The 111,754-nt window shown below is 36.1% G+C and overlaps 15 protein-coding genes and 4 pseudogenes across 25 annotated transcripts; 13 read left to right on the top strand and 6 right to left on the bottom strand.

Moving 5' to 3' along the window:
- Nucleotides 1-2,447: 2,447 nt before the first annotated feature.
- LOC132180713 (hypersensitive-induced response protein 1) lies at nt 2,448-6,101 on the top strand. The gene is made up of 6 exons (XM_059593620.2): nt 2,448-2,574; nt 3,921-4,118; nt 4,503-4,623; nt 4,847-4,938; nt 5,033-5,129; nt 5,491-6,101. The coding sequence occupies exons 2-6, from the start codon at nt 3,930-3,932 to the stop codon at nt 5,844-5,846; spliced, it is 855 nt and encodes a 284-aa protein (XP_059449603.1). The 5' UTR covers nt 2,448-2,574; nt 3,921-3,929; the 3' UTR covers nt 5,847-6,101.
- A 778-nt stretch (nt 6,102-6,879) lies between these two features.
- Nucleotides 6,880-11,094, top strand: LOC132180314 (hypersensitive-induced reaction 1 protein). Of its 2 annotated transcripts, none has more exons than XM_059593098.2 (6): nt 6,880-7,058; nt 9,300-9,510; nt 9,726-9,846; nt 9,957-10,048; nt 10,136-10,232; nt 10,556-11,094. In XM_059593098.2, exons 2-6 carry the CDS (start codon nt 9,322-9,324, stop codon nt 10,912-10,914), a joined length of 858 nt encoding a protein of 285 aa, XP_059449081.1. In that variant the 5' UTR covers nt 6,880-7,058; nt 9,300-9,321; the 3' UTR covers nt 10,915-11,094. The 2 variants fall into 2 exon arrangements, with proteins under 2 accessions (XP_059449081.1, XP_059449080.1); XM_059593097.2 differs by lacking the exon at nt 6,880-7,058 and adding an exon at nt 7,987-8,412.
- A 672-nt stretch (nt 11,095-11,766) lies between these two features.
- LOC132180313 (mitochondrial outer membrane protein porin of 36 kDa) lies at nt 11,767-15,084 on the bottom strand. The gene is made up of 6 exons (XM_059593096.2): nt 14,931-15,084; nt 14,753-14,820; nt 13,942-14,052; nt 13,250-13,336; nt 12,840-13,048; nt 11,767-12,365 (listed from the first exon to the last, which is right to left on the bottom strand). Exons 1-6 carry the CDS (start codon nt 14,977-14,979, stop codon nt 12,059-12,061), a joined length of 831 nt encoding a protein of 276 aa, XP_059449079.1. The 5' UTR covers nt 14,980-15,084; the 3' UTR covers nt 11,767-12,058.
- A 2,038-nt stretch (nt 15,085-17,122) lies between these two features.
- PIN8 (Auxin efflux carrier family protein) lies at nt 17,123-19,438 on the bottom strand. 4 transcript variants are annotated; one of them, XM_059595472.2, is made up of 7 exons: nt 18,742-19,438; nt 18,430-18,522; nt 18,089-18,266; nt 17,911-17,996; nt 17,664-17,821; nt 17,453-17,529; nt 17,123-17,361 (listed from the first exon to the last, which is right to left on the bottom strand). In XM_059595472.2, the coding sequence occupies exons 1-7, from the start codon at nt 19,247-19,249 to the stop codon at nt 17,295-17,297; spliced, it is 1,167 nt and encodes a 388-aa protein (XP_059451455.1). In that variant the 5' UTR covers nt 19,250-19,438; the 3' UTR covers nt 17,123-17,294. The 4 variants fall into 4 exon arrangements, with proteins under 4 accessions (XP_059451455.1, XP_059451457.1, XP_059451458.1 ...); XM_059595474.2 differs by having other exon boundaries at nt 18,089-18,263; XM_059595475.2 differs by lacking the exon at nt 18,430-18,522.
- Nucleotides 19,439-23,467: 4,029 nt separating this feature from the next.
- On the top strand, nt 23,468-25,823 carry LOC132182901 (pectate lyase-like). Its single transcript, XM_059596268.2, has 4 exons — nt 23,468-23,774; nt 24,339-24,990; nt 25,072-25,314; nt 25,429-25,823. The coding sequence occupies exons 1-4, from the start codon at nt 23,584-23,586 to the stop codon at nt 25,651-25,653; spliced, it is 1,311 nt and encodes a 436-aa protein (XP_059452251.2). The 5' UTR covers nt 23,468-23,583; the 3' UTR covers nt 25,654-25,823.
- Nucleotides 25,824-26,953: 1,130 nt separating this feature from the next.
- Nucleotides 26,954-33,544, bottom strand: HMG (high mobility group). The gene is made up of 16 exons (XM_059595585.2): nt 33,397-33,544; nt 32,173-32,358; nt 31,793-31,898; nt 31,003-31,139; nt 30,702-30,785; nt 30,523-30,617; nt 30,266-30,374; nt 29,964-30,050; nt 29,782-29,874; nt 29,381-29,578; nt 29,133-29,278; nt 28,902-29,049; nt 28,215-28,313; nt 27,892-28,074; nt 27,400-27,478; nt 26,954-27,258 (listed from the first exon to the last, which is right to left on the bottom strand). Exons 1-16 carry the CDS (start codon nt 33,448-33,450, stop codon nt 27,131-27,133), a joined length of 1,932 nt encoding a protein of 643 aa, XP_059451568.1. The 5' UTR covers nt 33,451-33,544; the 3' UTR covers nt 26,954-27,130.
- Nucleotides 33,545-36,486: 2,942 nt separating this feature from the next.
- LOC132183072 (AP2-like ethylene-responsive transcription factor SMOS1) lies at nt 36,487-38,889 on the top strand (annotated as a pseudogene).
- A 799-nt stretch (nt 38,890-39,688) lies between these two features.
- On the bottom strand, nt 39,689-42,391 carry LOC132183428 (uncharacterized). Its single transcript, XM_059596864.2, has one exon. It carries the CDS (start codon nt 42,094-42,096, stop codon nt 40,066-40,068), a length of 2,031 nt encoding a protein of 676 aa, XP_059452847.2. The 5' UTR covers nt 42,097-42,391; the 3' UTR covers nt 39,689-40,065.
- Nucleotides 42,392-43,379: 988 nt separating this feature from the next.
- Nucleotides 43,380-49,059, bottom strand: LOC132180267 (uncharacterized). Its single transcript, XM_059593019.2, has 8 exons — nt 48,773-49,059; nt 47,357-47,543; nt 46,995-47,092; nt 46,351-46,456; nt 45,855-46,072; nt 45,176-45,218; nt 43,978-44,231; nt 43,380-43,857 (listed from the first exon to the last, which is right to left on the bottom strand). Exons 1-8 carry the CDS (start codon nt 48,943-48,945, stop codon nt 43,458-43,460), a joined length of 1,479 nt encoding a protein of 492 aa, XP_059449002.2. The 5' UTR covers nt 48,946-49,059; the 3' UTR covers nt 43,380-43,457.
- Nucleotides 49,060-50,744: 1,685 nt separating this feature from the next.
- LOC148586025 (uncharacterized) lies at nt 50,745-53,603 on the top strand (annotated as a pseudogene).
- A 5,003-nt stretch (nt 53,604-58,606) lies between these two features.
- LOC132182195 (MDIS1-interacting receptor like kinase 2-like) lies at nt 58,607-61,484 on the top strand. 6 transcript variants are annotated; one of them, XM_088516978.1, is made up of 4 exons: nt 58,607-59,069; nt 59,142-59,429; nt 59,646-60,737; nt 61,073-61,484. In XM_088516978.1, the coding sequence occupies exons 1-4, from the start codon at nt 58,607-58,609 to the stop codon at nt 61,459-61,461; spliced, it is 2,232 nt and encodes a 743-aa protein (XP_088373104.1). In that variant the 3' UTR covers nt 61,462-61,484. The 6 variants fall into 6 exon arrangements, with proteins under 6 accessions (XP_088373104.1, XP_088373103.1, XP_088373099.1 ...); XM_088516977.1 differs by having other exon boundaries at nt 58,667-59,069; nt 59,214-59,661; nt 59,722-60,737; XM_088516973.1 differs by having other exon boundaries at nt 58,667-59,107; nt 59,396-59,519; nt 59,736-60,737.
- A 4,065-nt stretch (nt 61,485-65,549) lies between these two features.
- Nucleotides 65,550-70,875, top strand: LOC132182193 (MDIS1-interacting receptor like kinase 2-like). 2 transcript variants are annotated; one of them, XM_088516293.1, is made up of 3 exons: nt 65,550-66,064; nt 68,786-70,146; nt 70,487-70,875. In XM_088516293.1, exons 1-3 carry the CDS (start codon nt 65,898-65,900, stop codon nt 70,873-70,875), a joined length of 1,917 nt encoding a protein of 638 aa, XP_088372419.1. In that variant the 5' UTR covers nt 65,550-65,897. The 2 variants fall into 2 exon arrangements, with proteins under 2 accessions (XP_088372419.1, XP_088372418.1); XM_088516292.1 differs by lacking the exon at nt 65,550-66,064 and having other exon boundaries at nt 68,490-70,146.
- A 1,670-nt stretch (nt 70,876-72,545) lies between these two features.
- On the top strand, nt 72,546-75,519 carry LOC132182191 (MDIS1-interacting receptor like kinase 2-like; annotated as a pseudogene).
- Nucleotides 75,405-77,652, top strand: LOC148586024 (MDIS1-interacting receptor like kinase 2-like). Its single transcript, XM_088516403.1, has 2 exons — nt 75,405-76,967; nt 77,264-77,652. Exons 1-2 carry the CDS (start codon nt 75,521-75,523, stop codon nt 77,650-77,652), a joined length of 1,836 nt encoding a protein of 611 aa, XP_088372529.1. The 5' UTR covers nt 75,405-75,520.
- Nucleotides 77,653-80,170: 2,518 nt separating this feature from the next.
- LOC132182192 (uncharacterized) lies at nt 80,171-83,059 on the top strand. The gene is made up of 4 exons (XM_088516867.1): nt 80,171-80,585; nt 80,658-81,469; nt 81,545-82,343; nt 82,668-83,059. The coding sequence occupies exons 1-4, from the start codon at nt 80,171-80,173 to the stop codon at nt 83,057-83,059; spliced, it is 2,418 nt and encodes an 805-aa protein (XP_088372993.1).
- A 1,688-nt stretch (nt 83,060-84,747) lies between these two features.
- LOC148586023 (MDIS1-interacting receptor like kinase 2 pseudogene) lies at nt 84,748-86,912 on the top strand (annotated as a pseudogene).
- Nucleotides 86,913-87,065: 153 nt separating this feature from the next.
- LOC132183429 (V-type proton ATPase subunit d1) lies at nt 87,066-91,760 on the bottom strand. The gene is made up of 10 exons (XM_059596865.2): nt 91,453-91,760; nt 89,714-89,834; nt 89,351-89,458; nt 89,164-89,266; nt 88,647-88,727; nt 88,362-88,447; nt 88,132-88,191; nt 87,956-88,004; nt 87,624-87,758; nt 87,066-87,455 (listed from the first exon to the last, which is right to left on the bottom strand). Exons 1-10 carry the CDS (start codon nt 91,631-91,633, stop codon nt 87,324-87,326), a joined length of 1,056 nt encoding a protein of 351 aa, XP_059452848.1. The 5' UTR covers nt 91,634-91,760; the 3' UTR covers nt 87,066-87,323.
- A 7,010-nt stretch (nt 91,761-98,770) lies between these two features.
- On the top strand, nt 98,771-102,504 carry LOC148586022 (2-aminoethanethiol dioxygenase, putative (DUF1637)). The gene is made up of 5 exons (XM_088516964.1): nt 98,771-99,733; nt 100,608-100,726; nt 100,834-100,996; nt 101,501-101,719; nt 101,843-102,504. Exons 1-5 carry the CDS (start codon nt 99,505-99,507, stop codon nt 101,965-101,967), a joined length of 855 nt encoding a protein of 284 aa, XP_088373090.1. The 5' UTR covers nt 98,771-99,504; the 3' UTR covers nt 101,968-102,504.
- Nucleotides 102,505-104,337: 1,833 nt separating this feature from the next.
- Nucleotides 104,338-107,995, top strand: LOC132182190 (serine carboxypeptidase-like 45). Its single transcript, XM_059595377.2, has 9 exons — nt 104,338-104,557; nt 104,664-104,771; nt 104,859-104,951; nt 105,071-105,163; nt 105,365-105,450; nt 106,599-107,065; nt 107,233-107,325; nt 107,449-107,566; nt 107,819-107,995. Exons 1-9 carry the CDS (start codon nt 104,338-104,340, stop codon nt 107,993-107,995), a joined length of 1,455 nt encoding a protein of 484 aa, XP_059451360.2.
- The last annotated feature ends 3,759 nt before the right edge of the window (nt 107,996-111,754 follow it).

Here is a 111,754-nt window from a genome sequence, read left to right as displayed (position 1 = left end):
ATATTATGACAATATATACGTAATGCTCTAAAGCTAAGAGTCAAGTCCTCCGCGCCTAAGAACTTTCGGAAGAGGGAAGATCTAAATCTAGATCTTTCCTCCTCCCCTTTCATGGTAGCAATGCTCGTTGTTTTCTCTGTAGGCTCCATCGGCCTCCGTTTCTGGTGGGCTGCTTTAGATCTAGTATCTTCAACCTTCGATCTGATCGTTTTCTTCAGCCAAAGCGTGTTTTCCGAATGAATGTCTACGATGTCGTACTTCTCCACTGCTGCTTGTGAGGGGGTTTTTGTTTTTATTTGTTGTTGTTTTTATTTTATGGTTCTAGCCGTCGGTCTGAGAACGTGAATAATGCTTCTGGCTTTTGGGTCGAGAGGGGAATGGTTTGGGTGGAAGTATTTTGCTCATACCTGGAAAATGGTTTCTTGTGCTCCTAAGAAGAGTTTACGTTAGCAGATCTGTTCTATAATCTGAAGATCGGGCTGGGATAGCGGAAGTTTGACGTCATAGATTGGTTTTTCATTGTAAGATTTATTATGTTTTCGATTTTTTGACGTGTAATTTTTTAGCTTCGACTATGATCTTGTAGAACTGTATGTTCTGTAATTATAAGAGCTTTTATGTTCTTGACCACTATTAATGAAATCTGATTGATTTTCCCTCAAAAAAAAAAAAAAAATTCTGACAATATATACCCTCCTTTAAATTCAACTATACTAGTAATATTCAATTATGGGTGTATTTTTACTTAGGAATACAGGATGAAACATGTCCACACAAGAGGAGAGAAGGAGACTCGAACTAGTAACTTCTACTTCATTAGGCGTAGTTCCAACCGATTGAGTTACCTTTTGGGGACAAAATTCTTAATTCTTAAGAATTCATGAAAGTTTGGGTGTTCATTTGAGCAAAAAAAAAAAAAAAAAATGATACTTACAATCCATGAACATCTAAATTCTATTGAAATGGACCAATTTGAACTCCCATATTTTAGATAGAAAGTGTCAATCATCACATATCTTGTCTTTATGAGAATTTCTAATGAGCCATTTAAATTTGAATTTTCACTAAAAAGTAACTTCATGAAATTAATTTAAAAAACGTTCAAAATTCTTAGTAACCAAACAAGCCCTAATAAGAGTAGGCATTATAATTGATCGATTGTATTTGATTATTGATTGGTCGAATGCCAGCTAAATTCTTTCAAATAAAGATTGTTATTTCCTTTTCTAATGGCAACTCAAAATTAATATTTTTTAATTTAAGATTGCATTCACACTGTCCGGGGGGACGATATTATCGGGCATGGGAAGTTGACATGATAAGATCATGAAAAAGAATCAAAAGATGGACATTTAATAAATCATTATTTTCTCTATTCAAAAGTTAAATTAATATAAAATAAAAAATTATTTATTATATAACAGTTTACGACCTTTCCCATATGGATGAGGCGGCAAGGCCAGCGCAACTTCAAGGGCAAAGATGACAAAATGATTTATAATACATCTATTTTTAAATTTATTTATCACATTTAATTTATATTGACTAATATGACATATTTTAAGTTACTTTAAAAAGAAAAAAAATCACTTAAAACATATTATACGTCAACTAATATAAAATAAGTATGATAAATTGGGTAAATAGTAACTTTATGCTAAGCATAAAGCCTACTCATAGAGCCTTTTTTTTTTTTTTTATTTTTTTGACATGTTCACGTATGGGAACGGAGAAAGGAATTCAAATTAGTGACTTCTGCTTCATTAAGCGTGGTCTACAACCGATTGAATTACCTCTTGAAGACTACTCATAAAGCATTACATGCCATTAAATGATTAAAATAAAATAAATGCTATTTTTCAATTTCTTCCCGCAACAATCACACCATATTCATACTATGCTGACGTGATATAGGTTAGTAATATTTGGATTAATCATTATTAAAGGAGTAATACTATTCTTTAGATCCATTTTATACGGGTCAATATGATATATTTTAAGTAATTTTTTTTTTTGTTTATTTTAAGTAATTGGTATAAAAAGTTACTTAAAATACGTAATATTAGCTTATGTAAAATAAATGTGAAGAGTAATTTTTTTAAAATTAAAATTTATAAATAATAATAAAGAGAAATGTTTGGCTTTATTAAAAAGTTCATATTTTGGCCATTTTAATTTTAGATGACATGATTAATTTTTCAGAAATCTATTAATTTATTATTTAAAATCTATTAATTTTAAAATAGACCATACCACTTAAGATTAAAATAGCCAAAATATAAACGTTTTAATAAAGATAAACATTTCTCAACAATAAAGATTTTCTAAGTCTAATACTCTATTTCATATCAGGTGTTCATGTTATGGTGTGATTTTGCTGTGATGCCCACGTGTTTTCCGGAAGCGAAACACCAAGGGCAGTATCGTCACGTTGAAAAAAGAACAGGAAGTTAACTCACAATAGACTCTGCTCCTATTAGTCCTATATGTGGAATTAATGAGCAAATCAATGCCCATAAAAGAAGCAGATAGCAATCCCTCGTTCGTGTTTTCTCTTTCGGTTTGAGCTGCAAGGTAAGATGCCAGTCTCTCAATTTTCATGCTGTGTTTGGTTTTTGGGAAAGCGTAGGAAATGTAGGAGAGAATTCCGAATTGTCGCTTTCAATTCTGACATGTTGTTAGCTTTCTTCGCAGCCAAACGGCGCGTTTTCTTTTGTGTTAAGGTTGTTGTGTATATGCACCGTTTGCCGTTTGGTTTGACTTTTTGATTGTGTCTGTGTGATTAGTGAGAAAGCAGAGGAAGAGAAAGTAAAGCGAAGGAGCAGGAATCTTCTGTGCGTGTGTGTGTGTGTTTTTTTTTAAAAAAAAAATCGAATGATTTTCTATGCTTGTTATTGTGATAGGCTTTGATTTGTTTGTTTTTTGTGTTTTTGGATTTTCATTTTCTTTTTTCGCAACCGAATCTTAGGGCTTGGATAGTGGTTTTTTTTTTTTTCGTTTAAAATCCGAGGAAGGTTCCATTTAATTATGTATGTGTTCGTAACTATTACCGTTGGGTGTGGTTTCTGAGAAAACGGAGGAAGAGAAAAGAAAGCAGGAACTGATTAATATGTTAACTGTTACTTTTATTTCTAGGGAGAGTTAAATTAACGGACCTAAACCTTAATTGTGGTATTAGGCTACTGATTGAGGTTTCTTTTTTCTTTCTAAAATTAGAATTTGATTTGATTTTGTTGATGTCACCCTCTGCGTGGTTGCTGAGAAAATATGGAAGGGAAAATGGTAGAAAATTATGAGTAACGATTCGTGTTGTTTATGTTTTCAGAGAATGAGAATAGTCAACTTTTCACAGGGAAAAAGACATCTGGATTACATTATTGGTTTCTTACTTGTCAAGTTTTAGCTCCCTCCTTTTCTTCTTTTCCTATAGCCAATCACAGGCTTAAGGCTTGAAAGTGCTTTTGTTACCAAAAACAAAACAAAAAAAGGTAGAAAAGCTATCAGAGAAAAATTATGTGTGATTTATTCTTGTTTTCTAGTGTGTATTATAGGTAAAGCTACAGTATAGGTAATATCTTCTTAGGAAGTTTCCTCTTCTCCTTTGTGTGTGTATGTTTTTTTTGGGGGGGTGGGTGGGGGGGAACTATAGTCTTAGTTTTATCTTAAATGATTTTCTGCCTCTTGTTCAAGGTCATTCTGATGAGCTTTTACTTTTCATGAGGTTATAAGATCTCATTTAGTTGTTGGAAATGATTAGTTTCTTTGCAATTCGATTAAAAAATTTGAGATTTCAAATATGAATATTTAGTACGATTAGGTTTAGATACCCTAGAAAGTTACAAAATTATCGAGAATGTGATATTGGGTTAGAGCCTTTTAGTTTTATGAATTATAACTTCTTTTGTTAATCTTACTTGCAGAATTGAAGTATGGGTCAAGCATTCGGTTGCATTCAGGTGGATCAGTCAAATGTTGTTATCAGGGAACATTTTGGAAAGTTTGATGATGTGCTTGAGCCAGGATGTCACTGCTTGCCTTGGTGTCTTGGATACCAGGTAGCTGGTGGACTCACACTGCGTGTGCAACAACTTGATGTTCGATGCGAAACAAAAACTAAGGTTTTCAACTTCTTTACTTTCACTTTCCCGAAATTATGTGATTGGAATGTCAGATGCGTCTGTCAGATTGTATATTTCATGATTTATAGTCTTTGATTAAATTGGAATTTTATCTGCCATATAGGAGTGTGATATCCTAAGTTATGAAATGGGAAGTAGTGGTTGTGGTCCAAATTAGAATTGTTGTCTCTTTATAATTCGCGTTTGTATTTGGTTTACATCTCTCTCTCTCTGCCCTCTCTTATTCTTCATTTTCAATAAGGCTTTGTTACTTCTAATGGATGGGAGATCTAATATGTAAACTCTTCTTCCTCTTTAATTTGAATAATCTAATCTGATTTGTTGTGATCAGTTGACCAAGGTTGCCTTATATTTTCTTTCCAGGATAATGTCTTTGTCAATGTGGTTGCATCTGTTCAATATCGTGCCATTGCTGAAAAAGCATCTGACGCTTTCTATAGGCTCACCAATACCAAGGAGCAGATCCAATCATATGTTTTTGATGGTATGGAAGGCTTTCTTTGGTGCTTCGGTATTTTCACTTATCAAAAGAGAAATAAAAAATTCTACATATTTTTGGGATGCAAACAATCGTACACATTGTGTGCTATTAAATTTTCTTGAAGCAAGCTAACTTGAATGTGAGGAGATTATTGTTGGACAACATGGTTGGTAGATACTGCTGCATTTACTGCTTCTCTTGCAGCTAATGTGTTTCATTTCTTCAGTTATCAGGGCAAGTGTCCCAAAATTGAACTTGGATGCTGTCTTTGAGCAGAAAAATGAAATTGCAAAAGCTGTGGAAGATGAGCTGGAAAAGGTAATATGATCTGTCCTTGGAAAAGAGGGCTTGAATTGTTATGGATAAGATATACCCAGAACTGAATTTATCAACTTTCTTTTGTACTTTACAGGCCATGTCTACTTATGGGTTTGAAATAGTTCAGACCCTTATTGTGGACATAGAGCCAGATGTTCAAGTGAAGAGAGCAATGAACGAGATAAATGCAGGTAGTATTTGTAAATTTTTATAAGAAGTAAATTTTCACTTTATAGCTGCACATGTAATCCTGTGCATCCATGCACCAGACATACTTTTTAATTATCTGCACAAAATTAAGAGTGAACAATTTATGTACTTCTATACGTGTTGATTCTAGGACTTTTGCCATGATCACATGCATGATCATTTTCCCACAGCCCATGTTTGCTTTAATTTTTTTTTTTCATTATTAATCATATCAGTAGTGAGCTTGTTTTGATAAAGTAATTCTTTGGATTCCAAACAGTGTGCACTTGTCTTTTTTGGTTGTAGATCTTCATGTTTAATTATTTGTCTCATAATTAATGCCTCTCAATATTGTTACAACAGCCGCTAGACTGAGGTTGGCAGCAAATGAGAAGGCTGAAGCTGAGAAAATATTGCAGATCAAGAGAGCTGAAGGAGAGGCGGAGTCAAAATACTTGTCGGGGCTTGGCATTGCTCGTCAGCGCCAGGCCATTGTTGATGGGCTGAGGGACAGTGTACTTGCCTTCTCTGAGAATGTGCCTGGAACATCTGCCAAGGATGTCATGGACATGGTGCTTGTGACTCAGTACTTCGACACCATGAAGGAGATTGGAGCATCCTCAAAGTCCTCGTCTGTTTTCATCCCACATGGACCTGGTGCAGTGAGAGACGTTGCTACACAAATTCGAGAAGGTCTTCTTCAAGCCGGTTCTACCTAGAGTTTGACTGCTACTTATATGTGAGACCCATATTATGCTTTTGGCTGAAGGGCATATTGTAGATTCCACTAAGTTTGTTATTAGTCACGACACAAAATGGTTACTTTAATTAGTATATGAAAGGGTGAAAAATATACCTAGGTGAATGTTATTAGTAGTTGGCTTGTTATGCTACATGTCTCTTTTATGTTTCTCTTATGCTGTGTTCGGGTGAGAGTTTTTGAAGTAAAATTGTGATTTAGGAATTCTTATGTTGATTTCTCTTATTGGGGGTAGGAGGTGAAATTTGGGTTTCTCAGGCATTCAAATCTCAATTCATATTTCAGGGTGACCGATGTTATTGTATAAATTCTACTAAAAAAAGAAGAAAAAAAGGAACCTTTGGGGTTGCTTTGACCCCCAGAAAATAAGATAAATGCATTTTTGGTTCCTGTAGTTTGAGGTTTTGACAAATAGCTCCTTGAGGTTCTAGGCACTTTATGAAATTTGAAACCTAGGTAGGTATTTGTCAAAATCTCAAACTACATGGACCAAAAATACATTTATCCCAAAAATAAATAAAGAAGAAGAGTAAAATCTTGCATCTTTTACAAAAAAAATGTCAAGTGAACTCCGCACCACCGGATGTTAGAGCCGAGAAGATATTTTGAAAGAGACTAAATTAGAGGTTAATATCCAACAAAACATGTGAGTGACATAACCCATATAAGCAGTCAATTTCAGTCGTGGTGTGTGGACCTGAAACCAACTTGCTAAAATGTTCGATGGGCTAAACTCGAGACTTTTGACACAACCCTTCATTGCTAATGTCTCGAAAAATTACAAATTTTAGCTTCTAAAAGGAGGCAACGGATAATACTCTTTAAGAAATCCAAAGAATTGGTTTTCCTTTTTTTTTTTTTTTTTTGTTTTCTTAAATTGTTTTTCATGACAAACGAATGCGACCTTTTCTCTTTCAAAATATTACAAGATTTCAAGTCGCTTGGCCTCTTCCTTGAGTTCAGCCCTTGTTCCTTTTGGGGCGAATGTGAGCCCTTGTTCCCACCGCACTTGAATCTAGCCGAAAGCTTAAAGGCCCAGAAAAAACCGAAGAAAGAGTAAAATAAGTGCGTTAAAAGGATAGTAATTTGTTGAGCAATTTCCTCGCGCCTGGCCGGCTTGGAAGAAACCTACATGTCGCCTATCTATTATCGCCCCCTTTCTTAAGATAAGGTAAGCTTCTAAGGCTCCTTACTTTTCCAGCTGTGTGTAAAACTCAGAATCCATTCTTTAAGTTTCATGACCGTTAACTGTTTGACTATTTGCCATTTGCCAATTTTTTTTTTTTTAATTTAATTGATTTCTTTGTATAGAATTTTAATCATACCAGTTGGAACGAGTAAGAGAAGAAACCAAAAAATTAATTGAAAAACCCTCGTATTCACAACATGATATCGATATCTAATGTTATCGTCATTGCTCCGCAAAGGCCCTCCTCCACCCCTCTTCCCGGTCAAAATAGATGAGATGTGGCCTGGGGGATTCCTCTCTAGCAATATTAAATGATACGAGTGGGGGTGAAAGAGAGAATAGCGGCCGTAGAAAAAAGTCAAGGCCAAAGAAAACCGCAGCATCTTTATTAATTATAAGACAAACAACGCCAATTGGCAGCTAATGTTACAATGATCTTTATCTGATCAGGAGACGTGTCCTGATGGTTTTTTTCTTTTTTTGGAAAAAATCAAACTTAGCCCTTACATTTTTATGCAATTTCAATTTAGTCCTTATATTTTTACTTTTGACAATTCAGTCCTTAGGTTTTTCTCTAATTCCAAATAAGTCTGTCCGTGACTTTTTGTCCAATTAATTAACGTCTAACCAATTAATTAATCTCATGTAATTCTCTTTGACATATACAATACCTACACATACAGTTGAAATGACGTGACATTTATTAATTGGTTTGATATGATATGACATATTGTTAATTAATTGTGGAGAAAGACCTACTTAAAACTAGAGAAAAGTCTAAGGACCCAAGTGCCAAAATTGAAATTCCATAAAACCTAGGGACTAAATCTCTTTTCTTTGATTGTTACATGAGGGAAGATCTTATCCTGATGTGGGTCAGAACATAATCGTTGGAAATGATGCTTGAAGTTTCTTAGACTCTTCACCTTTGGGTGTAGATTGATAATGATTTCCATGGAAGGAATATAATACAGATAAGAAATATCAGGGTACTTACGGTTGACTGCTGAATTTGGATTTGAGGAACCAACTGTAACAGAAAGCGACAAGATTTCTTAGTAACAATTCTGCGAAGGTGCTGAAGGTGACAGGCTTTATTTGTTATTTCACGCATTGGGCATGTCCAAGTTTTCAGTCTAACGGACAATTTAAATGAACCACAGAGTAGCCGGTTGTTTAAGATGGAAGGCAATATTATTATTTTTTATATATTTTTAGACGATTTTGCCCTTCTCTTATGAAGGACCAGATTGAGAGGATCCAAGTTCTATAAATATCTTCATACTCAACCTTGTATTCCCCACCAACTTAATCTCTTTGCAAGGGCAACTTCTTGGTACGTCTCTCTGTCTTTGCCTGTGTGTGTGTGCGTGTGGGTTGGTGGGTGTAGGAGAAAAGCAGCTTAAGTATTATAACATAACTTTGTTCTTCAATTAGTCCAGAATATGTATATGGAAGGCACTATAAGCATGTTTAACCAGTCTATAACATAACTTTGTTCTTCCTCAGAATGAGTGAAGGAAGCTTAAATGCTTTGAAAATCTGTACAGTTTATACCTTTTCAGTTGATCTATCTCTTGCATGAGTTTCTACATGGGGATGATTGTGTATAGACAAGTCCTTTTAGATAAGATTTCACATGGAGATCAACCTTCCGTGTGGTGGTTTTCTGTCCAAAAGATGAGAAGTCCATGCTCCCACACAAACTTAGGGGTTGACTTTGTTAAGCTATAATTTAGCTTAGAGTAGCTCTTAAATTACATAAGCAACAAGACATAAGTGGGTATTAGATCAACAAGACACATGGAGGTCAACCTTCCGTGTGGTGGTTTGCTGTCCAAAAGATGAGAAGTCCATGCTCCCACACAAACTTAGGGGTTGACTTTGTTAAGCTATAATTTAGCTTAGAGTAGCTCTTAAATTACATAAGCAACAAGACATAAGTGGGTATTAGATCAACAATACAAAAACTCGAATGGTTCACTTCCTAGGCTAAGCAAAAAAACAAATAGGTTTCAGGCGTTAAAAAAGTTAACAGCATCCGTTAACACCAATCAAGTAGGTCCCTGTATTCGACCACCTCCAAATATCAGTCTACTTGAGACAAAGGTCGCAGAGAACCATGCAAGATTTTGTATAGAGCAGATATATGTATCCATTTCCTTATCCCTTTTTCAGTTTCAGTGATACCATAATTTTTTGCTCTTTTCTGTTTCTTTCCAGTGAGGAAAATCAGAAGTTAGAAATGGGTAACCTATTTTGCTGTGTGCAAGTCAGCCAATCCACAGTTGCCGTCAAGGAGACATTTGGGAAGTACAATGAAATACTCGAGCCTGGATGCCATTGTGTACCTTGGTTTCTTGGAAAAAAGCTTGCTGGCCATGTCACACTTAGGTTGCAGCAGTTGGATGTGCGTTGTGAGACAAAGACAAAGGTCTGTATTATAGTTGCTTTGCATAATCCCTTCTTTCAGAGTGATTTCCTTCCTCTCAGGACAAAATAAATCTTGCTTATGTCCTGTTTTTCCTGTATGTGATAATGGGATTACTCCTATGTCATAATGAGAAAAAGAGAGACAAAACTAATTAATGTTTACTGTTGAGTGTATAAGATATGTGATCAATTAACTTTTCAACATTTGTTATTCAGGACAATGTCTTTGTTAATGTCGTTGCATCGGTTCAATACCGTGTTCTGGCTGATAAGGCGGGTGATGCTTTCTACAAACTCAGCAATCCTAAAACCCAAATCCAAGCCTATGTGTTTGATGGTATGATCCCAAAGTCTCCCAAACAAATCTTATGATTCTTACATGTTTTGCTGTATACCACTGCATAAAATACTCGATGAACTTCCAACTTCTTTTTTCTTAATGCTCAGTAATCAGAGCAAGTGTTCCAAAGCTAGAGTTAGATAATGTCTTCGAGCAAAAGAATGAGATTGCGAGAGCTGTTGAAAATGAGCTTGAAAAGGTCAGCATTCGGTCTTGGAGCAGTCACATTATTTCTTGAATTCCATGTATCAACTTGATTAACAAATTGCTTTGAAATGATTTACAGGCCATGTCTGCTTATGGGTATGAGATTGTCCAGACACTCATCGTTGATATAGAACCAGATGTGCACGTGAAGCGATCGATGAATGAAATTAATGCCGGTGATATATCCTTTATCTTGGCCATTTTCAATCATATATATGTTCTCAAAATGCATCTTTGTAATTTTGGCTGCAACTTTAGAGAAACAATTAACATGTACCAAGCTCTCTCTCCTCCACAGCTCTCATTGTTTACAACACTTCCCCAATTAGATCTAATAATTGAATTTTTCAAATTGCATAAATATCGATTAACTTGAATTGGTTTCTATATATAATCTCATATTCCCAAGGTTGAGCAGCGTGTTTGTTTTAGGCCAAGTAATCATAGTATAGAAACCCATTGAACAAAATCAGAGTCATCATGAATTTCCTGTTTGCAGCTGCAAGAATGAGGCTAGCAACTAATGAGAAAGCAGAAGCAGAGAAAATTATACAGATTAAGCGAGCAGAGGGTGAGGCTGAATCCAAGTATCTCTCAGGAGTTGGAATCGCCCGGCAGCGGCAGGCAATCGTTGATGGTCTGAGAGACAGTGTGCTTGGCTTCTCAGTCAATGTGCCAGGAACCTCTGCTAAAGATGTGCTGGATATGGTCCTTATCACACAGTACTTTGACACCATGAAGGAAATTGGCGCTTCCTCCAAATCCTCGGCAGTGTTCATTCCACATGGACCAGGTACTGTGCGTGACATTGCCACCCAGATTCGAGATGGGCTGCTTCAAGCATCATCCTCTCACTAGGAATTATGAAGTTTCTATCCAGGAGTGTTGTCCGCAAGTGTGCTCTGTTCGGGCCTTCTCATCCATTGGTTGGTTTTGTGTGTAAAGCATGATTCAGAATTTTCCCTTTTTGTTGGTAATGCACATATTCTGAAAGTTGCTTGTAGTTAAAGTTCTATAATGTTAAACTGTTATTACTACCTAAGAAATTACATGGCGAGCAATCTTAAAAAGTTGCTAACATCTTGCTTCTTGGAAAAAAGTAAGAGGGGAGCCACTTGAGTCTATTCACCATTTCAGACATATACATAAACATGCATATACTAGAGTACTCAGCAGCACTGCGAAACCAATGCATAAGAAATAGATAAACCACCATATAATGCATCAATAGAGCAATTCACATTATGCCACCAATTCACATTTTTCTTTTTCCCCTCCTGCTCATAGACCGTTTTCCATTAGAATCCAAAAGAACCACTACAAGAGATGGGTCATAGCTCTGAGAACATTATGTTCCCTTAAAGAGGATCTCTGAATGGAACATTACCCTTTCACTGCCCATCTAAAGTAAGGCGCAAATGAGTTCCCAATTAGGATGTTCTAAATTAGAAACACGCAGGGTACCTTGAAAACACAATAATAATGTAATTTTCAAAATTCCAGCAGTCGAGGGATCATTCGAGTCTCCTCTAAAAACCACATAACATTGGACCAGATATCTCCCAACACCGTATTATATAAAAAATAACCAGAATGCGAGTGCAAATCATGAACATCCTCTTCGAAAAAAGCCAGCCAGAAAGAAGACGCCCCCATGAATATGAAAATAAACTTCCACTACCAAGACGTGCAATGCAGCCAGAAAGACAATAAAGGAAAAAGAAATTGCTGAAAAACAACCATTTAAGAATTGGTACAAAACCTCAGAAGTCAACCTCTTCGAAAGGCATTCATCCCCCCAGTTAACAGGGGTACTGATGAGATTGTGGGAACTCAAGGGTGTGTAAAATAGGTTTGTGACACCGTCTAATATTTATTTTACAATTCAAAACCTCCAAAATAGAAAAGACAACCATATGCACTCTTGTTCAAAAGGAGAAAACTAAAGTAAACTCCTAATGCCTCCTACATTAATGCTCCCCCACCATAAAGGGCAGGATACTCATGGCTTGAGAGCCAAAGCTAGTCCAACCTTGGCGCTCTTCTCAATGGCCCTGGTGTCTACCTCTCCAGAAATGGTGAAATGCGACTTAGGACGCCACTCATGCTGGATCAGAGCAGTGGCCCTGCCAAGGTTGTTCACACGTGCCTTCACTGTGGTCAATGGGTCTAATGCGTGCTGGGTGCCAACAGTGATGGTATTCTCATTGGTTGTAAAGCTATGGGTTACCTCAGCACCAACAGCTGTGTTGGTGAAGGGGTTCACTGTGTGGTAATAGGACGCATTCACGGTATCACCTTTGTCATTCCTGTATCATCAAAATATGTTCATCATAAAATGCACAACAAGAATGGCTTCATAATATCAGCAAGAATAAGCTAGAACTGTCAGTTTACATACAATTGATATAGTCAATAATAAGGACTATCATAAAGGATTTTTTTTTTTGGCCAGTGACTATCATAAGAAGGTTTAACTATTTCCAGAAATGCTACCTTAGCTCTTGTTCACATATGACATAACCGTGACAGCTCAAGGACAACAGAGACACTAGAAGAATTGAAAAGACCCACCCTTTCCCAAAGCCCAGAAAACCAGTAAATAAAAAATTTATAACATGTAAGATCTATCCCATTAACAAGTAATCACAGAGCTGTTTGTACTAATCATAATGATTATGCCCACAATGGTTTGCTTATGATAATGTAAACATATATAAAACAAATTCACAAAAGGCGAAATTTTTTTTTTCTTTTTTTTTTTTTTTTTGCACACTACTCACAGGGTCAACGAAGCAATTAAGTCTGCATTGGAGAAGCTCAATCCAGCATTGCACTTCGTAAAATTCCCAGTCTTGGAGTCAAATGAGAGATCCGTACCAAGTGCAACAACGTTAGTTCCTATAACACCTGAGAAGTTAATAACAGGGTTTGCAGTCAGCCCAACGCTGGTGCTTATCCCCGCATAGTCATGCAAATACTGGAGTTCCACCTGTTTTACAATTAAAAAAAAAAAAGAATCAAACAACAATTTTACTGCTTGTATCTGTGTTAGAGAATGTTAAATGTTCTCCAACTCATAAGAAAAATTAAGATGTGATAATTCAGCAACAATTAGATGCAAAATCCTTTTTTTCCAGGTAACAATAAGATAAACTTTCATCACACAAAAACTGCATATTACAAAGCTTACCTTGCCAGACCTTTGATCAGGAACCCTGAAGCTAAATATTGCCTTCAGACCAGGGGTAGGTTGATCAACCGTAATAGTTGTGAAGAGCTGATAACAATACAAGTATGTCAGTAACACAATAAAAGCATGTAGAAAGACTATAACTTAACCTCTATCAAAGATGCGTGCTTCAAAGATTAAAGATTAAAAACATTACAATTTCTTCTATAATCATATGTGTATCTGTCTGTGTATATATGTATTATGTCTTGATAAAAACAAAGAACTTCAGTTCTTAAGATAATAAACCACAATGATCATTTCAATCTCTATGACTGCAAAGATTACAGCATACAAAGAAAAAGTTTGCGAGGAGGATTGATTGGGCATCTTTCAGTTCTCCACAGATAAAAGTTAGAACTAAACACATTTCCATACAGGGCGGCCATAGCCAACATGAAAACCAGTAGCTTCAATTCAACTATCTTTCAATTCAACTGGCAAAAGAGATAAAGTACAATAGCAATACATACTGTGGGCACACGAGGAGTGTACCATATTAACCACAAAAAAAGGGTCATCAATAAAAAGATACTGATTCAGCATTTGCTTTCTGACATCAATACAGATGCAATCACAAGGTATGGACAATCTAAGCACGAAATAATGGAAACAGAAATGAAAATGCAACTGAATAGGAAACTAGAACTCACATTGGAGCTTGTGTCCACTTTGATGTCAGTTGTTATGTTTTTGTTCTTCAGTTGAGTGTTAACATCAGCCAAGAACAGCTCTCCTTTCTTTGTTCCTGATGAAGTGATAGCCTGAAGTAATAAAGACAGGAAAACATTAATACACAATTATATTAACGACAGAAACTGCATAAAAAGTCATTATACATAATAATGACAATCCAAGTTAGGATGATCAAAGCCATATAGCTAGGATGGATGTCTATTAATGTGGGAAAAAGAAACTGCTCCTAAACTCATCCTAACATATAAAATGTGTCTCTAATTTTTTTTTTTTTAAAAAAAAAATCTCAACATAGTAAAACAATCATATGACCACGTTTCAGTGGCATCGTCAAAAAGATACAAAGGCAAAAGGTAAAGAAAATTTATATAACTATCTCATAAAACCCAGTTAAACAAGATTGATAACCAAATTTTATAAATATAAAAGAAATTAAATGTGCCGCCATAATGCCTTTCAGACAATCAGAACATGGTCCACGCAAACAAAACTAGACTGACCTACTGTTATCCAATCGGAAAAGCCACAAAAAGATTAAATAGCAACATCCATCACTAAGACAATAATACAGAGCATATCTCTTTCACCGAGCCCTCTATAATTCAAATGACGCATTGATTTCAAATCTATATTTGCATGCATAATCACGCACTCACCAATAAAAAAAGACGTACAATTACAGAAAATCAACAAATATATGTATACGCAAAACCATAAACCCCTAACATTATAACCACAGATCCTCGTAGAGCAAACAGAAGAACTTACAACTCCAGTGGAAGAATAGGTAGTGATGGTGAACTTCTGGTCGCTCTGGTAATCCTTGTACAGAAGATCTAAACCCAACCAAAATATAACCAAAAAAAAATTCAAAACCTCAAATTAAACCACAAAACCCTAACATTACATATACACATACACACGCAAATGATTCAGAATGAAATACCTCTGGTTCTCTTGCCGATGTCAGAGTAGAGGCCAGGACCCTTGCCCATGGTTGTGCTAAAATAAGAGATCCGAAACACACAAAAAAGAAATTCGGAGAAAAAATGGAATTGATAGCTCTCGCTCTCTGAGAAGCAAGAAATGGTAGGGTTTGGGGACCACTGTATATATAGAGCGAGAAACCCTTTTTTCAGCCTCGGTTTCATTTCCTGTGAGGGCTTACATTGGCCGTTGGATCTGGGTTTAAAGATATTAGGGTATGTTTCAACCGTCGATTCACAATTTTCACTGATTTCGGGGTTTTTTTTTGTTGGTTAAGTTATACGTGAGGGACAAGCCGAATTAATTTAAAAACATGGTCAAAACGTTATTAACCGCTCCTTTCTTTGCTTGAAAAATTACATTCTCCATCAAATAAAATTGTATTAGATCCAAGAGGTAGCTCAATCGGATAAAATTACACTTAATGAAATAGAGGTTATTAGTTTGAATTTTCCTCCCCCTTCTTGTACGGACATGTAAAAAAAATAAAAAAAATTGTATTAGTTTTTTTTTTTTAAATTGATAAATATAAAATAAAGAACAAAAATTTCCTACATCCTGATATAGAGAAAATATCTTCCAACCTACGTAAAATAGTGCCAAGTGTCTATAAACATTTAAGACACATTAAATTTAGTCTAAATTAGTAAACCACTATTAATGAGATTAAGAATTTAATGTGCTTTTAAAATATTTATAGACACTTGGCACTATTTTACATGGACAAAGTTTTCCTCCAAACTAGGTTGCAGAAATTTCCTTCAACCTAGTCTATGAAAGTGACATGTGTTTATTGAACATGTGAGATGCACATATTTTTTTAATAGTAGGGACAAAGTTGGAATAATTTTTATTAAAAACTCATGTGCATCTCACATGTTAATAAAAAAATGGACACATGTCACTTTTATAAATTAGGTTGAAAGAAATTCCTCCAACCCAGTTTGGAGGAAAACTTTGTCCATTTTACATGAGTTGAAATATATTTCTTTTATACCAGTTTGGAGGAAATTTCTATCCTAAAATAAATTAGTGAGTAAACCTACACATTTGAAAGAAAAGGGCTAACATGTTGCTTACAAAACAAAAGAAACCGAAAAAATTTTCTATTAAATATTTCATTCTCAAAGTTGCTTATTTTTGTTACATTCAGCACTCTTTTATGTAAATACAAAGCTTAAAAAAGAATTAAATTAATAGCTAAAATTAATCTAAACATGACAATTTTTCAACTATAGAAAGTTTAACTAATGTTAGCAACCTAAAGATGGGGAAATCTTCTAGACTTGGAAAACTAAGGAAAATAAGGAAAGTCAATGCTAACAAATTAACCAAAGTCATTAATAATTATGAAATTGGCATGGAATTTGGATGAAAAATTGAGTTAGGAATTATGATTCATGTCTATTGGAGAATTATTTCTTTTTATACTTTTATTGTCAAAGATCATATGAAAATCTACTCAAACAACGTTGTTTCGATAGTCGTGGCTGCACTTCGGTTCAAAGTGAAGTGCACTCGGTCAATTGGCAAGGTTCTTGGAGTGTCTGAATCGCACCCTGTTTGAACGAGAATGCAATCAGTTGTCTCAAACCAGATTCCCGATAGGCTCATTTGCACCCATCCGTACATGGTGCGAAGGGGCTAGTTGCCTCCTCTCCTCGAAGGGTTTCAGTCGCACTCCTATTGGAACGAGGTGCAATCGAGCTAGTATATCTCACTTGGGGCTGTGCTGCATGATCCTTCACAGGCAGGTGCCTCACGTGATCATGATATGGGCTTGGACAAGTTCCTACTCATTTTCTAAGCGGCCCATCATGAACATGGCCCATTCTGGCTCGCATCGACCAAGGTAATTTATCTACCCACTTCCTCCTGCAGTCCTGCTTCATAATTCTCATAATTTTTTAGAGTATGTTTAAAATTGTGTTTAAGAAATAAATCTTTTAAGTTAAAAAGAACTTTTGTCAAACGTGTTTTTTTTGGGCTATTTTTAGGCTTTTTAGACTCTTTTAATTTTTTTTATCAAACGAGTGTTTTTTTTTTCAAATGGTTTTTTAGTGTTAAAGCATTTTTAGGCCTCTCAAGCGCAATTTCAAACAGGCCCTTAATCTCAAATGGGGCTGTAATATTACATGATTTCGCCCTTCATGCATTTAAGCTTGCTAATTTTCTTAATGAATACATTTATCTGTTCTAGGGTGAAATAGTAATGTCACATAAACTTAAATAAATTGAATAAACTTCTGCAATCCATCTTTAACAATTGATGGTTTCCTGCTTAAAAATATGTCACAGAAAGTCCTGGTTATACAGCACTCTTCTACAATTCTAACAGAAAGTAGTAGGCTAAGGCTATTGGCATGGAGATGAGAATGCCAAAAATTACCCTACAAGCAGAACAAGAACAGATCTCAGGTTGCAGTTGAATTGCATATGCAGAGTTTTAAATTTGAGATGCACTGAATTAGCATTAATTACCCGGTGCTCAATATGTCTGGATGTATGTTATACTCTTTGGCAAACACAAATGGAACAATTCCTTGAGGAAGGGCTGCCTGCATTATAGAAAAAAAAAAAAAAATAAATAAAATTTACCTTCCATGATGATTGTAAGTATTTTAGAATATTAACTAAATGATTAAATAAACCATTTTTTTATTAGCTTAACAAGTAAACAAATTATAAGCACCTGCACAATGGCCTCTCTGAAGACTTTGCCCCTTAGTCCTGTGGCAGCTGAAGACACTGCCATTAGGGCAGGCCCCATTAGGAACTTCATTGCCATGGCTACCAAAGCCATCCGGGTCCCGCATGCTATTATGCTAGCTCTTGATGCCATGAAAAGACCTGATAAGAAATCCAATTGAAAAAGTTGAATGATTTTAGGGTTCTTGTTAAAATTTTAATGGTATTTAATCATATATGTTTACTCAAACCTAAGCTGAACATTGCCATGCCAAGTCCCCCATTTGAAATTATCATTATTGATTGTTTGACCATTTCTGGCATTTTTACTCCCCACCTGCAAAAAAACAAATTGCTCTATTTGAGATTAAGAACTTTGTCAACAATCTGCCTCAAGTGGAATCTATAATGAGGTTGCCTTAGGCTTACTTGAAGTGTATGCTTGCCCAAATAAGTCCCAGGAAAGTGGCATGAGTATTGGGATTTCTTATAAGCTTCTTCCCCACTGTTAAGAGAATGAGCATGGTTTTGATTTTCTTTGTCGTTCTGGTTCTCAGTTCCTCCTCTTCCTCTTTTGTCTGTGCCTCTTGGGGGGCTTCTGTTTCTACTTTAAACAGGACGCAAACAATACATTTTTAAAAGAAAAAACCAAGATGTGAAACATATGCATTATTACCTTATATGTTAAATGGTTTTATACTAGATACTAACCTGTTGCATAGGCAACATCATGATAATAATTAACTTAATAGCCTACTCTATTGTCGTACCATGACTAACATCTGTTGATGTTATGGGAGACTTCACAGAAAACCCTTCTGGCAAATTTCCGATTGATACACATGCAATTGAAGAGAGTTTAACTGAAAAGAAGAAATAGAGAAACTTGGAATTTCTACAGGGCAAATCATGTGGTTTATCTTAAAAGGTGTTTAAAGTTGACTTAACATGATTAAAAATGGTTCTCCTGTTGATTTTTTTTTAGGGAGTTCAAATGGGAATTCAGGCAAAGTTATTTACATTTCTTCTACAAATGATGCTTTGAATAAAAAACCTTAAAAGTACAAATTCTGAAAACCTACCTGGGGCTTCTAATGGTGGTGTCAATGGGGCTGCCTTCACGGCACTGACCTCAAACAGAAACAATAGAAGATTGTACCAAACAAGGCTTTGCAAGACAACAATCTGGCCAAGGAGCTTAGCTGCTTCTTCACCATACATGGCTTTCAATAGTGGAAGTCCCAGGATCAATGTGTTTGGCAGTGTTGAAAGAGAGATACCGGTAATGATCGAATTTAAGTCTCCCCGGGAGCTGACTTTAGTAATTGCTGTTAATACAGAAAAGGCAAGTAGTTTCTGCATTATGTCAGCGAATATTAGTTTCAGGTTCATTTTGTAGGGGTCGTTGCCAGAGATCACTTGGAAAGACAGCAGTGGAATTGAGTATTTTGCCACAAACTTGTTTATGCCTGAACATTGATCTGGTGTGAAAAGCTTCCACCATTTTACAGAGATGTAGGCTACAATCATCACAACATATAAAGGGACAGTGGCTGCCAAAACATGATAGACATCAGCTAAGGAAATCATGGTGGTGGTGGTTAGTAGTTGTAGGATTGAAAAAACATCTGTTGGGAATGAATTCTTGGTATCATAGCTGGTTTATGCAGTACTCTCTTGGGTTGCTTTGCTAAACCATGAAAAGTTTAAGGGGGGGTGGGAGAATTCCTCTTTTAGTAGAAGCCTTCTCTGTGAGAATGCCCTCAAGCTGTCATTGTTCGTGTCAGGATGCGAGCATAGTTATTGCCTTTTTACATAGGTTACTTTAAAATGTTGCGTATACATTTGTGTTGTATACAAATCTGCTTTTGGTATATATGTCTTTGCCTGTTCTGATTGCTAAGTTTTAGTGATGGACACAGTGACAGAATATAAAGATCAGGGTATTTTTGTCCCCACGAGCCAAAAAGGTTGATTCCATGCTCATGTGTTCTTGTTCTTTCGGCTCAATGGTGGTTCTTTAAGCAAAAGATAACTATATAAGCTAACCATGATGAATCTAAACATCTGTTTAGGCCTTAAAACTTTACATATGGTTAGCTTTTTTATTATTTTATTATTTTTGGTTTCCTCATTTTGACCGTTCAAAAATATTGTATGCTTGTTTGAATCATAAAAGATCTTCATATATATTTTTGCTATTGATATGATTTAGTCTGACTGGCCCATTTCCTTTTCTGAAAACGAAGTGCCAATGACCATTACACCCTTTCTTGATTGCATTGGAAAGTTTTTGTCGACCCAGGTACTTTAACTTGTGATTTTCATCGCTTTTTTTACATTTTTCTTTTGAGGTTTTGAAGTGGTAGGAAGGAATAAAGAGTGAATTGCAAGTGAAGTAATCAGTGCAGAGTTCTCAACAGTGGTGCAGAAGAATTTTTGCCGAATTTGGTCAAAAGTGTGAGAATAAGTGTTCTTGGGAATTTGCTTTTGAAAAATGTGAAATTCTACCTAGAAAACCTACTAGTGTTTTCCTTTCTTCAAGCTATCTTCTATGAGATAGACAATTCAATCAGTAAGATGTATGCAATGTCAATGATCATCAAAAGATAAACACAAAACACAAGAATTCGACATGTAATATCTTAGCTTTTTTCCTATATGTTTTTGTGCTGCTATGGTGCCAGGGAAGCTCAATATGAACATTAATGTTCAACAATGAATGTGATATCATTTTTTTTTTTACCTATAGAAACTTATGCCTGTTGGCTTTCACCACCTAAAGTTTCAGAATTCACAAGTTTTAGGGTCAAGTGTGTTCTTGGTAAAAGCATCCGCAGCCCTTATTAAGCCATGCAGCTCTAACTAAATCTATTGCAGGCAGCAACCCATGCCAGCTTAGATGTAACTCTAAAAGATATTAATTAACTTTTCTTCCTCTTTGGTACCCATTAGCCGCTCATAGAAATTAATATCATGTTAAATTACTACTTATTCTAAAAGTTTAAGCTCATAAGAATGAGTAAATTGAATCATTTAATCAATACTTTAACAAGTTGTAGAATACTAATAAAGAAGTACGTACATATGTTGGTGATCGTTCGGCCCATTTAGGGACAAGCGAGAAATGTAATTTGAGAAGGAGATCCATAGATGTCTTATCATTGAAGTTTTCCTTGAAGTTATATATTATTTTTGAGCCTGTTGTCACTTTTTCATGGGCATCTTCCTAGGCTCCTAGCTACCTAAAAAGTGTGTTCATGAGGAGGAATATGTTCGAAGATTTCAAACATTGAAACCGACCATGTCGTGCACTGTTGCAGGCAAATTGGATGCTGCTGCAGCATAAGAGCAAGACCCACCTTACATGACACATAAATGCCATCCTGCTCCATGCATAGCCTCATCTAAGACCAATTACTTGAAAGAGGATGGTTAATCTGCTCAATTCCCATCCAACTGATGAACTGCTAACCTGAATTATATGTTGATTGATCTGTGATTATCAACGCACCTGTATATAGTTTTGTTGCCCTTCATTGAATGTTATCAAATTCTAGAATTCCTATTCCAGAAAAGCATGGAATCATGCAGATAGGGGCGTCTAGACTCTTATTCTACCACTATTAATTAAAGAAAAGAATATTGTATAGTGATTTTTTATTTATTAGGAAAGCAATTTAGTATTGGGCTCCATTGCTACATATCATCACACGAGATTGACTAACCCAGTTTCCTGATTTGGAAACCTTTCAACCCTCTCTATTTTACTTGTTTCCATTCACATTTTAGCCAAAACTGTGTTTGTCATTGGGATTTCACAGATAAACAATGTGATTTTAACTCAAAAATTACAAAAAATATATTTTTAGAAGTACGTTTTTAAAAATTACATTTTCAAATCATACATTTTAAAATTACAAATCCAAACAAACCCTAAATAGTATAAAGAAAATGGACTGGTGCTTGATACACGTTCGAATCCTTATCCACTCCCAAGAAATGCTAGTGTTATGTTACTTTCTCATGCTTTATATGTGTCTCTTAGTCAGTAATTGGGATTCGCTGCTTTCTATTTAATTAATTTGATTGCCTATAGCTCCTAGCTAGCTAGCTATTGCTTTCAACTTTTATTAGAGACAAAGAATTATTTTGAGAAAATATTATTAAAGTTGTAGCACCTTATAGTCTTATACTCTGGAAAATGATTAGCCCCCCACATAGAATTAATTGGTGGATTATGAAAGGAGTTCATGGGTGTAAGTCCTTTATTGATTCTTTACTACGTACCTAAGACTGAGTTTTTTTTCTCTAATTGTAACTTAATTAATCATATGCATATGTGACTAGCATTTTCCTAAGGGCCGAGACACCATTTTCTCTGATGACTTTGTGTGTTGAGTATATGTTGAGTATACACGTATAAGTGAAAAACAATTAAATTCTTTGTCAGATATTCTATGCTTGCAACATGTATTCTTTAGGACACTTTAGAAAGCTTGTACTTAACATCGAAGTTTGGTGCTTCATATATACTCCAAAGGACGTCTTCTTATACGTGATGTGTCTTTTCTAGATTGATGCCTATGTGAAAATATGTCTTTTCTAGAATAAATAACTCCCTCATATCGGAATCAATTGAAGATTACTTATAAATGCTTTAGATTATCACGAAATCATGGCCATGGAGTTTGAAAATCCTTGAGCGATGAGAGAAGGCACACCCAACTCTCTACGCTTAACTAAACAGAACTTTTGGTAATTAAAGCTACCAAATTAGTAAATTACCTGCTAGAAGCTACCTAACTCAAACGTGATGCCTTTTGTTTTAATTTGAAAAAGTGGTATGATGTGACATAAATGCAAAAATTATTTTGTTTTGCTTGTTTGTTATTTTTTCTTTTTTAAGAAGAGAATAGAAGAAAACAAAAGTTTTAACAAACGGGTTATTGTATAATTTGGACAAGGTGGTTATAACTCGTCAAAATGAGTGAATCTCAATCCCTCAGTCCCAATTCAAAATATTTCATACGCTAATTGGTTGGGTAATATTATTGGAATATAGGGTTTTTTTTTTTTTTTTTTTTTAAGTTGGGTTATGAAGGAATGAGGAATCCCTACTAGATAGGGGTTGCAGGGTCCACCTATACTACAATTCGGACAATCCATAGAGAGGAAGGTTGTAGGATCCACCTGCCTTGAACAGCTTAAAATGCTCACTTGTCCATTAATTGGTCACCCAAATTATAAGAAATTTCGATTCGTTTTAAAGCTCTACTATCATTGAATATAAATGATGATTCCCTATAATTGGTGGTCTGAGTTGAATGCAATTCAAACAACTCACAAAGAGGAGGCTAAAAGGCTACCTACCTCAAGCAGAATGCAGTTTGGACAACCAATTGTAAAAAATTCCAATCCATCATTCAACCATGTAATATGTTGTTGGCAAACACAACCGCAAGTATTTTAGTGTATAGGTTGTCAATTCCACTAGGTACCAATTATTGTTCACTCAAAATTAAATTTCAAACCCTATGTTTGAAAAAGGAAAAAAAGAAAAGAAATCCTGCTGTCAGCAGGTCAACCAGTATAAAAATGGAGTTGCCAGGGGTTTCATGGTCATGAATTGATCCCATTAGACCCTTTAATTTCTTTTCTTCACAAAATTTTCGATAGTCAAACAGTTGGAAGAGGATGGTTCCCCTGAATCTACGCTTCCCATCTTACACCATTATCATCCTTTCTCTTCTATTTAATCACCTCCATTGTGTTCCACATATTCCTTAGACGTACATGTTGCCACCTTAAAAAAACAAAAAAAACTTAGCCTTCTATCAAACACTTGGTCTGCCAAGGTCCGGTCGCGGTGCACCCTGATTCACTCAAAGACCTTGGCCGTACTAACAAAAGAAGGTGAAAAAATGGCGGCAACTAGGCTAAGTCTCATTCTTTTCGTTTCCTTCGCCGTAATAGTCCCAAGCCTGCGTGCCCATATTGTTGAATTCGACAATTTTTGGCAGCAAAAATCTGAGGAAGCGAAGAAAGATGCCCTCAAGGCCTATCAACCAAACCCCGAAGAAGTCACCGAGCAACTCAACGCCCATGTTTATGAGTAAATCCAATTATCAATCTCTGTATTTCTTACTCCTTTACTCACATTTATAATATTTTACCATGCCTTTTTAATTTTTCTTCTTCTATAATTAGTAACTTTGAAAAGCTAGCTAAAATATGTCGTAATAATTGAATGCATTTAGAGAAAATTGAAATTGTTCATCGTAATACGGATCGGGTTGGCCACAATTTGATCACCAAATTAATTGCAATATGTTCGAACAGCTAATGAGATAAAGTCTTGATGAAGCTCACCTATCCGAATAAGTGTCTAGATAATTGGAGTTTCGAGACTTACTTATTCGGATACGTAAATTTCATGAGAGTCCTTTCTAATTAATTGGCTACAACCAACCTTATAAAGTATATGAGTGTAATACAAATAAAGGTTGTGAGTGAAAAATAATTTAAATTCTAACTTTTAGTAGATTTTTGTTGCATATCTTTTATGAATATATCCAATTCATATTGTTGATTTCGAAATAAAATTAATAAATGTAACAGTCGATATTAAGGTATGCAAATAATAATATTCTGTTTTGACCTTTTGTGGTACATGCAGTGCATTAGAGGGGAGCAATAGCACAAGGAGGCACCTTAAGAAATACTCAGGCGCGTGCTTAGCTACAAACCCAATTGACCGGTGCTGGCGGTGCCGGAAAAACTGGGCTGCGAATCGGAAGAGGTTGACAAAATGCGTCCTTGGGTTCGGCCGCAAGACCACCGGAGGGCGGCGGGGGAAATTCTACATTGTCACAGATCCATCAGACAACGACATGGTGAACCCAAAGCCGGGGACTCTCCGGCACGCCGTGATCCAGAAGAGGCCCTTGTGGATCATATTTGCTCGCAGCATGGTCATCACGCTTTCCGAGGAGTTGTTGCTGACGTCGCACAAGACCATCGATTCGCGCGGCGCCAACGTCCACATTGCCTTTGGTGCCGGCATTTCCATACAGTTCGTCAAGAATGTGATTATTCATGGCCTACACATACACGACATCGTTTCGGCGGGCGGTGGCATGATTAGGGACTCTGTGCAGCATGTTGGTATCCGATCAAGGAGTGATGGAGATGGGATTTCTATATTTGGATCGACAAACATTTGGCTTGATCATCTTTCTATGTCCAATTGCCAGGATGGTCTTATTGATGTCATTCAGGGGTCCACTGCCATCACCATCTCAAACGGCCACTTCACCCGTCATAACGATGTAATAACCTTTCTCACCTGATCTACATAATATATTCATGCAAATATATATATATGAATTTTGTGATATTGGTGCATGCAGGTGATGCTGTTCGGCGCAAGTGACAGCTTTGAGGGTGATTCTATAATGCAAATCACAGTGGCATTCAACCATTTCGGAAGGGGTTTGGTGCAAAGGATGCCAAGATGCAGATGGGGTTTTGTCCATGTGGTTAACAATGACTACACTCACTGGCTTATGTATGCCATTGGAGGTAGCCAACACCCTACTATTATAAGCGAGGGCAACCGCTTCATAGCTCCCCCCAACCTTGCTGCAAAGGAGGTATATATATATATTCCTTTAACAAATTGTATTTTATTTTGCTTAATACCATGAGCATATATGATAACAACGTACACATTTTTTTTTTAATTTTCAAAATTTGGGGTGTTTTAGGTGACAAAGAGGGACTATGCCGGAGAGGAAGTGTGGAAGAGCTGGACGTGGAGATCAAAAGGAGATCTTATGATGAACGGAGCATTCTTTGTTGAATCTGGAAACCCTAGCAAGAGCAGGCCATTTGGGAGGCGGGACATGATCAAGGCGAAGCCCGGGACATTCGTGACTAGGCTGACGCGCTTTTCAGGTTCACTCAACTGCAAGGTCGGCCGACCTTGTTAGAAAATAAATGTTTACAGGATATGACTTAACAAATGAGGGAGGGGGGTGGGAAGAGATTGGAGTAGGACGGATGGAAGAAGACCACTGACTAGTCTATTAGCTCACTTGGTCTAGAGAGTTTGTTGGTTTATTTGTAATCTGCCCCCATCATAGTTTTTGAATCTTTTTGGTTAATTGGCCTTTCTTTTTTTTTTTCTTTTTTTTCACAAGTGGAAACATTTTCTTACCCAATGTACGAAACAAAATCATATCGAATAATGCTATATTTACAATTTTTTTACAATTTGTTGACACATGTCAGCAACATATGATTGGAGTCACGTCAGTTACTAAAATATTTGAACACTCTTCAGTCACATGTTAGCATGTGTTGATAAATTTTGAAATAGTTATAGGTAACTATAAGCAATGAAAAGTATGTGAAGTTTTCTAACCAAAAAAGTGGAAAGGAAATAATTGTTGATGCCATTAATAGAAGGGTCACCTGAGCTCTGCATCAAGATACTAGTATGAGATTTACTTGCAGCTCCCTAAGAATTAACAACTTGATAATCTCGTCTCTCTTGGGTAACATTAGTTTTAATAAGATTATTCCAATCAATGGGTTGATGTTATAATCGGAGCAGACATTCATGCTAGAGAATTAAAGTAAATGTTGGATAAATCTACAACATTTATTCAGTCACTTGTCCAAGTGAAGGTGTTCCGAAGAATATGTCTGAACTTTTCGAGACAAAACATGCTGAATCAAATTATGATAAGATCAAATCCAACGGGAATTTGATTCTGATACCGTAGAGTGAAACACACAACGAGATAGCAATCGGTGACATGAACCCGACCTTGGCAGGATATGGTCCTTTTTCTCTTTTTTTTTTTTTTTTTTTTCTTCCCCGCCGGTTTCCCTAATTTTGACACCTTTATTGAGCGCTTTATCACGTACCCAACCATGTATAATATGCGGGTTTGCCACTGAATTTTTTTAAAAACAAGAATCCGACAAGAGACCCACAAATCTAGATTACAACTTACAACTTGACAGAACACAATCCGATGAGGACGAGGCTCCTAGTGGCCGCATTTCCTGTTAAGGGCCCGTTTGAATAGCACCATCTACTTTTTTGTTTCACTGTTGTTCTCTGCATTATCTAGTCAAATTAGAAGTTACCATAATTGTTTTGCCCTCAACAGCTTCATGAACATGCATAAACTTAAACCCAACAAGCTGAGTGCTTACAAGGTTATGATTTCAAGAGGTATCCTGAATATGTGCGCGGAACAATGCATGCTCAAAAGTATCTATAATAACTACTATTAAACAGGAAATGAAATTCATTACCGATTTAGCAAATCAAGGAAACAAGAAAGAAGCTTCCAACCAAATACGGGATAGATTTTCAAAGATATTTAATCCTACAAATGATCCGATTGATATAACACATGGAGAAAAACTGAGGATAGTATTATCCATGTTAATCTATGCGCTATCAGATTCATTCCCTGAATCTATATTCATTGGCTGTGGGTTCTTGTAGCCGCTGATTTCATCCTTGTACCGTTTTTTGTCTTGACGAGCCTTTGCTTCATATGGTTCTTTCTCCTCCACTGCACCCACATTCAACACAAATGGAAAAGCGTTATGATGTAACACAACTACATAATACAAGCTGTAGATGGCAAATCATATAGAGATCCTGATCAAAGTACAAGAAACAATTTATTGAGTTAAAATTAAATCGTGCATACCTGACATCTTTTTCCACTTATCTCCAAGTACTCTCCCCACATCCGTAAATGCGATTCCAGGGTTGCTTTTCTTTATATTCTGTGGTCAACACAATTAAGCTTAGAAACCTACCCTTGTCCCATGCACAATAATAACTACTAGTTATGACTTGACGAGAAAACATAAAGTAGGTTTAGAGACCATCTTATAAATATGAATTTCTGTGCTAAATTTCTCTATTTTCTCATATTATGATCACATTGATTTTCACAGATTAGCTCAACATATAACTGGCTGACTTTGGGTAGCCGCATGAGTGCAAGGACAGCTTGTCAGGTTAAAGCTAAGAAAATAAAATATAAAAATAATAAAAAGTTCTGCCCTGACTAAGAATATCTTCTCCCCAAGCAACATAACCAACATGTCCATGCCAACCAATTTCATTTTTTCCTTGAAATTGTGTTATATTATCAAGCCACAATCAGTGCTATCAATGTAGAACACAAACTCACCTCTCTTTCCATTTGTGAGAAGAACATGAAACCAGACAGTGCCCTCTTTGGTGCATTCGGATCCTTTTTCCTTTTCTGTTTCTTCTTCTTTGAACCATCTTCATCTCCATCTTTAGATTTCTTCTTAGAAGAAGAAGCCTTGGAAGATGAAGTCTCTTTTTTGGATTCTTTTTTGGGAGGCCTCTGAAATTTGGCATTTGTTTGATGTTAGTACTCAAAGAGAGAAAAGAAAAGACAATACCCAGAAAAGAGTAACAGAAGAAAATAGAATGATAATCCTCTAATAAGACTGAGCAAATGAAACAGAAGTAAAAATGATTTGCCTCTTTCTCCCCTCCACTTTCACTAGCATCAGATTCCCCCTCTCCAGAATCATCAGTCGGAGAACCTCCATCATCTTTGTCAATAACAAAATCTTCATCCTGCAGAAAGTCACCACGTTGAAATACACTTATGAAAAAGAACACGAAGAGACATGCAAAAGCAGACAAGTGGAAGGCACACAAGCATACCAAGATACAATAGTACACAAACTAGAGATAAGAACACATGAAGAAACACGCAAACACGACATATAGGCCGGACAAACACAACGTCACAGATATACCAGACACACATACCAGACAATGACAACAGTTAAACACACTTCTGTGCATGCATGCGCAAACACATGCCTAGAGAGAGATTAGGATGAGCATCTGGATCCACATCTTCTAAAATAAATACCATAAAGATCAAAATCTAGTACATGTTTTGCAGTGGGTAAAACACAAGATTCAACCCATGCATGCGCATGCTGGACAACTAGAACAGCCAAATCCAAGCCCGTCCATGCATGCACACACTAACAGAGAGAGAGAGAGATTACTACAAGCTTCGTGATCACACATTTTCCAAAAATACCATAAAGATCAAAATTTAGTACAAATCTGCAGCTCCCCCCCACCACCCACCCAAAGAAAAAGAAACAAAACAAAAAATAAAACCAAACTATTAGTTAAAGATTTGACCTCTTCATCACTCTCATCTCCACCAGCTTGATTCTTGATGCGCTCAAGATGTGGGTCAACAGCATCATCTTCTTCATCTTGAAGAACACGTGCAACACCATCTGTAGTTTGGACATCTCCCAGGTTCATAATTTTCAATCCCTTCCCACTGCATGAATAGCCAAAAGGTAAAAATTTATAGACAGCTCGATTGACTCTGTCCATGAAATGAGATAAGAAAATTAAAATAACCTGATGAAGTCAAAAAGATTATGGTATTCGTTCCTCTGGATGTTCCGAAATAGATGTTCTTGCTCAGTTTTGAGTCTTATAAGAAGGTCGAAGTAATGCATATTTGAGCCACCAGCAGCATGCCTCTCAAATTCCACATACTCAATCTATCATTAGAAATATGAAAAAGGTCATCTCCAATTGATGTCCATTACACATATTAGCCTACCAATCATCCATAATTTGTACGCACAAGTTAAAAGATGTACCTCTTCATGAAGAATAAGTGTAGGAGGTTTTGGTAGAAAGAAGAAACTCTTTTCAAGTGGATACAGGACCCCATCTTCAGCCTTCAATGATGACTTCACTGCATAACCATCTTGACAGCTTCGGAATTTTCCTGGTTTAGTAACTTTGGCACCAGACAAGCCACGCATTATCGTTGTGAAAACTTCATGAATGAGCCCCTGTTTGTTCAAATCAAGCCACCAGAGAATCTCATGTGAGTTTAGCTAGCCCAGGTCCCTAAAACTCATATAGAAATTCCAATGATAAATATGCAACGACACTTTGTTTGGACAAGATATACAACACAAACAAAAATAAGCAGTACCTAAACAGCTAATAACCAGAAAAAAGGGGGGAAAAAAATGAAATTGTTATAACTTACCTTATATGATGGGTCTAACTTGTCCTTGTATTTGGTGTTCAAAAGATCATCGTTCATCGACAGGGTGCTATCAACTACATAGTCAGTTTCAAACTGTGCAAGAATGAAGATAAGCATATAAGTACAAAAGAACATATCAATAGCAGGAAACCCATAGAGATACCATGGAACTGACAAATTACCTGCAGCACAATATGTGGGTACAAAGTTTGCCCTTTACGGATTGGTGGATCAAGAGTCACAACTACAAATGTATGTGGCTGGTTAGACTGCATAAACACAGAACAAGCCCATACAATTCTGATCAGGATGCAATTGCAGAAAACAGAACTTAACAATTGATTGAAGGTGATCATAAAAGTATGATATAAATACGCCCATCACTTTCAGTTATAATAATCTTTAAAGCCTTTGCAGAGAGAGAAAAAAATGTAAATTGAACATTCTAATCAGCGCATATAAATATCAGTCTCAAGAAGAAAACCTTAGGAAGTAAAAACAGGCGAACAACACTACTGTATTGAATTTTGAAATCATTAGCCTGTCCTTGGAGCCGTAAGAATGAAAGATGAAGTTCAACATTGTATCGGCCCCTGCAAATTAGACAGACGAAGTGAAGAAATAGAATCAAAGAGGAGCATACGAAATCAACATGTAAGCAAAGGTATATAGATACTGAATGACCAATTGACCATGTATCTGTGTGCATCTGTTCCTATCTAAGCATCCCACAAGACCTACCTTGGCGTGAGGATTGCAATGCCCTCAAAGGTAACCACAGCTTCTTCACCTCCAGCACCAACATCTGCCATTGACATGATTTTGTCACGGAAAACCTAACACAAAGTTGATGGACAAGACATCAGTGAACAACCACAAGTAAACCACACAATTTTACTGAGGTACAAGAAGAAACCAACCTGAGCAGGAGGACGATTCTCATCACCAACAAATTGGGTGTTGGAATTAGGTATGTGAAAACTAATCTCCATCAATGAATCTTTCTGTTATAATAATATAAAACTACTCAGAAAAAATAACATAATATTTGAGGTTATCTAGAATAATATTATTCCAAGTAAAATATTTTTTATTGGGCCAGAAGTAAAGCCTAAATTTGAATATAGCAGTTCAGAGGGTAGCAACGTGTTCATGAACATCAAATTAGTGGGAACACTTAACCCATTCAATAAATAGAAGCATCAAATAAACCTCACAAACCTCATTAGCTCCAGTTGTATCATCTACATGGAACTCTAAGATTACATCATTTTTCCCTTGAAGCTGAGTTTGTGAGACATCTGCTAGAGATACCTCAAATGCTTGCTTTGAACCAACCAAAAAAGCCAGCATATTCCCTGCAAATAGCAACAGAGGAAGGCACAAATTATACAATCAAGGCAGCCTAATACCCTAATTGCAGCAGAAATCAAATATGATAGACAATCAACATACTTGGAATGAATAAAATAAAAACTATTCATTCTCTTCTATACCATCGTGCTACCTTACAGATAAGGCAAAAAATAATTCATGCAATACTGCAGCATGGATAATAAATCAATAATAAAATGAAGCTAGCGATGCCACAAGCTTGCATGAAAAAGGTTCTGAAATATTTTAGAACATGTTGGAGCCATCACAAATTCTAATGTGACCAAAGTTAACCAAATTATGATTAAGTTAGATGTATCACAAGATTGCGCGTATATGACACTCTGATTTTCTAGCAAAACCTTTAAAACTAGATATCCAAAAAAAAAAAGGGAAATTTTCTATAAGCTAGGGCAGTGTCCTTCAAGTCAATCACTCAAAAAAAAAAAAACACACACACACACACACACACACATCAACAGAAGAACAACTCTGCAAAACAGATCAAAGGCCACATAACACAAAATGCTTAACATATACATTAAGCAAAATTAACAAACAAAAACAGGAAAGCATCAAATTGGTGAGAGGAAATCAATTAAAATCAACGACTTGAATAAAAAAGAATATGACTGACCATTTAAATCAACTTCTCCCCAATTACGCCCACTGACAGAAAGTTGCTTCTCCTCTGGTGTTATGCCGCAACTGGTTTGGAAGAAATTGGTCACACTAGTGACATCCTACAGGCCAAGCATAAAAGTACAATATAAGGATAAGCTAGTTTTGGACATTTCCAAGCATGGTTTAGAGATGTTTTGATATTATTGCTGTTCAAAACAGTCATTCACTAAAACACGATTACAGAATACTTTCTTGGTCTGAATATGAAGGAAACCACTTGAAGTAGTACCATAGATAAGAAATCACCAGAAGCACTTCCAAGCTTCGTCAAATTAATATTCATCTTGTAAGAGAGAGAGAGAGAGAGAGAGAGAGAGAGAGAGAAATAGTAACCTGGTCCCGGAACCCAGTAAACTTATAGAATAACCCGTCTTTGATCCGAACACCAAGTTGATTTGTCCTTGGGACCTTCATCCATGTTACCCCCATGATGTCAGTTTTATCCACCTCAATTGCCTTACCACCTCCTTGTTTCTTCCATAAAATCCCTCCTGAATATATCTTAAGTTGCCCTGCATTCTGCATTCCCCCAAATCACAAGTTGAGACCACAATAATTAAGTCTACATTTGTTTTAAATAAGGCAAACCAACCTTGATCAGCTAGAATATTATGTTTTACAAGTTTTCATAAGAAGCATCAGAAGAAGGGTATAATCAGAAGCTGTCCAAGCTTTTTACACTTCCTTTACTTTCCCTTCTATGATAAGTATTATTAAAATACAGCATACAGAGTTTTTATCTCAGAAAATTGTCCAAGCTTTTTGAAAATATAAAAGACAATGTTTTTTCTTCCTATGGTTACTACTCTTAATTACAACATAGAAAGTATTTTAAACTTTTCCTACAGTCACTCACCAATCATATTTACCAAACTCGATAAAAAGGTAATTGCTCAGGGTTTCAGATACATAAAAAATAGTGCCAATCACAAGATTCTGAGATTTCATTTATGTTCCCAGATCACTCAGCAATCAAACAGTTTAAAACCAAAATTTTTAATAAAAGTAGACAAAGGATAAAGATTTACAATGCATTAGCGTTTTTAGTTGAAGAAGCAGAGAAAGTCCAATGATTAGGTTCCAAAGTTCACAGTTCCTCCTGCAATTTCTAAGTAACCAAACAGCTTATTATAACTATTTCCAGCTAAGTAATTTTTGGAATTAGGGTTTTCAAAGAAAGGAACCGCAGTCACAATCATCATTTTCCTCACAATCACCCAGCAAACGTAAGTTACGTAACAGACCAAAATCAAATCTCGAAAAGAAGATATTAGAAAAAACAATCAATTAGGGTTTCAAGAACGCCAATCGTAGTAGCCACTGTCACAAAATCCCCAATCCTCAACTCGACTCTTCCTACTATTATCGCTGCCAAACGCACCAAACCACATACTTTTGGTCCTCGATTAAAAAGAATTAGGGCGTCGAAATAAAATTAGGGTTCCGAAATAGCATTGACGAAGAACAGTAAATCGAAAACAAGAACCCACAGATTAAGCTTAAATGCACAAATCTACGCGAATCGCAATAAGCCACAGAGAGAGTGAGAGAACTCACGGTGCCTCCGCGGCCTCCTAGAGAGATATTGTTGAAGAGGTGGCCGTCGGTCATGCCTGAGAATCGAGAGCTAAGCGAGTTTTGGAAAAGCAAGAGTTTGCAGTCGAAGAGAGAGAGAGAGAGAGGGAGGGATGGAAGGGAAAATGATATCGCGAGACTGGACGAGATTTATATAGTTCGAGAGGGCGGTGCGCATTACGCACTCTAGATTGTGGCGCGAATCAAGTGACAATAAGCTGTGGGCATGTCGGTAAATTGCAATTTACCTCCCTGTAATGATAAAAGGTAATTTATGAATTACTTCTTTTTTATTTGTCTAAATTTATGAATTACTTTATATCAAAAACTTATATTGATAGGAAATGTCCTTGAAAATTTTAATATTTACCAAACTAAAGGAGTTTTATTTCATTTATGCAAATGGCATGTTGAAAAAGGTCCTCAATCAACTAAGTAATTAGTAACATGTAGTGACCCAAAATAATTAATTAGGCTGTAGTTAAAGTCTAGATTTTAACGACTAAATAATTAACATTGTGGTATTTAGTTATTGTTTTCTATTCTTATAGTTAAAGTTTATCGCCGCTGTATTCTCTCATTTAAAAGAGGTTAAGACCCCTCGATTTTTTCTTGTAAAAAATAAGGCTAAGAGATAAACCATATAATTAATTACTAATTAATTAATTTTTACGGGACGTTATATAACATGAGTCAAAATGGTGCTTTCTCTAACTCTAGGGAGGGATGGAAATCATGGTTACAATGACATTGTGGTTAAGTATTTTATTTTTCAAGGAAGAGGTCTGAAATTCAACCCACCATAAGTGGGATTTGGCGACCAATGGCAATGGGTACTTTTATTGTTAAATAGTTTACTATTTTCACACAAGTGGACATGGTTTTTTTTTTCTGTGGTACATTAAAAGTTCATTGGGCCAATGATTTTTTTTTTCCTTTCAAACATTGGGCCAATGTTTTTACACAACAGAAGATAACTCTCTTATCTGAACCAGCAACCAGCACCCAAAAGAAATAAGAAACCATAAAAAAGCCCACAATATCCCCAAAGAAAAGCCCATAACATTTTGATGAACAGAAAAAAGTCCATAACTCTCTTTGCATGATATTAAAAAGGTATCGCTTCCTATTTCTTGAGTCGACTAATCGTTAATTTGAAAACGTGCAGTTAAACAACATTCCTTCAGTAAAATAATATTCGAATGCATTACATGCCATGCCCAATTGGCCATCCCTAACAAATAAATATAATATGTAATATAATAATATATAATAGAGGTGTGAAAAATAATAATATACCTTGTTATTCCATAGAAATGATCGTCATTTAGAAAGAGGTTGGGCCCGTTGGGGAGAAGACTCAACTTCCACAGACAAGCACCCTCCAAACCAAACCAAACCAAACCAAAAAAAAAAAGGTAAACAAGGCGAAGAATCCAAGAAATTGATTGATGCATGACCACTGGCAAGGATCCCCCTGTAGCTTCCTTCTTTCTTATCTTAATTAATTATTAAAAAAAGAAGAAGAAGAAGAAGAAGTTTGTCATGTAACTGTAATTAGTCCATCTTCCATCCCTCTTGTCGAGAGAAACAAAAGAATATGGACATTCTGGAGTATACTTATCTGCTATACACCAAGCAGGGAAAATATGGTGTATTTTACATGAAACTTCCAATAATCTGACCATTTCATTTAATATTTTCTTTAATCTCTTTGTTTTCAATTGGGTTTTTAACTTTTTATCCTTCTTTCCTGCCTACTGCTGGATGCTTGTTTACCATGTGGGGGTACTAGCTAGCTATATGACATTTTTGAAATTCATGCAAGTTTCCATTGTAATTCTGGCCAGGGTTAATTATGCAATTTACACAATGAGTTGATGAGTATGCCACGTCAACTCACTGAAATAAGAGTGAAATATGAATATAGTATATAGCATTACTCATATTTAAATAAAGGGCAACTTTTCATACATCTTATGAAGAAAGTTTGATTTTGAAGCCAGGATCACTTGGGACGGAACCAGGGGACTAGCATATCATGATGGCTCTGGTTTTGAAAATTTTCCTTAAACTATATATGTATATGAGAAGAGAAATGCTAGAGATACTAAATATTTTGCTAATATAGGTTTATTAACCTGATGTGTAGCTCATTCATTGGTACTTGTTACATTTTTCTTAATTAATTGTTTTGTTTTTCATCAATAAATGAACTACATATCAGGTTAGTAAGCCTATGTTAATAAAAGATTTAGTACTTCTAGCATTTCTCATATGAAAAATGTTACATACTACATTTTTATTTTATAATTATCATATAATGTTGATGCAATAGTTTTTGAAATTGCCAATGTTAGTATTGTTCGATAAAAATGTAATTTTTAGCCTTACTCTCTTTATAGATAAGTCTAAAAACTAGATTTGAGCCCTATTAAAATTAGGGCCGTGATACAGATTACACAGCGTGCTTAGCACGTCGTGAAGGAAAAGTTTTTTTTTTTTAATATTTTAATGCAAAAAAAAAAAAAAAAAAAAATTTTGCACTGGCGTGGTAAGCATGCCGCGTGCGATTTTGCTTCACCCTTAAAATTGAGTTTGGCCTATTTTTCATGCTTTGGTCCCAATAAGAAATCCTGGTTTTGTTCCTGATGTCGGCATTGGGTTCTTCCAATCAAGACTTTTTATGTTATTTATTTATTTATTTTTGTGTATTGAAAGACGAATAAAACTCTTCTACCATTTGAAATGGCATGATCCCTTGAACCATATACACGATACCTACGCACACAACCGGCAATGTGATAGATATACAAAACCACACGAAACCATGTTTGGATCCTAATGCTCGAAAACAGCGTATGGACATTACACATTTTGTCTCATGTTGCTCCGAAATCATCGTCTTCCTTGTTTGTACTCGAACCAAAGTTGTAACAGCAAAAGCAAAACATAATAAAGCCAAAGAAAGCGCAGGAACTATATATACCCTGAACTCATATCCCTATTGGGTCAAGCAGCCACGGAAGAAAAGCAAGGAAACAGAGAAATTAAGAAGCATACAAGCTAGAGATGGAAAAAATGATGGTGAAGAATGGCGTAAACCCAAGAAGGCGCAGCATGCCATGCGCGGCAGATGCTGAGGCTCAGGCAGCTCGGTGTGTCAAGAGACGGCGAAGAGATTCAACTGCGGTTGCACGTATTAGTGATGACACTCAAACTCAGCCCCAGAAGCAGTTTTTACAGCAGCAAGTAGATCAAACTTCTAGTACTGCAAGCACAGTGAAGAGAAGCTCAAAGTTTCGTGGAGTCAGCAGGTCTGAACAAGGAAATAAATGAGTTGTCATTGTCTAATATATATATATATATATATGAATAAAAATCAACCATTATTATAATTTTTACTGTCACGTCATCTCAGTTATAGGACAATCTTCTTTTTATTGTGTAGTTATTGATTTGAGTGAAACTGAAATTGAACAGACATAGATGGACGGGTCGATTTGAAGCCCACTTGTGGGATAAGCTGTCATGGAATGTAACACAGAAGAAGAAAGGGAAACAAGGTACGTAGAAAAACTTTTCACTCTTGCATTTTTGGCTTGGCTTCATCGATTTCTTCTTTCCAGGATACTGATTGGTTTTTTTCTAAATTTTTTGCTCCTCTTTTGTATTTTGCTCTGGAATTGATTTTGGCGCCCAACAGTTTACCTCGGTAAGTACCTTTTTTTTTGCAGTCAAGTTAAGATTTTCCAATTTTGTTTTGTTTTATTCTCTATTCATTTTGCACGTGGATTACAAAGAAAGTGAAGTTATTTTTTCCTGAACTTTTCAGGAGCTTATGACGAAGAAGAATCAGCTGCAAGAGCTTACGATTTGGCTGCCGTTAAGTATTGGGGGACATCAACTTTCACCAATTTCCCAGTAAGAATGACAGTATATGATTTTTTTCGTATGAAAATGTTTAGAAGGTTAGACAGCAAAAAAAAAAAAAAAAAAATCATTTAACATCCTTAATGCTTATTACAGATATCAGATTATGAGAAAGAGATTGAGATAATGCAAACTGTGACTAAAGAGGAGTATTTGGCCTCCTTAAGAAGGTATAGGACTCATATACATATTGTTAAGAATAGACTTCAATTTTCACTACCATTGCCTCTCTCCTTAATTAATAACATGGTTTGGGTTTTGTTTCTTTCAGGAGGAGCAGTGGCTTCTCAAGAGGTGTATCCAAGTATAGGGGAGTTGCAAGGTGATGCTCAACTTGATGAGACTAACTTCTTCAGAATATTATTAATTGAAAGAGAACCATCAAAGTAATTTCGGTGAATTAATGCAGGCACCATCATAATGGCAAATGGGAAGCAAGAATAGGGAGAGTTTTTGGAAACAAGTACCTCTATCTTGGCACTTACGGTGAGTTACATAGACTTTTAATAATTCGAAGAACTAATGAGCGTCTTTGTAAACCATACTCTATATGAATTATTTATCTTCTCAATACGGGATCAAGGTGTTACAATCTCCCATCTTAAACCACTGATGCCCTCATCAGGACTGCGTCATATATATGGTGTTGACAATACCAGGTGGCATAACTAGGTAGCTCTTATATCATTTGTAACAACTCAAGAAAATCGCTAGTAATATCTGTACTATCACCCTAAAAAAAACTAACACAAATGTGATTAACGATTTCTCTGAATTGTTACAGGCAATCTCAAATGTAAAACTGACAAATTAGGATTCCTCCATTTACCTAAGGCAATCCTTGTCTCATCACAGGTACCCAAGAGGAAGCTGCCCGTGCTTATGACATTGCAGCAATTGAGTACAGGGGTGTCAATGCTGTGACAAACTTTGACTTGAGTACATATATAAGATGGCTAAAGCCAGGAGCAAACACTGCAGCAGCCGCTCATGAACCACAGGCCATCACAGAGCCTCAGACAGTGGCGTCCCCAACCAGCTACACTCCAAGAGAGGAATCCAAATCCTTGTTCTTCCATACTAATCCTCTGCCCACTGCAGACTACTTAGACTCTCCCCCTAAGCAAGAAGTGTTCCAAAGCAAAATTCCTCTTAGCTCATGCAGTAAGTCGTCCTCTACCACCACTGCACTAGGCCTCCTCCTTCGATCTTCAGTATTCAAGGATTTAGTGGAGAAGAATTAAAATCTCTCAGAGGATGACTATGATGGGGAAGAGCCGAAGAATATTCAAGCACAGGTAGGTAGTGACGATGACTTCGGTGGGATCTTTTATGATGGAATTGGTGACATCCCATTTGTTTGCGCTTCCGCTGGAGATGGCATAGAGTTGCAAGAAAGAGAGCTACACTTCGTTTTCTCAATGGCCCCATGCAACAACAGCATGACAAGCTTTTGATTAATCAACCAGCGGGTGCAGTACAATGTTTTTTGTTGGAAGATTTTAGGAACAGATCGATCGTGTTGAAATGGTGTCTGCGTGAGTGTCTCTCTCTCTCTCTCTCTCTCTCTATATATATATATATGGACATAAGTTGCTATTTACTTGTAATTAAACTTCACTACCACTTGGCCCGCCAAATGTACATGTCATAATACACCAATGCACATTTCAAGATTTGTCACTTTTGACCTTCAAAGTGAGCATTGCTCTCCGACTTGAAATGGCGAGGATGTGTTCTACCTGTGTATATGATACTATGTCATTTACAAATTTGCAATTACACGACAACATATTTTACAAATTGAATCTTAAAAATGGGATGGAAGATCAGTGAGAGAATAAATAATCAAAGAATAAGAATTTTCCACCTTTAAGGGGCTTGGGAAAATCTCAATACCAGACCCAACCCAAAAACCAAGAGACATTAGGATAATTCGATTAATGCTGCACATACTTGGACGAGTTAGACACCTGGACTCAAATATGTGGTGTAACTAGCACCAGTTCGACATCATGGTTAAAACCAAAGTTCTAAATGCATAACTCATATGATCTCATCAGATGCTATATATATATATATATATTATCATCACCATCAACAAATAATGAGTATGTTTCCGTTTTCTGTGCGTGAGATAAGATGTATATTTCTGACCCAAATTCAACTTCCCCCAAAATGCTATGCTATGTACTAAAAAGTTCACCGGGCAAGTCAAGTAATTAGAGCATAAAACTCACAATAAGAAGAATCCATAAAACAATATAAGCAACAGAGCAAAGTGCCAGCTCGTACAGCAGTGAATGTTTGGGGCAATCTGAGAATATAGGTTCAGTGAAGGTAGCAGCAAGCTAAACTTTTCCATACCAAAAGGAAAAATATAAACATTCACCAAGAATATCGTATTAGTTTTATAGTAGTCACCTAGAAACAAAACAAGAACAGCAAAAATGCATAAGAAACACCATAGAAGTTCCACCAGAGTGCATCTTGCTAAGATTCATCCAGTAAGTCAAGAAATTACGACATGCAACTGAAAAATATTTAGAACTTAGAAAACAGTTTAGCAATAGGGCCAAGTGCAAACTCAAACTGCCTCAAATGTTTTGATGAACTGAATACTAGTTTCTGACCTCTGACTTGCCTCTCTTTCAAAATACATGTGCTGTAGCCTGTATTGCATTCAAAAGATACAAACTTTGGCTCCTCTGAAGAGCGTCAAAATTGCTTTCTTTTATTTTTGAACAGTTTGTCTCTTCTTGCGTAAACATAAAAGAGAGCTAGGAAACCTGCTGCAGACAAAGAAACTGAAGTCCATGGAAATGGTGGGTCCTTGAAGCATACCAGTGATGCCTCCAGTTCTTCTGAAGCATGATAGACGAGAGAGTGGATGGCATACAGATCATGATCCGAAGACCTCACGTAGTACAAACCCATCTTGAAATCCAAATGTGACAAAGCAGAAACTGCTTTGTCAAGCTTGTACTTATACAAGTTCCACCTTTGTATGAACTCAGCATGCCGACTCGGTTTAAGCAGCTTCCTATCTCCACCATGTGCAGCAATGGATTCAATAACGTCAATGGCACTCGTTATACTGTAATTCAATGATGTCAAAAGAATATTCCTCCTAGCTGCATCCTTCTGCACAAATGACATCGATGAAATCTCTGAGAATGGCCCAAAGGGAGTCTGCCCTACACTCCATGTGTAATCCACCAGAGTACTATTATGCCTTGGGCTCCACAACAAATGGGTAGGGGACACTCCCCACATACTCTGCAGAATCGAACCAACAAGCGGCCGCTCAAGCTCCCTAGTCTTAGTAAACACATGACGACCATTACAGCTATAATCACTCACAGTCTGCGTGTTCTTTGTCCTTACTGCAATAACCATATCTTTGAAAGCAACTGACTGGTGATACCGGTCTAGCAACAAGAGCATATGGTAATCCAAATCAAACACGTAAACCGGAAGAACCCTACCGAACTCCTCCTCTGGAATCCCCGCCACCCTCCTAAACTCGTCGGCCGAGTCAGTCAAAATCTGATGCAAACGCTTCGAGTCCAAATACTCGCTCACAATCAGAGTATAATTATCGAACAAAAACCTCGACGTATATGAATTGATCGACCTAGAAACCGCGAACGAGCAAATCGGACACTCAGAAAAACTCACCTCATAAGTCTTGAACCTCAAGGACTGATCACCCAACAACAACCCACCCTCATTAGCCTCATCCATAAACGTCCTCTGAATCTGTTTCCAATCCAAGCCACTTGAATCCCTTCCGCTCTCCGATCCATGAAAATGTATAAACTGAACTACCAACGATGTCTCAAAAGGAACAGGAATTCTCAGAGAGGGCACAAGAAGTACCTGGTAGGCGCTCCAGACCAGGGACGCCAGGTCCCTCAGCAGCGCCTTCTGCGACTTGGGGCGGCCGTGGAGGGCAGCGAGCGGATGAAACTCGCCGCGGGGGAGCACACCGTCCCCGGACAACGCCGGGCCGTAATCGACCGGTCCCGCAGCCAAATCGATCCAAAGGTACCGATCCTTGGCGGTCCAGAGGGTGCCGAGGCAATTGGTGAAGCCAGGGGAGGAGTCCCCGTGGGAGTAGGTGTAGGCATAGGGTTTAGATTGGTTGCCGAGATTGAGGAGGTAGAGGACGATTCCGTCGGGGGGCTTTTCCTTGTCGAAGTCGTCGCGGAGGTGGGCGTCGATGGAGGAGAAGGGGATGGGGAGGAGAGACGAGCGGAGGGAAGAAGGGGTTTCGGAGATTTGGGAGGAGAGGGTATGGGAGAGGAGAGTTGAGAGGGAAGTGGGGGAGAAAGAGACGTCGAGATGGAGGGAGTGTTTGATGGGGAGGGTATGGGATTGTGTGGGGAAGGGGGAGATAGCATGGAAGTGGTGGAGGGGTTGTGAGGCGGAGGAGAGGAATGAGGAGAGGAGGGAGCGGGAATCGGGGGGAAAGGATCCGACAAGGCGGATGTGGAGGGAGACGGGGAGGGAGAAGGAGAGGAGGGAGGAGACAATGGAGGGGAGGTGGGGTTGGGGGAGGTGGGAGTAGAGCGATTTCCTTAGGGAGGACGGGAGGGAGAGGTAGGAGTCGTTGGTGGCCTGCGGGTCGTTTCTGGATTGATGGCTTAGGAAGTAGTCTAGGCCTAGAATTGGGGCCGCCGAGATGGTGGTGGTGGCGGAGAGGAGGAGAAAGAGGACGACGATGGAGGTGGTGGTGGTGGACATTTTTAGGGGTGAAAGAGTGGCAGGTGGATGGGACTCAGATGGTGGCTTTCGGGTATTTTAACTCATTTTTGGAAGCCGAAAAAGCTGGCTTTTGGTATTATTGATGAGTGACTAGCAGCAATCTTCCCTGCAATAATCTCACCTGGTATCTGTGAATTGAGAGCTCCGGCCCATAAAGCTAGAGCGTAGCGAGCCTATTCCCATGAGTTTCTTCTTCTAAAGGGATTCGTCGCACGCTTGTCTTAAGGATTCTTTAACCATTCAGTGATGTCTAAAAGCCATGACCGGGTGATTTCCCTAAGGGTTAAGTACTCTATACTTTTTTAGGGTTTTTCAACTTTATTTTTTTTTTTTCATATGGTTTTATTTTTATCACAGAAGGTCCCTGTAATTTTGATAAATAATCAAATTAGTCAATCCGTTAGTTGACCATTAAGATTGACACGTGGACCAATCAGACGTCGACACGTGGCACATATTTAATTTATTTTTTTAAAAAAATGTATTCAAAAAAAAAAAAAAAAAAGAAACAGAAAAAAATTGGGGATGGCCTAGCCACCCCCATCTGGCCGGATGGGGGTGGCCGATTGGGCTCCAAAGGGGTGGCCGAAACCACCCCTAGTACCCACTAGGGGTGGTTTCCACTGGGGGTGGTTTCGGCCACCCCCATTTGACCCCAAATGGTCGAGCCACTCCCAATTTTTTTTTTTTTTTTTTTTAAATACATTTTTTTTAATTAAAAAAATGATTTTTTTTTAAAAAAAAATTAAATATGTGCCACGTGTCAATGTCTGATTGATTCACGTGTCAGTCCTAACGGTCAACTAACGGATGAACTAATTTGGTCACTTATCAAAATTACAGGGACCTCCTGTGATAAAAATAAAACCACAAGAGGAAAAAAATAAAGTTGAGAAACCCTAAGAGAGTATGAAGTATTTAACCCTTTCCCTAATTGCCTCCAGAAAAGGTCAAGGGTTTACAAGTCTCGCCCATCCATGATAAGCACGAGAGACATCTTCAGTGTGGCCAGTGGGGAATACTGTCGAGGTCCAATTGCTCAAGTTTGGTTTTGGAGCGAGTATGCCATAAATAATATAACCACAACTATTTCAATAAGGCCATGATATGATTGCATTTTTAAATCATACATTTTGAAATCGCAATTGAAACACCAAGTATTATTCTTCTTTTATTTGAACACATTTCATAATGAGGAAAACAGAGTTACACTGATCAGGTCCATATATTCCCCCCCCCCCCTTCACCATCAAAATTCAAAAGACAATGGCAAGTAAAGAAAATTAGAAAACCATAAGATTACTAGCTCTATTAATTTAGTTCTCAACAAGCAAATCCGTTCAGCAATCTGAGCCATCAGTATCACTGTAAGATTGTGTATCCCAGAACTTGGAAGCATGCTCATCTTCAGGCTTGGCAACAGGGCAAGAAGCATTGGTGAAGTCCCTAAAGCGGAGAACTCCTTGTTCTTCACCAAGGCTAGCAGTAACAATTCGATACCCATTTACAGCCAGGGCATGACACCCACTTGCTCTATCCGGAGGACCGCAAATCAACGAATTTGTTTGTGAACCATTGTCAGTCTCCCAAACATTAATGAAAGAATCCTGAGGGCCTCCTGTAACTATTTTGTACTGATCCATGTGCAAGAACGTAACTGGGCCTGTGTGTCCATCCAACTCGGCTATTGGTTCTGGTTTCGTCGTCTCCAGGTTTCTCCTAATATCCCACAGCATTGCTCTGCAGCATTAAGCACATTATTTGGCAAGTGATTTACTCGAGTTTTCTTAGACAGTCCAAATGGTTAACTAACTGAGAAAAAATAATTCAAAAACTATGTAGAAATCTGCTTTATCTTACCTTCCATTACCACCTGTGCAGATTAATGATTTCGAAGGCATTATCTCAAATGAGTACAACTTCGGTTGACAAATTGCAGCAGTGAATACTTTTTGCATTGTCCTCAAATCAATTGCGATGACAGAGGAACCAGCAGCAACATAGAGCATGGATTCATGGCACTTTATATTTACAGGTGCACCAGGGACAGCAGTCATGCCCACACAGCATGATATATGCTCAGCAGATGATGTATTTGTATCCCAAACCCTCACCTACAAGAAAACTCCACAACTTTTAGTGAAAACCCAATCACAAAAAGACAGACGTATCAAAAGAACTATAAAATTTGGATTAGAAAATCTCATAATAAAAATTGGAAAAATAAGATGAAGTTCTTGTTTAACATTGTTTGACCTCTTTAGCTCCAAGAATTGTTCATTAACTTTTTCTGTTACTCATTACAAGAAAAAAATTGCAGTTTAATAACTGCTTCATCCAAGTTGAAGGTGAGATACACCTATGTTTTGTGTGGCTGCATTAATCCCCGGAAATTAGTCAACCATCTTACTCAAATATACAGAGTTCATATAAATCATGAAAGAGAAAACTGCATGTGCTCTTCTTTCACAATAACCTAAATTGAGCCCGAGGTTATTAACACTTGTCATGAAATTCTGTATTATGCTTCAAAGCATGGTACATGTTCAAGAAGCATAAATTTCTATTAGCTCAAGCTTAAATGCACCTCCTCCCCTTGTAGGAATAGGACATAGATCCAATTAGTGTGTAACTTAACCAATTAAAAAAAAAAAATGATAATAATAACATGTACATAAAGTATAGATAATAATTGGCACTTAAGAAAACTTGAAATTCAGGCTCAAGCTAGCTTTCTTAAGCTACAATCAAAATGGTCCGAATGAAATTGTAAAACTAAAACGATTTTCACGCATGACAAATAACTTCCAACACATTTACTATTGTCCAACACATGTTTACATGGCCGCCATATCAAGTAGGGCTAAATGTCATGTACATCAGTAGCTATGACACGCAAAGAAGTCGCAACTCAATTCCTTAAGAAAACCCGAAAAAATAGTTGACTGATTCACTACTACAATAACTGAATCCTTGTTATATACTCCACTAAAATAACTGAAATTGTAAAAAGTTAAAAAAGAAGAGAAAAGTAATATGGAACACACGACTAAGATACCTTGGAATCACTTGAAATGGTCACCAAAAGAGAAGTTCTATGCCTGAAAGAATGATGAAAGTAAAAATAGATCAGTTTAGTAAGAAGAAATGGATACCAAAGTACACAGGTTCAATATCACTTGAGGGAGCAAGTCACCATGTGAGGCATTTGCAATTATAACACACAACTTAAGCATTACAAATGTTTTTAAAAGTAACACATGAGATACAACTGAAATCCACAATTTCTTAGAAATTTTAAAATTTATCCATGTCTCTCTCCCTATAAGTACAGGGTCGGGTGGGGACACGTGTCAGCCTAAAAATAGGCAGACTGAAGTATGATAAGCCAAGCCAAACTTCTTCTTTCTTCTTAGATGAGAACATCAACTTTGACATATCCATAAAGCAAAGATATAACAGTTGGTTTAAGTGTGGCAAAGTCCAAGTAATTGTACAATTAAGTTTTACTTCACTTCCACCAATTGAGAGTTCATAGTAATGAAATGCAACCATATGCAAAACAAAAGGGATAATAAGTGTTGAAGATCATTCCATCTACAGCTGGACCTGCCAAGTCTTTAAGCATAAGACTGAGCAACTCGCATGATATAAGTGCAAACTATTCAAACCTAAAGATAATTAGAATACATTAATAAAGTCTATTTATTTAGTCTTAATGATAGAAAAATTCATACCCAGAAACTGACATCAACTTTACAGGTTTCTCATGCCCATAAAGAGTAGCCGTTAGTGCATGCTGGCCACGCTTGCCACTAGAGTTAAGGGACCAAAGGCGAACAGTACCATCTTCCCCTCCACTTGCCAATACTTTGCTACTACCATCACCTAACAATTTATCTGACAAGGCAGAGACTGGGCCATTGTGACCTCTAAAACATCGTTGGCAAGAACCCTATAATGTAAACATTAGAATGAAGACCTCGAGGCATTACAAAAGGTAGACAATAACTTAGAAAGTTGATAAACATTCTCTTCCTGCTGACAATTAGAACAATAATCATCATAAAACCAAATAATAAAACAGACACTACAAATAATATCTGTTTCTTCAATTGGCTCATTGCAGTGGATGCAAGCATGGAAGATCATGACTAGAGATTACAAATATCTACAAATTTGGGCCTTTTCTTTGCAAGAGGGTTTTCAAGACAACATCAATTTATAAACTACCTTCCACCACAGACGAATAGAGCGGTCGCAGCTTGAGGTGACCAAAACATTTTCTTTACTTTGTGTTTCATTTCGAAATAAAGAAGTTTCGGTGAGGGAAAACAACCTGCATATTAAATAATTATGAATAAAAGGTTGAGAGGCAATTCATATGCTAATAAGCTTCATATGATACATTAAATAGATTTAGGCTCATGTTTGCCATCTACGATGTACTAGAAAAAAATAAAAATAAAAAGGTACATCACACATTATATGAGACAGATCTATTGTCATAAGCATTGATATGAACTAAATTCCACACCTAATGTATAGATAAAATTAAAAATTATATATATAAATAGGATTCTTGTTTCAAAATATGTAGAATGTAAGGTCCAAGGGTGCAACCTGTTCTTCTAATATATACAGAGCCAAATGGCTATTAACATTGTCTTATGAGCTCTAGTTATCTCTTTTAAGAAGAACTACATGGAAAGAAAAAACTGCTAACAACACAACTTGGTTACAAGTTTTACAGGGAAATGCAAATGGCCTTGTCACTAATAATAAATACATGCAACTTGGCCTTGCTTAAGAAATTACAATATTAATGCATATAAAAGTATTTTTCGAACAAGAGAAAAACCATATCAAATTCTTACCTCATGCATGTAATTCTTGCATTATGGTCACTTAGTGAGGTGAGAGGATACCTTCCACTTAAAAGGCCATCACTCTTAAGAATTCCTATTGATGAGCCCTATATAACAAAATCCAGTAAAGTCAATGTCAGAATGGATGTGAAAGAAGTTAAGAAATACTCAATCATGCGCTCGCTTTTTTCCTTCTTTCTTCTCCTTTCTAGCAATACAAATAAGAAGTGTCAAAATGTAATAAAATCCTATCACAGAAAAGAAAAGAATCAAAATAAGTGTCATGAGCCTTTTGCACAAAGATGTCATAGAAGCTGTATGAAACCCTAGGCATAATGAAAAAAACTACAGGCCAAGGGAGTATTCAATACCTGGGAAAAGACAACATCATTTCCATCCAATAATATTTGTTTGTATGGTCTTGGAACTGTATAGAAGTCAGCAACTAAGGGATCAACGAACTTGATTTGCTTCAATGCTGTGCGCCTTGCCAAATACGCCTCCCTCAATTCCAATGTTTGGAAAGAGGCGGACGGCATTTGTTGTGGCCAGTGTTCCCTAAATGTGGAATATACAACAGACCCTTAAGTTAAAAAGAACCAAAAGGGAATATATTGCGCTTGGAAAACATGGTCAACCAAAAAACCTTTTTGATCAAATGTCAAACACCCCGCGTTTTTCGAAAAATGGTTTAAGTACTTTTAAGGTGTAAAACCTTTCCGTCCACAACTCCTCTCTTCAACATCCCTCCCAAGTGAAAACCCACACCACAGCACACCCCAAGTACTTACATTGGCAAGATCCGTATGATTCATTTCCTATTTGAACTTTGAATGCTCTATTATGTGACTAAATGGTGCATTTTGAAAGTTCTGGATGGCCAGTTTGAATTTGATTGGACCGGCTGAGTTTGAATTTGAGCCATTAGCCTCTGAGAGATTTGAGCATGTGACTGACGAGTGGTGTGATGTCAAGTCATTAGCCTCTTCTTTCTTTTTATAATTTTGAGATTTTTTTGGGAGCAATACAACATTAAATAATCTAATATAATAGAAGATTGAAAAAAGATATAAACTATGATGATTGATGTTATTGCCTCATTGCGTCTTTTATGTGTTTGTGGGGAACTTCATGGTTGATAAATTTGTGAAGTGCGGCGAAATTGGATATGCTTGGAAAATATTTGATGAAAACTTGAGAAAAATGTGGTTTCTTGGAGTGGGATGATATGTGGGAATGCTCAATTGGGTGAGAATGAGAAAACTTGGAGGCTATTTAAGCAAGCTCTGTGTGAAATTTGAAGAGTTTGGGATTCACATTCTCAATGTGATTCAATAACAGAAAATGCTTTTTGGAGAACATCTTCAGAGTGATTAATGATAACCAAACACACACACACACACACCAAAAAAAAAAAGACTAGTTTTTTTTCAGTTGATAACGTTCAGAAAATGTGTTAAACCAAAACAAACGGAGCCACACGACTGCTATGTTCCTCTAATTCGAGGAGGATCTATCAAAGACTTGAATCCAGGAGACTGCATTCCAAAGATCAATAGCTTCATTTTATTTACGGCACTGAGCCTCACAAACTAACTTTTATCGTCGCAAGTGCATTATACACACACACACACACACAACAACAACAACCAAATCTTCCTGGCACCAATTACAAAATTCCAAACACTTCGACAATAGCAGATGCCCAGAACTACAAATTAAAAACAAATCAGCTCCGAATTATTTGTGGGAAAATTTAAAAAAGCTTTTGAAGAAGATGGTAGGACCTGAACCAGTGGGACCAAATGGAGTCAGAATAGGCGACGCGTTTGAGGTATTTGCAGGACATGCCCATGTTGGAGAGGTCCTGGAGGCTGAGGTAGGTGGCACAGTGAGCCAGCGAGTCCACGTCCACATCCATCACCGTCGTCGTCGATGAAGCTGGGTCGACCTCCGCCATAGTTCTGAAGCTTATTGTTCGAAACGATTCCAAAACCCTATAGGCTATACCCCAGAAGATTGCTAATTATTCATTGTTCCAGGTGACATGCACCATCATTTGGGATATCCCATCCATCCTGTGAATTAAACAACAAATTTGGTATCCTTAAGAAGCATATATATATTATATATAAATGGTTAAAGAAAATTTTGCTATTATTATTATTATTTTTTTACATTTCCGCACATAGGAAAGGAAATGGGAGAAAGACCGCTTCATGCGTGATTTTCGGTCAATTATATTAAAGATAAGAAAGAAACAAATCTAAAATTTATAAATTGAGTTAGATTTTTTTTTTCTTTCTCAAATTCAACCATAGTCTCTGTTTGTTTTAATGTAAAATATTTTTTTAAAAAAGTTTTTCTTAATTTTTTAGTGTTAGGTATGACCGAAAATTGTGGTCAAACTGAAAATATTTTTGATTAACAAAAAAATCTCCCTTAATTTTTGTAAAGTGGTTTTCCTTTTCTTAAAGGTTAAATACATGTTTGTCTAGTGTCCGCATTTCTCTATAGCCGTTGTTAAACTATAAGGTGGCCGTGCTGAGGAAAACGGAAATTGAAAAAAAAAAAAAAAACATTTATAAATCAGCAACAAGTCAGGAAGTTTACATACGTTATATAGTCTTAAGAAGGTTGATAAGGGTTCTGTCGCTTGGCATATGTAGCACGTGGTTATACTCGTCAACCAGTCAGAGTGCATTTCTCTACAATAGTGGTAGCATGCAACGGGGAGGATTATGCAGGAAAGTTGTTAAAATATATTGTATGAGATTTGAATATATTAGAATTGATTGTAATTGATAAAATCAAATCAGAATTGAATATATTTAATTTGATTTTATTAATCATATTATTTTGTATTTTTTCTTGGACTTGTAAAATAATCAAGTGAAATAAAAACATAATATAGTCTTTAAAGTTTTATTATGTGGATGGTTCATACACCGAACCACATAAAATTTTGTATGTTTATTTATTTTATTTCACTATTTATTTTTATTTCTATTTTTTTTATTATTAATTTATTCAGTTGTGAGAAGTAGAGATTAGTGACTTGACTTCAACCAAATATAAAATATAAAACAAAACTATATTTATAACTTATGCATGTTGATGTACTTCAGATCAGAAATTCCAAGTCATCAGATATTCTTAATGTATGGAAGATTGGTGGGTTTTGTGTGCAGCATCTCTCACATTTGTCTAATTCAAGTATGAGCAAATTATCCACCCCCATATTGAGATGAGGCTCTGAAAATCGATCCTTTACAGAGAACTCGGGTGCTATTGTCTAAATGCAGTCAGCCCAATGCATACAAAGAAGAAGTTATAAGGATTCAATACGTTGGGAATTCCAGACCAAATTATACGCCGATCGGGATTGGGTGATTTTCCCAAGTGGCATGAGAAAGGACAAGTGGTCCATCCATGAAGAGCACAACAATAACTATACTACAAGTATTTCCACAAGTCTCTGTAGCTACACATTTACAAAACAGATTAAAGCAATGCAATGCAAGTGGGAGGAAATTTCCAGGATGATTCATGGAAAGCATATATACGCGTGGAAAATTTGCAGTTTCATATGAATATTGAGAATTACGTTGGCATTCATTCCACCAAGTCTGCGCCCCCCCCCCCCCCCCCCCCCTCCAAGGCCTTGTATCTTTCTTATTAAAGTGTACGTCCCGAGTCATATATGGACATAACAACCAACCCTTTTGCCATTCAATCATACAGTACTGATTGTAAACAATGGCACCCTCCGTTTCCATTTCCATTGTGGTCTTAGCATGGGCTACTTGTATTATGTTCTACGGAACATATTTGGAGGATAGTGGAGCTCAGCTTGTGGGAGCATCGGAATCATCAGCACTACAACTAGAAGCAAAGGCTCTTCTGAAGAGTGGATGGTGGAGTTCCTACAGCCATGATATCTCAACTCGTTGCGACTGGCCTGGTATTACTTGCAATGCTGCTGGAAGCGTCACAGAGATTGACATGATCACTGGACGGCTCAATGGAGATAAGTTAAAACTCAACTTCTCATCTTCCTTCCCTAATTTAGTCAGCCTTGTTCTTCGATTTAATAGTCTTCAAGGGAGCATCCCTTCATCTCTATGGCTCTTAACCAATCTCACTCACTTGGATCTGTCTTCTAACCAATTCAATGGTTCCATCCCCCAAAAATTAGGAAATCTGAGGAATGTCCATGTATTAAGTCTAGGTGGAAACAACTTCAATGGACCAATCCCTTTATCTCTTTGGCTCTTAACCAATCTCCCCATCTGAATATGAGTTTTAATCAAATCAATGGTTTTATAGCGTCAGAAATAAGGATGCTAAAGAATCTTTTCTTTTTGGACCTAAGTGGTAACATGCTCGTTGGTCAAATCCCTTCTACTCTTGCCAATTTAACTAATTTGTTTTATTTGTCCTTGAGTCGCAATCAAATTGATGGTTTCATTCCCCCAGAAATAAGCAATATGGAGAATTTGAGTTACTCACACCTTGAGAATAACAGTTTTAGTAGTCAAATCCCTTCTACTTTGAGTCATTTAACTAATTTGAAATATTTGTACCTTAGTAGCAATCGAATCAATGGTTCCATTCCCCCAGAAATAGGCAATATGATGAATCTGGTTAATTTACTTGCGCCTTGAAAACAACAATCTTAGTGGTCAAATCCCTTCTACTCTAGTCTATTTAACTAATTTGGAATATTTGTACCTTAGTAGCAATCGAATCGATGGTTCCATCCCGGTAGATATAGGGAATTTGAAGAATTTGGCTCATTTATTTATCAACCATAACAATCTCATTGGTCAAATACCTACTCACATCAACAACATTTATGAGTTACAATATATTGACCTCAGTCATAACTTTCTCAGTGGAGAAATACCTGTTGAAATTACAGCTGCATAAAAAGGCCATCTACAGCTCTTGGATCTCAGCTACAATAATCTCACTGGCAATATTCACTATTTTTTGACTTATATTCTAAGAGTCAACTTGTCATACAATTCTTTCAAAGGCCCAATTCCATATTATTATGATCATGCATCCGACACCTTAATTGGCAACAAGGATTTGTGCGCTCGCAACTTCGAGGGTTTCCCTCCTTGCCCTCAGATTTCCCCAAATAGTAACAAATCAAGTATAATCAAACTAGAAATTTTTGTTCCAATCGCCATTTTTCTTGGATTCATAGTTCTTTGGGGCTTTCTTCTCTCGAGATGCAAGGTTAAGAAAACTCAGTTTAACTCGAAAGAAACAAAGAATGGGAACTTGTTCTCGATATGGAATTATGATGGACATATTGCATATGAAGACATCATTGAAGCAACTGAGGACTTTGATCTCAAATATTGTATTGGAATTGGCAGTTATGGCAGCGTTTACAGAGCAAAACTACCTTGTGGTAAAGTGATTGCCTTGAAAAAACTTCATCGGTTGGAGGATGAGAACCCAACTTTTGATATGAGTTTCAAGAATGAGGTAAAAGTGTTAACATGGATTCAGCATCGAAACATTATAAAACTTCATGGGTTCTGTTTACATAAAAGATGCATGTTTTTGGTTTATGAGTATATGGAAAGGGGAAGCCCATTTTGTGTGTTGAGCAATGATGTTGAAGCTATGGAATTGGATTGGAGCAACAGAGTGAACATAATTAAAGGCACCACCCATGCGGGCCATGCCTTATCTTACATGCATCATGAATGCACTCCATCAATTGTTCATCGAGATATAACAAACAACAATATTTTGTTGAACAATAAACTAGAGGGTTTTGTCTTTGACTTTGGCACAGCTAAACTTCTTGATCCAGATTCCTTCAATCAAACATTAGTTGCAGGCACTTACGGTTACATTGCCCCAGGTGAACTACTCTTTTCTTGCTATAATTGATATATTTATTTATTTTCATCCCGTCTATTATTCTAAAACATTGAACTAGCCATGTGGAACAAACGTCTTTCCTAATATTCGTGCTAGTAGGGTTACCTTGTCATTTACTATTTGAATCGATTCATGCGTGATGTCAAACAAACCCTTTGACTATGGAATTTTATTGCAATGGCAAGTTTTGACCAACTTCGTTGCATTGAAAAATATACAAAAGAAAAAAAGAACAAAAAAAAAAAAAAAATGAAGACAAATGTTTTTACATTTTTAATACTTGTAATTTTTCTTCTTCTTCTTCTTCTTTTAATCTACATGCAGAGTTGGCCTATACCATGAAAGTTACTGAAAAGTGCTGTGTATAGCTTTGGAATGGTGACATTGGAAATATTAATGGGAAGACATCCAACGGAACTTTTAACTTCATTATCATCTTCTTCTCAAAACGTGATGTTACATGAAATATTAGATCAACGCATGCCACCTCCAAATCATCTAGTTGCACAAGATATTTTCCTTGTCGCTACACTAGCATTTGCATGCCTACATACCAAACCAAAGTCTCGGCCTATAATGAAATGCGTGTCTCAAAAATTTCTTTCACGGAAGAAGCCAATAACCAAACCTTTTCATGCATTTTCATTGTGGCAGCTAAGGAACCAGAAAATGTATATGGTTGAATCAGGGGATGAAACTCAATTATGAAGTGCTTGTTGTTAGATTGAGTATCATATTGTTTGATGAACTTGTATGAGCAAAAAATGTTAGTGTATGATATCATAATGCCATGAATTATGTTATTTTCTAGATTGTACCCATTTTTCAATATATATATATAGCTTACAATTGAAAAAAAAACCATAAATGCAATAAAGAAGTATACCAAAAAAAAAAAAAAAAAAATTAGTGTGGTTGGACAAAGATTTGCAACACGATAAAAAAAAAAGAAAAAAAAAAAGAAAAAGAGAAAAGGTCCTATGGCATTTTCTCATGCGTAACCAAATGCTGAGGAGCTCTCATAACTTATCAAGCACCATTTCGGGACTACAATATAAAGCCAAAAATTCCACCGTTAAACACAAAAGATTTGCAATTGCTAAACATACCAACAATTACATCCAAATATAAAGATGGGCTTTAGAGTAGTAATCGGCTCAATTGAATCTTGTCACATGAATTACATTCTATAACTGACTTCTGGAGGTTTGAAGGAAGACATGGATTACAAAATCACCATAAACAAATTGTTTCTTCAATATCGTTATGTATGTCTCTCTAAGCTTTGTCAACATTGAAGGCTAGTTACATAATTATGCCTTGAGGGAGAGAAAAACATGAAGAGAACTTCTTAGAAAAAGAAGAGTGTGTGTGCCTTTGTTATAGAGAGAAATGAGGATCTTATATGTTCTCTTGGGCCTCATATGCATACAGCTCAGTTGTGTGGAAAATGCAAAAACAACATTCATCCACCCCCAACGGCGATGGAGAAATGTCCACTTTCAAAAGAAAATTTGCAGGATAATTCCGTGGAAATCTAAATGCGCATGCACATTCTGATGTAATCATCCCTACTCATTTCGGTCATAAGTGGGGTCACTTGTAACTTGTAAGGATGCATGACTACATGGAATTGGGAGCTTATTGCCATGGTAATTGGTAAATGTGAAGTATGTGCTACTATCATTTGTTTCCAGCTGAGTATGTTCTAATATGATCAAACTCAAGTAGAGTAGCCACTCTTCACTCCCTCCTATCTTTCTTTTTTTTTTTTTTTTTTTTTTTTTAATTAGAAAAAAAAAAAAAATTCTCTCTTTAGAGAGAAGTTCCTCTGATTCTTTACATACATTATCTATTTTATTTTATTTTTTCGTTCTCTTTCTAGAACATCAATTTCCAAACTGTTTTTTGTTCTCTGTTTTACACATGCCTGGCAGCAAAGGTCGTAGGAGCAATTTGTGGAAGAGGCAAATTGAAAATAATAAGCTGCTTTGAATGAGTTGGTAGCAGACTAGCAGTCTCTTGAGTCTTGTCCGAAGTAGTCATAAGGATTCAATACGTTGGGAATGGCAGCCCAAATTATAAGCCGAGACGGGGTGATTTTCCAAAGTGGCATGAGAAAGGTCAAAAGTTTACTAGTCCTTTCCATCCATTCAGAACAAACGAGGCATGAGGCATCTAATCATCTATATCCATAGACTCGGGAGTGTGAAATGTGAAGGTCCAATTTCCATAAGTCTCTCCACTCTCTTTACTTATCAAATATCAAGCACCCTTTCCAGATTATAATATATATATATAGCCAAATTTTCCGTCGTAAGACACAGCTTTACAATCCATGTTCTTTTCAAATAAATCTTAATATGGATTGCAATCTATTGTTTTACAATAACCGACTTCTGGAGGTTATATTCAACCATTCTACAGATGCGCAGGGAGAGCAGCAACCAACGTACGTAACCGAGGTATTACTTTAATGTAACCACCAAAGTATTATTCTTATTATTGTGAAACACGATAAACAAAATCCAATTTTTCCTTACAACCAAAATATATTTTACCAATATATATGATGCAATAACTTTCCCTAATAAACAAACACACACAAACTAAAAATTTATAAAGTCTCACAAATGGGGCAAGTAGGTTTATCTCTGCTACATGTAAAGCAAAGAAAACACCATAATGAAACTGCAAATCAGAATGGACAACATACATCATGACTCATGAGTGAACAGGAACAGATTATGAACAGTCTACAAGAATTAGAAGACAACAACGGCTTGAAATAACCAAAGAAGCTAGATGTAATCAGGCATTCCAATCTTCTCGCTCTCATATATGGCTACTCAATTGCTCAAATGCTAAAGCAAAGCCTTTTCACCTCTTCTTCATAGAATGCCTTGTCTAGCATCTGGCTCTCTCCCATAGGATAATTTAGCAAAAATTGACTGATAATTAAGGAGGATATTTTTCCATGACAGCACGGACCAACAATGGCACCCAAACAGAGCATTTCAGTCACAAACACTGACACACTAAAGATATTGAGCAGAAATGAGTACAAGCCCCATAATAAATGCCATTCATGCGGTAATGGTTAAGAAGAAACCCTTGTCTACACAGACAAAGCAAATCAAGTACCAGTGCAAGTCAGGGAAAGCAGTGTTCAGGGGTGTATGAAAGATTTTCTGTCCAACATCTCTCACATTTGTCTCATTTATAGAAAATGCATTTTATGTAACCACAGAAATATTATTCTTATTAGTATGAAACACGATGAATAAAATACAAAATTTTCCCCAAGCAATTGGATGCTGCGTTGTGATTCATTTAAGCCACTTGTATTAAGAAGCCTCATGTAATGTAGTTTTAGCTTGATGATAAGGTCTGTTGAAAATAATAAGCTGCTTTTAAGTGTTGGTAGCAGTCACTTGTCCGAAGTAGTCAATAAGTCAGTGGCCGGATTCAATACGTTGAGAATTACAGCCCAGATTGGGTCAATTTTTTCGCCATGTGTCTTGAGAAAGCTCAACATTTTACTAGTCTTCTACTGACTTGGGGGTAGCCACACATTTGGTAGGTAACATTTTACTAGTCTTCTATTGACTTGGGGTAGCTACACATTTGGTAGTAAATCTGCAGAATTAGGGTTCACACTTAAGACTTTTAACTTTGATATCATGTTAAATTACCATAGATTACAAAACAGAATACAACAATGCAAGTGGGAGGAAATTTCCAAGATGGTTTCAAGGAAAGTATATGGCTGGAAAATTTGCAGTTTGATAGGATTCTACAAGACAAGAATTTGGTGAGAATTACGTTGGTGTTCATTCAAAGTCAACACACAAGAAAATAATTGGTCTGAACCTTCACTCCCAGTCCACAAGTCTATCCCCAATATCTTTCTTATTAAAGAGTGTCCCCAGTCATGAACATAATAATCATATATATATATATATGACCCAGTTACCCGGTTATAACTAAGTGCCAAAAACTGGAACCGGAACCGGGGTACCCAGTTACCTGGTCTTCCAACCGGTTTCAAAACCGGCTTCCCGGTTTCCTGGTTTGTTTTTACACCCTTAGTCTCGGCCTATAAGGAAATGTGTGTCTCAAGAATTTCTTTCTCGAAAAAAGCCAATAGCCAAGCCTCTACATACACTTTCACTATGGCAACAAAGCAACCATGAAATGTATATGGTTGGATCAGGGTATGAAATGCAATTATGAATTGCTTGTTGTTAGGTTGAGTATCATGTTGTTTGATGAACTAATTGTAAAAATAAAAATGTTGCGTATGCCAATTATAATGAAGTTTTCCCATATTAATAAGATGCGACCTTCTTTTTCATATTGCATTAATGCATTGAACTCACTTCTCTAACTAGACGATCAAAATAATCTGTTTGAAGTAAATAGGACTATTTGAAGAAAAGATGAATGGTCAGATAATCATTCAGAGTAACACAAAAGCACCACAATGTAAGAAGGATGATAAGGGCTCTGTCACTTGGCATCGTCAACCAGTTTAAGAGTGCATTTCTCTACAATAGTTGTAGTATGCATGCAACGGGGAAGTTTCTGCAAGAAAGTTGTGGGAAGTAGCAATTAGTGACTTCAACCAAATCAAAAACATAAAATATAAAACAAAACTATATATAATTAATGCATCATCAATTCAAATTGAAAGCATATAGATCTAGGTAGTGGGATGTAACTTGTAAGAGCCAGCATAAAACTTCAGGTTTATGGGAACACAATAAATGGGACTACCAGCTGCTTTATCCAGCAAATTCATCAAATTGTGCACCATAAGAAATTTCTCCCATTATGTAAAGTGCTTTACAAGGTCAAGCATGATAAAGGTGTTAAAAATTTAACATGATAAAGTAGTATAGTAAATAGGGACAATTTGTATTGTAAAATCATCAAAGTGAAAAAAAAGTAAATGTAGTCTTAGAGTTTTATCGGTGGACATAGATCATAGATCAAACTACGTAAAAATCTTTGTGTCTATTATATTTTTTTATTTCTGCTTTTAGTTTTACTTCTTTATTAATTTCTTCAGATAGTACTAGGCATTGATGATTCAGATAAATCCCTTCGATAGATATGTGCGCAAACATATTCTGCAATTACCCTTTTTTCTAGAACATCAATTTCCAAAATGTTTTTGAAGGTACAGCACTTATACAAGTGAAAGGCTGCAAAGGTGATAATAGGTGCAATTTGTAGAAGAGGGCAACCATGCGACAGAAATGCGAAGGTGAGGGTCAGTTGAAAATAATAAGGTGCTTTTAATTAGTGGGTAGCAGTCTCTTGTCCAAAGGAGTCACAACTCAATAGCTGTATTTAATGCGTTGGGAATTCCAGCCCAAATTATAAGCCGAGATTGGGTGATTTCCCCCCAAGTGCCTTGAGAAAGCTCAATAGTTTACTAGACTTCGTTAGACTGGGGAGTGTGAAAATTTGAAATTAACTTCAACAGATTAAAGCAATGCAAGTGGGAGGAAATTTCCATGACGATTCAGGGAAAGCATACGTGTGGAAAATTTGCCGTTCCATAGAATTCGAAAAGAAAAGAATTTCGTGAGAATTACGTTGGTATTAATTCGTTCAACGTCACCCAAAATATTTGGTCTTGACCTTGACTCCCAGTCAACAAGTCTGTCCCCTCTATCTTTCTTATTAAAGTGTCCCGAGTCATGAACATAATAATCAACCCTTTCGCCATTGCCCTCATCAGTCATTCAATACTTGCAAACATGGCATCCTCCGTTTCCATTTCCATTGTGCTCGTAGCATGGGCTACCTTTTTCTTGTTCTATGGAACATATTTGGAGGATAGTGGAGCTAAGTTTGTGGGAGCATCTGAATCATCAGCACTACAACTAGAAGGAAAGGCTCTTCTGGAAACTGGATGGTGGAGTGGCTATAGCAACGACACCTCAAGTCGTTGCAACTGGTATGGTATTACTTGCAATGCTGGTGGAAGTGTCACACAGATCACGACCCACTTTGATGAAGGTTTTCATGAAGGTTTTCATTTAGGGGAGATGTCAAAACTCAACTTCTCTTTCTTTCCAAATTTGGTTTGGCTTGACCTGTCCCAGAGCTGGCTTGATCCATCAAATAATATTCTTTCAGGGAGTATTCCACTTGAGATAGGTACTTTATCGAAACTCATCTATCTTAATTTGTCCAATATTAATCTTCAGGGGAGCATTCCACTTGCGATAGGTACTCTATCGAAACTCACCTACCTTGATCTGTCCTTTAATAATCTGACAGGTGAGTTACCTTTTTCTCTAGCCAACCTCGCCCAATTAGTTTGGTTTGACATTTCTTCTAATCAAATAATTGGACCAATCCCTTCCTCTCTTTGGCATTTAACCAATCTCACCCATCTGGATTTAAATGGAAATCAAATCAATGGTTCTATCTCCCAAAATTTGCAAAATCTGACGAATCTTGTCCATTTGGACCTAGGTCACAACAACTTTAGTGGACCCATCCCTTCCACTCTGGGTCATTTAACTAATTTGAAATCTTTAGACCTTAGTCAAAATCAAATTAATGGTTCCATTCCCTCGGAAATAGGAATCTTGAATAATTTGATTCACTTGGTTTTCGGGAATAACAAACTCAATGGTCAAATCCCTTCATCTATAGGTCATATGACTAATTTAGAAACTTTGGTCCTCAGTCAAAATCAAATTAATGGTTCCATCCCCGTAGAAATAGGAAACTTGAAAAGTTTGTCCAATCTATTTCTCGATCAAAACAATTTCATTGGTCAGATACCCACTCAGCTTAGTAGCATTCCTTTTTTGTATCATCTTAACTTAAGTCATAACTTTATTAGTGGAGAAGCACCTCCTGAACTTGGGGCCATAGGCAGTCTATTGTTCATGGATCTTAGCTACAATAATCTTACTGGCAATGTTCCCGATACTTACATTTCTATTTGCTATGTCAACATGTCATACAATTCTTTGGAAGGTCCAATTCCACATGATTATTATCAAAATCATACATACGACACATTAATTGGAAACAAAGATTTATGCGGTGTTTTCGAGTATTTCCCTCCTTGTCTTAGATCCAATAACAAATCAATTATAACCGAAGTGACATTTTTTGTTCTCATCGCCATTTCCCTTGTATTCTTAGTTCTTGGGGGCTTTTTCTTATCTCGAGGCATGGTCAAAAAAACTCAAATTAAGTCAAGAAAAACAAAGCATGGGAACTTGTTCTCAATATGGAATTATGATGGACATATTGCATATGAAGACATCATTGAAGCAACTGAGGAATTTGACATAAAATATTGTATTGGAACCGGTGGTTATGGTAGTGTTTACAAAGTAGAACTACCTTGTAGAAAAATGGTTGCCTTAAAGAAACTTCATTGTTTGGAGGCCGAGAACCCAACTTTTGATAAGAGTTTTAGGAACGAAGTAAAGGTGTTAACAGAGATCCGTCATCGAAACATTATCAAACTTTATGGGTTTTGCTTACATAAGCGATGCATGTTTTTGATTTACGAGTACATGGAAAGGGGAAGCCTATTTTGTGTCCTAAACAATGATGTTGAAGCTATAGAATTGGATTGGAGCAAGAGGGTGAACATCATCAAAGGCACTGCCCACGCCTTATCTTACATGCATCATGAATGCATTCCATCAATTGTTCATCGAGATATAACAAGCAACAATATTTTGTTGAACAATAAACTAGAGGGCTTTGTCTCTGACTTTGGCACAGCTAAACTTCTTGATTCAGATTCCTCCAATCAAACAGTAGTTGCAGGCACTTACGGTTACATTGCCCCAGGTGAACTACTCTTTTCTTGCTACAATTGATATATTTATTTATTTTCATCCTGTCTATTATTTTAAAACATTGAACTAGCCATGTGGAACAAACGTCTTTCCTAATATTCGTGCTAGGTTACCTTGTCATTTACTATTTGAATCGATTCATGCATGATTTCAAACAAACCCTTTGAGTATGGAACTTTAATGCAGTGGCAACTTAATTTGTTGCATTGAAAAATATACAAAAGAAAAAAGAACCAAAAAAAAAAAAAAAAAATGAAGACAAATGTTTTTACATTTTTAATACTTCTAATTTTTCTTCTTCTTCTTATTCTTTTAATCTACATGCAGAGTTGGCATATACCATGAAAGTTACTGAAAAGTGCGATGTATATAGTTTTGGAGTAGTGGCATTGGAAATATTAATGGGAAGACACCCAATGGAACTCCTCACTTCATTATCATCACCGTCTTCTCAAAATGTGATGTTACATACAATATTAGACCAACGTTTGCCTCCTCCAAATCATCTAATTTCACAAGATATTTTTCTTGTCGCTACAATAGCATTTGCATGCCTATACACCAACCCAAAGTCTCGGCCTACAATGAAATCCGTGTCCCAAGAATTTCTTTCTCGGAAGAAGCCAATAGCCAAGCCTTTACATGCACTTTCACTATGGCAGCTAAAGAACCAGAAAATGTATATGGTTGGATCAGGGGATGAAACTCAATTATGAAGTGCTTGTTGTTAGGTTGAGTATCATATTGTTTGATGAACTTGTATGAGTAAAAAAATGTTAGTGCATGATATCATAATGCCATGAATTATGTTATTTTCTAGATTGTACTCATTTTTCAATCATTATATATATATAGCATACGATTGAAAATAAACCATAAATGCAATAAAGAAGTATACCCAAAAAAAAAAAATTAGTGTGGTTGGACAAAGATTTGCAACACGATAAAAAAAAAAAAAAAAAAAAAAAAAAAAATCCGTCCTATGGCATTTTCTCATACGTAACCAAATGCAGAGGAGCTCTCATAACTTATCATGCACCATTTCGGGACTACAATATAAAGCCAAAAATTCCACCGTTAAACACAAAAGATTTGCAATTGCTAAACATACCAACAATTACATCCAAATATAAAGATGGGCTTTAGAGTAGTAATCGGCTCAATTGAATCTTGTCACATGAATTACATTCTATAACTGACTTCTGGAGGTTTGAAGGAAGACATGGATTACAAAATCACCATATTCATTGTTCTAATTGATTGATTTTTGTTGAGGTGCAACAATCCGGATCTGTTCACTTGGACGGCTCTTAGAACATGATTTGCGGGATACGATTTTGAATACCATAAAAGGCTTTGGTTTCTCTCACTAGACATCAATTGAATTTCAGATAAGATGGTCAAAGGCCCGATCCAACAATTTTGTCACGTTACATGCACTCTCTTATATTTCCATCACTAATGTAAATTTTTTGGTGGCAGTCTTGCGTAGCAAGAATGACTTTTATAGAAGATTATGCAAAACAGAAGTTCATGATTAAACAAATTGTTTCTTCAATATCGTTATGTATGTCTCTCTAAGCTTTGTCAACATTGAAGGCTAGTTACATAATTATGCCTTGAGGAAGAGAAAAACATGAAGAGAACTTCTTAGAAAAAGAAGAGTGTGTGTGCCTTTGTTATGGAGAGAAATGAGGATCTTATCTGTTCTCTTGGGCCTTATATGCATAGTGCAGCTCAGTTGTGTGGAAAATGCAAAAACAACATTCATCCACCCCCAACGGCGATGGAGAAATGTCCACTTTCAAAAGGAAATTTGCAGGATAATTCCGTGGAAATCTAAATGCGCATGCACATTCTGATGTAATCATCCCTACTCATTTCGGCCATAAGTGGGGTCACTTGTAACTTGTAAGGATGCATGACTACATGGAATTGAGAGCTTATTGCCATGGTAATTGGTAAATGTGAAGTATGTACTACTATCATTTGTTTCCAGCTGAGTATGTTCTACTATGATCAAACTCAAGTAGAGTAGCCACTCTTCACTCCCTCCATTATCTCATTTTATTTTATTTTTTCGTTCTCTTTCTAGAACATGAATTTCCAAACTGTTTTTTTTTTCTGTTTTACACATGCCTGGCAGCAAAGGTCGTAGGAGCAATTTGTGGAAGAGGCAAATTGAAAATAATAAGCTGCTTTGAATGAGTTGGTAGCAGACTAGCAGTCTCTTGAGTCTTGTCCGAAGTAGTCATACGGATTCAATACGTTAGGAATAGCAGCCCAAATTATAAGCCGAGACTGGGTGATTTTCCAAAGTGGCATGAGAAAGGTCAAAAGTTTACTAGTCCTTTCCATCCATGAGGGACAAACGAGGCATCTAATCATCTATATCTATAGACTCGGGAGTGTGAAATGTGAAGGTCCAATTTCCATAAGTCTCTCCACTCTCCAGCCACACGTTTGCTTTCTCGCGTGGAATTTATTCTCCATAGTTCCATGACAATTCAGGGAAATTTCCATGACGATTCAGGGAAAGCATAGGGGTGGAAAATTCAAAACCACGTACACTTGACTCCCAGTCCACTAAGTCTTCCCCCTCCCCTTGTATGTTTCTTATTAAAGTGTCCCCAGTCTTGAATATAATGATCAATCCTCTGCCATTTCCCTCATCAATCATATTATAGTGCTTGCAAACATGGCAGTACCCTCTGTTTCCATTTCCGTTGTGGTCGTAGCATGGGCTACTTGTATTATGTTGTACGGAACGTATTTGAATATATTTAATTTGATTTTATTAATCATATCATTTTGTATTTTTTTTCTTGGACTTACAAAATAATTAAGTGAAATAAAAGCATAATATAGTCCTTAGAGCTTTATTATGTAGATATAGGTCATACACCAAACTACTTAAAATTTTTTGTATTTATTTATTTTATTTTGCTATTTATTTCTATTTTTTTTTTATTAATTTATTCAGTTGTGAGAAGTAGCGATTAGTGACTTCAACCAAATATAAAATATAAAACAAAATTATATATAACTTATGCATGTTGATGTACTTCAGATCAGAAATTCCAAGTCATCAGATATTCTTAATGTATGGAAGATTCGAGGCTTTGTGTACGTGCAGCATCTCTCACATTTGTGTAATTCAAGTTTGAGCAAATTATCCACCCTCATATTGAGATGAGGCTCTGAAAATCGATCCTTTACAGACAACTCGGCTGCTATTGTCTAAATGCAGAGTCCCAATGCATACAAGGAATCCACCTAGCCCAAACCCTCGTCCCCAATATTTTGCTCGTGAAATGGCCCAAAATTTTCCCCATGCAATTGGATTGATTGGTGAAGCCACTTGTATTAAGAAACCCTTGTAGTGTAGTTTTAGCTTGATGATAGATTTTGTAGCTATTGCATATATAATTAGAAGCCATCATGATTGTCCACCAAAGCATGTGGGGCTGTGATGGGGATTACGCTCACATCATCAAGTGTTGAATTAGTAGCAGTCTCTTGTCCATGTGGCGGAAGGGGAGTGTTAGGCTTACAAACAAATTTTACAGAAATTTTTTTACAAACTGATGTGACATAACATGATTAGATTTTTCAAAATTTGAACTTATTTTATATTCAATCATATTCTGTCACATCAATTTATAAAAAAAAATTTGTAAAATTTATTTGTAAGCATAGCATACCTCACGATGGAAATGTGAATGTATGTTGAAAATAATAAGGTGCTTTTAATGAGTTGTTAGCAGTCTCTTGTCCGAAGAAGTCATAAGTCAGTATCTGCATTCAATACGTTTGGGAATTCCAGCCCAAATTATACGAGAGTTTACTAGTCCTGTTCATCCATGAAGACCACACGAGGCATCTATATCTGGGGAGTGGGGAGTGTGAAGGGGCAATTGCACACTAATAAATACAAGTATTTCCATAAGTCTCTCCCCAGCCACACCATTTGCTCGCACGCGTGGGATTTGTTCTCCAAAGTTTCCATTGTTTACAAAACAGATTAAAGCAATGCAATTGGGAGGAAATTTCCATGAAGATTTAGGGAAAGCATACGGGTGGAAAATTTGCAGTCCCATAGGATGATTTTGTTTTGTTTTTTTTTTTTTTTGATTTACAGTACCATAGGATTCTAAAGGAAAAGAATGTTTATTCATTCAACGTCAAAAGGCCACCCTTATCTTAATTTCTTATTAAAGTGTCCGGAGCCATGAACACAACAATCAATCATAGATTAATATACATAGTTGAACATAACTCTAGCCAAAAGCCTAAGCTAATAGGCTAAGGTTCACTTAAGTATATTAAGTATTATTTTCTTTTATATTTTTTCAATGTGGGACTCAACACTCACAAGTGCACTCACAACAATCTCCCCCTCACTTGTGAGTCTCTTCACATTGACCAAACTCCTCATCGCTTGTGAGTCTTATTTACATTTCTAATAGTGTCTCGCGTCAAGAGTTGCGGATGCAGACACAACTCCAAACTCGATGCGTCTCAGGAAGCTAACCATAGCTCTGATACCACTTGTTGGGAGATAAAGCGGTTATGGAGTTTTACCAAGAGTATATTAATATACATAGTTGAGTACAATTCTAACCCAAAAGCCTAAGCTAATGTGCTAAGGTCCACTTAGGTATATTAATTTTTTTTTTCTTTCTTTTTTCAATGTGGGACTCAACGTTCACAAGTGCATTCATAACACGTAGCATGTGCTACTTTTATATTGTTGTATAGAACGCATTTGCAGGATAGTGGAGCTCAGTTTATGAGAGCATCTGAATAATCAGCACTACAACTAGAAGCAAAGGCTCTACAAGAGAGTGGGTGGTGGGGGAGTGACCACACCAGCAACACCTCAAGTCATTGTAAGATTACATGCAATGCTGCTGGAAGCGTCACCGAGATTGATCTGTCTCATAATAATCTTCAAGGGAGCATCCCACTTGAGATAGGTACTTTATCTAGACTCACCTATCTTGATTTGTCCAAAAATAATTTGAGAGGCGAGTTACCCCTTTCTCTAGCAAACCTCACCAAATTAGAGTGGTTTGACATTTCAAATAATCAAATTATTAGTCCAATTCCTTCATCTCTTTCACTTTTAACCAATCTTAGTCAAAACTTTATGAGTGCAGAAATACTCGTTGACCTTTGCACAGTATGCAATCTATCGTTTTTGGATATCAGCCACAATAATCTTACTGGCAACATTCCTCGTACTTGCATTTCTATTGAGATAATCAACTTGGCATACAATTCTTTGAAAGGTCCGATTCAATATGATTATGATCATTATCATTCATACAACACATTAATTGGCAACGGGGGTTTATGCGGTGTTTTCGTGTATTTCCCTCCTTGCCCTAATAACAATAACAGTAACAACAACAAAAAATCAATTGTAACCAAAGTGACATTTTCTGTTCTTGTCATCATTTCACTTGGATTCTTAGTTCTTTGGAGCTTTCTCCCGTCTTGATGCATGGCCAAGAAAACTCAACTTGAGTTGATAAAAAAAAAAAAAAAAACAGGAATGGAAACTTGTTCGCGATATTGAATTATGATGGACATATTACATATGAAGACATCATTGAAGCAACCGAGTACTTTGATCTCAAATATTGTATTGGAACCGGTAGTTGTGCTAGTGTTTACAAAACAAAATTAGCTTGTGGCAAAGTGGTTTCCACAAGGTAATTTGAGGAAAAATTTGTGGGAAAATGTAAAAAATCTTTTGAAAAAGATGGTATGACCTGAACCAGTGGGACCAAATGGAGTCAGAATAGGCGACGCGTTTGAGGTATTTGCAGGACATGCCCATGTTGGAGAGGTCTTGGAGGCCGAGGTAGGTGGCACACCGAGCCAGCGAGTCCACGTCCACATCCGTCTCCGTCGTCGTCGATGGAGATGGGTTGGCCTCAGCCATAGTTCTGAAGCTTATTGTTCAAAACGATTCCAAAACCCTATAGGCCATACCCCAGAAGATTGCTAATTATTCATTAATTGTTCCAGGTGACATGCACCATCATTTGGGATATCCCATCCATCCTGTGAATTACACAAAAAATTTGGTATATATATATATATATATATATATATATATAATAGTTAGAGAAAATTTTGTTATTTATTTATTTATTTTTTTAACATTTCCGGGCAAAGGAAAGGAAATGGGAAAAAGAGAATCGAACTAATGACTTCCACTTTATGAGGCATGATTTTCAGTCAATTCTATTAAAGATAAGAGAGAAACAAATCTAAAATTTATAAATTGAATTAGATTTTTTTTTTTTCTTTCTCAAATTCAACCGTAATCTCCGTTTGTTTTAATGTAAAATGTTTTTTTTTAAAAAAGTTTTTCTTAATTTTTTAGTGTTTGGTATGACCGAAAATCATGGTCAAACTCAAAATATTTTTGATTAACCAGAAAAATCTCCGTGAATTTTTGTAAAGTGGTTTTCCTTTTCTTAAAGGTTAAATACATGTTTGTCCACATTTCTCTATAGCCGTTGTTAAACTACAAGGTGGCCGTGCTGAGGAAAACAGAGGAAAAAAAAAAAAAAAAACATTTATAAATCAGCAACAAGTCAGGAAGTTTATATACGTTATATAGTCTTAAGAAGGTTGATAAGGGGTCTGTCGCTTGGCATATGTAGCACGTGGTTATACTCGTCAATCAGTCAGAGTGCATTTCTCTACAATAGTGGTAGCATGCAACGGGGAGGATTCTGCAGGAAAGTTGTTAAAATATATCCTATGAGATTTGAATATATTAGTATCTATTCTAACTGATAAAATCAAATCAGAAATGAATATATTTAATTTGATTTTATTAATCATATCATTTTGTATTTTTTTCTTTGACTTGTAAAATAATCAAGTGAAATAAAAGTATAATAGTCTTTAAAGTTTTATCACGTGGATGGTTCATACACCGAATCACATAAAATTTTGTATGTTTATTTATTTTATTCCGCTATTTATTTTTTTATTAATTTATTCAGTTGTGAGAAGTAGCGATTAGTGACTAGACTTCAACCAAATATAAAATATAAAACAAAACTATATATAATAACTTATGCATGTTGATGTACTTCAGATCAGAAATTCCAAGTCATCAGATATTCTTAATGTATGGAAGATTGGTGGGTTTTGTGTGCAGCATCTCTCACATTTGTCTAATTCAAGTATGAGCAAATTATCCACCCTCATATTTAGATGAGGCTCTGAAAATCGATCCTTTACAGACAACTCGGCTGCTATTGTCTAAATGCCGAGTCAGCCCAATGCATACAAAGAAGAAGTTATAAGGATTCAATACGTTGGGAATTCCAGCCCAAATTATACGCCGATCGAGATTGGGTGATTTTCCCAAGTGGCATGAGAAAGGACAAGTGTCCATCCATGAAGAGCACAACAATAACTATACTACAAGTATTTCCACAAGTCTCTGTAGCTACACATTTACAAAACAGATTAAAGCAATGCAATGCAATGCAAGTGGGAGGAAATTTCCAGGATGATTCATGGAAAGCATATATACGCGTGGAAAACTTGCAGTTTCATATGAATCGTGAGAATTACGTTGGCATTCATTCCACCAAGTCTGCCCCCCCAAGGCCTTGTATCTTTCTTATTAAAGTGTACGTCCCGAGTCATATATGGACATAACAACCAACCCTTTTGCCATTCAATCATACAGTACTGATTGTAAACAATGGCACCCTCCGTTTCCATTTCCATTGTGGTGGTAGCATGGGCTACTTGTATCTTGTTGCACGGAATGTATTTGGAGGACAGTGGAGCTCAGTTTGTAGGAGCATTTGAATTATCACCACTACAACTGGAAGCAAAGGCTCTTCTGGAGAGTGGATGGTGGAGTGGCTACGGCAACGATACCTCAACTCGTTGCGAATGGAGTGGTATTACTTGCAACACCGGTGGAAGCGTTACAGAGATTAACATGACTGGATTGCTCAGTGCAGATAAGTTAAAACTCAACTTCTTATCTTCCTTCCCTAATTTAGTCAGTCTTGTTCTTGGATTTATTAGTCTTCAAGGGAGCATCCCTTCATCTCTATGGCTCTTAACCAATCTCACTTACCTGGATCTATCTTCTAACCAATTCAATGGTTCCATCCCCCAAAAATTAGGAAATCTGAGGAATCTCGTTGTATTACGTCTAGGTGGAAACAACTTCAGTGGACCAATCCCTTCATCTCTTTGGCTTTTAACCAATCTCACCTATCTGGATATGTGTCTTAATCAAATCAATGGTTTTATAACGTCTGAAATAGGGATGCTAAAGAATCTTGTCTATTTGGACCTAAGTTATAACATGCTCATTGGTCATATTCCCACTCAGATCAGAAATCTTCAATCATTGGAAACTCTTAACCTTAGTCATAACTTTATTAGTGGAAAATTACCTGTTGAACTTACCACTATATACAATTTATGGCAATTGGATATAAGCTACAATAGTCTTACTGGCAATATTCCCAATAATTATGCTTCCATCGGACTAGTCAACTTGTCATATAATTCTTTGAAAGGTCCAATTCCATACTATTGGAATCATACACCCGACACATTAATTGGTAACAAGGATTTGTGCGGTGACTTCAAGGGTTTCCCTCGTTGCAGTAACAAATCAATTGTAACCATAGTGAAAGTTTTTGTTCCCATCACCATTTACCTTGGATTCTTAATTCTAGGAGGCTTTCTTCTGTCTCGGTGCATGGTCAAGAAAACCCAATTTGAGTCAAAAGAAACAAAGAATGGGAACTTGTTCTCGATATGGAATTATGATGGACATATTGCATATGAAGACATCATTCTAGCAACCGAGGACTTTGATATAAGATATTGTATTGGAACCGGTGGTTATGGTAGCGTTTACAAAGCAAAATTACCTGGTGGCAAAGTAATTGCCTTGAAGAAACTTCATCGATTAGAGGCTGAGAACCCAACTTTTGATATGAGTTTCAGGAATGAGGTAAAAGTGTTAACAAAAATTCGACATCGAAACATTATAAAACTTCATGGGTTCTGTTTACATAAACGATGCATGTTTTTGGTTTATGAGTATATGGAAAGGGGAAGCCTATTTTGTATCTTGAGCAATGATATTGAAGCTATGGAATTGGATTGGAGCAAGAGGGTGAACATCATCAAAGACACCGCCCATGCCTTATCTTACATGCATCATGAATGCATTCCATCAATTGTTCATCGAGATATAACAAGCAACAATATTTTATTGAACTCGAAACTAGAGGCTTTTGTCTCAGACTTTGGCACAGCTAAACTTCTTGATCCTGATTCTTCAAATCAAACATTAGTTACAGGCACTTACGGTTATATTGCCCCAGGTGAACTATTTTTTTCTTCCTATAATTTATATCTTTATTTATTTATTCGTTTCAATCATGTCTATTATTCCAAAACATAGAACCAGCCATGTGGAATAAATGTTTTTCCCAATATTCATGCTAGTAGGGTTACCTTGGCATTTATTATTTGAATATGATTCATGCATGATGGCAAACAACCCCTTTGACTAAGGAATTATTATGCAATGGCAAGTTTTGACCAACTTCTTTGCATTGAAAAATATACAAAAAAAATAAAAAATAAAAAAAAATGAAGACAAATGTTCTTACATTTTTAATACTTTTAATTTTTCTTCTTCTTCTTTTAATTTACATGCAGAGTTGGCCTATACCATGAAAGTTACTGAAAAATGCGATGTGTATAGCTTTGGAGTAGTAGCATTAGAAATATTAATGGGAAGACATCCAACGGAACTCTTGACTTCATTATCATCATCATCTTCTCAAAACGTGATGTTACATGAAATACTAGACCAGCGTGTGCCACCTCCAAATCATCTAGTTGCACAAGATATTTTCCTTGTCGCTACACTAGCATTTGCCTGCCTACATACCAACCCAAAGTCTCGGCCTACAATGAAATGCGTGTCTCAAGAATTTCTTTCTCGAAAGAAGCCAATAGCCAAACCTTTACATACATTTTCATCATGGCAGCTAAGAAACCAGAAAATGTATATAGTTGAACCAAGGGATGAAACTCAATTATGAAGTATTTGCTTTTAGGTTGAGTATCATATCGTTTGATGAACTTGTATGAGTAAAAAATGGTAGTGTATGATATCATAATGCCATGAATTATGTTATTTTTTAGATTGTACCGATTTTTCAATCATATTTGTTGGATCGGGCCTTTGACCATCTCATCTGAAAACCAATTGGTATCCAGTAAGGGAAGTCAAATCCTTTTATGGCATTCAAAATTGCACCCCGCAAGGTATCTAAGATACGTCTAAGTGAGTAGAGCAGCAGCATTGTTAAACCTCAACAATATTATATACATAAATGCATCATAAATATAATAAAGAAATAAACCACAAAGGAAAAAAATAGTGTGGTTGGACAAAGATTTGCAACACGATAAAGTGAAAAAAAAGAAGGTCTTATGGCTTTTTCTCATACGTAACCAAATGCAGAAGAGCTCTCATAACTTATCAAGTACCATATCGGGGCTACAATATAAAGCCAAAAATTCCACCGTTAAACACAAAAGCTTTGCAATTGCTAAACATATACAATTACATCCAAATATAAAGATGGGCTTTAGAGTAGTAATCGGCTCAATTGAATCTTGTCACATGAATTACATTCTATAACTGACTTCTGGAGGTTTGAAGGAAGACATGGATTACAAAATCACCATATTGATTGTTCTAATTGATTGGTTTTTGTAGAGGTAAAACAATCCCAATCTGTTCACTTGGACGGATCTTAAAATATGTTTTGCGGGATGCGATTTCGAATACCATAAAAGACTTTGGTTTCTCTCACTAGATACCAATTGAATTTTAAATAAGATGGCCAAAAACTCGATCTAACAATTTTGTCACGTGACATGCACTCTATTATATTTCTATCACTAATGTAAATCTTTTGGAGGCAGTCTTGCGTAGCAAGAATGACTCTTACAGAAGATTATGCAAAACAGCAGAGTTCATGATTAAACATTGTTTCTGCAATATCTAAGCTTTGTCAACATTGAAGGCTAGTTACATAATTATGCCTTGAGGGAGAGAAAAACATGAAGAGAACTTCTTAGAAAAAGAAGAGAGAGTAGTCACTCTCTTTACATGCATTATCTCATGTATTCTTTTTTTTTTTTCGTTCTCTCTTTCTAGAACATCCTCAATTTCCAAACCTTTTTTTTTTTGTGTGTGTTTTACAAGTGGCAGGCAGGCAAAGGTCGTAGGTGCAATTTGTGGAAGAGGAAGCCATGTAGCGGAAATGTTTAAGGGTGAGTTGAAAATAATAAGCTGCTTTGAATGAGTTTGGTAGCAGTCTCTTGTCCAAAGAAGTTATAAGGATTCAATACGTTGGGAATACCAGCCCAAATTATAAGCCAAGATTAGGTCAGAAAGGTCAAGAGTTTACTAGTCCTCTCCATCCATGAAGAACAACGAGGCATCTATATCTATAGACTCGGGAGTGTGAAATGTGAAGGTCCAATTTCCACAAGTCTCTCCACTCTCCAGCCACACATTTGCTCTTTCGCGTGGAATTTATTCTCCAAAGTTCCCATTGATTACAAAACAGATTAAAGCAATGCAAGCGGAAGGAAATTTCCACGACGATTCAAGGAAAGCATAGGGGAGGAAAATTCAAAACCACACAGTGACACTTGACTCCCAGTCCACCAAGTCTTCCCCCCTTGTATATTTCTTATGACGTTGATAATCGGTCTATACCTGCACGCGCAGTCGCTCTGTGACAGTCTTATTAAAGAACCCAACGATCAAGGCCGTTTGCCATTTGCTCTCATCAATCACACACTTGTGAACATGGCAGCCCTCGTTTCCATTTTCATTTTCTTGCTCTATGGAACGTATTTGGATGCTGAAACTCAGCTTGTGGCAGCGTCAGCGTTAGAACCAGAAGCAAAGGTTCTACCGGAGAGTGGATGGTGGGAGAGTGACTACAACAACGATATCTCAGGTGGTTGTGAGTGGCCTGGTATTACTTGCAATGTTGGTGGAAGCGTCACAGAGATCAACTTAGTTAAGTGTCAATTTGACAGATTTGCTGAAACTAAATTTCTCTTGCTTGCCAAATTTAGTTCATCTTGATCTTCGAAATAGTAGACTTCAGGGGAGCATCTCACATGAAATAGGTACTCTATCCAAACTCACCTACCTTAATCTATCTTACAATAAATTGTCTGATGAACTGCTTCTTTCTCTTACCAACCTCACCCAATTAGTGTGGTTTGACATTTATTATAATCAAATCAATGGTTTCATCCCTCCAAAATTAGGCAATCTAAAGAATCTTGTTCATTTACGTGTGGCTCAAAACAAATTGATTGGACAAATTCCTTCATCTCTGTTGCTCTTAACCAATCTCACCCTTTTGGATTTCTCTGCAAACCAATTCAATGGTTCAATCCCCAAGAATTTAGGAAATATGAGGAATCTTCTTGTATTAGGTCTAAGTGAAAACAACTTTATTAGACCAATCACTTCATCTATCGGCCTTTTAAACAGTCTCACCTCTCTGTGAATGTTTGGAAATCAATTGAATGGTTTCGTAGTGTCAGAAATAGGGATGCTGCAGAATCTTGTCACTTTTGATCTACAAAATAACATGCTCATCGGTTCAATCCCTCCCACTTTAGGTCATTTAACTCATTTAGGATTTTTGGGTCTCGCTTCTAATCAAATCAATGGTTTCATTCCCCGAGAAATAGGCAATATGAAGAATTTGACTTACTTGGCCCTTGACAATAACAACATTAATGGTCAAATCCCTTCGACTATAGGTTAGTTAACTAATTTGAAAACTTTGAGTCTTGCTTCGAATCAAATTGACGGTTTCATTCCCCAAGAAATAGGCCAGATGAAGAATTTGAGTCAATTGTCCCTTCAGAATAACAGACTTACTGGTCCAATCCCTTCAACTATTGGTAACTTAATTGGTTTGCAATTGTTGTACCTTAATTTGAATCAAATCAAAGGTTCCATCCCGTAGAAATAGGGAACTTGGCAAATCTTGTCGAATTATATCTCGATTATAACAATCTCATTGGTCCAATTCCTACTCAGATCACCGTCATTTCTTCCTTGGTATATCTTAAACTTGGTCATAATTTCATCAGTGGAGAATTAATTCAACTAGAGGCTTTAGGCGGTTCAATGCTTCTTGATCTCAACTACAATAATTTTACTGGCAACATTCCTCGTATGTTCATTTCTTCAATAGTCAACTTGTCATACAATTCTTTGAAGGGTCCAATTCCAGACAATTATGATCAGGTTCAAAAATGCTACACATTGATCGGCAACAAGGATTTATGCGGTGACTACATCGGTCTCCCTCCTTGCCTTCCAATTCCAGCCAGTAACAAATCAATTATCACCAAAGTAAACTTTTTTGTTCCCATCCCCATTTCCCTTGGATTTCTAGTTCTTCTAGGCTTTCTCTTGTCTCGACGCAATGTCAAGAAAACCCAATTTGAGCCACGACAAACAAAGAATGGGAACTTATTCTTGATATGGAATTATGATGGATAAATTGCATATGAAGACATCATTGAAGCAACTTAAAACTTTGATATACAATATTGTATTGGAACTGGTGGTTATGGTAGTGTTTACAAAACAGAATTACCTGATGGCAAAGTGATTGCCATAAAGAAATTTCATCGGTTGGAAGCTGAGAACCCAACTTTTGATGTGAGTTTCAAGAATGAGGTAAAAGTGTTAACAGAGATCCGCCATCGAAACATTGTAAAACTTCATGGGTTTTGTTTATGTAAGTGACACATGTTTCTGGTTTGCGAATACATGGAATGGGGAAGCCTATTTTGTGTCCTAAACAACAATGTTAAAGCTATGGAATTGGATTGGAGCAAGAGGGTGAACATCATCAAAGGCACCACCCACGTTTTATCTTACATGCATCATGAATGCATTTCAACAATTGTTCATCGAGATACAACAAGCAAAAATATTTTATTGAACTCTAAATTGGAGGCTTTTGTCTCTGACTTTGGCACAGCTAAGCTCCTTGATCCTGATTCTTCCAATCAAACATTAGATGCAGTCACTTACGGTTATGTTGCTCTAGGTGAATTGTTCTTTTTCTTCCTCTATATTATATTTTTATTTTATTTTATTTTATTTTTTGTCTTTCATATTATTCTAAAACATAGAACTAGCCATGTGGAACAAATATCTTTCCCAATATTATGCTACTAGGGTTACCTTCTTATTTACTATTTGAATCAATTCATGCATGATCACAAACAACAACTTTTGCTATAGAATTTTTATGCAATGACAAGTTTATATCCAACATCTTTACATTGAAAAATATACAAAAGAAAATAGAAAACAAAAAAAAAAAAAAAAAAGATTTTATAGTTTTAATAGTTCTTATCGTTCTTTTATCTTTTTATTTTATTTATTTTTATATGCATAGTTGGCCTACACTATGAAAATTACTGAAAAATGTGATATTTATAGCTTTAGAGTTGTGACACTGGAAATATTAATGGGAAGACATCCAACAAAACTCTTGACTTCATTATCATCACCGCCTTCTCCAAATGTGCTGTTAGATGAAATATTAGACCAACGTTTGCCACCTCCAAATCATCTGGTTGCTCAAGAATTTGGTCTATTTGGACCTAAGTTTTAACATGCTCATGGGTCCAATCCCTTCTTCTCTTTGGCTTTTAACCAATCTCAACCACTTTGCAGTGGGTAGAAATCAAATCAGTGGTTTCATAGCATCAGAAATAGGGAGGTTGAAGAATTTGGCCTATTTGGACCTAAGTTTTAACATGCTCATTGGTCCAATCCCTTCATCTCTTTGGCTTTTAACCAATCTCAACTTTCTGGATATGTCTAGAAATCAAATCAATGGTTCAATAGCATCAGAAATAGGGATGATGAAGCATTTGGTCCATTTGGACCTAAGTTATAACATGCTCATTGGTCAAATCCCTTCGACCATAGGTCATTTTAAAAATTTGGAAGTTTTGAGCCTCAGTAAAAATAAAATTAATGGTTCCATCCCTGTAGAAATAGGGGATTTGAAGAATTTGTCCCATCTATGTCTTGATCATAATAATCTTATTGGTCATATTCCCACTCAGATCAGAAATCTTCATTTGTTGGAAACTCTTAACCTTAGTCATAACTTTATTAGTCGAAAATTACCTGTTGAACTTACCACTATACACAATTTATGGCACTTGGATATCAGCTACAATAGTCTTACTGGCAATATCGGAATAGTCAACTTGTCATATAATTCTTTAAAAGGTCCAATTCCATACTATTGGTATCATACACCCGACACATTAATTGGTAACAAGGATTTGTGCGGTGACTTCATGGGTTTCCCTCGTTGCAGTAACAAATCAATTGTAACCATAGTGAAAGATTTTGTTCCCATCACCATTTCCCTTGGATTCTTAGTTCTAGGAGGCTTTCTTCTGTCTCAGCGCATGGTCAAGAAAACCCAATTTGAGTTAAAAGAAACAAAGAATGGGAACTTGTTCTCGATATGGAATTATGATGGACATATTGCATATGAAGACATCATTGAAGCAACCGAGGACTTTGATATAAAATATTGTATTGGAACTGGTGGTTATGGTAGCGTTTACAAAGCAGAATTACCTGGTGGGAAAGTGATTGCCTTGAAGAAACTTCATCGGTTGGAGGCTGAGAACCCAACTTTTGACATGAGTTTCAGGAACGAGGTAAAAGTGTTAATAGAAATTCGACATCGAAGCATTATAAAACTTCATGGGTTCTGTTTACATAAACGATGCATGTTTTTGATTTATGAGTACATGGAAAGGGGAAGCCTATTTTGTGTCCTGAGCAATGATATTGAAGCTATGGAATTGGATTGGAGCAAGAGGGTGAACATCATCAAAGGCACCGCTCATGCCTTATCTTACATGCATCATGAATGCATTCCAAGAATTGTTCATCGAGACATAACAAGCAACAATATTTTGTTGAACAATAAACTAGAGGGTTTTGTCTCTGACTTTGGCACAGCTAAACTTCTTGATCCAGATTCCTCCAATCAAACATTAGTTGCAGGCACTTACGGTTATATTGCTCCAGGTGAACTGTTGTTTTCCTCAATATAAATTATATATTTATTTTATTTTTTTTAGTCGTACCTATTATTCTCAAACATATAACTAGCCATGTGGAACTAATATCTTTCCCAACATTCATGCTAGTAGGGTTATCTTGTCATTTTCAATATGAAATTTATGCAATGGCAAGTTTTGACCAACTTCTTTGTATTGAAAAAATATTCAAATGGAAAAAGGAAAAACAAAAATGAAAAAATAAAATAAAAAAGAAAGGTTTTTACATTTTTAATAGTTCTAATTTTTATTTTTTATATGCAGAGTTGGCGTATACCATGAAAGTTACTGAAAAATGCGATGTTTATAGCTTTGGAGTTGTGGCACTAGAAATATTAATGGGAAGACATCCAACAGAACTCCTGACTTCATTATCATTATCGTCTTCTCAAAATGTGATGTTACATGAAATATTAGACCAACGTCTACCACCTCCAACTCATCTAGTTGCACATGATATATTCCTTGTCGCAACATTAGCATTTGCATGCCTACACTCCAAACCAAAGTCTCGACCTACAATGAAATGCGTGTCTCAAGAATTTCTTTCTCGAAAGAAGCCAATAGCCAAATCTTTACATGCATTTTCACTATGGGAGTTAAGGAAACAAGAAATATATATGGTTGGATCAGGGAATGAAACTCAATTATGAAGTGCTTGTTTTATGTCGAGAATCATATTGTTTGACAAACTAGTCTGAATAAAAAAATGTTTTGTATACATGTCAACTATAATGCCATAGATTATGTTATTTTCTAGATTGTTCCCATTTTCTATCATATTATATACATAAATAGATACATACATACATGTATAAATCATCAACGAGTCAGGGAAAGCAGTGTGCAGGGGTGAAATTACCCGTCAAACATGCCTAAGGAGTGGCATTTTCCCAAGAGCTCCTGAACATTTCTCTCTTGCAAGGTTTCAGTAACAATCAGGACAACATTGTCTATCATATATGCTGCTTCATCAAAACATTTTTTTATTCAGACTAGTTCGTCAAACAATATGATTCTCGACATAAAACAAGCACTTCATATAATTGTGTTTCAGAGCAATTAGCATCAGAGCAATTAGCACTTCATAATGTACTCTCCTGTGCGTTTGGAGGTATATTAGCATCAGAGCAAAACCACTATCCCCGGCCCCCACATGGATTGTTGGGGATTTTCCGCTACAAATCCAGCGGTTTTTGGTCACTTCCTATATAAGTTGTTTAATAGACAATGCATTTTATGTAACCGCCAAAATATTATTCTTATTAGTGTGAAATACAATGAATAAAATCCAAAATTTTTCCCCATGCAGTTGGACGGTGCGTCGAGATTCATGAAGCCTAAAATAAAACTCATTTCTATAGACTTGGGAGTGTGAAGGTCCAATTGCACAATAATATCTACAAAGTATTTCCATAATTAAGTCTCTCTAGCTAGCAACACATTTGCTTGCATGCGCACGTGGAATTTATTCTCCAAAGTTTCTGTTGAAATAAGGACGATGATATCATGAGAATAATAGCAGAAGCAATATGAAAAATAATATAAAGAAATTTATGAGTGGTTTGGTGTTAGACGCCTACGTTCATTACTCAGAATATTCTTTAGGGCTACATTCAGGGACGGAACCAAGAAATTTTATGAGAGGGGGCCAGCCAATTTTTTTTTTTGGGGGGGGGGTTCTTTAGAATTTTTTTTATTAAAAAAATAAAAATTGGTTGTTTTTTATGAATTAAAGACTACCGTAAGGGCAAAAAAAGTGGGCATTTGAAAGTAAGGGCCAAAAAAAATAGGACCAAAATGTTTTGTTGAATATGGCCAAAAAATCTAAAAATATGGCATTTTTTTTTTTTTGGAGGGGGCAAATGACTAAAATTAAAACTTAACTTTACTTTTTTTTAAAAAAAAAACTTATAATTTTTTTTTCCTTATTTTGGAGGACCATGGCCTACTCCGGTCTCCCCTCCCTCCATCACTGGTTACATTGTGCTCATTAACTTGATTTGTCTACAATATAAAGGTCCTTATTTATATAGTAGTGTCTAAATATAAGTATTGTTACAATCCCAATATTTAATTACAATTAACTCATAAATAGAAAATATTTGATATCAACTTAATTATGGAATATACGAATATTTTCAATATATTCTAAGAGTTTTCATTGATTACAGTTTTCATTGACAAATGTAGTGTTGTCCAAAAATTTTAACCTAAAAAAAAAATTGAATAATTTTATTATTTTAAATGCACTAAACAGAAAAAATAGAAAGAATTTGAAATGGATAACATCATGTTCCGTATTAAGAAGCCCCATGTGAGGTTGTTTAAATTAGCTTGATGATAAATTTTGTAGCTATTAATTGCATAAATAATAAGAAGCCATCATGCATGATTACGTTTGATGGGGATGAGATGGGAATTACGTTTCCATTAGTAGCCGTCTCTTGTCCATGTGGTGGAAATGTGAAGGTCGGTTGAAAATAATAAGCTGACACAATCTTAATAAGCTTACACATTGAAAAACACTGTAACTACTCAAAAATTTTGGTTAAATTTAAGAAAATTGACGTGAGTGAGTTTTTGTAATTTTTTAAAATTTTTTCCTAAATATAAAGAGATGAATCAACTATAGAATGAAGTATGCTTTTAGCCGTCTCTTGTCCGAAGAAGTAGTAAGGATTCAATGCGTTGGGAATTCCAGCCCAAATTATAAGCCGATCGAGATTGGGTGATTTTCAGAAGTGGCATGAGAAAGGACAAGTGTCCATCCATGAAGAGCACAAGAGGCATCTGTACACTAGGCCCTATGGAGTCTCAAGGTCCAGCTGCACAACACAACAATAACTACAAGTATTTAATTCCACAAGTCTCTCCAGTCAGAGATTTGTGGATTACAGAACGCGTGGATTACAGCAATGCAATGCAAGTGGGAGGAAATTTCCGGGACGATTCATGGAAAGCATATATACGCGTGGAAAATTTGCAGTTTAATTCATAGGAATCGTGAGAAATACGTTGGTATTCATTCAACGTCAACACAGAATAATTTAACTCTCAGTATTCCACCAACTCTGCTCACTGCTCCCCCTTGGCCTTGTATCTTTCTTATTAAAGTGTCCCGAGTCATGAACACAGCAATCAATCCTTTTGCCATTGCCCTCATCAATCATGGCACCCTCCGTTTCCATTTCCATTTCCAATATTGTGCTCGTAGCATGGGCTACTTGTGTCTTGTTCGATGGAATGTATTTGGATACTGCAATTCGGTTTGTGGTAGCATCTTCTGAATCATCAGCACTAGAACTTGAAGCGAAGGCTCTGCTGGAGAGTGGATGGTGGCCGAGTGCCCACACCAACAATACCTCAACTCATTGCGAGTGGCCTGGTATTACTTGCAATGCTGCTGGAAGCGTCACAACGATTCACTTGGCTAATCGGCTCAACGTAGATAAGTTAAATCTCAACTTTTCTTCCTTCCCAAATTTAGCCCGTCTTAATCTTCATAAAACTGCACTTCACGGGAGCATCCCACTTGAGATAGGTATTCTATCCAAACTCATCTATCTTGATTTGTCCTTTAATAATCTGACAGGCAAATTGCCTTTTTCACTTACTAACCTCACCCAATTAGAGTGGTTTGACATTTCTTTTAACTCAATCACTGGACCAATCCCTTCATCTCTTGGGCTTTTAACCAATCTCACCCACTTGGCAATGAGTGGAAATCACATTAGTGGTTTCATACCATCAGAAATAGGAATGCTGAAGAATTTGGCCTATTTGAACCTAGCTAATAACATGCTCATTGGTCCAATCCCTTCCACTTTGTGTAATTTAGCTAATTTGGAATTTTTGTTTCTTTATTCCAATCAAATTGATGGTTCCATTCCTCCAAAAATAGGCAACATGAAAAATTTGATTAGCGTGATCCTCAAGAACAACAACCTTAGTGGTCAAATGCCTTCAATGATTGGTCATTTAACTAATTTGAGTTTGTTGAGTCTCAAAAATAACAACCTTAGTGGTCAAATCCCTTTAACCATAGGTCATTTAACTAATTTGAATATTTTGGACCTTAGTCAAAATCAAATTAATGGTTCCATTCCCGTAGAAATAGGGAATTTGACGAATTTGTCCATATTGTATCTCGATCATAACAATCTTATTGGTCATATACCCACTCAGATCAGCAACCTTCATTTATATGATCTTAGCCTTAGTCATAATTTTATCCGTGGAGAAGCACCTGTTGAACTTGGGACTATAGGCTTATTATTCTTGGATCTCAGCTATAATAATCTTACTGGCAATATTCCCGACACTTACATTTCTATTAAACTAGTCAATTTGTCATACAATTCTTTGAAAGGTCCGATTCCATATGCTTATGATCAAGATCATACATCCGACACATTAATTGGCAATAAGAATTTGTGTGGTGGTTTCAATTTCCCTCCTTGCCTTCCGGTTCCAACCAATAACAATTCAATCGTAACCAAAGCAAACAAAAATCCAGCCAATAACAATTCCATTGTTACCAAGGCAAAAGAAAATCCAGCCAATAACAATTCCATTGTTACCAAAGCAAAAAACTTGCCAGCCATTGCAGCCAGTAACAAATCCATTGTAACCAAAGTAAAAATTTTTGTTCCCATTGCCGTTTTCGTTGGATTCTTAGTTCTTGGGTGTTTGCTCCTGTCCAAGCACGTGGGCAAGAAATATCAATATGAGCCAAGAGAAACAAAGAATGGAAACCTCTTCTCGATATGGAATTATGATGGACATATTGCATATGAAGATATGATTAAAGCAACCGAGGACTTTGACTTAAAATATTGTATTGGAACCGGTGGTTATGGTAGTGTTTACAAAGCAGAATTACCTTGTGGCAAAGTGGTTGCCTTGAAGAAACTTCATCGTTTGGAGGTTGAGAACTCAACTTTTGATATGAGTTTTAGGAACGAGGTAAATGTATTAACAGAGATTCGCCATCGAAACATTATAAAACTTCATGGGTTCTGCTTGCATAAGCGATGCATGTTTTTGGTTTATGAGTACATGGAAAGGGGAAGCCTTTTTTGTGTCCTGAGCAATGATGTTGAAGCTATAGAATTGGATTGGAGCAAGAGGGTGAACATCATCAAAGGCACTGCCCACGCCTTATCTTACATGCATCATGAATGCATTCCATCAATTGTTCATCGAGATATAACTAGCAACAATATTTTGTTGAACAATAAACTAGAGGGTTTTGTCTCTGACTTTGGCACAGCTAAACTTCTTGATCCAGATTCCTCCAATCAAACATTAGTTGCAGGCACTTACGGTTACATTGCCCCAGGTGAACTACTCTTTTATTGCTATAATTTATTTATTTATTTTCATCCTGCCTAGTATTCTAAAACTTGAACTAGCCATGTGGAACAAACGTCTTTCCTAATATTCGTACTAGGTTACTTTGTCGGTTACTATTTGAATCGATTCATGCATGATGTCAAACAAACCCTTTGACTATGGAACTTTAACGCAATGGCAAGTTTTGACCAACTTCGTTGCATTGAAAAATATACAAAAGAAAAAAGAACAAAAAAAAAGGAAGACAAATGTTTTTACATTTTTAATAATTCTAATTTTTCTTCCTCTTCTTCTTTTAATCTACATGCAGAGTTGGCATATACCATGAAAGTTACTGAAAAGTGCGATGTGTATAGCTTTGGAGTGGTGGCATTGGAAATATTAATAGGACGACATCCAATGGAACTCCTAACTTCATTATCATCATCTTCTTCTCAAAACGTGATGTTACATGAAATATTAGATCAACGTGTGCCGCCTCCAAATCATCTAGTTGCACAAGATATTTTCCTTGTCGCTACACTAGCATTTGCATGCCTACATACCAAACCAAAGTCTCGGCCTACAATGAAATGCGTATCTCAAGAATTTCTTTCTCGGAGGAAGAAGCCAATAGCCAAACCTTTACATACATTTTCACTATGGCAGCTAAGGAACCAGAAAATGTATATGGTTGAATCAGGGGATGAAACTCAATTATGAAGTGCTTGTTGTTAGGTTGAGTATCATATCGTTTAATGGACTTGTATGAGTAAAAAATGTTAGTGTATGATATCATAATGCCATGAATTATGTTATTTTCTAGATTGTACCGATTTTTCAATCATATTATATACATAAATGCATCATAAATGCAATAAAGAAATATACCAAAAACAAAATAAATTAGTGTAGTTGGACAAAGATTTGCTACACGATAAAGTGAAAAAAAGGTCCTATGGCTTTTTCTCATACGTAACCAAATGCAGAGGAGCTCTCATAACTTATAAGCACCATTTCGGGACTACAATATAAAGCCAAAAATTCCACCGTTAAACACAAAAGCTTTGCAATTGCTAAACATACCTACAATTACATCCAAATATAAAGATGGGCTTTAGGGTAGTAATCGGCTCAATTGAATCTTGTCACATGGATTACAATCTATTGCATTCGATAAATGACTTCTGGAGGTTTGAAGGAAGACATGGATTACAAAATCACCATATTCATTGTTCTAATTGATTGGTTTTTGTTGAGGTGCAACAATCTCAATATGTTCACTTCGATGGCTCTTAGAACATACTTTGCTAGATATGATTTCGAATACCATAAAGGGCTTTGGTTTTTCTCACTTGACACCAATTGAATTTCAGATAAGATGGTCAAAGGCCTGATCCAACAATTTTGTCACGTGACAAGCACTCTATTATATTTCCATCACTAATGTAAATCTTTTGGAGGCAGTCTTGCATAGCAAGAATGACACTTACAGAAGATTATGCAAAACAGCAGAGTTCATGATTAAACAAATTGTTTCTGCAATATCTAAGCTTTGTTAACATTGAAGGCTAGTTACATAATTATGCCTCAAGGGAAAGAAAAACATGAAGAGAACTTCTTAGAAAAAGAAGAGAGAGTAGTCACTCTCTTCACTCCCTCCTGTCTTTCTTTTTTCTTTTTCTTTTTTAATTAGAAAATAAAAAATATCTTTTAAGAGATAAAAGTTCCTCCTTCACTCCCTCCTCCCTCTGATTCTTTACATACATTATCTCATATTTTCTTCTTTTTTTTTCTTTTTCTTTTTCTTTTTTCGTTCTCTCTTTCTAGAACATCAATTTCCAAACGGTATTTTTTTTTTTTTTTTTTCTCTGTTTTACAAGTGCCCGGCAGCGAAGGTCGTAGGAGCAATTTGTGGAAGAGGCAAATTGAAAATAATAAGTTGCTTTGAATGAGTTGGTAGCAGACTAGCAGTCTCTGGTCTGAAGTAGTCATAAGGATTCAATACGTTGGGAATACCAACCCAAATTATAAGCCAAGACTGGGAGATTTTCCAAAGTGGCATGAGAAAGGTCGTAAGTTTACTAGTCCTTTCCATCCATGAAGAACAAACGAGGCATCTAATCATCTATATGACTATATCCATAGACTCGGGACTGTGAAATGTGAAGGTCCAATTTCCATAAGTCTCTCCACTCTCCAGCCACACGTTTGCTCCCTCGCGTGGAATTTATTCTCCAAAGTTCCATGACAATTCAGGGAAATTTCCATGACGATTCAGGGAAAGCACAGTGGTGGAAAATTCAAGGCCACACACTTGACTCCCAGTCCACCAAGTCTTCCCCCCCCCATCCTTGTATATTTCTTATTAAAGTGTCCCCAGTCTTGAATATAATGATCGATCCTCTGCCATTTCCCTCATCAATCATATAGTACTTGCAAACATGGCACCCTCTGTTTCCATTTCCGTTGTGGTCGTAGCATGGGCTACTTGTATTATGTTGTACGGAACGTATTTGGAGGATAGTGGAGCTCAGCTTGTGGGAGCATCAGAATCATCAGCACTACAATTAGAAGCAAAGGCTCTTTTGAAGAGTGGATGGTGGAGTTCCTACAGCCACGATATCTCAACTCGTTGCGACTAGCCTGGTATTACTTGCAATGCTGCTGCAAGCGTCACCGAGATTGATCTGTCCCATAAAAATCTTCATGGGAACATCCCATTTGAGATAGGTACTTTATCTAGACTCACTTACCTTGATTTGTCCGAAAATTATCTAACAGGCGAGTTACCTCTTTCTCTTGCAAACCTCACCCAATTAGAGTGGTTTGACATTTCAAATAATCAAATCACTGGACCAATACCTTCATCTCTTTCGCCTTTAACCAATCTCAGTCAAAACTTTATCAATGGAAAAATATCTGTTGAACTTTGCGCTGTACGCAGTCTATCTTTCTTGGATCTCAGCCACAATAAACTTACTGGCAACATTCCACATACTTGTGTTTCTATTGATTTAGTCAACTTCGCATACAATTCTTTGAAAGGTCCTATTCCATATTATTATGGTCATTATCATCCATACAACACATTAATTGGCAATAAGAATTTGTGTGGTGACTTCATGGATTTCCCTCCTTGTCTTCCAACCAAAAACAAATCAATGGTAACCAAAGTAAAAGTTTTTGTTCCCATCACCATTTCCCTTGGATTCCTAATTCTTGGTGGCTTTCTCTTGTCTCGATGCATGGTCAAGAAAACTCAGATTGATTTGAGAAAAACAAAGAATGGAAACTTGTTCTCAATATGGAATTATGACGGACATATTGCATATGAAGACATCATTGAAGCAACCGAGGACTTTGATCTCAAATATTGTATTGGAACCGGTGGTTATGGTAGTGTTTACAAAGCAAAATTACCTTGTGGCAAAGTGGTTGCCTTGAAGAAACTTCACCGTTTGGAGGCTGAGAACCCAACTTTTGATATGAGTTTTAGGAACGAGGTAAAGATGTTAACAGAAATCCGTCATCGAAACATTATAAAACTTCATGGGTTTTGCTTACATAAGCGATGCATGTTTTTGGTTTATGAGTACATGAAAAGGGGAAGCCTATTTTGTGTCCTACACAACAATGTTGAAGCTATGGAATTGGATTGGAGCAAGAGGGTGAACATCATCAAAGGCATTTCCCACGCCTTATCTTATATGCATCATGAATGCATTCCAGCAATTGTGCATCGAGATATAACAAGTAACAATATTCTATTGAATAATAAATTGGAGGCTTTTGTTTCTGACTTTGGCACAGCTAAACTTCTTGATCCTGATTCTTCTAATCAAACATTAGTTGTAGGCACTTACGGTTACATTGCCCCAGGTGAACTATTCTTTTTTTGTTATAATTTATATCTTTATTTATTTTCGACCTGGCCGATTATTCTAAAACACAAAACTAGCCATTTGAAACAAATATCTTTCCCAATATTATGCTAGTAGGGTTACCTTGTCATTTGTTATTTGAATCGATTGATGATCACAAACAACTTTCATTATAGAATTTTTATGGAATGACAAGTTTTAATCAACTTCTTTGCTTTGAAAAATATACAAAAGAAAATAGAAAAAGAAGAAAAAAAAAAAAAAGGTTTTACATTTTTAATAATTCTTATCTTTTTTTCTTTTTTTTTAATGCAGAGTTAGCTTATACAATGAAAGTTACTGAAAAATGTGATGTTTATAGCTTTGGAGTGGTGGCCTTGGAAATATTAATAGGAAGACATCCAACTGAACTCTTATCTTCATTATCATCACCATCTTCTCAAAACGTGATGTTACATGAAATATTAGATCAACGTTTGCCACCTCCAAATCATTTGGTTGCACAAGATATTTTTCTTGTCGCTACACTAGCATTTGCGTGCCTACACACCAAACCAACGTCTCGGCCTACAATGAAATGCGTGTCTCAAGAATTTTTTTCTCGAAAGAAGCCAATAGCCAATCCTTTACATGCACTTTCACTATGGCAGCTAAGCAACCATGAAATGTATAAGATTGAATCAGGGGGATGAAACATAATTATGAAGTGCTTGTAGTTAGGTTGAGTATCATACTTTTTGATGAACTTGTATGAATAAATAATGTTGTGTATGAGAATTATAATATTATGAATCATGTTATTTCCTAGATTGTACCTATGCGCAGGGAAAGCAGCAAGCACGGTATTACTTTAATGTAACCACCAAAGTTTTATTCTTATTAGTATGAAACACAATAAATAAAATCCAACTTCTCCTTACAAACACACAAAAACTATAATTTTTATGAGTCTCACAAATGGGGCAGGTAGGTTTATCTCTGCTACACATTGGAGGATGAGAGGGAGGTGATTTACAGAAGATTTATGCAAAACAGCAGATTAACATTTTTTTTTTTTTTTAAGTAAAACAGCAGATTACTTTTCTTACGTGTCAAAAATTCAACTAAAAGATGAAGACAACACTGTCATGAACTCTGGACTTCTGATTCTGAGCCACGCATTCAGAAATCCACATCAAGTTCCTTATCTCCTGCTCCCTCAACCTCATGTAAGCAAAGAAAACACCATAATGGAACTGCAAATCAAAAAGGACAAGATACATCATGAGTAAACAGGAACAGGTTATCAACATTCAACAAGAACTAGAAGACAACGGCTTGAAATAACTAAAGAAGCTAGATGTAATCAGGCATGCCAATCTTCTCACTCTCATAAATGGCTACTCAATTGCTGAAGTACAAACCTGCTGCTCAAATGCTAAGCAAAGCCTTTTCACCTCCTCTTCATAGAATGCCTTGTCTAGCATCTGGCTCTCTCCATAGGATAATTTAGCAAAAATGGACTGATAAGGAGGATATTTTTCCATGACAGCACGGACCTACAATGGCAACCAAACAGAGCTCTTAAGTCACAAACACTGACACTAAAAATATCGAGCAGAAATTAGTACAAGACCCATAATAAATGCCAATCAAGTGGTAATGGTTAAGAAGAAATCCTTGTCAACACATGGCAAAGAAAAACAAGTACAGCGCATAACGCATCTAATTGATTTGAGGGCTAAAAAACACAAACCTGGTCAATGTCCTCACAGACAGCAAGTTCCTCATGGCCATAGGGGTAACTGTTCAACATAAGCAAAAAGTGTAAGACGCCAGGGAAAAAAATAAATACAATGTCAAAGATAACATTCTAAAGCTACACAAAATATCCAATGATAAAATCACATAATGATCGTGCAGAAAGCTTACAGTAAACCAAAGTTAGAGTACAATTTCCGGCGATCATCTCGGGTAAGCTCAGTTCCAATGCTGCATAAAGAGAACCAAATCAATGACAACAGAAGAATGCATTTGCAAGATTGGAAGGATTAAGAATGAGAAACCATTAAAAAAAAATTGTGAAACAAGTTTGTCAACATCAAAAGAATCACCATGAGAAACCGTACCCAAAAAAAAAAGAGTGAACAGTAGAAGAATACCTATTTATGCTAATATTGACAGCCCTTCTGTCAGCCTCAAAGGCGAGGAGGTCAGACATGATCTCTCCAGTCGCACCCCCAAGTTTCTATACCAGAATATCTTGTTGAAATTAAAATGACATAGGACATGCAACAAAATTTTGATAAGATTAAAAAAGTTGCCTTTTTGGCACACTTTGGTAGTTTTTTTTTTTTTATATGTCCGCATAAGAGGGGGGAGGGGAGGACATGCAACAAAATTTCCAAATATCTTTTTAAAAAAAATCTGTAAAAATCAATGCTCACCTGGCAAAACCTGTAAAAATCCTCTAGGTACGCCTTGTAAAGAGTGTTCCTCATTATCTCAATGTTCATGTCATCCAAGTCCTACATAATAAAGGGAATCCAAAGGAATTAAAATCAAAGTTTTCCTACAAGTATCAAATGCAATAATGTCAAACAAATTGGTCATTCTGTAATAGCGATGCCACTGCTATCATTCATGAGAACCAGCTCATGTACTGGTATTAATATAACAAAGACATTAAAAGGTTTTCTGTATTCACTCTATGAAATTAATAGCCAATGGTAAATAATCTCTAGCTCAATGCCCTAATATAACACACTTCTCTAACTAGACGATCAAAATTATCCATTTGAAGTACATACGACTATTTCAAGAAAATAGGAAAGATCAGATCACCATTCAGAGTAACAGTAAAGCACGGCAATGTAGAGACCCAATATAGAATTAAGACCATGAGATAAGTACAATAATTTAAAGATAAAAGAACGTAATAAGTGAATAAAGACTAGTCTACACCTCTGATGTGATACACTCGGAGAAGTATGGAGCCAATGGTGTGTCAACAAGAACCAACCTATAAAGCTCTCGCATATTCTGAGCAACTGCCAGAGTAGCAATGCTGAGGAGAACAGAGGAAATTAAGAAAAATTCATTTATAAATCATCAATAAGTCAGGGAAAGCAGTGTTCAGGGGTGAAATTACCTGTCAAACATGCCTAACGGGTGGCATTTTTCCAAGAGCTCTTGAACATCTCTCTCATGCAAGGTTCCAGTAACAATTAGGACAACATTGTCTATCATGTGACCGTATCTGGATGAAGCAGCAGATTATAATGGTTTTCATGCGTTCAGCTTATGTTTTCTTCAGTAGTTGTAATCATAAGAAGTTTGATATCTCTTTTCTTTTAAGCCATTTAGATATAAAAAAAGGTTGTAATTTCAAAGTTTTTTTTTTTAAATATTCGGCCTAAAATTAATCCACAACTAACAGTAGAATGGTCAAAAATGCTAAAAGAAAAAATTACAACACGAGAAAAGGTTTACAAAAAGGACGAAATCCACATACGTTATATACTCTAAGAAGGTTGATAAGGGCTCTGTCGCTTGGCATAGCATGTGCTTATACTCATCAACCAGTTTAAGAGTGCATTTCTCTACAATAGTTGTAGTATGCAACGGGGAAGGTTCTGCAAGAAAGTTGTGAGAAATAGCAATTAGTAACTTCAACCAAATAAAAAATAGAAACATAAAACAAAACTATAACGTATGCATGTACATCAAATCAGAAATTCCAAGTCATCAATTCAAATTGAAAGCATATAGATCTCGTGGGATGTAACCCACATAAAACTTCAGGTTTATGGGAACACAATAAATGGGACTACATGCTGCGGCAACTGCATTATTCAACAAATTCATCAAATTGTGCACCGTAAGAAATTTATTCATTATGTAAAGTGCTTTACTTGTTTTTTTTTTTTTTTTTTTTTAACTAAGGAATCAAAATATCATTAAAAGCGAAAAGTGTTAATCAGGTACACATGGAGTATGCTAGAGAAAGACCTAATTAGGAGGAGAGAAAAGAACAAGAAAATTATGAAAACTAATCTCCCAAGGAGCTACAAATGCAGCTGTCCAAGTATAAAGAATAACAAAGAAAAAGGACTCAAGCTCCGCCAACGATGTCTCAAGGTCCTCAAAACTTTTGTCATTATGCAAAGTGCTTTACTAGGCCAAGCATGACAAAGGTAGTAAAATTGCAAGGTTACCATTTACCAACCGAAAAAAAAAACACAAATAAATACTATATGCAGTAAGCAAAAAGAAAACAAAGGCAAAGTTGCATCTCTTCCTTCACAGAAACAATGCAGCCACGATCTTTTATACCACTGCCTCTTATCAAATATTTTTCCTACATGTCATTTGTAGTAAAATTTCAGCTCTCACAGATATTCTTAATGTATGGAAGATTGACGGGTTTCTGTCCAGCATCTCTCAAATTTGTCTCATTCAAATATGAGCAAATTATCTACCCTCATATTGAGATCAGGCTATGAAAATCCTTTGCAGATAATTCAGCTGCTTTATTAACATGGCTTCTTCGACCGCACTCTCAATATACCCAACATTCTGAATGCAGAGAACCCTCCATGTAGACATGAGATCACTATCTTTTTTTTTTTTTTTTTGATAAGTAATGAGATCACTATCTAGTATCTTCCAATCTGTCATTAACATCCTTCACAATGAAAACCTCTTTTTCTCAGTCCTAAGCTTCAAGATTCGAAAGACTAAACCAAGACATAGCCTAAGCCCTTATCTTGCCCGCTCAATATTCAACCAAAATCCTACTTCCTACCCTACTCAACAGTCATCCAATTCAACATACATTCACTTTGAGCGGCTAGCAAGCCTTCACTCTAACATTTACCATTTGTGAAACCCTAACTCTCCGTTAATCAATACATTGACACCAAATAACTCCCGCTTCAACCTAAGACCCCAAAATTTTAAAGAGATTAAAAGACAAATCCATAACATGAAAATGTTCAAAACAGAATATTGAAAGAATGACTATAACAGAGGCTACATTTCATTCAAATTAGAGATATTAAGTAAAAGAGTGATTCTCTTAAAAGAAAGCTCCAATTAACACAAATTTCATATCTACAAACAATCAAACAACAATAGGTCAAAAACTCTCACTTCCATTTTCTCAGTAACCAAACAGAGGTTAGGATCACACGAAATCAATCGAATCAAAGCGAATTGGAGAAGGTGAAGGGAAATAAAAACACAACGCACCGTTCTGGAGGTACGACCCGTACTCGGTGGCCGTGAGGTGCATCTTGATGTCGTCCAGGGTCTCGCACTGGCACAAGTTGTTGTAATCAGCGGCTGTCAGCAGCCCAGCACGGTGCCCCCTCACGATCGCCTCCAGGTATCCTCCATTGATGTTGAAGGTAAGCGCTTCGAATCCGTACATTTTCCTGAAAGACGGATCTGAAGGGAAACACACGAATTCGGAGGACAAAAATTGAGCCAAGAGATTTTAGGGACGAAAGAGCAAGAGACCTGCTATGGCTGTGTGGTACGATTCAGATCAAGGACGAGTTGGTCTGTTTCATCGTTGGGTGAGATTGAAATCTCTAAATTACCCTCCACGTTTTCGTACATGGCTGAGCTTAACTGGAACCTTCATCTTACCAACTTTGGGCCTAGAGATTTACAGTGTAGTAAAGATAGGGCCCAACTAAGTACACCACAGTGTTGGAAAATTTCAAGCCCAAATGGGCCGAAACGCCTCTTTTTTTTTTTTCTCCTCTTGCTATGGCTAGTTCTAAAGCTTTTATAAGTTCTTTGTTTCTACTTTGTCATCAAGTTTTGGCCCCCTAATCATAATATTACCAAATAGAGTAATGTTTGGACATTAATTTTTTTACATTAACTGATTTTTACTGCTATATCATAGTTATATAACAATCATATAATAATCTATAAAATAGTATTACTATATCAAATAATATGTATTATTTATGAATCGAAACAAATGTATACACATCAAAAACTCGGAAATAATTTATATGTTTCATTTGTTTATTCTTAAAAAAAAAAAAGGTATACCGTATATGCTCATAGAATTTGTATCTTTGTTAGAGACATATGCTAAATGTCGTGTAAAATAAGTTAGATATATCTTTTTTTATTATGTATTAATTATTAAATATCAGAATATAATACTTTATTCTTGATAAGTCGGATTTTTATTAGAAATAGTATTAAATTCGCTCCACAAAACAATATTCGTAGAGATTATACAGAAAATACTCTTTATCTCTAATTAATTCCATCAAATCTCCACTGCTTTACTTTCTAATTTGAAAGGTTGCTGACGATTCGGTACATCAAATTGTCATTTGTGGTAGTCTTAGCCGCATATGTCCATGTCATCATTCAACAATGGCAACCCACGTGATGTCAGACGCTTCCACGTTGCAGCAGTTCAGCGTACGACACGCGCCCAGAGAAGGAGAACTGCTCGCTTGCCCAGGGCTGACACGCGGACGCACGCGCACGACCATGGCTCTAAGTGTCGCTCTCCATCATAGGACTAAAAAATAAATATACGTACACGACATGCATACAAACGTATGTGTGCCGGTTCTGTGTACACATTTTTCAAGTTAGAAAAAAAAAAGGAGGGCGCGGACATTCAAGGCTTCTAACTAGAGGGAAGCGGGCGGTCCATTTTCATGATTCAATCATGGGCTGCAAATTCCTAACGGCCAACCGTATAAACACAACTGTTCATTCTTCAACGGTCTGACTTGTGGATATAATATATTCATGCTGTAATTAGGCAATAGATGGTAGTTTTAAATAATAAAAAAAGAAGAAGGATGTTAGAGCACGATTTTGATGATGCGTATTGCATGAAAAAAAATGGACTATTGGTGCCACATATTTGTTAAAGGAGGACTTCTTTTTGTTGACTTTGTTTTTGGGAGATGAAGGGTTATTATATGCGATTTATTAATAATGGTAATACCAGGTGGAATGCATTATTAATAAAATATAAAGAAAATATTAATTTACTTCACAAGTAATCAAGCAAGTTGCAACTTCAATTTATTCCATCAGATTTTAATTTAACTATTTATTTTTTATTTTTTTTATTTTCACTTTACTCATTATGTCCAAAATCATATAAAACTGCTTATTTGGCTGGTATTCATGAGTTGAAAAATAATTTTTTAGGCGAAAGAAGTGAAAAATGCAAAACATATAAGGAGTAAATTAAAATTTGGATTTAAAAATCAATGAAATAAATTGAAATTGTGTGATTATATTTTCTCTAAAATATAATATTGGATGAAGTCTTGAAGAGATATAGGTACTGCAGATTCCTTTATCTTCTCTTTTTTTTTCTTTTTTTTTTTTGACATGTCTGCACAAGAGAGGGAGAGAGATTCGAACTAGTGGCATCCACTTCATTAAGTGTGGTCTTAGCCGATTGAACTACCTCTTGGGGACTATATTTTCTATGCTTTATCAAGTGATCAACTTTTATATCTCCAAGAGCCGATTTTTTTTTTTTTTTTAAATAGATCATCTTCATTTCAAATGAATATGAGTGATTTAATAATCAAGAATTTATTTTGTTATATCTAATGATATACATTATGCTATATGATGAATATATATATATGTCAGCACATCATTTAAAAAAAAAAAAAAAAAAAAAAAAAAAAAAAAAAAAAAAAAAACTGAATAAAATGACATCATACACGTGTTAAGAGCAATAAAATAAAACATTAACTATAAAATAATTTATCTCCATTTTAAACAAGTGAATTAGAAATTCTCGTCCGTTTTTCTATTACCGAAAGTAGTCGTCTGATGACTCCAAATTACTTTAACGAGCTTAAATTATTAGTAGGCCTGGAGTTCAACGGGTGAAGGTGACAATATGTTATTTACATACAGTATATATATAGCATGTTCATTTAAGAATAAATTTATGCCATGATCTGCTTGCGAAAAACTAATGAGGAAAATAAATCAATGGGCTTATAATACTCTAAATAAATAAATGATCTTAGAGAGAGAGAGAGAGAGGCATGTTCTTTTTTTTTTTTTTTTTAAAGAAGACTGATCTTATTCAAATAATTCTGAAAGTACAAATAAATATCTAGAGTCGAGGACTCTAAAACATCAAAGAGCATAGAACTCTAAACAACAAGTTGCAGTTTGCTCTAAAACAACAACATCATGGATAAATTCTGGGATCTCCTCCATCCAAATTCTAGAAACACCACCACTCTCAGCTGAGCTACCTTTGCCAATCCGTGCGCCATCATGGACAGATGAGAGGCATGTTCTAGGTCTTCGTGAAAGTCATGTATATTATCATGTCAACCACGTGTTTCTGCTTGCAGTGTCTACCTTCAGTTTCAAGTCATTTATTAATCGTCATAAATTTTGTCAAGTTTTAATTTACTTTCTCTATTAAGAAGAGGAAAGTGATAAACATGAATGAAATGAAATAAAGATAATTCTTTTTCTGCTTCGAATTATATGAAATGAAATGTATAAACCGTCCATGTATTTAATTAAATACAATAAAATAATATCTTAACTCGATCTTGAAATAGAGAGGATTCTATTGTGATAAGTGAAAACCATAGTTGTATTATAGGGAAAACCTTAAAGATGGCAATGGCACCACCTTGCAAGCTCAGGAGGCTACGCGTTGATCAAGTGTAAGCATGCAGGAGAAAGTAATTGGTGGACTTGTAACCACCCAAAACAGCGTGTTTGTTTTGCAGGGTTTCTATCACTTGCTTTTTAATTTTCTGTTTCGCTTTCATATCTTTTACGATAAAAACAATTCAACCCACCAACCCCTCTCCCCTTTCTACAAAGTTTACGTTACAAATTAAGCGTTGCCAGAGATTTTTACGAACCTCAACGTACACCAACAAAAGAAAAACGCTGCTCTTATATGTTCAACACTTGGAGTTTGTCATACATCTTTCAACACATACCCTTTCCTCATAAATGCCACCTTATCACCCTGAAACTGAATATAACTTTGATCTCCCTCTTTTGTCCCTGCTTTTTAATCTAATTTCCGGTTAAATAAAATAATTTAAGATTTTTATTTCCATTTTTGGTTTGTTATTATATAACTTTAACATCTTTTTTTATTATTAGGGAACATGTTTAGATTATTTGCAAATGCTCCTTGTCCTTTTTATAAATTTCAATATTGACCAACGGAGTTTAAATTTGGAAATTAAACATTCTTTTTCTGTTTGAGCTTTCTCGCCATTAATTCCTCCTTTGCTAACGAGTATATATATTTTCTGGCATAAACAATCTTAATAATTACCACATGTGGATTATTTCAGCCAAAAAAAAAAATTACACCATATATATTACATTTAATTTCTTTCTATAGGCAGTATTGATAAGATCGTGATATCTTGCATGTGAGCTAGCTTCAACGACCAAGTGCTGAATAATAAGGATTCTCCGGGGTACGTAGAAGTGAAAAGTGAAAACAGCATAAGAATCATTGCATAACTCCTAAAAAAAAAAATATTGAATAATGAGTTAAGTCCAAGAGATTTGAGGCTTCAACCAAAGAAGAAGCTGGTTAAAGGTAACTAGCTAGGTAAGCTTTGTTAAAATAATAATTAAATTTTAAATCATTATTCCTAAGAGGAAAGAGTTGATTAAATTATTTAATAACATTTTAATAAGTTTTAATGGAAATTTTCATGATATCCTAAAAAGATAAAAGAAAAAAAAAATCAAAGCGGGAAAAATATATGAAGTAGTATCAAAGTGAACGAAATTAGTCCTAAACACTAATATAAAGTACCTTTTTCTAATCAATACCGGAAAAAGGGATAATATAAAGTACCTAAGTATATATAATAATAATAATAATAATTCCCAACAAAAAACTAAGTATATATATCTAAAGACAAACAAAATGAAGTTTAAAATGCTTCTTCACAAAATTATACTTATCCTAGAGAATATTGCCATACGTACTATCACGGTTGATCAATCAAACAACGAAACTGAACTTGTACTTACCCTAAAAGGAATATTGGTGCAATATATAGTACGTCACTTACATACTACTTCATTGAATATTGTACTTGTGTTAGCTTTACTAAGGAAAACAATGCCTATAGTCTATATATAGAAAAAGGAAAACCAAGTATGGATACATGTGTTGTGTGTTGCAATAGATTTATGTACTTGTATTTCAATTATTAATTCCTAAAATACTCGTAAAGAAATTGTCCGTAAAATAAAAGTAGCACGCATGAAGACACAAGAATTACTTTATTAGTGCTAAAATGTGTTCGGTGTAACGCTTTTTGTTCGATTACGAGCATGATTACCGCGTGTTAATATGCCGTTTAATTACGAGCATGATTACCACGTGTAAATACACCGTTCAATTAACATTTCTTTTTCTTTTTCTTCCATTCATTCATTTGGTAACTTCTGAATAGAATCTTTGAATTCATTATCGCCTTGCCTCACCAGAAGTATTCTCATTGCATTTTCGTGCATAGATCAATTATAATTTATATGTGAAATAAAGAGTAGTGCATCTACCTTTTGATCCATCAACTGTGTTTACGAATCAAAATGCTTCCAAATTTTCCTCTATGCAAGGTAAGTGGGAATTAATCCAAAGTACGTTATGCTAGAGTAGAGGTCAATTTTGTTCATGATACATTGCTAATCCAATTAGTTTTCAAGAGAGAATGCAAGTTTTGGCTAACATTTTTAGTTTTTGATTGTGCAATTGACATTAATTTAAACAGTTGAAGTTTGTCACTCAATGGAGGTGTAAACGTATTGGGGATATTCCTTTCTTAATCCCTCCCAACGCCAAAGAAAAAGAATGATGTCTTCTATTCTTTGGAGAAACAACCAATGATGGAATGAAAGAACATCTATGAATGATTATTACGGGTCAAGTCCGGGTAGGTGAGGCTGCTCACTCCATTTCATTTCTTACATGTGAAAAAAAACATTAGCTTTTTATGTTTCACATGAATCCTCCATTGCTTGAGCAATCTGTTTGTTTTTTGCTAAAAGGAATGTTTTGTTTGAATGGTAGATTCATGACTCTATGCTCTTAAGATTTTCTCAAAAAAATTCGACATGCTTTATTCCTTTGCCTAAAATGATTTGATCTTAAGTAGGTCGACCTTTCAAATCGATTACTTTTTTTTCTTTTTCTTCTACTTTTTCAACACCCAGGATATATATATATATATATATATATATATATATATATATATATATATATATATATGATTTAATCAGTTTAACCATCTTATATCGGCTCTCATTTCATGCCCAGTTCAAGTAAATAAAATATTTCTTTGATCGACAAATATTTAGTCAATCAGCATGCATGCTTTATTCAACGAGGGGGCATTATTGAAGAGTATTTATCTTTTTGGCCCTTGAAAAATTAAATTAATTATATGAGAAGAAATCCAGTCAATTTGATCGCCCATATCATATTTGCTGGTGTCCAAAGTGACGTGTTGTTACTCAACTCTCAGACCAATAGAAAAGAAGGATTATAGAACGAGAATTGCTAATAAAGAAAAGTAATTACGGCTTGATTAACTTGATTAGCTTCTGATTAAGAAGGAAATTGTTTAATTCATTGAATGCATAAAAAATATAATACAAAATAGTATCTGGTCAAGCTGAATATAAATTTAACATATGCCAAATTTGAACACACTATAGTAGATAGAGTGAAATATAGACATGCTTAAAAAAATAATAACTTCAATTAGGTAATGGTGTAAATTGGGTCTTTTACACCCTTAAATAGGAAGTAGACTCCTGGGCTTGAAACACTAAAAAATAATATAATCATTCACATCAAATAATTTTTTTTTTCTTGACAAAACCACTAAAGCCAATCTTAGTTGGCTTTGGAGACTCTGGTGGGCGTAGGGTTATAATGAATGAAAAAAATATGTGGGATTGATTTGAATTAAAGATACGGCTTTTTTATTTCTATTGTAGTTTTGTATTTTCACATAATGTGTCAAATATTTATTGAAAGCAGTAAAATAGAGTTTTACATTATATCTTGATAGAAGGAATACTCAAAACAAAATACTTACACTTTTACGCCACTTGATATTCCTTCCTATTATAATATATGGATTCGGATTGGGTGCAATATTAAAGTTGTCCATTATAATTTCATTTGAGAGGACATCTAAACTTTATTCTTTTCAGATAGGAACCCAAGCAATCCAAATTTTGAGTGTCCTCTCACGTGCAAATGGACAATCACATTACACTCGATCCTTGTAGAAGAAGAACAAAATATGATACAACTTCTTAAAAGAGAAATCATCCTAAATTCGAATGGGGAGAAGATATATAATTCTTTCACTATTCTTGTGGAGAGATTGAAATAATAAAATGAAGATAGGTAATGTATATGGGTGTATGTAAAGTAATCATTAGTGAATTTGATCTTTATGAAGTTGTAGTAGTTTAGTAGTACTTTCCTTTCTCCAAATAATACAAATTAGGGTTCAACTCATTAAGTTATGGAATTCTTAGTAAAAAAGAAAGAAAGAAAAAAGGTGAAAAACATTAGAAGGAAAACTTGAAAAGATTTTGAAAACATAGAGGCAGATATTGAATTTTCCCAAGTCATGTGGTTAGGTTTGAGATTAGCAAGGGAAAATATTCCTGTACTACAAAATAATTTTCCTTATTTAGAAGACTACAAAAAATGAATAAAGAAGGGCAAAAAAATAAAGAAGACCAAAGGAAGGGGAGGTGTGACTGGATAAAAATCCGCTGTTGGAACAGCCCACTGGAAAGCCAAGCATGGCCCCTGGTTTTTTCACTCCCTCTAAAACCAACTCTTCCTCTGCCTTTCAACTAACCCTACCCCTTGTCCCCCTTTATAATCCCCGTCAATCCTCGCCCACCGTCTCCTTCATCAACAGAGATTCCAATTCTCAATTCTCAATTCTCTGTTCTGCTTTTACACCTCACCTGCATGTACGATACGGTTCTAGGAATACCAAACTGTGTAGTATCTATATGTACCTATCTTTCTCTCTTTCTCCTCTGTTTTCCCTATTTCTCGCCCATTTCATGAAAATTTTGGTCCTTAGGTCTATACCCAGATAAAAATTTTGAGCTTTGAGCAGTACCCATTTCCTCAATTTGTGTTTTGGTCAACACCCACATCGTAATTCTGCATTTTTCTGGGTGGTTTGGTGGGGGGGAGCCCATATTGAGTTTCCTATGTTAATTTGAGATTGAATGGGGATTGAAACGACTCGGGCTGATCGAAAGGGTAATAAGGAGTCACGTGAATTGCCCAAGGCGACAGACACGAATTCGAGAAGCAAGCCCAGGAAGAGCCGGCGACGGCACAAGAGGATGTCGCCGGTTCAGAAGCTATTCGAGACTTGCAAGCAAGTGTTTGCCAATGGTGGGACCGGGATTGTGCCACCTCCTGAAGATATCGAACGGCTACGAGCTGTTTTGGGTAAGTTTTGCTTGTTTATACACCAAGGTTGAATTGAATTTTGTGTTCAAATGTGACCTATTCATATGGTTGGGCATGAGGGGATTGAAATTTGATTGAATTGAAGCTTTGCAGGGTGTGCCATGGTTTCTGAGGGTAGTTTTGATTCGCAAGTTTTGTGAGTTGGTTTAAATTTGACTGTTTTCTGTTTTCATCTAAAACTTTGACATGCTTGGCAGCTTGGGCTTGAAAGCGGTTGAGAATTAGAAGTTCAGTATCCGACTTTTGATGATCATATATTAGTATGTCAATGTTTGAGTGGTATTTGCTGTTTCTGGAGATGTTGGTTTTATGATTTATGACAATCAATGCGTTTAAGTAGGGTCGATACCATTTTCTCTTTGAGCGACATGATCATGCATTAAACAACCTCAATCGAATTATCGTCAATTTATAGTTTTTGCACGATCATGAAATTCCATCCTCTTAACGGAGCATTTGGAGACCACATTGGTTCATTTTGTTTCCGTTGCCACTTCTTTTGAGTTCTTTATTTTTAAGTAGCGTACGGAATGTGGTCTATTTGGCTTTCTTTTAAAAGTTATAATCAGATTTTGGGAAATAATGTTTTCCTTTAGTTTTCGGCCCAAAAAGGGACAGCCGCTTATACGATGTGTCATCCTCTCTTGCCTAAAAAGCAGTCCCTGATTAAGGCAGGATTATATTCGTGGTCTTTTCTAATTAATTAATGATGTCTTGAAATTGGAAGTCTATGACTGAAAATATAGTATTATAGGACGACTAACGTGAGGGATTCTTGTGCATTACTGACATGAACCTTCTATAAAGCTGTGGTTTGTCCTTGATGCTTACTACCCTGACTTCATTTTTGCAGATGAAATGAAACCGGAGGATGTTGGCCTTAAACCTGAGATGCCGTATTTCCAGACGCAGGTGGCTCGGAGAACCCCACCGATAACATACTTGCACCTCTATGAGAGTGACAAATTCTCGGTATGTAAGCTTTTATCGGAGATGCCATCACGCATACTGAGACAAAGTCATTCTACTCTAGGAACTTTATTTTAGTTGCGGTTTTCAAATCTTTTCAATCAATGCAGATGGGGATCTTTTGCTTGCCACCATCAGGTGTTATTCCACTTCATAATCACCCCGGCATGACGGTTTTCAGTAAGCTTCTCTTTGGAACCATGCATATCAAATCGTATGACTGGGTGGTTGATGCTCCAAGTAACACATCCGCTGATGTGAATCCTTCAGAAAGTAAGTCCTTCCTTCAAGGTTATAACTTATACCATCCAGTCTTTCCTATACAATGTATAATTTGCATGTTCCTGAAGATGAAAACCCCAGTTTGAATTACTACTACATGCTTTCAGATCTGTGTGTCTGTTTCTGGTTGAGTAATACATGATGCAAAAGCTAGCCTCCTTAAAGAATGAGGTAAAGAATAATTACATAAGAAAGGCACTTGTGAAAATAGTAAAATCTGGGAAAGGTGTCCAGTGGAGGATGAAAAATATATAGTATAATATGTGCTTATTGTACCTTACATCTTGATACTTCAAGAAATGTCTCTTTTTCTTCATTACGGTTTTTTGGAGGCTATGCTATTATTAAGTCCTTATTGATGTTGTGAAAACCCTCCAGTTCATTAATCTCAGTCAAAAGTGTTTGATGGATCTGATAATGACTAGCATTATCCAGTTGGATCCAAGTATCACCTTTCAATTATAAATTTCATTTGACATGCCTTTGTTGATGCAGTCACAGCTCCTGCTGTTCGTTTGGCTGAGGTTAAGGTTGACTCCAACTTAACTGCTCCTTGCAACACCTCCATCCTTTACCCAGCCGATGGAGGCAACATGCATTGCTTCACAGCAGTGACACCATGTGCGGTGCTGGATGTGCTTGGCCCTCCATATTCTGATCCTAATGGCCGGCACTGCACATATTACCTTGAATTTCCATTCACCAGTTTCTCGGGTACCGCATTAATTGCTTCTTCATGTCCCACTTCGCCATAATTTTTCTTTGTTACTTAAATGGAGGAATGCCTTTTACTTGATATGGGAATCTTGATTATCTTTTTCTATTTGAAAATTTTAGTTGATGGGGTATCAGTGCCGGAAGAGGAGAGGAAAGATTATGCGTGGCTTCAAGAGAGGGAGATTACAGCTGAGGACTTGGCTGTAGTTGGAGCAAAGTACGCAGGACCAAAGATTGGACAGTAGTGATCTCACCCATCTACATCATATTCCCGCCCGTGCTGGCAACTACTGATGCCCAGTCCATGCAGCACCCAAACTTTTTTTTTTTTTATTTTGTTTTTTTCGGATGTGTATCTTGTTGTTGTTGTTTTTTTCTTCAGCTACTTTCGTTTTTTTTTTTTTTTTTTTTTTTTCTGTGGGACATGAGGCACAACCCACAAGGTGCTTTTTTTTTCTCTCTACAGAGTTTTATGTACATACTCTGAACAAAAAACAACATAGAGAAGTTCATCGGAAATGAGTATGAAAGTCCATTGGTTAATTGTCAGCATCATCTTTATAATGGGTCCTCCATTTCTTCTTTCTGAGGACAATCTATCTGCTAGTTCCACAGCGAAAATATTACGTGTAAATTGCGGTATAGTCACGGTAGCTAAGGAAGGTACCTAAATGGAAAAAGTCGCATGCTTGATGGGTACTTTTAGGACACAAACTTTTTGAGAGGGGCTTTCGTTGGGAGACCAAAGGTTCTTGTAGGCTTTTAGCATCGACCATGGACATTCGACAATCGACAGGGGTGGTCACCTATTTTGTCATGTCATATCTCAAAACTCTGTTCTGTCGTGTTCATCTGATGAGGCCGGGGATGTCTTGTACATTTCTTTTCCATCAAATGAAATGTTTGTTTTTTTTGGAGAAGATTGGAAGTAAAATGGCGTCTCATGTAGCTTTCTTTGACCTCATTCCATGCAATTTGACGAGCGATTACAGTGGAGAGATTGTTGGGACGAGTTGACGTGCCTTGGAGAAACTAATAACTAGGTGTTCAATCTCATAAACTTTCACAGTTGATAAGAAAATATTCATTCGGCCAGAGTAGGATTTAGGTGTGCTTGAGACTATATGTAGTAATTTAGTATAGTTGCCAGTTGGGATATCCATAATATATTGATGTTTCATAGGTGAATGATGCAACTCCTTACGCACGGTAAATTTCTGTACTTGTGAAAGCAGATTTGTGTAACTGTAATTTGAGACTGTTCCCAGGTGGTGCTGAATCTGTAATGTAATTCAACCTTGATATTTCGGCTTAAATAGGAAGTTATGGTTGTCGAAGAACTTAACCCTCAATATAACATGAAAATTCTTTCCTTTTTTTTATTTTTTATTTTTTAATTTTTTAAATGATATGAGTACGGAAATTCATGAATTGAGATCGCGTGCAATACTTAGAATAATGCACGGGTTCAATAGCTTTAATTTGAGCCATTCATTTTAAATGAATAGTCAAGATTTCGCTATAGCATACGCCAAATTAAAAATTTTAAACATTTTTTTTTTTTCCACGGCCTTATCGCCACTACCCCTACCAAATGGCCACCACCATTGGGACCGAGTGGGCCGATGTTGATGATATGATTGACTTTCATATAGAAGGAAGCCAGGGCACATATATAATTGGTGTGCACTGCTGTGGTTAGTGTGGTCATAGATGGGGGAAGTGAGGAGGAGGAAGAGGTAAGAGGAGAGGAGAGTGGAGGATGAGAGGTATTGGGAAACAAGGAACTCACACATGGAGGGACAATGAGGGGAGTGATAGAGAGCGGAGAACCACCACCAGTGGCCAAAGAGGTGGTTCGATCGCCCCCAATTAGCCTTTTCAGCTTTTCACTAACAATTTATAGTTTTGTCGTATACTTGAGGCCCCCAAAATTCATAAACCGCCTCAGTCTCCAGATCTTGAACCCTTCACACACAAAATTGGTCTTTGATGATGACTGAACCATTTGGCCACAAAAATGGTTAGGCCACCTCTCAAGGCCAGTTGAAGGTGTTCAAACCACCCCCTTAGGCCACTATAATGGTTCACTACTCATAATTAAAACAACTAAAGGGGTGATTGGTCACCCCTAGTGGTGATGGCGGTGGTGTAGTGATAAGAGTAACATTGACAATGTCACGGTGAAGGTAGAGGCTTGTGATTGATCATGAAATAAATGGTACATATTAGAAGTAAATTCCATGTATTGCATACGCACAATGGAAATCACTATTTGAGCCAAGTTGCACATATTTAAATGGACACCAAATAATGATTGAGACTTCCATTGGCATATAGTATTACAATTTGTATCTAAAAGCATTATCATATATAGACAAAGATTAGACAAATGTCTCGGTGGCACCTACATGGGCAGACTAGGAAACAAATACAAGTATCAGCTAGAAACCTTGTTTGACCAAACCATAGAAGTTCATAATTATCCGCTGATAACAATGTTATATATATATATATATATATATATATATATATATATATATGCATGCTAGTTAAATGCACCATGAATCCATAACACCAATTTCTCTTCTTTTTGTCTGTCCCTGTCTCTCTTAATGGCTTTCTGGTTCTTTGCGTTGATATTATTCTTCCATTCAAAGTGTTCTGCAGAGGTGATAACGGCCCTCCCAGGGCAGACCACCAATGTTTCTTTTAAACAGTATTCTGGTTACATTATCACAGATGCTCAGCATGGCCGAGCTCTATTCTACTACTTCGTCGAAGCAGAATCAGCTGACCCACTTTCACGTCCCCTGACTTTGTGGCTCAATGGAGGTAATTGACATCAAGATTGATTATCTTTCTTGCTCTATATATGCATGTCACTTCATCTTCCTACTTTGTTTAGTACTGTTTGATCAAATTTAATGATGCTAGCTAGGCCCTGGTTGTTCTTCGCTTGGTTTTGGCGCATTCATGGAACATGGTCCCTTCCAACCAGGAGACATCAATGGAACTCTTGTCAAGAATGAATATTCATGGAACTTGGGTAAATGTGTTTTGTAATGTCTTTATTTTTGTGGAAAAATTAATGTTTGCTAAACAGACTCTCCATATTAATGAAATATTTGGACAGAATCAAACATGTTATATGTTGAGTCACCTATTGGGGTTGGACTTTCCTACTCTAACACGAGCTCAGATTACTTGTGGAACGACACGCAGACTGGTATATATGCATTTCATGACTACTGTCGGTGGTTCTATGTTCTTCTGCACTTGGTAATATTTCTCAGCTTTTCAACACATGATTTCTTTTTCTTTTTGTTTTTCTCTTTTTGGTTGCAGCCCAAGATAATTTGAGATTTATTATAAACTGGCTGGAAGAATTCCCGAACTACAAAGACTCTGACTTGTTTTTAACCGGTGAAAGCTATGCAGGTAATTAGCTAATTATAATTAAGCGTCTAATTCACGTTTTTGAGGACTGAAAATGAAAAACATGATTAAAACCTTATTACTTTATACAAGTTTGATTCAACAGCCTTATTACTTTATACAAGTTCTTTAAATTCAGCTTGTGGATTTCTAGACGATCATTAAAACTCGAACTTTTTGTGACCATGACGTCTTTGGTTGCAGGCCACTACATCCCACAGCTTGCTGCCTTGTTGATGGATTACAACAAGAATCCCAATATCAAACCAATCAAGCTGAAAGCCATTGCTGTAATGATCAACAACTTGTTGAAACTAAGAGGACTAAAACACTCATTAAATCTAGAGAAGATAAGTGAAAAGCAGGATTAAACACACTAAATTATTATTTTTATTTCACGCACTTAAGATTAATGATTAATTAGAATACCTGCTCAGGGAAAAAAAAAACAAAAAAGTAAAGTTACTCATTTGTGTCATATATAACTCCCACAAGAAAAACAAATCCCAAATAACTCATATGGATGATAAATTCTAGGAAAAATTACAGTTTATCCCATAAAAGTTGACAGCGTTTTTCAATTTGAACACTAAAGTTTTTATTTTTGCAATCCACCCCACAAAGTTCCAAATTTTTTCAATTCGACCAATATTATCCCAAAATTCCCATATTGCCCATAATTTTTATTATTATTTTTTTATTTTTTATTATAAATAAATAAATTTGGGGGGGGTGCAAAAATGGCCAGATGGCCAAAGAGCCACCCCGAATTTTTTTTAAATTTTTTTTATAAAAAATAAAAAAATAAAAATTATGGGCAATATGGAAATTAGTTTTGGATACAATTGGTCAAATTATAAAAATTTGGAATTTTGGGAGGATGAATTGCAAAAATTGAAACTTTGGTATTCGAATTGATAAACGCTGTAAACTTTAGGTAAATAAACTGTAATTTTTCCTAAATTCTATGTATGTAACTCTCAGGTGAAGAAAAATAAAAGACAAACTGATCTTCAACTTAGTAACCTACGAGAATATCAAAAGACAAACTATTTAGCTTTAGCTATGTTTCTAGAATTATTGAAAATGAACTAGAAATAAATTTCTTAAATCAAGTTTAGTAAAAAATACCACAAGCATCTACAACGGCTTAGCCAAAAACGAATTCCAACAAATTCTCTATAAATACAAAATATCAATATTTTGTTAGATCGAGTAATGCTTGCCCATTTCTAGACAAGCACGTAACTTGTCTACTTAATTTCTTAATCATTTATCATCATTTTTAATTGCATGTCATTGTTTTCTAGAGGCTTCCATTGCTTAGTACTCAAGAGTTTTCCTTGCTGCGCGCTGATTTGTTATTGTCTTTTTGGTAGTTGATAGCGAGTGATACTTAGTACTTAATTTTTTTTACATTTAACAATGATATTTGTAGCTTGGAAATCCACTTTTGGACCTGGAAATAAGCGTGTTGGCCGGAGACTACTTGTGGTCGCGCGGAGCAATATCTGACCAAACACTGATGTTGGAGAAGACGGTCTGCAATGACTCAAAATATCTTCGTGAATACGTCCACGACCATATGTCTCAAGGATGCAATGACGTGTTCAACAGAGTTTCAGAGGAAATTAGCCAAGAAGTTGAACCTGATGACCTCCTTCTACCACAATGCTTGTCATCATCAACGTCGGCGGCGGAACAATTTATGCCCAAGGGGAAGCACGCCAAAATTCATGCAGCCTTTGCTGCGGTATACACCGACGGACAGGTTCCCAGAAGGGGAAGTAGCGGCGACCCATGCCTTGAAGGAAGGATATTCACCTATCTAAATAGGCCTAAAGTTCAGAAGGCAATTCATGCCAACACAACTCACCTCCCCTTCCATTGGGATTTCTGTAAAGGGTCTCTCTCTTCTTTTTCTTTTTTAATAATAGGAGTATCTGGGTTGAAAATTGCTAGGATTGTAGACATGATGCATTACGCCATATCATATTGTATAAGAGATTTTCAAGACACCGTGCAAAGCTGCTTTCTACACGAATCGGATAAAACTCGAGTTTTTTTTGCAGGCGTCTTATATATCAAGAAGATAACTTGGACATGGACCTCATACCCCTCGTCTCGGACCTTATTAAGGCTGGCATTCCTATCATGCTCTACAGGTTTTAAAAATCCTTATTTATTTATTAAATTTTAAGGTAGCAGCAGCTAATTCATGAGCTATTTACCATGTCCACTTGACATTTTGACTGGGAAATTTATGTGCTTCTTTTTACATCAAACAGTGGTGACCAAGATTCAAAAATTCCTCTCACACAAACAAGAATAATTGCTAACAATCTGGCCAAGGATTTGTCGCTAGTCCCTTTTACAAAATACGGTACTTGGTATGATAAACAGCAGGTATGCACAAGATTCTCTCAATCCTTCTTTTCAATCTTCTGTTTGGCAGATGGGAAAATGGATTAAAGCCCATTAACTATAAGACTATTAAAAGAATTATGGAACCAGCTCATCCCCCTAGGGCTCGATTTCACTGACCGAAGGTAAGCCCTTTGGAGTCATGTACAGTCACAGATTTTGTGAAAATTATAACTTTTTTTTTTTTTTTTTTTTTTAATTCTGTGAAAATTGAAAATTGAAATGGCACTGCAGGTGGCTGGATGGTCTCAATCATTTGGGGGCCTAAAAGACGGGAAGAATGTGACGTATCTCACATATGCAGTCGTTAGGGGTGCGGCCCATGAGGTCCCTTTCACATCTCCTTCACAGGCCCTCACATTGTTTCGGTCTTTTCTAAGTGGAGCCCCTCTTCCCAGGCCCAATCAATGATTTGTGGGTCGTGTGCTGAAGCCCATTTCTCAAATGGGTCATATACTTTGTCTATGGCAATCTACTATAATTTCTGAACCAAAAACACCCCCCCAAACAATAAATAAATAAATAAACTATATTAGTCATATTGTAATTTTCATTTTATTGTGCACGTTCCCTTGGAAATTGGAATTCTATGTTTTCCTAGCTTACTACGGTTTCCAATTGTCCTTTTTTTTCTTTTTTTGGGTCCTTGAAGCCTCATAAATAGGACTTGGAGCAAGCTTTTAGGGAAAACTGAAAAGTTGAATGAGCTTTGCAATAAAAATTAGAGTTAAATATCTATTTTAGTACTCGTGGTTTGTCTCAATATTAAACGGTCACTCTAGTTTACAAAAGTATCACAAATGATATTTGTAAACTTCTTATAAATGCAATTGGTTTCTCCATGCATGTTCCGTTCAAAAACTTAATAGTCTGTCACATCAAGGCCTATTAAAGCTTGACATGTGTCCCTTATGCCACATTATTCTGTTATGTCAGCATTATTTTTAATTTTTTTTTTTTAAATGTATATTTTAAGCAAAACAAAGCAAGGTAGGCGGTGGAGATCCCTTGCCTACCATCCATGGGGGAGATCCCTCCGCCACCCACCAAGGGCGGGATCTCCCTTGCAATGGGTCTCAGAGGAGATCTTCCCCCCGGTGCGCAGCCCTCCCACTACGGCGGAAATATCCTTGCCTCCCCTGTTGTATTTTTAAAAAGTAATAATAGTAATAATAATTCTAACATGGCAGAATAATGTGGCAAGAGGGACACTTCTCGGGCACTGATTTGATGTGGCAAGCCGTGAAGTGTTTGAACTGAACATTGACGAAGGGACCAACGAATATCTACCACTTGTGGTTCTTTTGTAAGCTGAGACAATTATATGATACCAAGGCAAATCATGAGTACTAAAAAAAAGTATTTAACCCTAAGATCTAAGAGTTGGACCAAGTAATGAACCAAAATCCAGCTAAAGCAAAAGAAGAAACGCTCTTTATCAAATGAACCAACACTCTAGTTTTACCAAGTAAATTAAATGGCCGATACCATAAACTATTCAGTTGGGTCTCTTTCGTAGCAGCCCTCCATGCCTATTTCTCTCTTCCTCTTTCAACTCTAATAAAAAAATGAAAGTTATAATTGCGTCCAACTGCTCAGACAATGAAACGGATATATATATACAACCCCATATCTCACATTCAAATGCTAATTTCAATGACTAATAATCCATACTATTGACCTCATCTCAATTAAATAACCTCAATTTGGCTTTAAAAGTCTCTTGTAGCAACGTCGACTAGGAAGAGTTAAACAATAACGGTTTTCATTATGTAATGCAATTGGACCACCATAACTCCCATAAACCCTTTCTCTCTCTCTCTCTCTCTCTCTCTCTCTCCACATATAGTTTTGTGTAATTAATTATCATTTAATTAAGAGTAATTAGTAATATATGGAAGTGCCAGAAGTTCAACTTGCCCTTGCGGACGTCTTGGAAAATGGGAGTCATATTGATTAAACTTTAGGTCAATATTTTATTTTATTTTTTTAATTATTTCAATGAAAAGTAGTGCAAAGACATGTTTGTTGACCCCTTCTTCCCTCTTCTAGTCTTCTCTCTCTCCTTTTTTTTTTATAAAAAAAATAATAATAAATAATAAATCAAAATTGGCCTGTTATAGTCTTCTCTCAATTTTGGTGGAGAAATATTATATATTACACCCGCATCTTATTTTTTATTCGGTTAATGTACTAGTGCTCATCAATTTTTAGATTTTTTTTTTTTTTAAACAAAGGCTAATCCATGAGTTAATGAGCACCGTCACATTTGCTCAATAAAATTAATGAGGGTGAGATAAGAGTATAGTATATAGCATTAACTCTCTTTTAATTACATATTATCTTGACCATTAAAACTTCAAGACATGAATAATACCGCTCTGTTAAAATTTTGTATAAATCAAACAAAGAAATTAACGAGTTAATATATATTTGAGATGTCTAAATTAACTACATGCAATACCTAAATATCTCCAAGAGGTGGCTCCTCTAATTTTCTAACTTAGGGTTAAACACATGAGGGGTTAACTGCTCCTTAGCATGTATCAAAGTCCTTGACATCATAAAATTTGTATGCATTGACTTCTATTACGTACCAAACGCCACCATGTTCAGATAATTTAATGTTGCAGCCAATAGAAGAGTACGTAGGAACAGGATCCTTAATATTTTATGTCATGCAGGGTAAGAGCTCTTAAGTAACTAAGATGGCCACCTTATATAATACAAACACTTCACTGTCGTATTCATTATATTAATTAACCTAGTTTAAGACATGTTTATAGATGCCATTATTAATTATGATCTTTCAGATTGACACCATGGCGAGTTTTATATTTATATATATATATAAAGCTTAAGCAACAGTCATCTCAAAGTTTCAAGTGATGTAAATATATTAATCTTAGTTTCAAATGGATGAGGTTTGTTGAGCAAATCGAAGCCAATAATTAGTAGTCGTGGTACTCAGATCCCGATCGAAGTGCATTGGGGCCAAAGATGATGAGTCTTAAATTTATAAATATATTAATAATATTATTGGGGTTGGGGGCATTTGGATGTTCAATGAAAGTTGAAAACACTTCTTCCTACAACTTTATATATATATATATATATATATATATATATATATAATAGCATTTATGCAGACAACTTTACTGTGTGTCACGGAGACATCAAACCTAGTCACTAAAAAACCTATGGACTCTCGGAGTTTGTTCTTACATGAGAAGATTGAAGTGTTTAGAGTTAATCTTCGGAACTCCTAAAGACACAAATGATTTACTAAATATCTTATTAAATAACTACGTATTCCAAAAATTGAAGCCGATAAAAAGTAATAAATTTAGTCATGATTTAACAGTACTCCGAACCCTCTCATTTTATGTATTGACTCAAATTCTTCATCGATAAGTGAGGTCCAATACGTAAAATATTTAAATAAAATAAAGAGTAATGATGGAGTCAATGTTTAAATTCAGAACATTAGGCGTAAAGAATAATTGTCACTATGGTAAAAGCAGCGAAGGAGATTGCGTTTAATAAAGCACTATTAGCAGAGATAAAAAACCAAGAAATCAATAACTTGGCAGCGGATAGAGACGTGATTCGTTAAAATTGTTAAAGTAATGGTTAAGTGATTCAATTTACGTATTCCTTTAAGCTTAAGCTTTTGGGACAAGTGGTGGATTTAACATGGTATCAGAACCAAAAGTTTTAGGATTCACCCCCATTTAAGTTAAAATGTTTCATGTGTTGGGCTTCACCTATTAAAAAAGAGTTGAGCCCACACGTGGGGGAGTGTTAAAATAATAATTAAGTGATTAAATTTACTTCTCCCTATAAGCTGAAGCTTTTGGGATAAATAATGATTTAATAATAATTTGCTATAGATCTAAAACTGATTGGAACAATGGCATTTCATAGATATTGTCTTGTAATAACCTGAGAAGCTATTGTGTGTGTCATAGATAATGCTTGGATTGTGAAGATTCCAAATTATACCTTTGGCATTGTAGGAAGCATTTTGCCTCATTTAATTGTTATATCAATGAAGAGATAACTCGTTCAAAAAATATATACCATATTACACTATCACTTATTTTAAAAATTTTAATCATTTAATTAATATATTATAATAGTTCTTAATAATTTCGAAAGTTAAGATCA

The sequence above is a fragment of the Corylus avellana genome, chromosome 5, assembly GCF_965113065.1.
Source record: "Corylus avellana chromosome 5, dhCorAvel1.hap1.2, whole genome shotgun sequence".
NCBI classification, from domain to species: Eukaryota; Viridiplantae; Streptophyta; class Magnoliopsida; order Fagales; family Betulaceae; genus Corylus; species Corylus avellana.
Note: the sequence above shows the minus strand (reverse complement) of the source record. Positions and strands in the feature narration are given on the sequence as shown.

Coding starts and splice junctions, on each gene's coding strand:
- PIN8 (XM_059595472.2), bottom strand. CDS start 19,249: ATGATTTCCTTAGCTGATGTCTATCATGTTTTGGCAGCCACTGTCCCT. Junction 17,997..18,088: donor TGGGCAAGCATACACTTCAA/GTAAGCCTAAGG, acceptor GTTTTTTTGCAG/GTGGGGAGTAAAAATGCCAG. Junction 17,822..17,910: donor CATGGCAATGTTCAGCTTAG/GTTTGAGTAAAC, acceptor ATTTCTTATCAG/GTCTTTTCATGGCATCAAGA.
- LOC132182192 (XM_088516867.1), top strand. CDS start 80,171: ATGGCACCCTCCGTTTCCATTTCCATTTCCAATATTGTGCTCGTAGCA. Junction 80,586..80,657: donor TCTTGATTTGTCCTTTAATA/ATCTGACAGGCA, acceptor TTTCTTTTAACT/CAATCACTGGACCAATCCCT. Junction 81,470..81,544: donor ATTTCCCTCCTTGCCTTCCG/GTTCCAACCAAT, acceptor ATTGTTACCAAG/GCAAAAGAAAATCCAGCCAA.
- LOC132180314 (XM_059593098.2), top strand. CDS start 9,322: ATGGGTAACCTATTTTGCTGTGTGCAAGTCAGCCAATCCACAGTTGCC. Junction 9,511..9,725: donor GTTGTGAGACAAAGACAAAG/GTCTGTATTATA, acceptor TTTGTTATTCAG/GACAATGTCTTTGTTAATGT. Junction 10,049..10,135: donor TTGAAAATGAGCTTGAAAAG/GTCAGCATTCGG, acceptor AATGATTTACAG/GCCATGTCTGCTTATGGGTA.
- LOC132180713 (XM_059593620.2), top strand. CDS start 3,930: ATGGGTCAAGCATTCGGTTGCATTCAGGTGGATCAGTCAAATGTTGTT. Junction 4,119..4,502: donor GATGCGAAACAAAAACTAAG/GTTTTCAACTTC, acceptor TTTTCTTTCCAG/GATAATGTCTTTGTCAATGT. Junction 4,939..5,032: donor TGGAAGATGAGCTGGAAAAG/GTAATATGATCT, acceptor TGTACTTTACAG/GCCATGTCTACTTATGGGTT.
- HMG (XM_059595585.2), bottom strand. CDS start 33,450: ATGACCGACGGCCACCTCTTCAACAATATCTCTCTAGGAGGCCGCGGA. Junction 31,899..32,172: donor TTACTGGGTTCCGGGACCAG/GTTACTATTTCT, acceptor CTTGGCCTGTAG/GATGTCACTAGTGTGACCAA. Junction 28,314..28,901: donor GAGATGAGAGTGATGAAGAG/GTCAAATCTTTA, acceptor GACTTTCTGCAG/GATGAAGATTTTGTTATTGA.
- LOC132182901 (XM_059596268.2), top strand. CDS start 23,584: ATGGCGGCAACTAGGCTAAGTCTCATTCTTTTCGTTTCCTTCGCCGTA. Junction 24,991..25,071: donor ACTTCACCCGTCATAACGAT/GTAATAACCTTT, acceptor TGGTGCATGCAG/GTGATGCTGTTCGGCGCAAG. Junction 25,315..25,428: donor CCAACCTTGCTGCAAAGGAG/GTATATATATAT, acceptor GGGGTGTTTTAG/GTGACAAAGAGGGACTATGC.
- LOC148586022 (XM_088516964.1), top strand. CDS start 99,505: ATGGGGATTGAAACGACTCGGGCTGATCGAAAGGGTAATAAGGAGTCA. Junction 100,997..101,500: donor TGATGTGAATCCTTCAGAAA/GTAAGTCCTTCC, acceptor TTGTTGATGCAG/TCACAGCTCCTGCTGTTCGT. Junction 101,720..101,842: donor TCCATTCACCAGTTTCTCGG/GTACCGCATTAA, acceptor TGAAAATTTTAG/TTGATGGGGTATCAGTGCCG.
- LOC132183429 (XM_059596865.2), bottom strand. CDS start 91,633: ATGTACGGATTCGAAGCGCTTACCTTCAACATCAATGGAGGATACCTG. Junction 89,459..89,713: donor ACCTTCTTAGAGTATATAAC/GTATGTGGATTT, acceptor TGCTTCATCCAG/ATACGGTCACATGATAGACA. Junction 88,005..88,131: donor TACTCTAACTTTGGTTTACT/GTAAGCTTTCTG, acceptor TATGTTGAACAG/TTACCCCTATGGCCATGAGG.
- LOC132180267 (XM_059593019.2), bottom strand. CDS start 48,945: ATGGCGGAGGTCGACCCAGCTTCATCGACGACGACGGTGATGGATGTG. Junction 47,544..48,772: donor ATTTGGTCCCACTGGTTCAG/GTCCTACCATCT, acceptor TTCCACATTTAG/GGAACACTGGCCACAACAAA. Junction 46,457..46,994: donor GCAAGAATTACATGCATGAG/GTAAGAATTTGA, acceptor TTTAATATGCAG/GTTGTTTTCCCTCACCGAAA.
- LOC132182195 (XM_088516974.1), top strand. CDS start 58,667: ATGGCATCCTCCGTTTCCATTTCCATTGTGCTCGTAGCATGGGCTACC. Junction 60,738..61,072: donor TTACGGTTACATTGCCCCAG/GTGAACTACTCT, acceptor ATCTACATGCAG/AGTTGGCATATACCATGAAA.
- LOC148586024 (XM_088516403.1), top strand. CDS start 75,521: ATGCTCATGGGTCCAATCCCTTCTTCTCTTTGGCTTTTAACCAATCTC. Junction 76,968..77,263: donor TTACGGTTATATTGCTCCAG/GTGAACTGTTGT, acceptor TTTTATATGCAG/AGTTGGCGTATACCATGAAA.
- LOC132180313 (XM_059593096.2), bottom strand. CDS start 14,979: ATGGGCAAGGGTCCTGGCCTCTACTCTGACATCGGCAAGAGAACCAGA. Junction 14,821..14,930: donor CATCGGCAAGAGAACCAGAG/GTATTTCATTCT, acceptor GGTTGGGTTTAG/ATCTTCTGTACAAGGATTAC. Junction 13,049..13,249: donor CTGATCAAAGGTCTGGCAAG/GTAAGCTTTGTA, acceptor ATTGTAAAACAG/GTGGAACTCCAGTATTTGCA.
- LOC132182193 (XM_088516292.1), top strand. CDS start 68,490: ATGGCACCCTCCGTTTCCATTTCCATTGTGGTGGTAGCATGGGCTACT. Junction 70,147..70,486: donor TTACGGTTATATTGCCCCAG/GTGAACTATTTT, acceptor ATTTACATGCAG/AGTTGGCCTATACCATGAAA.
- LOC132182190 (XM_059595377.2), top strand. CDS start 104,338: ATGGCTTTCTGGTTCTTTGCGTTGATATTATTCTTCCATTCAAAGTGT. Junction 104,772..104,858: donor TGAATATTCATGGAACTTGG/GTAAATGTGTTT, acceptor ATATTTGGACAG/AATCAAACATGTTATATGTT. Junction 107,066..107,232: donor CATTGGGATTTCTGTAAAGG/GTCTCTCTCTTC, acceptor TTTTTTTTGCAG/GCGTCTTATATATCAAGAAG.
- LOC132183428 (XM_059596864.2), bottom strand. CDS start 42,096: ATGTCCACCACCACCACCTCCATCGTCGTCCTCTTTCTCCTCCTCTCC.